At 47.6% G+C, this 109,551-nt stretch overlaps 1 long non-coding RNA gene across 1 annotated transcript; it reads left to right on the top strand.

The window, feature by feature from the left end:
* Window positions 1–49,616: 49,616 nt before the first annotated feature.
* On the top strand, window positions 49,617–102,247 carry LOC132008098 (uncharacterized). The gene is made up of 3 exons (XR_009401539.1): window positions 49,617–49,700; window positions 101,357–101,399; window positions 101,978–102,247. It is a non-coding gene; the product is annotated as an uncharacterized LOC132008098 (long non-coding RNA).
* The last annotated feature ends 7,304 nt before the right edge of the window (window positions 102,248–109,551 follow it).

The following is a 109,551-nucleotide window of genomic DNA, read 5'->3' as shown; positions in this document are numbered from 1 at the left end:
GGCCCACCCTCGGGCCTTAGAAATGGTCAAAGGCGAAGAACCACCTGGAAGAGGAAGACAGGGTTTGGCCAGGAGGACTCAAGAAAGAAAGTCTAAACTGCGGGTTTGTTCTCTTTCAGCTGCTGGAAGCCCTGGGCCATTCCAGGACTCCAGTGGTGGGAGTCCATTCCCTCTTCTGCCCTTTATAACTGGGAGGGTGGGGGGGGGGGGGGGGACAAAGGTGACTATCCCCCCACTTCCCAGCAGCCGAGCGCCAGCCCAGCCCAGCTCTACAAGCCTACCTTTCTCTGTTAGTGGTTCCCCTCCCAAAGGAAGACCCCCAGGAAAAAAAAAAAAAAAACTGTTGTGCCAAACCTCTGCCTGGGACACGGCTGGGTCTTCGGAGGGCATCTGTCACTCCTGTGAGGTCAGCGTCCATCACCTCCTGCCTCCTGTATCGTCTCCTTCCCGCGTGTGCCCGCCACGCATCCCGGTTGTCACAGAGACTGCCTAAGTCCCTGAGAGCCGATTGTGACCTGGCCATAAGAACAGGGTGTGTCGAACTGGCTGCCACTGTCCTCTCCCTGCAGTGAAGCGTGTGCCCTGTATGTGGGCCCGTAGTGTCCCAGCCGGCAACAACATCAAGCACCACCTCCGTCACCCCCAGGGACTCGCTGTGAGGTGCCCTCCCTCAGTGCACACGTCTGGTGGGACAAGATTGGACCCACCAAGAACAGGGAGGGGAGGACGGGGTGGACACCACCACCACTGCTGCCATCGCCACTCCCCCCACCCCCGCAGCTGTCAGGTGCCCATGCGTGGCCTGCCACCCTTAAGCTTCCCCAGTGTGACCTTGTTGACCTCAGCACCAATGTCTATGCGGTCATCCCACGCTCTCCAGCAGGCACATGCCGCTCCCTCATCTCGGGCTTCTGAACCTGAGGGTTTTTGCCCCACTCCACCCCACCCCCAACATCGCAGAGGCAGGTGGCTGGCCCCGTGTTGTCCCTCTCACCCGCAAGCTCCTGGGGCTCCTCCAGAGGCTTTATTACCCCCATGATGACCAACCAGAACAGGGTCTTGGGGAAGGGGAAAGGAAATTCTTTTAGGTTTGTTTTTCATTTTCTCTAAACCAGCATAGGATCGATAGGGGAATTGGTCAGAGGGCGTTCAGGTTAGTGTGTGATCAAAGGGAGGGCTCCCCCCGCCCCCGCCCCGCCCCGAGCAGCAGTCCTTTGGCCCTGGGCATTTGGGAGAGACCAGTGCGACACCGGCCTAACCTTGCGAACTCACCACACGTTTGCTGGCATTCTCTCGCCTCTTCTTAGACCCCTCACTGCTGCTTCCTCCTGGGCAGACCATTGGCTGCGGTGAGCAGGGGTGCAGGTGGGAGGCGTGCCCTTCCTTGTGAAATGCTTGGTGCCTCTCCATCCCTTGTCTCTACAGCTTCTCAGGCCACTAGAGTGCGCCCTGAGCCGCCCCCCTTCCCTTGGGGGCAGCAGATGGGAAAAACAGTCCCCCAGTCCCCTCACCACCACCCCCACCATGTTCCTAGCTGCAGCCCCTGTCCTCAAGTTACTTGTGAAGGCTCCGGCCTCGCAAGGTCTTCCCTTGGTTTTAACTTTGCCTCTGCCCTCCCTGGGTCTCTAACCTCCATCTGATCAGGTTTTGGAGCTTTGGAGCTGCAACCATCCCCCTTCGTTTTTCTCTTGGCATCAGCCCCCAAGGGTCACAGGATGTCTCTGCCTTTTGGACAAGGCAGGCAGCCTGGGAAGGCTAGCCCATATCGTGCAGGACCCGGCTGACCCTTGCTTGGTGGCAGGGCCTCCTTCCCTGGCTCACGATGGCCAGCTCATTAGCCCCAAGTGCCTGTCTCTCCCTCTTGCCCCCTCCACCCCCCACTTTGTCCACCTCGGGTGCCCAACCAGCCAGGAGGACGTCAGCCCAAGGTGAACGCCAGCTCGGCCCCCAGCCAGTGGACTAGTCTTGGTTGGACCTGGGTAGCTCCCATGTGCTTCTCAGCCACCTTCCCCCTATTTCTGCTGTGGGTCAGCCTCCTGCCTCTTCATCCTCTGCACCCAGGGCCCAGCGGCAGCTCCATACTGCCTCATCTTGGTGCCATCATATTCGTAAGGCCTGTGCAAGTTCTAGGAGTCTCCAAACCTTGAAATAGCAGTCATTCATTCTCTTGTCCTTGGATCTGTGAAACGGTTAGCCCATAGCGGGGAGGTTCTGGGCCTGAGACTGGTGGGTCTGGAGCTCAGCCTCCCCCCACAAGAGGATTCAGCAAGACAGATCCTAGTGCCTTATTCCACTGCCCTCCTTTGAGCAGACCTGCTAGCTCAGCTAGAAGTCCATGGCATCCTCCTCCCCGTCTATGTCCGTCTGTCGCTTAACCTCTCCCCCCCACAGAGAGCCTCGAGGGAAGTGCCCCCCCTGCCCCATCCTACCCCGAGGGCTGCAGCCAGGCCCAGGCCCTGCCACCACCGAGACACTAAGAGCAGCTTTCAGCGGAGGACAGAACAACCACTTTCCACCAGCTTGCCGCTCTCTGCCTCTCACTACCCAGCAGGCCCCCTGCCTCTTACCTCTATAGCCAGGAGGATGCTGCCGTCTTTCCATTCAAGGCTGGCTCCATCTGACTCCTTTCTGGGCACCAGGGATGAAGGGCGCAGGCCTTTGCCCCCGATGGCTGCCTTTCTGAGGGCGTGTATTTAATGTTTACTTGAGAAATACCCTGTTTACAGCTGGAGGAGAAACGTGCCCAACACTGGTGGAGGTCAGGCTCCTGGTGGTGCCTGGCCTCCTCTCTGGCACTGCCAGTGGAGGTCCCAGAACGAATGAAGGTAGAGCCTGCAGGGGCACTTGCCCCGCACCCCCTCTGCCCCCTGACCCTGCGGTGCTAAGACCACTCCCAACCACCATCCTCGCAGCCTTCCTGCCCCTGGACATTCCCCGCCTCTACCATTCCCTCCCTCCAAGGTTCTCTGCTCCTTGACATATCAGCTGTCTCCTAGAAAACCAGTGTTTGGAGCAATAAGATAATTTTTGCTTGAGTCTTTTTTTCTGAGCAAAGGTAAAGAGCTGGCATTGTAGGAATGTTCTTTCTTTGCCTTTGCAGTTTACCTTTTAGAAGACAGATCTTAGCAGGATGGATGTCTGGGTTTCAGCCTCAGAGTATCTTGGAAACTTGGAACAGAGGAGTTGGGCCTCCATCCCCTAAGTAGGGGTCCCACCCAACTCTCTGCCCTCCCCTTGCTCCATGCTGCCTGGGCTCTTGGCCCTGCCCACCATGGGCACCTGCCACCTCTGGTCCTCCTTGTGCCCCCCCACCCCATACTCACCCATCTGGGGGCACCGGTGGCTCCTGGGGTATTGCTTCCCCCGACTCCCTTCCTCTCCCTCAGCCCGCGTGGTGGCCCCCAGATCACAGTGCTCCTGGAGTCACCTGGGACCTGTCAGCCTGATCTCCTGAGGCTGAGGCCTGGAGAAGGCACCTTGGCTGTCCTCCCACACTGGGTGGAGGTACAGCCTCCTGGACACCAGATCCGTCTCCGATCCTGCCTGCCGGGCTTGGAGCACAGGGACTCCCGTCTGGAGAGATGCCCTCAGAGGGGAAGTGAGGAGGTGGGACAGGACCGTTGGCAAATAATGTAAGCTCCCCCAGCCACCGTGGAGAGGAGAATCCACTCCCGTTGGTTGCCTGGAGGCCCCACATCTCTCAGGAGGGAGTTTGTTCAGGAACATTTTCAAGAACTCTTCTGTGCCCCTGAGCGCGTCTTTCATTAGAGCAGGGGAGTTCGGGGCCCCAACTGAACAGGCATGGGGGGCCCACTTGGGTTTGAGGGAGGCACAGGGTAACCCAGGCACAAAGTTAGCTTCAAATACTAGTTAATAAATCTATTTTTCTTTATTTTCTTTTTTTGCACAGAAGCTGGTAATCTAGGACCTACGTGTGAACAACTTTATATGAATATTTTTTGTACTTGGTTTACTTGGGTTGGTATGATACATTATATTTAAGTTCCTTGAACACTGTGGATCCCCCTAATGTGTATGAATGACTGAGGCTTTGTAAATTATGGGACGTTTGTGTGAATAAAGTTATTTGATGGGGTCAGAGAAGCCATACGTGATTTGAAAACGAGTGCTTCGTGGTTTTGTTGGCCCTTATTTGGGGCAGGGTGAAGCCGCAGCTCCCAGGGCCTGGTGGGTGAGCAGCCCGGAAAGAAGGACTTTCCCGCCCCACCCCGGGAGTAGGCCCTCTGGAGGAACTTGCCCATGGGGCGCGCGAGTCAACACTGAGCCTGGGTGGCCCGTAATGGGTTCCAGGACTGCAGGAGACCACTCAGAGGTGCTTCGTTTCTGCAAGTTCTGCCCTGAGAAGTTCTAACAGATAAGAGGGGTCTCTGAACCACACTGACAAGGGAAGGGGACAGGGACATTCTTGGCAAAGGTCAGGGTGGGTGGGGGGAGCTCTGAGAGGAGCAGGACAGAACGGCTCTGTGAGCTGAAAGGGTAACAACCCTGTCCGGAGAGCACCAGGAAGAACGGGAACTCCTGCCACTTGCCGCCAGGAACTGGGGACTTTGTCTCACCTCGTGTCCCTTTTCTCCAGCAAAATGGTAGCGGCAGCAGCTCACTCCAGAGCAGTTGAGGCTAAATAGGAAGCTTGTGTGGAGCCCAGCACTTAGTAGGCTTTCAACAAGTGCTCCTATAATTCCATTTCCCCGGAGGGCCAGGTTTGGGATGTTCCCGGAGTCTGCTGGCACGGACTCCCGGCCCTGTGCAGCCTCAGGAAAGCTGCTTGCTCTGGTAGAGCAGCAGACCTCTGGAATGTGTGCCGGAAGAACAGATAAGTCCGCCTTCCGGCCTGATCTGACCGCGTGCCGCATTCCAGTCCCGGGCTTTGGTGTCTGGGGTCGGGCTTTGGTGTCTGGGGTCGGAGCTCCTTGCAGAAAAGGATCCTGATGTGCTTAGCCTGGGGCTTGGGGAAGGACGACCCACAAGTCACTTTAATAACTTGGCAGAGATCGTTCACCCTTTTGGAGTGTGCGAGTCAGTAGTTTTTCATACGTTCAGAGCTGTGCAGCCGCTGCACCATCCAGTTCCAGAATATTCTTACCACCTCTGAAAAGAAATCACACCCGTTAGCAATCACTTATCCCCTCCCCAACCGCGGCGCACTCTCGCAGCCCAAGGCCGTGGCTAATCTACCTTTTGTCATGGATCTGCCTATTCTGGACATTCCATGTGAATGGAATCACTCTGTGCCCTTTGGCGTCCTGTCAGCACGCTGTTTTCAGGCCCCGTCCATGTCCTCGCATGTGTCCGCTCTCTGTCCCTGCAGGTTGTTGAATCGTAATCCATTGTGTGGAAACACCGCGTCCCTGTATCCATTCACGGTCCGTGGACACGGTTTCTGTGTGGGGCCCTTAGAAGGAACATGGCTGTGGTTTTTGCACAGACCTCGGTTTCTGACCCCCTGGGCACAGATCTCGCGGAATTGTGGGGTCCTGCGGTAACTGTACAGTAGTTGAGGAACCCCCAGATTGTTTTCCAAAGACGCAGCACCATTTTACTTTCCTACCCACGAGGTGCGAAGGTTCTCCTTCCTCTGCATCCTTGAGGACACTTGCTACTGTCTTTTTTTATTGTCATCCGGCGGCGGGGGGGCTTTGGGGGGCTTATAGATGTGGACACCATTGCACTACTTAACTAATGGCCGATGAGGGGAGAATAGCAAATAGGTACTTGAGACCCAGACGCAGTCACGGGCTCAGCCTGGAGCCGGTACCTCGCAGAGTCCTAAGAATGCAGACTGACTCTGCTACCTACTCGTTCCCTTGACCTTGAGGCAGATCACCTCTCTGACTTCATTTCCTCATCTATAAAGTAGGAAATGCCCACTTCATAGGGTGGTTGGCAGGACTGAAGGTGTGTCATGCAGAGGACATGGTGGGCACTGCTCAGGGCATTTCCTTGTCCCTGTGTCCTAGGCACCCAGGCTAACTAGGGCGTGGCTCAGAAATGAGGCTCTGTGAGCTCCCAGTGTGTTGGGTTCAGTGTGGGTGATGAGGAACAGGTTACTGCAATGTGGGGTCTACGGGGGGCCACACCACGCTGAGCAGGAAGTGTGTCACCCTGGCCCTGGGAGGGAGGGATCTAGGCGTCCGGAGCTGCCAGCGCCCGCTCAGGTGGAAGAAGGTAGACATCCGGGCCTTTGCTGACCTTCCCCTCCTGACCAGCTCCCGCAGGACCCCAGCTCTGCCGGCGAGGAACTCCAGGTTTAGGGGATGGATAACTATGAGAGGACAGGTAGGGCAGAGTGGCGGGCTGGGCGGTGCAGGAGGGAAGTTCCAGGGACCACGGAGTGAGGAGGTGGAGACCTGAGGGAGAGGCCTGAGACCTGAGGCCACGCTCGTCCATCCGGTCTGCCTGACTTGGGCCCTGGGCTCTCTCCCGCCCTGCTGGGGCCCCTGAGCCTGCAGCGCCTGGACAAACATTCCGCAGCAGACACAGACCCCGTCGTCTTCACTGGCCACTGGGAGCGTTGCAGTGCCTCCCTGGTTTCTAGGAAATGTTTGCCTCACCATGTCCCACCCTAAGGAGCCCAAGGAGGGTGGGTAGCATTTGTGACCGAGCCCTCAATCCAGTCTCCTCACCGCAGAGCAGGCCAAGGTGCGAGACCCTCTGGAGATCTCCATTGCACGTAGACCATTTCCCAGACCCTCCCCTTGGCCTGTAGAAAGTGCTTCTCTACCTTACCCCTCTCCAGGTGCGTACTCCCCAGACCCGGTTGCTTGCCAGCGCCCACAGGTCTACCCGCTGGTGCACTGGCCTTATTGTGGTCCTTTATTCATTCATTCATCCATCCATCCATCCATTCATTCATTCATTCATTTGTTTGTTTTTTTGAGAGAGGGAGGGAGGGGCAGAGGGAGAGGGAGAGAATCTCAAAGAGAATCCCCACAGGCAAGAGCCCCACACAGCTCGATCCCACGACCCCAAAATCATGCATGACCTGAGCCAAAATCCAGAGTCAGACGCTTCCAACTGAGCCCAGGCACGCCTATTGCTGTCCCTGAAGCACACACGGGACATTCCCATCTCCGGGCCTTTGCTCTCGCTGTTCCGTCTGCCCCAAGCACATGACTACTAGCTTCATCTAGGTCTCCATTCACACACCTGAGAGATCTCCCCTTAAAGAAACCTCAGCACCATCGCTATCTCTGTAACATGCTTTATTTTCCTCTTTAGCACAATCACCAGCAGGAAGTTTTCTGTGTAACACACATATGTATGTATAATGCATATACACACGTGTGTATATACGTAAAGAACCTCTCCTATCCTTAAACAGTACCTGACATGGCCCAAAGTAGACATTCAAGATATGTTTAGTGAGTAGATGGATGAGAGCAGGTGACATCAGTAGGAACACAGCCCCAGTGAAAGGAACTTGTTCAGGAGCCCACGGCAGCATGGGGGGTGGGGTGGGGTGGGGTGGGAAGCATCCGTGAGTGGGGCCTGTGGTGGACAGCATGGGTCATACCTGATCAGTCTGGTTCAGGGACGTGTCCCTGTGTCATGGGTCAGATCCACAGAGACAATGTGGGTGATCAGGCAAGAAGCTGGTCCAGAATCTCTACTTCATCTCCATCTGGTCTCTTGGCCACAGCTCTAGGTGTGTGGGAGGGAAGGGCAGGGTAGGGAGACGGAGATCACTCCCCATCTGACATATGTTCGTGAACCTACAAAAATCTGATTGGAACAAGAGTGAAGAAACCTAGGTGCAGATCTAGCACCGCCTGCGGCCAGCTATGCGGGGTGTGGCAAAATCTCTCCTCTCTGGGCTTCCCGGTATCGTGGATTCTGGAATGGGGCAGGAGGGTTTGGATGACTGCTTTACCACATACTTCAGCATGGTAGCCTCCAGGCCCGTCTTCGGACAATACCGGTGCCCACTTCATAGATTTTTCTGAAAATTCATGAGGTGATGCATGTACCAATCATAGCACAGTGTCTGATGTGAAGTTAATTGTCCATAAATGGGAGGTAGTGATAGTATTCTTTTTAAAGATTTTATTTATTTATTTATTTATTTATTTATTTATTTATTTGTCAGAGAGAGAGAGCGCGCGCATAAGCAGGGGAACAGCAGGGAGAGGGAGAAGCAGGCTCCCGCTAAGCAAGGAGCCCGATGTGAGACTCGATCCCAGGACCCTGGAATCAGGACCTGAACCGAAGGCAGTCGCCTAATGCCCGAGCCACCCAGGCATCCCCTAGTGATAGAATTTTTTAAAGGGAAAAAATCCTCCTTTAAGATGTTTCTCTAGAAAAAGTGCTTGGACAGTTGCAGAATGTCATGTGTCTCATTCCTGCCCACCACGTTCCAGTGCACACTAAAAGCCCTGAGAAGGCCTGTAGGAGCCCAGTTTCTCCAGCTTCCGGGATCACTGACGCTTCCACACGGGACACCTAACAACTGAAAGTGGGGTTCTGGGGAATCGCTTTGGGGCCCACTTCAGCAGAAGCTAACCAAGACCATCTTTGCAGCTCTCAGATCCTAGCTACCCCATCCTGTCTCACATGGGGCCGGAATGACTTCCCTCTTGCAAAAGCCTGCAGCAATTGCCTCTGCTTGGTCTACTGGTTCCTTGAGGGCAGATCAGAATATGAGGAATTTAATAACCGCAGTCTGGATCCCCTGCCAGAATGTTGGAGGGCCCTGGGCCAGCCTCGAATGTGGTGAGAACACAGAGCAGCTCCCCCAGCCCGCAGGCCAGGCCACTGCCAAAACCCTCAGGCTCCCGGTGCCCGTGTAGCTGAGCCCAGCCACTCCTCAGCGAGCCCTGATCCAGCACACCAAGCACTTAGCCTTCTGCTGGGGGGCACTCGCCCTTCCGTGGGTACACATGCGGGCCCTGCTGGGAGACCACCAGAGCTCAAGTTGCTCTATCTCATTAGGACTCAGTTTCCTCAGATGAAAAATGGGCCTCAGAACCACACCCGTGCCTGTGAGGGTTAGGATTATGGCTGCCTGATCAGGAGACCCCAGATAGCAGCAGCCAAAGCAAGAGAAAAGCTGGAGCTCTTGCCCATAAAAGAGATACGAGGGGGCACCTGGGATGCTCAGTCCATTAAGCGGCTGCCTTCTTCTTGGGTCACGGTCCCAGGGTCCTGGGATCATGCCCCACGTCAAGCAGGGGAATTTGGCTTCTCCCTTTCCTTCTGCCTTTCACCTCTGCTCATGCTCTCTCTCAAATAAATAAAATCTTAAAAAAAAAAAAAAAAAGAGGAAGCGTGAGGTTATCAATCCAGGGCCATCCAGGGGTTCATACATGGGGAGATCCCTAGAGATCCCATCTCCTGTCTTCCTGTTGTGAGCTTTTCAGCAAGTGGCTCAAGTTCAAGGTCCCTTCCCAGTCCAGGACAGCTGCTGGAGCTTGAGGCACGTTCCACCCATCCCTGACATCATCAAAGAGGGAGGGAGGGAAGCAGAGAGCAGGCCCCCTCCTTCCATGGAAGCTTCCCTGAAGTCCCCCCCATCCACCCCGCCACTTATATTGTGTGGGCTAGAGCTTAGTATGGCCATGTGTGGTGCCAAGGAGGCTGAGAAGCAGCAGGGAAAGGTGAGCAGCGGCCCTGTTATTAAGGTTGACAGAGTCAGGTGGGCTAGTAGCCATCTGTGCCAGGAGCATGCCTCTAGCTCCCTCCAGTAAAAGCTAGGTATTATCATTAATCATAGTCCTGCAGGCCTGGGTTCAAAAGAAACAAAATAACTAAATTAGCCAGAGGACCTCCTAGGGGGCTTGTTCAGAGCTGAGATAACAGTCACAGTGCACCCAGCAGAAGATTGTCGACTTGGGTTCCTTGTCTGCTGGTATGTCATCTCTTCAGTTACGGTGCACAGAGCACCCCTTTCTTAGGCTGGGGGTACAGAGGAAATGGCCGAAGAGGCAGTGTCTCGTGGTGATTAAGAGTGGAGTCTGAGGGACGCCTGGGTGGCTCAGTTGGTTAAGCAGCTGCCTTCGGCTCAGGTCATGATCCCAGCGTCCTGGGATCGAGTCCCACATCAGGCTCCTTGCTTGGCAAGGAGCCTGCTTCTCCCTCTGCCTCTGCCTGCAATTCTGTCTGCCTGTGCTCACTCTCTCCCCCCCCCCCCCCCCCTCAAAAAAAAAAAAAAACTTTAAAAAAAAAAAAAAAAAGAGTGGAGTCTGGTTAAAGCCCCAGTTCTGCCACTTCCTGTGTGATCCTGGGCAGCTTACTTAACCTCTCTGGGCTTTGTTGTCTTGGTCTCTAAGATGGAGAAGGTGATAAACACTATCATAGGATTATTCCGCAGGTCAAAGGAATTAATACAAACAGAGTGTTTTGAGTACTGAAGAAAAAATCCCTCTGATCTCTCCAGTAGACCCACGAGCTTCTCAATACCTTACCCTCCCTACCCCACTTTCTTCCTGCCCACTCTCGTTGTTCACTGAGCATGTTCTCCACTGCTCACTGGAGGTTCCAAGATGAAATACACCCTTGCCCTGAGTGAATTCCTTCATCATAGGGCTGTTTCCTGAGCCCCTACTGTGTGCCATCTCTGTGTCGCAAGCTGACAGTCCTGAAGGAAACTAGGCAGAGGTGTGGAGTCTGGGGCGGGACACACAGAGGACCCTGGATCAGACATGGATTGGCAGGGCTAGGAGACTTGGGGTCTGGGCCCAGCTCTGTTGGTGGCATGCGGCCTGGAGACATCTGTGTCCCGTGATTCTGGACGGGCAGCCCGGCCAGGCCTGTGGACAGGGCCCAGGAGAGGAGGCCACCAATTCCAGCACAGGAAAGTGGTCCTTTATTTTTCTGGGTCATCGGATGGGCAGTAAACTGAGAACAAAAGGTGATTAGCGGGGACTGGCCGCAGACCTGAGCCAGTTGCCCTCACCCCGGAGCACAGCCAGTTCTCTGCTGTCAGGGCCCCAAGCTCGCTTCCCCAGAGAGTTCCCTTGACCTCTTCCCCATCCCTGCCTATTCTTGAAACCTCCTACCCCTCTCCTGCCCTCTTCAGAGAGCAGTGGAAATCCGCGCTTCTGCCCACCTGTGTCAATTACTAATTCATTGCCCCTCAGTTCCAAATAAATGCTCCTTCAATAGATATTCTACGGTGAGTAACAGAATTCCTTTAGGCCTTCCTCCTGTAAAGTGAGCACAATTTTAAGACCTCAGTAGAGGACTCTGGAGGGATATTGCAAAAGGAAAAGCCTTCCTGCAATTTCCAGCTTGGGAAGTGGGGTAGGTGGGGGTGAGGGGGGATGTCCTACAGTGGATTCTTATCCTTGCCAAGGGCCCAGAATGGGATCCACCTGTGACCTTGCAGCTTCGGCCCTTTCTACAGCCCTCCCGAAACCGAAGCCCGTCCATGGCCTGTGTACAGTTGACTGTGGCCCGGGGGTCTCGCAGATGCACCACTGCTCTCTCCCCAAGTCCATGTGCAGCCCAGGTAGTCTGAAGCCACCTGCCTGCTGGCACCCAGTCTCCTGATGCCCATGATGATTGGCTGAAAGCCTGCTGCCCCCCAGTTGTACCCTCTGGAGGGTGGCCTGTTGCTTCCCCTAGAACCTCCGGGCCAGGTCCAGCCTGGCTAAGCCTCAAAATTCTCAGCTGCCAGTGACTGAACTACACCTTTCCCAACAAGGTCTAAACCCCTTGCATGGTGTCCTTCCTTGGGCATTTGTGAAAAACTACAGCTAACATCATACCTAAAGGCAAAAGACAGAATACTCTTTCTCTTACATCAGGAATAAGAAAGGGTATCCAATCTTACCATTCAACATTGATTGGAGTTTCTAGCCAGTGCAAACAGCCAAGAAATACAATTAAAGATAAGGCATGAGATTAGAAAGAGGTAACTGTCTTGATTAGCACATAACATCACCATCTATGTAGAATATCCAATGCAATCAACGAAAAACCTCCCAGGATTAATTGAGTTTTGGCAAAGTTCCGGGATACAAGATCAATATACAACAATCAGTTGTAGTTTTATGTGCTAGCAATGAATAATCGAGAATTGAAACAGGAAAAAAAAAAACCATTTACAATATCATTAAAAATGTCAGCCTACTTAGGGATAAATCTGGCAGAAGCTAGAAAAGACTACTTGTGCAGTAAACACTACAAAGCATTGCTAAGAGAAATTAAGGAAAGCCTAAATAAGTGGAGAGTTAGAAGTCCTCATCATTTGCAGATTCCACACTTGGAAATTCACATACTCGCTGAAATGTATCCATAGTCCCCAAATCAATAAGGGCAGTGCTTTCGCAGTTATTCACAGACGTGCACAGAGCAGCAGAAAATGTGAGGAGCCCAGTGCACATTCCCAGCCGAGGTCAAACCAGGCAATGCTCTGCCTTCTTGTTTCACCTCCCATACCATAAGCAAGTGAGCAAATGTCCTTTTTGCAATCTATTTAGTTAGTGTTATGTTTTTCACATTTGTACTCTTTGTTGGTGATTTTTAAATGGCTAGCAAGCATCATGCCGAAGTGCTATCTGGAGTTCCTCCATGCAAGAAGGCTGTGATATGCCTTACTTAGTAGATCTGTGCATTGAACTTTATTCAGGCATGAGTTATAGCCCTGTTGGCTGTGAGTTCAATGGTAATAAATCAACCAAAGATATTACATAAGTTCCTTTTAAACAGAAACACACATAAAATAAGGTTGTTTATTGATCCATTGACAAAATTTGACCAGAGGCTCTAGGAGGCTAACCTTGTATCTCCCCTAGAAGCAACAGTTCGGTATTCGCTAATTCAGCACTCATGGAGACTTTAGAGACCATTAACTACTGTGAATAATGAGAGGCAACCGTACTTTGGGATGAGGAAACTCCACATTAAGATGGCAGTTTTCCCCAAACTGATCTATAGGTTCAGTACAATCCCAACCAAAATCCCAGGAGGATTTCTGTAAAAATTGACAACCTGGTTTTTAAATTCATATGGAAATAAAAATATCAAAGCAGATCTGAAAAAAAAAAAACCAATAAACTTAGAAGGCTAACAATGTCTGCTTTTATGAATTATGAAGTTACAGTAATCAGAACAGTATGATAGTGACATAAAGATAGACATATAGATCATAAGACAAAACAGAGTCCAAAAATAGACACACACATGTTCAGACAACTAATGTTTGACAGTTATGAAGGCAACTCAGTGGAGAAGGGATCACTTCTTAAATATGGTGCTAGGAGGCACCCAGCTGACTCAGTCAGTGGAGCTTGTGACTCTTGATCTCCAGGTCATGAGTTCGAACCCTCATTGGGGGTAGAGACTACTTAAAAATAAAATCTTTTTAAAAAGGGGTGCTGGAATAACTGGATAAAAGTTATTTAAAAAGTTATTTTAAAAAGTTATAAAAGTTTAAAAAAATTCCATTTATGCCTCACACTGTATATACAAATTAACTCAAAACCATTCATAGAACTACAGGTAAATCCTAACACAATACAACTTCTAGAGAAAACGCAGGAGAAAATCTCTGATCTACAGTTATGCCGATACCTCTTAGATATGCCACCAAAAGCACAATCCATGAAAGAACAAGAGAATGAACTGAATATACATCAAGATGTAGAAATTCCACACTTTGAGGGACACTTGAGAGAACGTGAAGACACAGCACAGACAGGGAGAAAATCTTTACAAAGCACATATTTAATAAAGAACTTGTATCCAGAATATTTAAAGAACTCTCAAAACTGAAGAGTAAGAGAAACAACCCAGGACAAAATGGCTAAAGATTTCAATAGACATGTAACAAGTGGAAATAAACATAGGACAAATGCATATGAAAAGATGTTCAATGTCGCTTGTCACTAAGGGAAGTTAAATTTTTTAAGTTTTTAAAGTTTAAATTTAAAAAGGAAAAACCCGGGCGCCTGGGTGGCTCAGTGGGTTAAGCCGCTGCCTTCGGCTCAGGTCATGATCTCAGAGTCCTGGGATCGAGTCCCGCATCGGGCTCTCTGCTCGGCAGAGAGCCTGCTTCCCTCTCTCTCTCTCTGGCTGCCTCTCTGTCTACTTGTGATTTCTCTCTGTCAAATTAATAAATAAAATCTTTAAAAAAAAAAAAAATAAAAAAAATAAAAAGGAAAAACCCAGTGAGATATCACTACATGCCTAATAGAATGGTTACAATTCTTTAGACTGACCATGACAGTCAGGCTGGGGGTTGGATGTGCAGGAACTGGAACTCGGACACTGCCGGCGGGAGTAGAAAAGTGGTACAACCACCTTGGGAGCACGCTGACAATTTCTTAAAAATTAAATGTACGCCTCCCACATGATCAAGCCATCCCCGTCCTCGGGGTTTACCCGAGAGAAAAAGGAAGTATACATTTTTGCAAAGACTTACACGAATGTTCAGAGAGGCTTTATTTGTAATAGCCCCAAACTGCAAATAGCCAGAATGTCCATCACCATGTCGACATGTGGACAAATTGTGATGTGTCCATCTAATGGAATGCCATTCAGCCACAAAAGTGATGAAGTCTGGGTACCCGCGGGAGCAGGGAAGGGTCTCATTGATGATGCTGAGTGGAAGGAACTAACATGAAGGAGTGCAGAAGGGTCCTTCGGTTTCTAAAATGGAAGCTCATCCACATGACTCCAAGCAGATCGGTGGTGGCCTGGGGATGGTGGAGGTCTGGAGGGGGAGGGAGACCAGAAGAAGACGGAAATGCACCAGGAAATATTTGAAAGGACGGATGTGTCCGCTCTCTTGAACATGGTCATGATTTCATGGGTGTGGACATATGTCAAAACATATTAATTGTACACTTTAAGCATATGCAATCTATTCAATGTCAGGTATGCCTCAATGAAATTATTATTGAAGAAAATGTTGGGGCACATAAGGAGTCAGCTGGAAGGGACTTTCACAGGCCAAACTTGGAACAATCTGAACATCAAAAAGAGAAACGATCATCATAGATTTTTTTTTTAATTTTTTTTTTAAAGATTTTATTTATTTATTTGACAGAGAGAGATCACAAGTAGATGGAGAGGCAGGTAGAGAGAGAGAGGGAAGCAGGCTCCCTGCCGAGCAGAGAGCCCGAGAGCCCGATGCGGGACTCGATCCCAGGACCCTGAGATCATGACCCGAGCCGAAGGCAGCGGCTCAACCCACTGAGCCACCCAGGCGCCCCCATCATAGAATTTTTAAAAATATTTTTATTTATTTATTCGACAGACAGAGATCACATGTAGGCAGAGAGGCAGGCAGAGAGAGAGGAAGGGAAGCAGGGTCCCCGCTGAGCAGAGAGCCCGATGTGGGGCTCCATCCCAGGACCCTGGGATCAAGACCTGAGCCGAAGGCAGAGGCTTTAACCCACTGAGCCACCCAGGTGCCCTGATCATCATAGATTTTTAACACATTGAGTAGTAATCATGATAAAACAATCCATAAGTGCATGGTAATAATACAAAAAGTTGGGGGCCACTTTTCTTTGCTAAGGAACATAGAAAGGTTTATAGAGTTAGAAACATCTCCACATTGCAGCCCCCAGTGCAGTCACTGATTCAGGTAAGGTCTCGGGCAAGGCGGTTGAAGTCAGTGTATGAAAATTTGTGGGGGAATTCACACAGGACATTCACACAGCCTCAAACATCATAATTCATTACACAGATGGATTATTACTTACAAAGGGAAAGACCAACTTTACAATGGAGAGATCTGTTAGAACCACTCAAATCGAATGATCACATTTAACATCACTAAAGATAGGACAGGCGGGCATGATGCCCTCCTTATGTAACGCACAGGGGCGGGGGGGTGGGGAGTTGGGGGGGGCACAACCTCACCTCCGCAGTGTTGTTGCCCAGAATGTTCCACCCAAACCTAATCACGAGGAAACGATCAGATACGCCCAAATGGAGGGTCATTCAAGACAACTGGGCTGTCTCTTCAAAAATGTCAGTGTCATGCAAGAAGGAAAAAAAAAAAAGGCTGAGTGGGTGGTGCTCTGGGCACTGTTCATTCTGCATCTGAGGCTGAAGGAATGTCACCAGCAAAGGAAGTTTCTAATCCTTGATGGAATCCCAGATTGAGGAAAGGCAAAGTGACACAGCTGTAGATGACATGGTGGGGACATTTGGGCTCGATGCTGACTGACTGCCCACTGATGGATGGTACCAGCATCCGAGGGAGGGAGAGGGAGAAGGGAGAAGCTGTGGGACCACGGGCGAACAACTGGGGTCAAGGGTATGTGGGTGTGTTCACTGCATGATTCTTTGAACTCTTTTGTCGATGTGAAAACACTACAGTCAAAAAGGGGCAGAGAAGCAGTCCGGTAGGTAGTCCACAGGGTCTTTCCGGCTGGAGGGTCAGACCCTTGACTCTCAGGCAATAAGGGGGCCTCTCCTGACCCCAAACCCACCTAGAGGGCCTCTTCTTGCCTTCAGCAACCACAGTCCTGCCTGATCCCATGAGGCCACCAATGGCGGGACAGGATGGTTATCCCCTCCTGCTGGGCTCTCCCCTTCCAGAGCTCCGCGGGGCTTGGAATACAGCATGACCCAGCTATGTGGAGCTGGTGTGGGAGGGCAATACAGCGGGGGACCGCACATGCCCTCAGAGGTACTGGGCCACCAGCTCTGTTTGCAGACGAGCAACACTGGATAGGCTTCCAGGGGCAAGTTGGACACAAGATCCTTCGCTAAAACCCTGCCTTGCCTTCCATCTCGTGGTGGGTAGTCCTCTCCATTGCATACAGGCCCTTGCAGGCCCTTAGTGGGCCACTGTCCCTGTCCTGGCCCGAGTACTCTCCTCACCTCCCTCATACCGTTCCCATCCCATGCACCTTGGTCTTAGTTCTGAGGACTCACATCATAGCCGCACACTCCTGCCCCAGGGCCTTTGCACTTGTTTGCTCTCCTAAAATTCTTCCCCTCCTGTCCTCGGCCCCAGTAATCACCCAGCCCCCTCCCTCCCCTCTTGTCTTTTTTGCTGGCTTTATTTTTATCTTTCTCCAGAGAGGCTACCCCCACTTCACACTCTAGGTATTTGTCATGTACTCTGTCTGTCCCACCCCCCCGTACCACTCGCCCACCCCAGAGTGCCAATTCCCAATTCCTCAGTGCCAACTTCATCTTTGTCTATCGTGCTCCTTACTGTCGCACACCTAAGAGAATGCCTGCTGTCCTAACAGGTGCTCAATATGGATTTCCTGAGTGACTGAGTCCAAAGCCAGGTTTCTACTTTTCTTTTGAACTGTGGTGTGTTGAACTGTGGTGTGCGCGCGCGTGTGTGTGTGCGTGTGTGTGTGTGTGTTGGGCAGGCTGGCGGGTGGTGAGCCTGGAGCCCAGGAGCTGGGTCAGTCTTCTGAGACTCATTTCCTGGGGTGTAGGCAGAGTTCTCAGAGGGTTGGGTGGATACTGTTCATAGCATCAACACATTACATAATCTGGCACTGGGCAGGGGTAAGAGGGGAGGGCAGAGGCCTTTATTGTGTGTTTGCCCAGAGAAGCGTCCCCGGACCACATCCCAAGCTGCCAACCCTTCAGCTTTGTGGCCTCTAATCGCCCCGACAGGGTCCACCGCCCATTCACCCTGCCCACTGGCTCTGAAAGGAACCTGCACGGACGCCTGGGGCCAGGGAGGAGCAGATGGCCCTGGTAGCTGATGACCCTGGTATGTCCCCGACATTGTTGCCCTGGGCCTCGGCCCCACCCGAGCCTTGATGACCCTGCAAGACCGTGTTTGTCCGTCCAGCCGCTTGCACAGGCCCTGGTGTTCCAGGTGCACACTGGGGACCCAGCCCGCTGGCCCGATGACCTTCCCTGCGTGGGGACTCCAGGCCTGAGCTGCCTCTAGGGGCCCCACCCTGTGCCTCAGGCCTCCTCTTACCCACAGAGTGACCCAGGACACATCCTGTCACGTCCTGACCTCCCAATGTTACGGGCAGCAATGCCCAGCAGGGGTCTGCTCCCTCTTCGGGGGCAGCAAGCGAGAGCCACTAAGTCACAGAAGGGCCAATCGGCCAGCCCAGGCTGGCAGCCGGGGACCCGTGGCCAGTGTGCCTTCAGATTCTGCTTTCTTGGCACTTAGGGCCCAGTGCAGGGAGACAGATATAAACAAATGGAAGTATGCAGCGGGCAGTGAGGGCTTTGAAGAAGAGAAAGCGGGACAACGGGATAGAGAGCGTGAGGGTAGCAGGGCCGGCTCCCCTGCGGAGGGGACAAGGTGCAGAGGCCTGACTGAAATGAGGGGCAAGCCAGGCCATGGCTGGGGAGGGGGCACAGCATGTGCAAAGGCCCTGAGTGCCGGGCGTGGATGGGGCGGGGCTAGGGTGGCTACACCAGGTGAGGGGGGACCAGCTTTAAGGGCCACAGCAGGGGCTCAGTGAGAGGGGAATATTCGAACCCAGGGCCAGGTGGCATGGATCCCTCACTGCCCTCCTTGGAGAGGTTTCCTCTGCAGGGAGGCTGTGGCCCAGGCCATGGCTCGCCCACTTGCAGCCACACTCTGTCTCACTCAGGCTGCACACAGCCCTTTACTCCTGGAGAACACGGTGGCCCGACACCAGTTTTGCATCTCATTATAGGCTTTGGGAACCCTCCATGTCTTCTGCCCACCTGCACCAGGGACTCCCAGCCAGGGTCCTGCCCTGCACCTCGGTGTTCCCAGACCTCCACTTACCCATCTGAGGGCACCTCCAAGTCCACAGGTTGAAGTGGAGCTGACCTTCCCTCCCACGTTCACCCTCCTCGCTTCTCTTGCCCTCCCCGGGGTGGGTGGGGACCCTGCACTTCACTCCGCATGCAGGCAGGTTAGCTCACTCCCTCCTGGCATCTACTCTCAGAGGAAGATACCAGGGCGGGCCCATTGCACAGATGACAAAACCGAGGCACAAAGAAGTGAGCTGGCTTACCTCAGCTCAGCTGGCTGGTAGGGGGCAGACGTGGGATTTGAATGCAGGCTGTCCACTCCAGAGGCTAACTCTACCCTCAACCATACACCAGCCAGGACTGGGGAGGCGCTAAGCCTCGAGGGACAGGGAAAGTGCCTGACAAACATCCACTCCCCCAGCCCCTGCCCTTGTACAACTTCCTGCCACCTGGCACAGCTCCTTATGACACCCAGCATTGGTGTCCGATTCTGTGATGTGCTGCTATTGTGCCCATTTTACAGATGACAAAACCAAGCTCCAGAGCAGTTGAGGCATGAGTCAATTTCACATCCGGAGAAAGCGGCAGAACAAGGACTGAGCATGGGTCAGTGCGATGTTGGAGCTCGTGCAGATGTAACGGAAGGCTGTATCTTCCCTACCTTGCACAGGAGATGACTGAGTGTGCATGAGAGAGGGCAGGGGGACAGAAAAGCCCGATCAGTGGCAGCCCAGGCAGAGGGAGGAGAATCCAAATCCAAGGCTCATTTTACGCTTTGGGGTTTTCTTCTGGATGAAAAAAAAAAAAAAAGAAGGCGGTTCACAATGGAGACGGCCACTGCGTTCTGCCGCCTGAAATGTGGAAAGCCAAGGTAATTGGGGTCCTCTGTCTGGCCGCTCGGTCCCTGGAAAGAATTTCCAGGTAGATTTCAGCCCGGAGCGCTGAATTCCACTTAGAATGTAAAATGTGTGTGTGAAGTGTTTTCTCTGAAGTGGGAATAGGTAATTGATTTTTTAAAGAAGGCGACCTTTTTGGGCTCTGGAAAACGCTTTCAGGTCCCTTTCTTATTTTTCTGTGCATAAAGGCAATTATCCCAGGTCAGCGCTCCACGTAGGAAATGGGACTCGCTAATTTTGCACAACAAATGTTTCACTGTAGCTTTTCCTTACCCGCTAGAAGGATTATCCTATCAGCTTGTTTCACATCAGAGAGAAAAACCAGACCCTGCCTTTACTCGGGGTGGGGGCTGAGGCCAGAGATTCCAGAGCGTCTGAAAAATCCAGGCTCTGCCGCTACCCACAGGGTGCCTCTGGGAGGGTCACTGTGCCCTCTGATCCTAGGGTCGCTGTGCACAAGCCATCATCAGAGCACCCAACCTCTAAGAATCAGTCCCGCTGCTCGTACGTGGTGGGAATGGCTGCACATATATCCCCTCCCTCCGTTCAAGCTCTTGCTTGTCTTTCCTAACTTGACTCCAGGCAAGGCCTTGCCACTTGCTTTGGCCAACAGTACGACAGCAAACGTGACACACACGGAGGCTTGCAAAGCACTTGCTGCTCTTCAGAACCATGGGACTGAGCCTGAGTCAGGCTGCTGGAGGGTGGGAGGCCAACCCCGCTGAGGGCCCCCAGACCAACCAGCCCAGTAACTGCCAGACAGGTGCATGAAGCCAGCCTAACAATCGAAACCCGGGGGGGCTGGTCCAGAGCAGACAAACTTGCCAATAAGCTATAGGATTGTGAGGAACCATTGCTGGTCATTCCAAACCACTCGTGTTTGGGGTGCTGTTTTGTTCCAGAGAAGCCGCTAACTGATACATCAGCTTTTCGTCCTGGATCTGTTAGGTCCTTCGGTAGTGGGGGTAAAAGGAGAATTTACTGGGTGATTCCTGAGAATCACAGACTTGGGGGAGTGGGAGAGAACTAGGCTTGGAATCAGGCAGGAGCCAGAATAGTCGCTAGCAGATTGTCAGGCCCTGAGTCTGAAATGAGCAACAGCCCCATCCTGTGTCCTAAGGAATCAAAATCCCATACAGCGGAATGAGGTCACGGGTCCAGCCTGGGCTGGATCAGCATGGTGAGAAGCCCAAGGAAAAGACCCCCACGAGTGATACAATGTGAGGCCCCCAGAGCCTGTCTCCGCTCAAATCCCAGTCGACCCAGCAAGAGCACATTCGTCTCGGGGGTGCATGCGTTGGCCCTCCGCAGGTGTGCCGGGCGTACTGAGAAGATGCAATGAAGTCTTGTGTGTCAAGGCCCGAGACCAATGCCTGGCATTCCGAAGTCGCTCGGTAGCGTTAGTTGGGATTATTATTATTGCCTTCTGCAGTGGGAAGGGAGGACTAGACAAGTTATCCCGAGGGATCTGTCAAATTACAAAGACTCCGTGCCCCGTGAGAAAGGTAATTGGGTCGGGGCACTATTAGGAAGGGGAGGACGGGTACTGGGTGACCGAGAACGATACATGTCCCCGTGGGGGACGTGGTGAGGTCCTGACTTCATCTTTTCCAATACTGAGCCCAGCGCTGTGGGGGGGATGGGGACAGTGAACAGCAAGGTGGACCCAGTCCCTGTCCCAGCGGGGCTGGCCTTCTTGCTTGGGGGGAGGATGGCTCTGGACAAGTGAGTCGTAGATAACATGATCATTCCTGAGATCACCAGGTGCCAAGGTGAGTGGGAAAGAAGGGGACAGGGCACAGCTTAGGTCAAGGTCCTGGTGCTCAGGCATTTTATTAGCTGCTGCTTGGTGTGTGCAAAGTCCCTGTGCCCACCATGTTATCTCTCTTCGCTGGGGCATTCCTGCTGGGGGCAGGAATGCTGGGTCCTAGTCCGGGCTGTGCTGCCCGAGCCCTTGACCTCACTGAGCCTCCGTTTCCATGCTGATGCGATGAAGGTACTGGAGAAATCAGCAAGTTTTGAGACACAGTTTACCTTCCACTGTTCCGTGGGAGAGCCAAATAAAAAGGATGACAGGGAGAGGGAGTATCAGAGTCCCACTTGGGATCCCACCCCTCTGTCACCTCCCCTCCGAGGCCCCTGAGACATTCTGCAGACACCTGAGGCTCCAAGGAGACCTGCCTGCGAGCTACAGGCAAGCCTAAGTGATGCCTTGGAACAGGCAGATATGGCTGGACTTCTCCACTTTTCCCCTGAGCCGCTGGGTGGCCTGGGGTCAGCCGTTAGACCTCTCTGACCTATCTGTATCATCTCTGCAGCAGGGATGGGAGGTAGAAGGTCGATCTGGCTTCTAGAGCCCATGTGCCATCACTGCCTTGCTCTGTGTCTTTGGCAAACCCCCTGTCCTCTCCCTTCACTGGTCCCCAAACCTGAAGGCAGAGCAGGAGCCCTCTTCCCTCCTCTCCTGGATCTGCCTCTGGAGGGGCATGACAACTTAGGGAGTCCCCAAAGCACAGCCTGCCCGATGGAGGAGAGCAGTCTAGGAGGCCCCTGGCAGCCCCCACAGCCCAGAAATAGCAGGCCAGCTGGTGGGCGGCTGACCTTGGGACTTGGGGCCAGAGCGGAGGCCCGTTGCCTGGCAACAGGCATCATCGCACACTGTGGGTGGCCGGGGTTTCTGGCAGTGGCCCACACCGCCAGCCCAGACCAGCTCTGCCTGGGTGCCGGAGAGGGCAGGTGGGTTGTCCGCGGGGACTTCGAAGCGAGGCTTCCCCTTGCAGGGGCATTTCCCGGGGCCCTCCCAATCTCCGCCCTTCGAGCATCTCCTGGAAGCACACAGCTACTACTGTGTGGTTATTATTGTCTTTAATCCTGACAAGAACTCCGCAAACAGGGATCATCAGCCCCTCCGGACAGGCGAGGAAAGTGACACCCAGCCTGGCCATGTGTCGCTCCCCGGATCAGGTGGTGGGCCAGCAGACGGCCCCTCAACGGGGGCCTGAAGAGAGAGCGGGAGGGCAGAGGGGCCGGGGCTGAAAGTGGGTTTCAGAGCACGTTTTCAGTAGTGGAGGTGGAAGACGAGATGAGGGGAGATGGCGTCAGTGAGCCAGTCCCTCCCAGGTCCCAGCTTAAGGTCCAGGGTTTGAGCTCAGCACACGTGACAGCCCCCAGTGGTGAGCGGTCAAGGCCCTGAGCTACCTGAGGCAGACCGGGCCGGCATGCCCTCCCTGGGCCCTGGCTCTGGAAGGCACTCCCTTCGGTGGACACCTCCAGGACCACGCTCCGAGGAGCACCGAGCCCCTGGGTACTCTGGGTACTCTCTGGGTACCCCTGGGTACTCTCCCTTTCTGCAGACGCCACTGCCTCCCTTCCTTGGCCCATCTGGCTTGGCCCTTCAGGGAGTGATTCCGGTTTGGGACCAGGACCCCAAGACAACGTGTGGCACCGACTTGGGCTCCGCCACCCATGTCTCTGCGTGCTGTCAGTGTGACCCTCCATGGATGAGTCCACCCTTCGGGTGTTAGGCGGATTTCTCCTGAGGGGACCTCGTCGTGGGTGTCTGTATCCTTATTCCACAGTCCTGAGACACTGAGCCCCGGGGAGGTGAAGCCTCTTGCTGATGCTCACGCAGCTGGTAAGGGCAGAGCTGGGGTACAAGCTCGTTCATCTCGGTTATCATGGCTGTGCAACTGTCATGACTTAAAACAGCAACACTTGCTGTGTGTGTGACTGGGTGACACGGCCAGGCCACAGGGGAAGCCACATCCCTGCTCCTGTCACCATTCGCTGGGGGAGCTCGGAGGCTGGGGTTGCAATCTGCCTTCCTCACTCGTGTGCGGGGTATTGGTGGGGGCTGGTGGCAGTGACTTTGGCTGAGGGGCCCCCTGTGCGGCTGGGGCTTCCCCCTGACCCAGGGCCAGGGTTCAAGAGCTAAGTCCTGTGAGTCTGCGTCCAAAGCCCGAGTTCTCCCCCAGGAAGGACTAAGGGAGTGGGGAATACAGCTCCGGGCAGTGGGGAGCTGCCTGGAATGAACAGACCCTAGCAGGATCCAAGCAGAATGTTCTGTCCCGGAAGCTTAGGCCCCTGGGAAGCCTCTTGCCAAAAGGCAGAGGAGGGAGGAGGACCTGGAAGAACGGCTGCCCCCCACCCCCCACCAGCCCTGAGGTCTGAGCTGGTCAGAGGAGCCAGGCAGCCCAGACCTAAGGCAGAAACAGGCCTTTAATATGCAAAGCTGCCCCAGACACAGCTGCCCATCATGTAGGAGTCCAACCAGGGCCAGACCAAGAACCAGGGGGGCCTTTGCTTCCTGCTTTTGGCCCACAGTCAGCACCCGCTACAAAGTACATAATTTCGGGTCCTTCTCAGTTCCACCACCACAGTCAGGGTGCAGCTGGGGCCACTCTCACCCCCCGGACCATTGCAGTAGCCTCCTCACTGTCTATGCTGCTCAGTTCCAAGTCATGCTCCACTCAGTGGCCAGAGAGGCTTCAAACTGTAACCCAAACATCATATCACCCCCCACATCTGAGGACCTTCTATCCTAGACGACCATTCAGACTGTTCCAACTCTGACTCGTACACACACCCATCAGCCCTTTGCCCTCTTCGCTCCCTCTGCTGGGAACCATCTCTCGCAGCTTTGCCCGGCCAATTCCTCCTTGTCCTTCTGGTCTCAACTCCAATGCCACCTGCTTGGAGGGGATGCTTTCTGACCTCCTGGTCCAAATGGATCTCCTCCTTCCACCCGAGGCCATCTTCATCACCCTCTGATGCCACTCTAATTGTTTGCCTGTTTTTTTTTTTGTTTTTTTTTTTTGTCTCCCCTCTACCCAGCCTGGTCTCGTGAGAGTAGGGACCATATCCATCTGGCTCACTGCTGTGTCCTCTGCATCTAGAGCGGGGCTTGGTGCACTTCATTAAACGCTTGTGAGTCAGTGAGAGAAGCAAATGAATAAATGCACCCACAGACACACACGTTCTCACTCCGGGCGCTCAATCACATGCTCAGACCCCCTCCCACACTTGCAAACACACATTCATCCACACCTGGCTCACACATTCGAACACTCCCAGATGCATCCCGCCAGAGAAGCGCTGGAGAGGCTCAGGTACCTGTAACCAGGGACGTTACCTCCCCCTCCTGGAAAGATTGGGGAAGTGCAGGCAGAGTCTGGCCGCCATCCTGAGGCTAATTTTAACTCGGTTTCCTTGCAGATACCAACCAGCGCATTCCTGCCCCCTGTACTCTCCCCGGTGGGTCTCTGTATCATTCCTAAGTCTTTCCTCCCTACCCTGGCATTTGGCCCAGGCCCTAGACCTCGGGGTGTTCTAACCAAAAGTGCAGAAGGATGAGGAGAAAGAGAGCTCGTCTCTCACCTCTCCAAGCCAAGTTTCAGGATCATTGTCACAGGCCTCATACGGCCCATTTGCAGCCAGTGTCTGCAATCTCACAGGTTTGGAATAAGATGTGAATGGCTTCGAACGCTGGCAGGAAGGCCTGGATTTTATCCATAGTTCATTAGGAGCCTCTGTGAGTTGCTGAGCAAGAGAGGGACAGGAGCAGGACTGTCCTTCACAAAGATAAAGTAGACCATGGGCATTCACTTACTGGTTTCTTCCTTCCTTCCTTCCATCTAACAGGCTCTGGGAATCCAGCAGTGGCCAGACAGATGAGGTTGGCCTTCACGGAGCATGGTCTGGGGCAACATATATGGGAGGGAGCATTTGGATACAGAGGGACATCACCCCAGTTCTGGATCCTGCTGAGTCCTGAGATGAGGTGAAGCTCATTATAAGAGAATCAGCTCCTCCTGCCCAGGTAAGCCCTATAGGTAGAGCTGAGGGGAGGGTCTGCTCAGCCACTGATGGAATGCAGACCCAGGAGCAGGGCCAAGCTGGGTTCTCTTCCGGCTCTTTCCAGCAGACCTGCCTTAAAGGCGGCATCTGTTGAGTTTTTCCCCCCAGTTTAATCAAATAGATGCAAATAGAATGCAAATGTATGCAAGAGGTCCTAACTCAGGGTATGTTAAATAAATGTATTATGGTCTGCTTGCTGCAATTATAGTCAAACTCAGCATTTAGGATGTGACTGACATGAAATAAGGAACTGATTTGTACCATCAGACAGGATAATCACTTTGGAGACAAGATGAAGCAGAGGCCAGGGGACCCAGACACGCCATATGGAGAGATGCACCTGCAACGCTCAGGTGTTCATAGAAGATTCTCTGCGTTTGGGAGGTAAGGAAAGAGGAAGGAACACATTTTGCTCTCAGCCCAGGCTGGCGCTTCAAGTCCTTCTTTCGAAAGGATGAGGAGTTAGAAGTCCTGGGGACTGGTCCCGCCCACGTTGCTTGGCGACATCACTGTATCCCATATCCCTTCCAGCTAGTCCCTTCCCGACCTGTCTTCTCTTCTGTATAACAGGTGTGATGACAGGGAAACATGAAGGAGTTCTTGGAAGGTGCTGAGCTTAGGGTTCCCAGAAGCTGACCCTGAGACAAAGATTCCTACGAAAGTAAAGAAAGCATTCCAGGTAACAAGATGTAATATAACTATAGATTATCTCACCACAGAGCACTCCCAGGAAAGCCGGTGGGAAATCAAGCAGGGAATGGACAGAAGCGGAGCAAAGGGTGTGTCATCTCTGAGTCCCACTTCGGGTCGGTCCCATAGTACCTACACTCCTACACTCATCAGTGATTGGAGGAAGTCAGCTCTCCTCAGGAGCCCACGCATTTCCAGGCACTTCCTGCTTTCTATCAATGTGGGTTCTCTGAAAGAGACAGGTGCTGGCTGCAGGGGAGTTGGGGGGGGTATGAGGGTGGAGTGGAAGCATACTGGGAGCCAGCACCCAAAGGATCGTCCACTATAGGAGGGGACAAGCTCTGGAAACTGTGAAGGATTTGACCAGGTGTGAGCTGCTCTCCCAGCTCACCAATGAACTTCAGGCAAGTCATCTTGCCTCTCAGGGCCTCTTTCTTCCCCGGGTGAATGAGAGCAACAAGGCACACAAAGCATCATGGGGTGAGAGGGGTTGAGCACAGGTGGCTTTTGGGGTCATGAGCCCGTGGGGAAGCAGCCCCTCGCAGTGAAACTTGGTTTCATCTCTCGGAAGGGCCATGTGGCTGTACCTATCAAAATTACAGGTGCCCGAATCCTTCAACATTCATTTCATTTTCTAAGATGTTGTCCTACCTATGTATTCACACACACGCAAAGCAACATATCTATAGGTTTATCCACCGCAGCATTGTTCTTAATAGCAAAGAAATTAAAATAACCTAATTGTTGAGCAAATTTTGTATATTCATGTAATGGAATATTCTGCAACCAAAATAAGTAAATAAATACATAAAAAGGAATGAGGCAGTGCCCTCTATTATTGGATGATCTCCAAGCTCTATAGTGACGTTAGAAAAAATAAAAAGAATAAAAAAAATCAAGATAAAGAACAGCATGTATTTTATTTATTTAACAAACTGACAGTCCTATGAGATGGGTGTTACTATTATGTCCATTTTGCAGATGAGAAAACAGAGGCATGGAGAGCTTAAGTAACTTGACCAAGGTCATGAAATGAGGACGCGGCAGAGCCAGGATTGAAGGATGGAGGGGCTGGGAAATTTGAACTTTTTGTTGCTCCGCTGGCTTTCCTGTCGGGGGCTGGAGAGGACTGCTAATCAGTCATAATCATTCTCCTTTCCCAGCCAGGGATGGGTTTGGGAAGGGTGCATGGCTCATTTGTGACCAATGAGATACAAGGGGCTGTCTCCTGGGGGTTCCTAGCAAAATTTCCCTCATTGATTGAGAGAGATGTTTGGCGGGAGCACCAGGGTGGCTCGGTTGGTTACGTGGCCGATTCTTCATCTCAGGTCATGATCTCAGGGTCCTGAGGATCGAGCCCTGGGTGGGGCTCCACGCTTAGTGGGGAGTCTGCTTGAGATTCTCTCTCTCTCTCTCCCTCCCACTGCCCCTTCCCCCATGTGTGTGCTCTCTTACTTTCTCTCTAAAAAAAAGAAAGAAAGAAAGAAAAAGAGATGTTTGGAAGCACAGTCTCCTCTCCTGTGCTCCCTGATGTTCTCGTGAAGAGGCTGTCAGTGGAGGCAGCCTCCTGGTGACCTGGGGAGGGCAGAGCCTGAAGATAGAGGCAGATGCACCGAGGAAGGTATAGACAGACAGGCAGAACTTGGGTCCTTATAAAGCTATCAAGCCACTGAAATAACCAGCCCCAGGCCCTCTTGTTCTGTGAGATAATATGCTTATGTCCATGGTTCTGGGACGTGAGTGGGCATTACCATCACCTGTGAAAACAACACAGGTGGCTGGACCCTGCTCTCAGCATTTCCGATTCAGGAGGCAAAGCCAAGAATGTACGTTTCTAACAAGCTCCCAGGTGATGCTGATGCTGGCGGGTCTGGGGAACCGCACTTGGAAAGCTACTGCTGAAAGCATTTTGAGTTAAAGTTTCTATTCTATGAAGCCCAAAGCACCTCGAGGGACACGTGAGCCAGAGCTGTGTGCCTCCCAAATGCTCTGGGGCGGGGGAGGCCAGGGGTCATGAGTCAGGGAAGCAGCTTGGGGGGATGGAACTAGCACCAGGATGGGGATCAGGACCCCAGGGTGACGTACCCACCCTTGTGACCTTGAGCACTTCCTTGCTGCCTAAAACAGTCTGCTTCTCCATCCATAAACGCGAGGAGAATGGGGGAGATTAAAGCCGACTTTGCTTTCTTTGACGCTCCGTGTTCCAGGATTCACCAGTGAATCTGACCTTGGGGGCTCGGGGGGCTCGGGGGGATCCAGGCTGTCCCCCTGTGCCATCTGCGCCTCTCTCCCTCTCTCACACCTGGAGAGGCTCCCGCAGCATCAGGAGCTGGGAGGCAGAGGCAGGCTCCACAGTCATTTTTAACATATTAAAGTTCCAGGCAGAAAGCTCATTTTGAGCTTATATTCGAGCTGGGAGATGAGAGGCTGGAGCCAAGCTTCTCTTGCAGGGGTTTCGTCTCCCTGGCTTGAGCTGGGCTGCATCACAAACCAGCATCTCAGGGAGGCGATGCCCTGGCGTCCCTGGGAGCCACTCCCCAGGGGGTCTTGATTTGGAGGTGTAGGGTAAACACAGACTTGGCATGCTTTCTCTCTCCATATCCAATCAGTCACTGACTACTAGCCTCCCCTTCCTAAATGCCATTCAGATCTGCCAGCTCCCCACTCTCTCTCTGCCCAGGACTCTTGGAACCAGCCTTAACCAGGCTGTCTGCCTCCAGGGTGGCCCCTGTGCCCTCCTACCCCACCGGCAACACCTGATTCAGCCTCTGGACCCTCGCATAGCTCTTCACGGTCTGGCCCCTGCCACCCTCTGTGGCATCCCCGTGCCCTTGAAACTCCAGTGGGACCAAAGTACTACAGTTTTCAGAATGTTCTGAGCCTTTGCCCATGCTGGGGCTCCTGCCTGGACTGCAGTATTTCTCACTCCCCCTCCCTCCACGCAGAAACCTTACTTGCTGCGCACAGTGCAAAATGGAAATGTGAGGCCCTGTTGAAAATGTACTGAGTTTCCAGACGGCAATAGCAAAACATCAAACCAGGTTTGGGCCCCTTGTATACGTGAGCCCTGTACGACGGCACAGGTTGCCCCCCACCCCCCATGAAGCCAGGCCTGCTCCTGTCCGTCACCCCACAATCTCCACCCTGGGCATCCTCTTTGCCCCTAGCCCTCTGTGCATCCCCATCATACAGCAACGGTCTATTTTTCTCCTCCTCCTAGACTGTGAGCACCAGGCAGCAGGGCTCACACCTGTCTTGTTCCTAGAAATGTCCTGGATGCCTGGCACAGCCCTTGGCAGCAGGCGTGAATTGCCACTCCACGCACAAACGATCTGCTCCACACACGTTTCTACAGGGTCCCTAATGTGCCAGACACATTTCTAGGCGCTGAGACTACCTCCCTGAACCAGACAGAGTCTCTGGCTCTTGTAGGGCTGACATTCTAGAAAGGAAGACATACTGTCTCGGGGTGGGTGGGGGTGGTTCTGATAGAAGCAGGCCCCGAGGCTAGGATCTGAGCACTCCTGGATAATCCAGAGGGATGGTGGGCTCAGCAGGGAACTGGGGGAGGAGGGCCCAAGAGGAAGAGGAGGTATCCAGGGGAGCGGGCATGGGACTCAACTCCAAGGAGGGTTCTGGGAGCTGGTGTCCCCCCTGAGGGCAAGGGTGGATGGGAGTACTGATCCACACCTCCCGTTCTGCAGGGGCTGAGAGCCGCCCTTCAGGCCAACAACTCCCAGGGGCTTCCGCTCCTATGCCAGAAGAGGTCTTCTGGTCTCCTGGGGGCTTGAAGCGAGAAGCCACCAGCAGAAAGGGGATCCCACGGAGCAGCGGGCAGGGTTTGGGGTATGACACATCGCATATGCACTCAACAATGACCACAGTCCATTGGCACGATGTGTCTCAGGGGGAGCAGAGCAAGGGGGGCTGGGTGTGTGTGGGAGGGAGGGGCTGCAGAACCCCTTGATCTGGAGCTGAACTTCCCTACCTTCTGCCCACCTTCAGCCTCTCTGCCTCCCTCTCTCCCGCCCGACCCCACACCACAGTGGCTTTCTTTTAGCCTTTCATCTGGACCATACATTACAAGGTCATAGGCCCCCACGGCATGAGAGATGAGGACCCAAATTGCTGGAGACTTTTAATTTGGCTTCTGACAACCCCTCCACCAGCCCTGTTGATCTTCCCGAGGTCTCAGTCTACCCCTCCCTCTGGGCCCTAGGGCCTAGAGGGAGAGGTGACTTGCTCCCTTCCTCTGCAAGGAGCTGCTAATGAAGAGAGGCAGGCGGAGAACTGGCCCCATCTCCTGCTGATGGTCCAGGCACGTGGTGGAGGAAGGAGGCTAAGAACTGGGACTTTATTGAGGTAGCGGCCAGCTTCCACAGAGAGGGGGCCCCGAGGGTCAAGACCTGTCAACCCTGCCAATAATTTGTCTTGATTTTTGCCTTGATTTGCTGTGCTCATCAGAAATAGGATTTTGAAGGCCAGCACCAGGCCAAAGCTCTAATTTGCTTCTGGGAGGGTTTGGATCACGTACCCGCTTTTAAGCCAGCACCTTGCCCTCCCCCATTGCCCCCTCCCCCAACAAAGGAGAATTATGAGCCCCCACATGCCTGTTTTCAACAGTCTTCCACATCCACAACCTCATTTGCCCTCTAAGCAATCTTATAGTTGAAGCAGAAAGATTAATATTCCCCTTTCAGAAACAGGCAGTGGTCACTGAGGCTGGTTAAGACCAGATGTGGGCTGGTCTAGAACCTGAATTTCTGGAGCCTTCATGCAGGGCCTTCCCCATCACATCAAGCTGTGTCCACCTTCTGTGAACCTTGGAGTGGGGTTATAATCTTTGGGAGGCATTTTCAAGACATTTTAAAAATTGGAATTATAATATAGATTTAGAAACAAAAAGCCAAAGGGATGAAAAAGTACAGCATAGGAAATACAGTTAAGAATACCGTAAACATTGGGGTGCCTGGGTGGCTCAGTGCGTTAAAGCCTCTGCCTTTGGCTCAGGTCATGGTCCCAGGGTCCTCGGATCGAGCCCTGCATTGGGCTCTCTGCTTGGTGGGGAGCCTGCTTCTCCCTCTCTCTCTGCCTGCCTCTCTGTCTACTTGATCTCTTTCAAATAAATAAATAAATAAAATCTTAAAAACAAAATACCGTAAACATTTTGTATGGTGACAGATGGTGACTACACTCACTGTGACAAGCGCCAGGTCATGTACGGGATTGTCCAACCACTATGTTGGACACCTGGACCTGATATGATGTTGTGCGTCAACTATACCTCAATTAAATATTAAAGAACAAACCCAAATCGTAAGCACACAGCTCAGTGAATTTCACAAAATTTTCACAAAATTCCTGTCTAGCCAACATCCAGGTCTAGAAATAGAATGTTTCCCCAGAAGCTCCAAACTTCGATGTCCCTGGAAAATCCAGGGAGATGACGAACATGAAAGCCATGTGTGAAGCCAAGTTTCATGTGTGTGTGTTTACACATACATATTTACAAATTAATGGGCTCCTTTACGCATGCTCATTGCACAGAAGACAAATGATGAAAACCCTCCACAAGCTTGCATCGAATAGGCATCTATGTAAAGAATGTTGAGACAAGGCAGAGGGCGTGGTGAGCTTCTCTAGGTGGCTGAGCTTTGCCCCAGGTATCAGTGAAGAGAGCCTAGTGAGGGATGTAGACCATGAAGAGCCACTCCTGCCTCAAGGTCCTCCGAAAGAAACAGCTTCCAACCAGTGCTTGCTGGTCTGGCCTCACCACCTACCCCCTCAGATGCTCTAACTCGGGAATTAATTGAAGCCTCTATCACTCTGCACCACAGGTGAGCATGTAACAAAGTCATATGGTATTAATAGTTGGCATTTTTGTATCGGGGAGTGGGAGTGGGGATTGTTCCTAACTTGGGGGGAAACAAAGTACCTCAATAAATCACTAAGGGTAGAAGACAGGGGCCCAGTATTAGCGAGGTCAGGGCACCCAAGAGGAGAAGCCAAAGTGCTCTGACTGAGGTGTTTGTTGTGCTGAGAATTGTGCTCTCATCCAGGGAGGAAGAAGGAAAGGAGAGAGAAGGTGGAGAAGGGAAGGTGGGTGCAGAAAGATGGTGGCCTGGACTGTGTGGGGCAAGGTCCCTGAAGGAAGCCCCTTGGAGACCAGAAGGATTTTAAGAACAGGATGGGACAGCAACATGGTGGTGCTTGGAGGATGGTGTACAAGCCAACTGCTCCCTGGGACTCACCCATTATAAACATCTGTCACTTTCACTTTGTGTGGTTTGGTGTTCTTTAGGAGGGGATTAGGTGATGGTAGAGAGGACAGTATGGGAACATTTGAAGGGATCCAGAGTGGAACAGAGATAGCACTTGGGAAAATGGGAGTCCAAAGCTAGAACTGACACTGACAGTGTCTGCCATATTCCTACCCTTCCTCCCCAACCCTGAATATTCACAGATACCTCAGGGGAATCTTTGACCGGGCTTGGAGCCAAGAGTGTTTGTCAATCTTATTCAGATCTCAAGAGGCAGAGAGGGCCAGCAAACACAGGGGTTGAATAAAAACCCAAAAGATCGCAACTCTGAGTATCATTGTGCAAACACCACAGCAGCAGCATCTGAGGAAGGCTGAGGGAGACATCCCCGGGACAACTTTGTGTCTAGATTGATGGCATGGATCACAACCGGTCTAAGCCTTTCTCTACAGTCCTGTTCCCCTCTTTCCCAGATGAGGGTGGCCTCATGACCCAGTTCTGGCTGAAGAGACCTATGCCACATTCTGCTGAGTTGTGCATAGAATAAGGTTGGGGTCCTGAAAGCTTTGGTTTTCTCCAACCTTGAATGCCGACATGATGATTGGTGTGGTGGCAGACATCTTGTTACCATGAGGGAAATGTCAAGACATAGTTGAGTCACTGAACCAAAACCAGCAGCCAACTACTTCTGGTCTTGTTATATGAGAAAAATAAACCTCTATTGGATTATAACCATTATAGTCTGGTTTTTTGTGTCTTGCACTAAACACATTTCTAACCGGTACAGAGGTAGATGAAGGAAACTGCTCCCCAAATGATTTGATTTTATTCATATATGAGAATTAAAGACAAATTCAGAGGACAATTTAACCAGATGCCTGGAACCAAGAGGCTCAGCTCCGGCTCCGGTAGAGAATAGCAAAGACCTGCCAAATCTCATTACCAAAAGCACAAAACAGCCCTCCAGTGAAGCATCCAAGTTAATAGTGTTTCTCAATCTCATCCACAGGCAAAGCCAAGGCAGCAAAATGAAGCCAGTGATAGATGCAGCCACATCAGCTGTTAGCTTGCTATGGTTTTAGTCCCTTCATCATCAACAGCTTCAAGATCCCAGTGGAAAAATGGATGATCAAATAGAAGAGCTGAGAAAAGGTGAGCCACTTCTAGTTTGCAGGAACAGGAATAGGCATTCATGGGCAGGAGAAAGCAACCAAGAGTAGATAACTCTTGTCCATATTTCTCATATATGAGAAAACAGATCGAATAAGACTTTAAAGGGTTTTGTTTGGATTTAAATTAATTGATTCATACATCAAGCACTTATTTAATACCCACTGTATACCGTGTCCCATGCAGGTGTCAGTAAAATACACTGAGTATAGTGGGCACAATAAACCAAGGACACAAATAACTATAACATAAACCAAAGGGATCTTGGGAATCTTGATAGAGGAACAAAATGTGCTGAAATTTTGGGGAAGTGAGACAACTCTGACTTTGGATTTCCTGTGGATGGGAGATAGGCTCCATTTGGCTGCACAGTTACTGTTGGGGCACATGTGACATAAACATATAAGAATAAAAGGAAAAGGAAGGAAAGGAACAGACATCCATGAGGCAGGGAGTGTGTTCCTGACTGGTCCTCAGCAACTAGAATGTGGCTAATGAGCATCCTTGTGTTTGAGAGGCACTGAGCTGGGCATCTTTGATATGTGGGTAGAGTGTTTATTGCCATTTTTCAGAAGACGACTGGGTCCCAGAAAGAAGTAATGTCCATGACCTCACAGCCTGTGAGTGCTACATCAGAGTATGAACCCAGTATGAACCCAGGTATACCTGAATCCAAATCCAACACTACCACTACAGACTCCTTCCACTGGTCAGGACCCCTTCAGAAAATCCAGCTGAAACTGTCCTAATTGGAATTTGCAGGATCACATACCCAAAGAGTCCAACGGTAGGTTCAGGCAAGGTTGATCCAGCAGCTCAAATTGTGTCACCAGAGGGATAATTTCTTTTTATCTGACAGTACTGTACTGTTTAGGTTTTTCCTTCTGGCTCCATATTTGTCCCATCATAAAATAGTACCAGCTTCTCTTGTGTACACAATGGTCCCATTGTTCTAGATTTCATATCTTCTACACTACTAAGGGGAGAGAGAAGGTATGCCTTGATAGCTCTTGTAGGAAGGAGAAGAAAACAGCTTCAACTTTCCAGAAATCCTGGAAAACGTGTTCTCATTGACTGGTGGGTCACGTACCCAACCCTGAAATGTCAGTGTATATCCCCTAAGGGTGACTTTTATACACACAAAAAAGGCCATTTTTATTTACTTTAGGTTTTTTTAAAAAAAATTTTAATTTATTTGTCAGAGAGAGAGAGAGAGAGAGAGAGAAAGAGCACAAGGAGCCCACTGTGGGACTTGATCCTGGGACCCTGGAATGATGACCTAAGCTGAAGGCAGAGCTTAACCCACTGAGCCACCCAGGCATCCCTTTTTATGTTATGCTTTAAATTTCACATGAAATATATTAAAATTAGAAATTAAAAATTTTGTTCATTAAACTTTTAAATCCAACCTGTAAATCTTTATTCTATCTCTAGATCTAGCAAACTTTAATAACCAGTTTTCACAGGACCTTTGCAATTAACATTTTCAACTGCATCATTAAATTTAGCACAGTTGATTTTTTTTAGGTATTTTATCTGCTTACTAAATAGTTGTTACATGTGCATCATAGAAGGACTATTTTGTCGGGACGCCTGGGTGGCTCAGTTGGTTAAGCAGCTGCCTTCGGCTCAGGTCATGATCCCAGCGTCCTGGGATCGAGTCCCACATCGGGCTCCTTGCTTGGCAGGGAGCCTGCTTCTCCCTCTGCCTCTGCCTGCCACTCTGTCTGCCTGTGCTTGCTCTCGCTTCTCTCTCTATGACAAATAAATAAAATAAAAAAAAAATAAATAAATAAAAGAAGGACTATTTTGTCATATAACTGTCCTCTTTCTCTAATAACAATTTTTATCTATAGTCTATCTGTCTCTTATTTTTTATAACCACTCCAATTCTCTTTTGGTTGCTGTTTGCGTGGTAGATCTGGTCCCATCCTTCCACTTTAAACTGTTTGTGTTTTTTTTTTTTTAATTTTTATTTATTTGTCAGAGAGAGAGAGAGCACAGACAGAGTGGCAGGCAGAGGCAGAGGGAGAAGCAGGCTCCCCGCTGAACATGGAGATCGACGCGGGACTCGATCCCCGGACACCGGGATCATGACCTGAGCTGAAGGCAGCCGCCCAACCAACTGAGCCACCCAGGCGTCCCCTGTTTGTGGTTTTGAATCCAAAATGTGTCTCTTAGAGTCAACATAGAGTTGTTGCATGGAGTCGGCATTGTATTTCTTTATCCATTCTTCCAATCTCTGCCTCTTATTTGGTGTGTTGAGTCCATACATATTTAATGCAATTGCTGATAAAGTAGGCTTTACCTCTGCCATTTCTTTATTTTCTGTACTTCTTATGTCTTTTTGTTACTCTATTCTTCCATCCTGCCTTCTTTTGCTAGAACTGTTTTGTAATGTACCATTTAAATTCCTTTGTCTTTTGCTATATTTTTGAGTTATTTTCTGAGATATTTTCCTGGGTGGGTCTGTCTGTTAAGTGTCTGCCTTAGGCTCAGGTTATGATCCCAGTGTTCTGGGATCAAGTCCCACATGGGGCTTCTTGCTTAATGAGGAGCCTGTTTCTCTCTCTGCCTTCTGCTCCCCAATGGTGCTCACTCTCTCTCTCTGACAAATAAATAAATAAAATCTTAAAAAGAGAGAGAGAGAGAGATTTTCCTGGGGATTCCAATTAGCATCTTAAATTATAAAAATCTACTTCAGATTGATGCCAACTTAATTTCAATAGCATATAATGTGCTCCTTTATAGCTTTATTTTCTCCTTCTTTTTAGCTGTCATTGTCATACAAATCACATCTTTATACATTGGAAGTCCATCAAAAGAGTTTTATAATTAGTGCTTTATACAATTGTCTTTTTAAATCATATAGGAGAAAAAAGTTACAAACAAAATATCCACTTATCCTGTCTTTTATATTTACCTAGGTATTGGTAATTTGTTTTCTTTGTGTAGGTTTGAGTTTCTTTTTGGTGTCATTTCACTGTAGCCTGGATAACTGCTTTTAATATTTCTCCTAAGTAAATTCTGCTAGCAACAATTCTTTCAGTTTTTATATGGGAATGTTTTAATTTCTTTTTTTAAAAATTTCTTCACTGAAGCATAGTTTTACTTGACATAGAATTTTTTAAAATTGTGAATATATGATCCCACTGCTCTTAGTTTCTGATGAGAAATCAGCAGTTGATAGTATTGAGGATTCCATCTATATGATTGCTTTCCCATTTCTGCTTTTAAGACTTCGTCTTCATCCTTCAACCATTTTATTTCGATGTGTATAGATAGATGTCTCTGAATTTATTTTACTAGGAATTCACTGAGTTTCTTGTATATTTAGATTCATGGTTTCCAACAAATTTAGAAAGTTTTTTGGCCACCATTTCTTCAAGTATTCTTTTTTGCCTTTTTTGTCCCTTTCTCTCTTTCTCTCCTCCCAGTCTTAGTCTCCCATTATGTGTACATTGGTAAGATTAGTCTCTGAGGATCTGGTCATTTTTCTTCTTTTTTTCTGTTTGTTCTTCATTGCATAATCTCTGTTAATCTATTTTCAAATTCACTAATTCTTTTTTGTGTCATCACAAATCTGCAATTGAATCCTGCTAGTGAATTTTTTCATTTCAGTTATTGTACTTTTCAACTCCATCTCAATTTCCGTTGATTCTTTTTTATAATTTCTATCTCTCTATTGATAGGCTCTCTTGGATGAAACATTGTCATTAAACATTCCTTTATTTATTTTTTAATGAAACCAAACATATTTACTTAGAACTCTCCTTAAGTTACCCTTTAAAAAAACAAGCTTTTAATTTTTTATCTCTAATGTGAAATATGACACTGACCTTGTTTCATTGATTATAAGAAGACCTTGCTCCTACATGTTTGTTGCATACAAAGAAAGGTGGGCAACAGAAAGAAAGCTGTCTTGTTTTCAAACAGGACTTGCTTTTCTTGGATGATTTTGCTTACAATCCAACAGCCAAATGAAGAAACTCCCAGGAAGCGTTATCATCAAAATATTTAGCCACATGAGATACTTTCCACATTTTGAGATAGGGGAGCAAAAGCTTAGCTTGAGCAGCAAAATGCTCTCAATGGATTTATTGATGTATTTTTAATGATGATTGCGTCCCATACTAAATAGTAAGATTAACGAGAATAGGCATTTGTTTAATGAAATTCATATTTTCCTTTTGTCATACAAGCCTTTCTTTGATATTGGCATAGACAGCACAGCCAGCACACCTCATTTAGCTGAAATCTCTCAGAAGTCATCTCTGTTGCCTCTGTAAAACTTTCCAGATAGCTAAGGCTTACTCATCACTGATGAAAAATCCATCTAAAATGTGTTTTCCTGTCTTATGAAACAACACTGAGCACATTTTTTTAAAAAATGAGAACTGTTGAAATGTGCTCTATGACATGGAGAAGGTATGGAGCAACTGAAGACTCTTAGCCTCTTCTCTCAAAAGCCCAACCTCTTCATGCTCTTGGGTCTCATTTTAAGTATTTCTTTTCCTCTGTTAGACTCTCTGCTTTTACTTCTCACTTCTATCATGGTACCTTAGCCCTATTTCTTTATTTCTTCTTTTTGTAACTTTAATTTTATTTTATTTTTTACTGTGTTATGTTAGTCCCCACACAGTACATCATTAGTTTTTGATGTAGTGTTTCACGATTCTTTGTTTGTGTATAACACCCAGTGCTCCATGCAATCCATGCCGGAGGCTTCCCTTAGGTCTTCGAATACGTTCCACACCTTCATGGATGTCTTTGGTCCGGCATCTGGGCTTTCTCAAAGGCTGTTTCTGTTGCCTGCTTCTGTTCCTGACTGACCATACTTTTCATTTCTTTGTGTGCATCATGATGTTTTTGGAAAATTGGACGTTTTAGATAATACATTACAGCAACTCTAGATAGAGTTTCCACCCCTCCCCCAACACCCCACCCAGACTTCTTGTTATTTGCCTATTTATTTGGCTAGTGAGTTTGCAGGAATATTTTGGTAAAACCCATTTCCCCTCTGGGGTGTAGCCTCTTCTTAGAAAGCACAGCCTTGGGCATGAACACAGTCACCCATCCATGACAATGAATTTAGCAGGACTCTTTGACAGTCTTTTTTCTTATCTCTGTGCAACTATCTGCCTCTCTCAGTATCACACCTGACTGTTAGCTTCCATTAATTGATGACTGATTGTTCTAGTGTTTTTGACAATGCCCTGGGGCATAAACTGCTACTCAGTCTGCTCCAGTGACATTTGGGCTTCTTTGCAGGCACAGTCTTTAAGGCTTGTTCTGATCTCAGAAGGGCTATTCTAGCTGTCTCTTTCCATGACTTTTTCTATTAACCTACTAGATTGTCTAGGGCTCAGCTTGTTACGTTCAAGGAGGTACCAATCTCCCGGTAAGTGCTTACACCAAAGCCTGATTTTGAGAGCACCCTTAGGCCTGAACTTTGCCTCCTTCTGTTCCCAATAAAGTCCGTTCTTTTGAGGAGAGCATCAGAATATTCTGTTCTTCAAGCCTCCCCTCTTCCCCTAAATAAACCTCTGTACCACTCCTCCGGCAACCTATTTCTCTTGCTATAACATCCCTGCTGGGCAAGTGGGGTGTGGGGTGGGGTCATAGACCCAGATCTTCTTGACTTGCCTCTCCTGGTATAGAACCTCTGCCCTGTGATCGAGCTGGAGGAAGGGCAATCAGGGTTCCAGTATACTCAATCTGCCCTTCCTGGGGTAGAGCTTCTGTCCTCGGAGTGGGGGCTGGGTAGAGGAAAGTAATCCCAGATGTCTTAGCCACTCTCACCTGGAATTAGCCTCTGCCTCGTGGAGGTAGGTGGATGAGAATTCCCGGTGGCTTGCCATATTCTAGCCCTCAGCAGGGATCTGGGGAAAGAGGGAGTCTTGTGCTCTATCTGCACCCATGTGGGGCAGAGCTTCATCATGCTGAGCTAGGAGAGAGGGGAGGGGGCAAGCCATGGCTCAAACGGCATAGACTTATGCTGTTCTTACTTACCATGAAACGTTTCTTCATTTCCCTGCCCTCCCCGACCGCCCGCAGGCTTTTGTGCCATGAGGACCCATCTTGGCACTGTACTGAACACTGATGTGAATTAAAGAGCACAAAACAGCTTCTTTGTTCCCTAGAATTTGCGAGAAAGAGACATCTGAAGTTCTCAGTTGCAGTCTCCCTGGCATATCCTGACGGGTTGCCTGAAGAATGAATGACAAAGCTGATTGCTACTTTACAGAGAAGAGGCAGAAAAGGAAAATAGGACACACGTTTTGTGAAGGCTTTTCAAAATGTCAGTGACTTCGCATCAGGGAGCCGCCAGCCAGGGGGCCTTTTGGGATTCTGCTTCTGGGAGCTTCTGGGCCTTCATTTTGCTCGTTTAGATTCTGCATTTCAGCCCACTCTGCCTCTGTTGATCTGCCTCAGTGCGACATCCCTAATCTGAACCGCTCGGATCGACTCGGGAGCATCGCCGCAAGGAAGATGCTCTTCAGGGAGGGCACACACTGGGAGTTGTTATTGTGACACCGGTCTTTGTCCAAGGACAGCACCGAAAGAGGTAGACGGGCAGATGGGCTTGACTGTGAGCAATCCTGGGCCACAATGAACCTCAGTTTCCCTGACTATAAGATGCAGAGAATGTTCGTGACCTCCCAAAGTCACTGCAGGGCTAAACAAGGTCAGATCTGGGAGGCGGCCATTTTTTACAATAAGCGTGTGCACTCTCGCAAATAATGTTATTACAGCCAAGAAAATGGACGAGCCCCGACAGGCAAAGTAGCACCGTGGGTCCTGTGAGCGACACGAGGCTGGTGACATCTGTTGTCAAATTTCAGAGATTCACTCTTTCCTCCAGGTCATTACAAACCCAGCCCTTGTTCCTGCGCTCTGCGGTCTAAATTGAGAAAATAAAATGCGAACACAGTGTCCGGAAAACGACTTTGTATTTCGGCACTGAGATTCTAAGGCAGGTTCACTCTGGCTCTCAGTGTTGGTGTTTCTCTCTGTTATAACAAATAAACATGCAGAGGCAAAACTGATCAACCATTTCATTGCTTTTAAGAAACGATGAGATGGGGACGCCTGGGTGGCTCAGTTGGTTAAGCAGCTGCCTTCGGCTCAGGTCATGATCCCAGCGTCCTGGGATCGAGTCCCACATCGGGCTCCTTGCTCCGCAGGGAGCCTGCTTCTCCCTCTGACTCTGCCTTCCACTCTGTCTGCCTGTGCTCGATCTCGCTCGCTTTCTCTGACAAATAAATAAAATCTTTGAAAAAAAATAAAAAGAAACGATGAGATAAACGGCTTCTCTAAGTCAGTGCGTCACTGCATTTCATTTGATGGTGTTGTTTAGAAACTCTATGTACTGTTTTCCCGGCCAAAACATATCAAGCCTTTATGAGAAGAAAACCAAAAGACGAACGACCAGTTCCCTCTAAGGAGGGAAATTACTGTGGCGGTTGATTGTAAGTGTGGACTCCATTCCCAGGGGAGGAGGGCAGAAGCTCTTGCAGGATTCAAAAGCAGTAAGGAGAAAAATCGTGTTGTGTTCAGGTGCTGAGCACGAACTCAGAAGCCCTAGGTGTGGAGACTGCCTCCGCCGCCCATGTTACATGACCTTGAGCAGGTCCCCGCCCTTGACTGCGTGCATCTCCTCACTGTCAAATGGACCGCAGCCGTTCCCGCTCAGCCAGCCTCCTGGGTTGCCGCGAACATCCACTGAGAGAGCCCTGCCAGAGCTGCACTTTATACCTGGGATTGCATTTAATCTTCACAAAGCCCCGTGACATTTGTGACTTGCCCAAGGTCATGGAGCTAAGGAAAAGAGAAGCCAGCATTGGAACTCTAGTCTGTACGCTGCTACCAGGAACTATAAAGAAACAAAACAGGAGTGAAGACAAATAGCCACCTCATGGTGGCTACCAGAGCCACCATGAGGCTGCAGCAAAAATAGAGTGATGTTCGTATAATTAACAATTATTTATTGTAGAGGATGAGCCTGGTACTGTTCTGGGCATCGAGATTATGGTGGCATATGAGCCTGGTGGGGGACACATACAGTAGACAAGTAAATAACATAGTTTTAGATCACAGTAATTGTTATGAGAGAAGGAGAACACGGATTTTCTAGCAGAACATGGGAGCTGAGGGGTAGCACATTTCATGGAGGTCAGGGAAGACATCTCTGAGGAGGTGACTTTGAGGAGTGAGCCATGGAGAGCCATCAAGGAGGTACAGGGATCAACCAGAGCAAAAGCCCCAAGAAGGGATTATGCTTGGTCTGTTGAGTTTCAAGAGGAGGTCAGAGTGGCTGGACCTTGGTGAGAAAGTGCTAGAAGGCTAGGGCAGAGATGGGGCAAGGTCCTGCTGCAAGGCTTTGTGCAGAAGGGTGAGGAGACTAGATTTTCTGTTAAGTGACATGGGAGGTGGTATCAGAGGGGCTACTACTTAATTCGTATAAACCTTTTATAATTTAATTGATTTATTGTTGAACAGGTAATTTGGTCATGTGATTCAAAATTTAGAAGTACGGGGACGCCTGGGTGGCTCCTTCAATTAAGAGTCTGCCTTAGGCTCCGGTCATGATTCCAGGGGCCACATCGGGCTCCTCGATTGGCAGGGAGCCTGCTTCTCCCTCTGCCTGCCTGTCCTGCTGCTTGTCTCTCTCTGACAAATAAATAAATAAAATCTTAAAAAAAATAAATTTGCAAACTTCAGAAGTACCAAAGGTAAACTATCTCCCTCCTCACCGTCCCCAACCTGCCTGCTTTTCTCCCTGGACACCACTTGGGTAAAAGTGTCTTGTGCTTGTTTACAGAGAGATCACGCAGGTATGCAATCACAGGCTCACACACTCCCCCTGCCCCCCCTTTGAATTGACAAAAGGTGGCATATTGGCCACACGTGGCTTTTCCACTTCCTGTCTTGGAGCTCATTTGTTTCAGTTCTGGCAGAATCAAGACCACTGTTTGGGCGTGCACAGTCTTCCATTACGTGGGTGGAATTAATGATAAGTCGGTGTTAATTATTAATTAATTTAAAAGAATTATTTATTCAAGCAGTTCCCTATTGATAATCATTTAGGTTATTTCACGTGAGGGTTTCGAGGGGAAGTACCGTTCTGATTTGTATTTTAGGAAGAACCCGTGGGCTGCTGTGTGGAGGGTGACCTGTCAGAGAACACCGTGCAAGCAGCAGGGCAGTCTTGCCCAGTTAGGAAGGGCTGCGGTTGTCTGGGAAGGAGAAGATAATGGTTTGGCCCAGGGTGGCGGCAGTGAGAACAGGACATGAGAAATGGGTGGGCATAGGATGCTTAGAAGACAGAACCAACAGTATTAGTTGATGGCTTGAATGTGGTGGGGGAGACAAATCAAATGGGATCAAGAATGACTTTTGAGCTTTAGCAACTGGGGGGACAATGAGACTCCCTTATTCCCCGAACAGCATGTCATGTCTCACTTCTGCGAGCAGGTGGTAAAGGCTGGAGAACTGGCAGTCAGAGATGCATCTTCTGCACGGGACTCTTCCTTACGGGGCAAAACCAAAGGACAACAAATATGTCGTTTGTACTAAACGTACTATGACACTTGTTGGGCATTTTCCGCTCTCTGGGTCTGAATGGACTTGGTCCCAAAGAATCTCCCCGAATCTCACCCACCAGTCCCTCTTTCTCAGTCTTATAGGGCTTCCTCTACTTGATGTCTGAACAATGACCTTCCTCAGGGATCAGCCCTGAGCCCTTCTTCCTCTCTGCCTGCACCATCCATCCTTTCCCGGCAGGATCTCATTCTGCCCTGCGGTTTTAATGCACCTGTCTTCTGAGCCATAGATTCCTGTCTTCAGCTCCAGCCTATTCCCAGAGATCTCCACTGGGAACTTGGATACTCAGCTGCTTGTTTGATGTTGTCACCTGGATGTCTAACGTCTCACACTTATGTTCCAAACAGAGCCCTTGACCCTTTACTTACAACCTTGTGTTCCCAGGCCCACTACATACATATCAGCGAAAGGTCACCCATCCACCCAGATGCATCAGCTATAACTCCAGGAGTCATAATTCCCTCCCACCTTCTGTCCTGCAAATCCTATTGGTTCTAACTAGAAGTATCCTTCTAGGTCTGTCTATTCCTGTACATCCCCTCCAGCCAGACACATCCCTCCCAGGCTTTGTGCTCCAACCACAGTGGCCTCCCTTCTCTTTCCTGAATACCCAGGACCAGCATTTTTGCACTCACCATCCTTCTGCCTGGAACATTCTCTTGGTTCCCCTCAGGGCTGGCTCCTGCTTCACCTTCAGGTCAGCCTAGCCTAGCCTGGTCCCCTTCTCAGTTTGATCCAAGTCTCCTTTCCCCCCATCCCATGCTGCCTTCATCAGTGGGAACAAGACCACTTAACAGTTTGCCAACCTTGAAAGAACCTTGTGTAAAGCGCTCCAGTAACTGGCCTCTATTTCCCATTGGTCTGGTTGACATTTTAGTGCTACTCTCAGAATAGCGCTGTGGGCAGCTGTGCAGATAACCCAGCCTTTGATCTGGCTCAGCCTGTCACAGAGTACAATAAATGTCATGACAAATGTCATCCAGTCATATTGTATGTCCTTCACCAACCCTAGCACAGAGGGTTTCAGAAAGATTGTTCTACCGATCCATTAACATTCTCTAACTCAATGCCATTTTGATTGTTTGCATACTTCTTGCTTAAAAGTTCTCTGAATTTCATTCTAATAAACAAAAAAATTTCTAAAAAACGTACCCAATTGCTTTGGCAATGTGCCATCTTCATTTCTGCGCTAAGTAACAGTGCTTAGCATTTAGCTTATGCTTCTTTCCAGAACCTCCACCTCCTGCAGCAGTTAAAAGCCTGAAAACCAATATTTTGATGTATTATGAGCAGATGGCTATTAAATTCCTTTTATTAAATTCAAGTTTCAGAAAACAAACCCTCTTCAATGTGGAAAAACCACACAAAATTGCACTAAATGACTTTAAATAACTTTATTCCAAAAATTGCTGCATAGCCCACTATGAAGCAGTCATTCTGGACGCAATTTTCCTTAAGGACACCACTTCAATCCAGCATGGCCACTTCACAAGCTTTAATCAATGACTTGAGAGGTCTGGGACTTGCAGAAAGCCAGTGGGAAAACTTTTTAGATATCATCAAAGTCCATCATCCCCCTTTCTCGAGTGAGAAAACAAATACAGAGGTGTGTGGGTGCCTCCTTTCTCTGAACAGTTGTGGGCTCTCAGACACGGTGCATGTTTTATTTGCAAAATCGTATTCTAATCGCATAAACACTGTTCTAAAGACCCACCACTCACTGCAGAGTGCTCTACCTATAGAGTTAATGGCGGTCTCTCCAGTAGGGTGCATGGGGATATTCAAGATGATCGCCTGGGGTGGGAGAAGAAAATATTAGGACTTGTATTTATGGCTATGCTTATTTTTTTAAAAGATAGATGCGTACACACACCCACACACCCACAAAGACAGACGTTAAGCTTTACTAGTATTTATATGTGGTTTGACCCCAAAGGCCACACTCAGTCATGTGTCACCGACAATCATAAGTCTTTTCTTGGCCTCCAGCACATTATCATGTATTACAGTTTCTCTGCAGCAAGAAATCATCACCAGCATTCATGGGACAGAACTTAGATCCTTAAACGGCAGAATTTTTAAGGTATTTTAAAAGTTGGCTGTATAGGCTTCCAGATTTTTTTCCCTTCAGACTCTAGTAATAAGTGGTTTTATTAAAAAACAAAAAAGGTTCATAATCTACATGCTTTTTTCCCCCATGTATGATTCGGACATCTTTACAGATCAGGATATAGAGCTCTACCTCATTTTTTCCCCGTCTGCCTTATTCGTTTAAATATTTGCACAGAATAGTTTACCCCCTTATTACAAGGTTACTTCATTCCTTAAAAAATTTATAGGGTGAATTTTCACAAGTGGAAAAGAAAATTACTACGTAAGCTGATGGCACACCATTACTACAAGAGCTCCTAAGTCAAAAAAAGAAACAGAACAAAAGAGACAAAGGAAAGCAAAGGGAACAATGCGAGGGTTGGTTGGGATTGTTGCTGCTATCACGTAGCACATTCACTGATATATTTATTGTAAAATCAAAGTGCTACTTCATTAAATGAGTTCTTTTCCACGGTCTGAATCACAGTTGTAAAAAAAAAAAAAAAAAAAAAAAAGATGCTATAACAAGGATGGACTGATTTTCAGATTTCCAAATCAGAGTCAAGTGTCTGTTGCCACGGCATTGTCTTTGCATGAAGCCCAGAAGGGGACCGCACAAGAATGAGCGTTTCTGTAGCCCCTTTATTTCTTCTGACCAACAGTTTGTTTGAAAAGCAGCTGCGGTTGGTTCCCTAAGGTCTGAGACAGTAGAAGAGTCAAAGATGTCACCTGTAAACAGCTCTGTGTCTGAAACATCAGCCAATTCTGGAGGAAGGAAGTGGAGTCTTGAGCATGTTTGCTTTCAGAGTGCTGCGGGAAAGTCTCAGGCTTTGGCATTCGTGTCCTACCCAGCGCAGGTCTCTATGAAGGCAGCCTGGGCAGGAAGCTTTTGGTCTTGTCCTTCTTGCCTCTTTTGTCCAGCTTGCTTTTGGCAATTGTCTGTTGAGACTGAGGCTTCTGCTATTCAGGAACCCCTCACCCCTGTTGCCAGAGGGTAAGACACTAGCTCCGAGCTCTCCCCTCCTCCCCGGCCCCCGGCAACTCTGCCCAAAGTAGCAAACTTAACTACGACCCGACCCGCACTAAAGAGGTCACTGTGACAATGACCCCCAGAAGCTGATCCTAGAAAGTTCAGTACTGGTCCTCGTAAACGCAATGAAATTCCTCCGGCGCAAGAGAGGACTCCTCATGAAGCTGCAATCTCAAATTAATACAGGCCAATCTCGGGATGAGACTCCTCCATAACACGGATACAGCACGATTTCTTTCCCCACCGGCCATTTTTCGGACATCCGGGTTTGTATCAGTCGGCCAAGGAGGCCAGAACAGAACACCCCAGACCAAGTGGCTGAGCCACAGAACTGTGTTTCCTCACAGCTCGGGAGCAGGGCTGTGGGCAGTTCTGATCTCTCCATGGGTCTTTCTCTTGGGCTTGCAGATGGCTGCCTTCTTGGGGTGCCCTCACACATCCTTTTCTCTGTCCATGAGGACATGTTGGATTAACCTTCATCACCTGTCTCCAAATTCAATTGCTTTCTAAGTGCTTGGGGATTAGGACAACCCACGAATTTTTGAGGAGAACCCAATTCAGGTCATGAACAGGGTTGTTTCCATATTTTTCACTAGACATGTCCTCACCTCACACAGTCCTCCATCCATGCCAATCCCATGCCATCCTCAACACTTCCCTTCTCTGAGCACTGCCTGGTCCAATTATGATCATCACTCCCTTGGACAAGCGTGGTAGTCTCCTTCTCATGGGTTTCATGTGTTTCTGATCTAATCAAACCACTCCTCTCCATACTCTTCCTTGGCTGTTGCTTCGCAGTTAAAATGCACAAGACCTGGACAAGACCTTGGAGGACCCACACCTTTCTACCAACTTCCTCCCCCAACACCCTGGCCCGTTCATTCCTCGTATTCCAGTGACACTGGCACTTTTCATGCTCTTGCTTTCCAAAGAGTGAAGCGGCTCTCACTGGAGGCCATGGGTTGTTCCCTCTGCCAGGAACGCTCTTCCAAATACTCCTTCCATCTCACATTAAAAAGTCACTATCTCAAAGAAGCCTTCCTTGAACCCCTTTTCCTTGACCTGAATGATAAGGTTGCCATTATCCTGGGTCACAGAGAATCCTGAGGTTCTCTTTGCAACAGTCATCACACATAGTAATCATCGGTGTGATGACTTAACTTGCATCTCTCCCACTAGGACTGAGAACTCTGTGAGGGCAGGGGCCTCGTGGGACTTGTTCATCCCTGTATCCCAGTGCCAAGTGCAATTTCCAGCATAGAGTCCCACTCAATGAATATGTCCTTAATGGATAAACACCTTGTATTTGGCTGATCCCTCCATCTGGAGGGACTTTTTCATTCCCATCCAAAGGGCAAATTGAGGCCAGTCAGTTCCTATTTCTGTGCAAGCTGAGACTTAATTTGTAGTGTAAAATTCTCCAGGAGTAGAATTTTTAACCAATCAATCTGGAATTCAATCAATCTGTAATCCACCTAATCAGATCCCCTGGTTCCCCCTAAGGGCCCAGTACCTTGCCTGAAACAATCCTTTCTTTTCTTTTGCTAATAACTTCTTGTCCCACCCTCCTTTCTTATAAAAATCTTCCATTTTGTACAATTCCTCCAGGCTCTTCTCTACTTATTAGCTGGGATGTTCAGGGATTTTTGAGTCACTTAATAGAGGGGTTGGATCTTAAAGTTCACTGGGTAGAGTTTTGTTTTTTAACAGGTTGAAATAATCAAACTGAAATAGACTGCCCGTGTACAATTTGTTCTTTACTAAACATTTATTAAGGACTGCCATTGAGAAATTTTAGACTGGCAAAATTTTACCAAAGAATATTTGAACTTCCTAGCAGCACTGCGACCTAGCCAAAGACACCAGGAACACACCTGTCCTTGAACAAGTTGGAGGAGGGAGGACATACACCCTGGGGTTTGGAACCATGGGGTGTCTCAGTTAAGGGTTAGAAAGAAAACACTATTTGAGCTCTGGTTGGTAGATTTGGGGAATGTCTACGAAAGCAGTGTTTGGTCTGGATTGGATGCTTTTGGAAAACAAGGGAAATTCCATGATTGGGTATCTCAGTAAATCTTTTTTTTTTTAAGATTTTATTTATCCATTTAGTTGGCAGAGAGAGCACACACACAAGCAGGGTGAGAAGCAGAGGGAAAGGGAGAAGCAGTCTCCCCACTGAGCAGTCAGCCTGATGTGGGGCTCGATCCCAGGACCGTGGGACCATGACCCAAACTGAAGGCCAGATGCTTAACCGACGGAGCCACCTGGCTAACCCCTCACTTAATCTAACTTCTAAAGAAGGCAAACTATATCAAACTAATTGGTAAAGAAGTAGCAGTTACTTATTCTAGCCGAGAGAGGGATGTTTGGTTATTTTGTGTGATAGCGACGTTTTTGTGTGTGCTTAGACAAAGTTATAAAGTAGCCTTATTCTGTCTCATTTTATCATGCTATCAGAGTAACCTTGTTTAAGGTTGAAATTCTGTGATTTGCTAATGCCCAATAGAGAGTAATATGGCCAAGCCAGAGTGTCAGGGCAGCTTCTGAATATCAGAAGTTCTTTTCTTTTTTTCTTTTTCAATAAAATGATGTTGACGTGAAATACTTTGCAATAGTATGAAAGTAAAATGATACACAAATTATTAAACATGTAAAATATTTATTAAGAACTTTACATGTAAAAGTTGTTCAGAGAAGATAATTTCCATGAAATAAAAATGGGAATGGATACTGTTTTGACTATATTGAAAAAAATTGATTTGAATTAAATTGAAGAATTAAATTGGCGGGACATCTGGCAGGCTCAGCCCTAGAGCAGGCAACTCTTGATCTCAGGGATCTTAGGGATCTTGGAGTCATGAGTTCCAGCCATTGGTTGGGTGTAGAGATTACTTAAAACAAAAACAAACAAACAAACAAAAAACAAAACAAAAAAAAAAAAGAAAAATTTTAAAAAGGATTAAATTGGCTTAATGGCATTGGCTCTGGAAAAATCCTTTCACAACAGTTCATCATAGTTGATATAATTCTAATTAAAATTATTGGATTCCAGTTTTGGTGGGGTTGTAAATTTGCTACTGTCTTTGGAGAGCAATTCGGCCATCTCCACGGAAATTTTAAAATTGCATTTGGCTTTTGACTGCAATTTGACTTTTGGAAATTCTACAGAGGAAACTGCACATTTACACAGAGGTATATATACAAGGATGTTAATATAGCATTGTTTGTAGTCACAAAAGATTGGGAAAAAAAAAATTGGTGCACTCCCGTAGGAGAATAGTTAAGTACATTATGGCATATCCTTTGCTAGGAGAATTAGCTGGCGTCGAAAAGGTCGACGGGTCTTGCAGAGACAGGGACCTGCCCACCCTCGTGCGCCTTCGCGCACTGATGGGAAGCCAACACCGTGGAGTCGTCGGGAGCCCCAGGAAGCAGGTCTCAGGCCCGACGGTCCTACGTGTCTAGGTAGGGCTTCGGGTGATTCTCATCGCCGTCTGCTACCCACACCCGGTGGGACGGGGAGGGGAGGGGCTGGGCGGGGTGGGAGCGGGAGGCGGACCCCCGAGCCACGCGCGACCCAGCCGACCCCCACGGTCCGCATCACCACGGCAACGGAGGCCACTGACGGCGGAAAACGAGGCCCCATCAACCCGGGAATTCAGAGAGCCCGGCGGGTCTCTCCGACCCGGCGGCGGGGCTGCTTGGAGCTTTCCAGACCCCTCCAAGTCCCAGAGTAGTTTGGCTGGGTCGAGGAAGAACGCGCGCGTCGGCGCTTCCCGGGCGCTTCCTGGAGGGGGGAGCGCGCCCTCAGCCCTCCGACCCCACCCCACCCGGCCCTTCTCCTGGCCCGCATCACCATGGCAACCGGCTGCGCCCTGCCGGCGTTCCCGAACAAGGGCGCGCGCCCGCCACCCCGCCCCTTCCGGCGCGTCTCCGGGGTCCCGCATCACCATAGCAACCTGGGGTCGAGGCCGCAGGCACGGCTTTGCGTCGCGCGGGGGATGGGATGGAGAGGAGGTGGGGGGCGGGGGCTACGGGATTGGAAGGAAGGGCGGAGGGAAGAGCGCAGGGAGTGCAGGGCAGTGGACTTGTGTTTTCTCTGGGTGCGAGGTGGTGGGCTTGCGGAAGGGTGCGGGGCTGCTGCGAGGGGATCTGGGCCGCAGGCAGGGCTCCCTGGAGGGCTGAGGCAGGCGGTGACCTGGACTCCGGGTGTGGGCCGGCAGCAGGCGGCAGCAGCGGCTAGCCCTAGCCGTGCGCGGGGGATTGGGTGAGGGCATCCCGGAGCTGGCCTTCCTCACCCTCCCATCCGACCCTCCGTGCCGCCCCGGCCAGGGATTACGCCCGGGAGCGTACAGGCCTCTGCCCAGTGCCACCCTCGCACCCAGGCTGTAGCAGCTCGCCCTGCGTGTGGCGGCGGAGCTAGTGGCTAAGAGCATGGTCCCTGAGCTCAGCCGGTGGGACACGTTACCTTCCGGAACCCCCCGGATTCATTGGGCAGTGGTGATCATGACGGTATTTATCTTAGGGTTGCTTGAGGTGTCCAAGTTTCTGGGCTCAGGTTCCTGCACATGGCAAGTGCTCAATAAATGTTTATTTCTGTTAGTAATGAATGCTTGCTAACTTGAGCAAATGACGTAACCTTTCTGTACGCAGCCTCACTGGGAAGCGGAGATAGTAATAGCATCCATCTAACATAATTGTAAGGATTATAAGAGTTAATATTTTTAAAACCCCAAGAGTGGTGCCAGGCACATTGGAAATGCTCTATAAATGCTCCCCATTATTACCACGATTATATTTGTTATCACTATTATCTTCGGGTTGCCCATGGTGGCCTAGGAGTTGAGGAGGATCTGATTTTATACCGCCGCCTCAAAGACCCTTATCCTCTGGCTACATTACGGATATACTTGCCTGCATTTCTCCTTTTTCCTCTCAAAGTTTTTCAGCCTTTGACATGGTTCAAAGAGGCAATATGGTGTCCTGAAAAGACCGCTGGGTGGTGGGTGATTCAGCTGGGTTTCGGTATGCTGCTGGTTTTTTGCGTGACCTTGGGCAGATCATGCACAGTTTCCTCAACTACCTTGAAAGCTCTTTCCTCAAAGGGTGCCTGGTATTATTTATTTATATATGTTTAGCCTCTCCTGGTAATATATTCAGTAAAAATTAGCTCTTCCTATGTCAGGGAGTCTCTAGAATAGTAAGGCAGAAAGTGACAAGGGCCCTGAGGGTTACAGATGAGATGCTGTGTGGATTCTGAGGGGGAGGAAATGTCTCGGTTTATACTTTGTAATTCTCATAGGTACAAATGCCAAGAAGTTTGGGGGTAAAATGAGGATGGTTCCATCCCTCCCCCCAGCAAAAGATCTGGGAAGAACTCCCCCTCCCCCCACCCGCCCGTTTCTCAGAAGATCTGGCAATGCAGCTAGGTGTGCTTCTGCCTGCCAGTCTGATGGCACTGCTGCTACACAGTCCTGGATTTGGCCCCCCCCGGGGACCTCCTCTCCCAGCTGAAGCAGGAGCATCTCCTAATAGTAGTTTTCTTTACAGAAACCCTCCTTTAGCTCACCAGAAGGTGGGCTTCTGTTTATCCTCCTTCAGTGATAACCCACTAGGTAAAACAAACCTTGAGAGCTTACTGGGAGGTTCTCGCAGGGGAGCACAGCTACTCCGATACCCTTGACTGAAGAGCAGTCCTCCTCGATTGGGGAAGGTCGGTCCTCTTCCACTGTGCGGTGGGAGCGCAGCTTCAGAAGGGACGCACATGGAGCAGTGAGAGAAAGGGGACACCCGACTAGCCAGCCAGATCAGCCGAATCAACCCTGGTGATCAATGGAGTGACAGAGGTCACAGCCACACCCTGGCGATCAATGGGGTGACAGACATCACAGCCCTCACATCCTAGATAAAATGATAAGCCTTTATGTGAAGGTTACTGGAACACTGGGTTCGAAAGTCAGAGGAGATATGAGCCCCTCCCCCATGTGACCTTGGATAAGTCTCTGAGCCTCAGTTTCCTTATCTTTGGAATAAGGGTCGTAACACCCAGGGCTATTGTGAGGATTATATGAGATATTTCACTTAAAGGATCCAGCTGGGGCACCTGGGGGGCTCAGTCACTTAAGCTTCCAACTCTTAGTTTCACCACAGATTATGATTTCAGGGTCTTCAGCTTAAGCCCAGCCCCTCAGGCTCTGAGCTCAGCTCAGAGTCTGCTTGAGATTCACTCTCTCCCTCTTCCCCTCCCCCTGCTCTCCCTCCTTGTCTCTCTCAAATAAATAAAATCTTAATAATAGTAATAATAATAATAATAATAAAAGGGCCCCCCAGTCCCCGATGCAAAACAAGTGCTCAGAAAATGTTAGTGGCTCTTTGATGCCGTCAGCATTGTGATTTCTCTTGTTAACTGACAAAAGGCAGGGTCATCGTTTATAGCCATTCCCCTCTCTTTATTGCCTAGCACATAGTAGGGGCCCCACAGATGTGTCTAAATGAATGAGTGAATCCACCCAGGAAGCTAGTAACAGTCCATTTCACATCACCCAGACTAACAGCAGCTAGCGTTTATTGAACGCTTGATCCAGAAACCGTATTACATCCCATTACCTCGTTTAATACGCAAGTTCAATGACCTTGTCTAGCCTTCTAATTTGACTCCTGAAGCGTTGGTGTCATTGATTCACAGTCCAGAAGCTGGCAGTGACATCTGCTGTAGATTTCTGTATCATTTCCATAATGAGGCGGACAGCAGTGGCATCTTGGTAACAATGTAGCCTCTGCTAATAGAGGATGCTGGCGTCGCTCTGACGTCAGGGACTGTGTTCTCATTTCCCCAAGGATGAGCTGGCTTCCTTGATGCAATTTCTTCATCTGTCAGTGGATCACTTGACATTAAATCCTGAGACAGCAGGAAGCAATGAGAATTTTTCACAGCAGCCCTACCACTTTCAAGGGCCTTGGTTATTGGGGCAATAATGTCACATGGTATCAGGTTTTTCCTTCTACCTCTCTGGCCACTTTCAGAGCAGCAGTGGCTCCAAGGGAAGCAGAGACCAGGGAAAGTATTTTTGGTTCTTCAGATCCCCTCACTGTATTTGACTTTTGGGTTAGAGAAGCTTTTAGAAATCATCTAATACAGGGCTTCTGAAACTGCTCTGTGAAGGTTTTAGGGTTCAAAAGACCACCCCCCACCACCACCAAAGCAGGAATTGCTTTTTGGGGAGAAGTACTATCTGAACAGGCAAAGCTTGGGGCATTCTTCCTCTGGTTAAACTAGCTTTGTGACATCTTTGGATGTTCCTCTTTTGAGGAACAAGTTTCTTTTCATTCTTCCATAGAAATGTTGACAGCAAATCAGCACAGTCATCAGACAGAGGCTTTGAGGCAGGAATTTATGCACTGATTTGGTCGTTCAGCACACTCCCGGACATTACTTGGGGGTCGGGGACATAGCACTGGAGAAAGGAAGTTCCTGCCATCAGGTAGCTTATATTCTGGTGGGAAGAGACAGACAATCAAGATAGGCCATGTAGTGCCTGTCGGAAGACGTGACCTGGGAACAGATGTGAAGGACATTCAGGCTAATAAATGGTGGCAAAGCAGTCCAGGTAGAGGGGATGACAGCATGGTTTCTGAGCTGGAGAGGAGGAGTGATGGAACGGGGACAGGGTCTGCCTACCAGGACTCAGGGACCTTGGAAATCGCTTCACATTTGCTTCTGAGGGAGATGGAAAGACCTGGGGGCAGGGAGAGCAGAGGAGGAACACACCCTCCTGGATGGGGCCGTTCTGGCTACTGGGTGGTGAGCAATGGAGGCAGCTGGGAGCAGAGGCCTGTTAGGAGGCTCTCCAAAGCGTCCAGATTGAGGTGATGATAGCGTTGGCCAGGATGGGAGTCTATAAAAAGGGCAGAGGCACTTGGATTTGGGATGCATTTTGAAGGCAGAGCTTGAAAGTTCTGCCAACGAGTTCCATGCTGGGCGTAGAGAGTGGAGTCCAGCCTGACTCTGGGGCTCAGGCCTGGGCCTCTGGGTAAAAGGTGCCAGCTCATGCGAGTGACAGTGGGGGGAGCAGCAAGACATGCGCCCCACTTGGCCAATTCAGTTGCCTTTCATGATGGACAGGGAATTGCCCGATGATGATGTTGGCAACTCTGAGATCAGAAGAGTGTTTCACCTGAGGTTTTCCCATAATGGGTATTTGTCCAAGGTCGCACACGCCTGATCTAGAGGCTAGATCAACAGATCCCAGGGCTAAGGCCTCCCCGTGCTGAGTAGGGTCCACAGAATTTCATTTCTGCTGGCTCTGCTCTGGGTTCAGGTAGCTGGGACCCGAGAGAGGCACGAGGTGGGCGTCGATGCCCAGATGGCCCAGTGCTGTGAAAAGGGCCCCTGTTGTGCGGATTGGGAAGAGAGGGCCAGCCTCCTTCCCCCCCCCCCCGGAGCATGCTGGAGGAGAAGGAGACTAAGCAGAGTCCACCGGGAAGAACTTGTTCAGACTGGGTGGGGCACGGAACAGGGACCGCCGACCGAGCTGGGGACTCCATGGGACTGGAGCCTTTCTGCGGGCTACCAGGGCCTCTGTGAGTGGCCTGCTTCCCACTGTCGTGGGTTTTGTGGGTTCTGATTACAGATCGTTTGTGGTTTTCATATAATGAAACTTTCATCCTTCCACCCTTGATGAACTTGACTACTTCCCCTTGGAGAGGGAGGCGTGGGGCCTGACGCTGAGGTCAGCGTTCCTTGTCACCACGATTTCGCCAGCATCTCAATGATGTGTGTTCCCTAGACTGAAAATTTTGAAGCAAACTGAAATAAAGATTTGTGTAACATCTTAGAACTTGTTTGTTTTTTTTTTCCCACTTTGAAGTATATTATGAACCTTTTCCTGTGCCATTAAATATTCTTTTAGGGGAGCCTGGGTGGCTCAGATGGTTAAGCATCTGCCCTCGGCTAGGGTCATGATCTCCAAGTCCTTGGATCGAGCCCAGGTCGGGCTCCCAGCTTGGCAGGGAGTCTGCTTCTCCGTCTCCCTCTGCCTCTTCCCCTGTCTGTGCTCTGTCTGTCTCTGTTTCTGTATCTCTCTCAAATGAATTAAAAAAGAAATTTTTAAAAAAGAAGATATTCTTTTAAAATTTAACCATTGGGATTAATTTAGCTCTGGAAAGGGGGCAGTCTTAAGTTTTAAACTGGGTCTTTTGGGCTTAGACCTATAGGGAGAGGAGATTGTTCTGTAATGCTCATGAAATACATTGGGGGCCCCACATGAGCTGGAGAAGAACCAAGGAGAAGAGAGCGCAGATGTAGCCCAGAAAGGTTATGCCCGCTGGGGAGGCCCCAGGCTGTCTGTCGGCTGAGGCCCCGAGGTCTGTGGAAACATAACTGTTCCATCCGTTAGGAACCTGTACAAGTAACAGCACACCACCTCAAGGGCCTTGGGGGAAAAGGGAGGGTGTGTTGTTGTTGTTGTGTTGGTGTTGGTATTGGTGGTGGTGTTACAGGAGATCTGAATTGGATAGCTGCTGGCCTTGCTTCAGTGGTTGAACGTTGCTCTCAGAAACTCAGCCTCCTATATCCTCTCTCTCCCTCTCTTCCTTGCCAGGTTGGCTTTTGTTATAGCCACAGATCATCCGCCCCAGTTCCTGGCTTTAAATCTTCCTTCAAGGCAGGATCATTGGGAAAGGGGCTGTGCCAGCAGGGTTGGTTTCTTTTTATCAGGAAAGGAAGAGCGTTCTCAGATCCCAGGCCAGATCCCCACACCAGCAGCCTTCCACTGGGCCACACCACATCCCGGAGCTGCCCGTGGCTGAAAGAGTGGCCAAACTGTACACGTGTGGCTTTGTGACCTTTCTTGTAAAGGCAGACAAGGGAGGGTTGGGTCGGGCCACCCTGTCTCATGGAACCGTCCCACGAGCCTTGTCTGTCATCTAAAGGGGTTCCAGAAGCCACATTTAAAGCCGGGTGTTAACAAAAGACCCCCACGGAAATCAATGTTCAAGATGTGTTTCATTTATTTTATTTTTTTTAAAGATTTTATTTATTTATTTGACAGATAGAGATCACAAGTAGGCAGAGAGGCAGCCAGAGAGAGAGAGAGGAGGAAGCAGGCTCCCTGCCGAGCAGAGGACCCTGAGATCATGACCTGAGCCGAAGGCAGCGGCTTAACCCACTGAGCCACCCAGGCGCCCAAGATGTGTTTCATTTAATGCAAGATACCCCTGAATCATTTCAGCAGTTAATCAATACAGAAAATTATTAATGAGATCGTTTGGATGGTTTTTGGTTCATTTGTGTGAGTCTTGGAAACCTGATGTGTATTTGACACATACCGAGCATCCCATTTTGGACCAGCTGGGCATCAAGGGCTCATCAGCCACACGAATGATGGCTGGCTACCTACCGCACGACACAGACAGCATCTCTGCCATAACTATTTTGTTCCTACTGGTGTTTTCTGGAATTGTTTTCCTTTTAATTCTCCCAGTGGAATTTGGAAAATGTCACTTTGTCTCCACCTGCCAAAGGCAAAGAAGCAAGGGAAATTTGGGTTGGTGTTAGGACTGAAGTAAAACAGGGAAGGCGGCGGAATTCAGACTTTGAGAATCCTCCCTGATGGCATTGTTGATGGACGGGAGGAAGGCAACAACAAGAAGGAGGCTGGTTCCTGTAGCGGTAAAAAGGAACACTCTTGTCAACATCAAAATACAGCTGGTGACAGATGCAGACATTTTGTAGACTGTGAGGAAAACGGAAGTGCCAATAGAAGGTATTATAATGCCAGGTATAGTCCCTTTGATGGTATATTTTATTCGATTAATTTTTTTAAGTTAAAAAATTTTTTAAGTTAAAAAAATTAAGAGAGCACATGTGCGCATGCACACAATCATGTAGGACAGACAGAGAGGGAGGGAGAGAATCTTGGGCAGACTTTGTGCCAGACACAGAGCCAGGACCCTGAGATCATGATCTGAGCTAAAATCAAGAGTCAGACACTTAACCGAATCAGCCACTGAGGCTCTCCTATTACCTTTTTATACTTATGGTGTGAATATATACTTACACACACACATGTGTATTTTGAAAAGTTGAAATAAAGATTTTTATAACATCTTACAACCTGTTTATTCATTTTAAAAATATATTACAAATATTCTGTGTCACGAAGTATTCTTTTAAAATAGAATTTTAATATTATAAAAGTGTAGTATTCCATCATTTAGGTATATTTTTATTTATTTATTTATTTATTTATTTTAAGATTTCATTTGTTTATTTGACAGAGAGAGATCACAAGTAGGCAGAGAGGCAGGCAAAGAGAGAGAGAGAGGAGGAAGCAGGCTCCCTGCTGAGCAGAGAGCCCGATGCGGGACTCGATCCCAGGACCCTGAGATCAGGACCCTGAGATCATGACCTGAGCCGAAGGCAGCGGCTTAACCCACTGAGCCACCCAGGCGCCCCCTAGGTATATTTTAATTTAATTTAAACAGTCTCGTCTTGGACATTTAGGTTGTAGGCAAGGTTTGCCGGCCCAGTGTTCCCATAAATACCTGTCCATAAATCTTAGTGCACATTTCTGATTTTCTGATCAAGGGGTTATGAATATTTTAAGGCGATTCATAAATGTTATCACCCTGAGACTTTGTATTAATTGGGACTACTGACAGAATTGAAGAAGAATGCTCATTTTATGAGGAAGAACTTTCTAACAGTGTTGCCAAAGAAAGCATGGGAGGCAGTGAGTTCTCTGGCAGGAAGATTGTTGAAACATAGGCTAAAGTCATGACCTCAACTCCATCTTCCTACTACTGAACCTCAACTATGATGCTTCTAAAAGGAGCAAGTCCCTTTCTCTTGACCCCTTGTTGAGGCAAGATAGCTAGCTTGATGGAGGAAATACTATAGAAAGAAATGCTATACTGGGGCCAGGTCTGGGGTAAATGACCTTTAAGAGTCCTTCCAACCTGAATGAGCTATGTGCAATGCTTTTATTTTTCTGACCAGAGTTTTCCATGTGACGTTTCTGTGTTGATCTGTATATTGCTCCCCTGTGCCCTCAGGAGGCAGGGATTTGGTGATCTCCTAAAAGGCTTCCCCAAAGTATGAATCTTTCTGAGGTAGGAGAGATTCTCACAGAAGAAGGGAAGTGTATCCTAAAATTGTCATTGTGTTGTTTGGCTCTTAGATATCCTCATCTTCTCTCTAGTAGTTAAATTAATTGCTGAGGTGGGTGTTGCCTCCAACTATAACCAATAGATTTGTCTATTTCTCCTCTCAGCTCGCTCGGTTTACGCTTGTGTTTTGATGCCCTGTTGTTTGGTGCATACATATTTAGAATTCTTATGTCTCTGTGGATTGATTCTTTTTTCAGTAGGCAACATCCCTCTTTGTTTCTAGTAATTTTCTTTGCTCTGAAGTCTACTTTATCAGATACGAATATGGCTACTCCTGATTGTTTTTTTTAAATTTTTCATTTTTGCATGGTATTTCTTTTTATAGCCTACCTATGGGTCAAATTACCTGTGTTTTGAATTTGAAGTAAGATTATTATAGGCAGCATATATTTTGATCATTTTTAAAAATAAGGTAATTATTTATATGTTAGAGCTTAGACTTGTGACTTTATTATTCATTGTCTATTTGTTTCCTCAGGTTCTCATTCCTGTTTCTCCTTTCTTGCCTTCTTATGGGTTCCTGAAATTTTTAAGCTTTTTATCTTGATTTATTTATGTTTTTGAGTATATCTCTTTGTGTAATTTTCTTAGTGGTTGCTGTCAGTATTACATTATACATATGTGACTATGACTTCAAGTGAAGTGTGGAAACCTTACTTTCATTTGGGACCTTTTGATTTCCCTGCTTTTAAATATATTTTACATGAGTATCAGATGGTGTTTTATTTGGGTTTCAGTCATCAAATGTGGTTTGTAACACTCATGAGAAGAGTATTATATGTTCTCATAATTGTGTTTTGTCCATTGTTCCTTCTTCCTTCCTGATGCTCCAGGGTATTTTCTTTTATCGTTTCCTTTGTACTTTAAGAACTTCCTTTAGCCAATTTTTAAGGTACATCTGCTTGTGTCAAAGTCTTTTAGCTTTCCTTTGTCTGAGAATGGCTTTATTTCCCCCTTTATTCATGAAGGATAATTTGGAAAGACATAGAATTCACAGTTGACAGCTTTTCTGTTAGAACTTGAAAAATGTGGTACACCTTCTAGCTGGCCTCTGTGGCTTTGTGGGAATCTGCTATTCAAACTGATGTTCTCCCATAGGTTATACATCATTCCTCCCTGGCTGCTTCCAAAATGTTGTATTTGCCTTTAGTTTTTAGAAGTTTAATTATCCTGTGTCTTAGTGTGGATTCCTTTAGACTCACTTTTTGTGATTCACTCAGCTTCTTGAGTCTGCAGGTCTGTGTCTATAGAATTTGGAAAGTTTTCAGCCATTATTTTTTTGAAGACTCTTTTAGCCCCTCTCCTTCTGGGACTCCAATGATGAATGTTGGGGTTTTTCTTTTTTGTTTTTGGGTTTTGTTTTGTTGTTGTTGTTATTGTCCTACCAGCCCCTCAACTCTGTTCATTTTTTCTTTTTTCCTTCCAGTCCATTTTCTCTCTGGTGATCACACCGGTTAAATTCTCCTGGCCCGCCCTCAGGTTCACTGACTCTATTCTTTCATCTTCTCTCCAACATGGAGACCATCCAGTGAGATTTTTATTTCCATTATCACATTTTTCAGTTCTACCATTTGCATTGGTTCTTTTTTATAATTTCTGTTCCTTGCCAAGGTTTTCTATCTTTTCAAATGTTTGAAGAGAATTTGTAATTGCTTGTTGAAGCATTTTTATGACAACTGCTTTAAAATCCTTGTCTGTTAATTCTGACATCTTGGCATTGGTTGATGGATTGTCCTCTCTCATCCAAGTTGTGATTTTCTTGGCCTTCAGTATAAAGAGTAATTCTTTTAAAAATTGTGTTTTATTTATTTACTTATTTTTTTCAGAGTGAGAGAGAGCATATGTGAGCATGCATTGGGGGATACAGGGGAGTGCAGGTGGGGACAGAGGGAGAGGGAGAGAGAGGATCTTAAGCAGGCACCATACCCAGCACAGAGCCTCAGGTGGGGCTTCATCTCACAACCCTGAGATCATGACCTGAGCTGATCTCAAGAGTTGAACAGTTAACTGACAAAGCCAAGGTGCCCCACAGGGTTATTTCTTATTGTTCCCTACATATGTTATTTATCATATGTAGGATATGGGGCCCCATTTTTAAATTTTATTTTGGCAGGCATTCACTATGCTTAGGTTCAGCACATAAGTCCTGGCCTACATTGGTGAGCTGTGGTTTCAATGACAGTTTAATTTTCAGAGCCTTTGCAATGTTATTTGGATCTCTTCAGTTCATCTGGTGCTGCCAGGACTCCCATGGGACCCTGCTGGTGCTCCCTATGGGGGAAGGAGTTTCCCCTAACTGGGGCCATGGGAGTCTCTTAGTTGCAGGAGGGTAGTTTCCAGCCCAAAGAGGTTTCTTTCGCCAGGCACTTGTGGCAAATGCCTCTTATTGATGTCACATGGCTCTCTCCATCTCTGGGTGGGTGAATGGAGTTTCAGGCCCGTGGGGACAAATAAGCTTCCTGGGCCAGGCTGTCCAGTCATTCTTGCCACTCCCACCCACCACCCCAATATCTCTTGGTGGAGATGGAACCCTTGGGTGCAATGGAGAAGCAGAACACTTCCTCTGGCTGCACATTTTTTCCCCAACCCATCTCCCATTCTGTCCCACTTGCCAGTACTGCTGGCTCACCTGGTGTTGTAGGGCAATCCTTATTAGATCTGGGGAAGAAATGAACCCCAAATGAGTCCAACCTGGGCTGCCTTCTGTTGCCAGGAAAGTTTGGGCTTAGGTCACCTTCCTTTTTGTGGGAGGATGTAAAACAAGAACTCACCAGTGACTTTTGTGAGAGCACCCTGGCCTCCGCCGCAATTCCCTTCTTCCCTTGCTCCTTGTGCAATAATTGCTTGTTATGTGACCCTCATGGTTGGTTGGATGTTGTGCCTGGCACTCTACCTGTCTCCAAAGCATTCTGAAATAATACTCTTGTATAATGATTTGGGGAGCCAAGTCCCACTCATCTTTGCGGAACACGTGGCTGATGGTGGTCATGTTCAGTCAACTGCCTCTATTTGATGGCTAGGCAGGTCCACTTAGCAAGTACCAAGAAAGCAGGGGGAGGCAGAATTGAAGACTCGTCCTCATGGTTACATAGGTCCACAAAGGTTCTGGGCTGCTCTCTGAGTAAAATTGCCTTCTTCTTTCTAGTGTGAATATTTCATAAGAGTCAGGAGGTCTTCTGGAAACAAACAGGGGTATATCACACTACATCTTGACAATCACCTACCCTCATTTTGGGCCTATTTTTATCTCAAAATGTCTCGTTGTCCATTATCAACACAGAGCTTCCTACCTTTAAAATATTTCCTTGTCAAGGTAAGCTTTTAGTTTTGATTCTATTAAAGAAAAAGCCATGTCACTATAGGTGTCCTCTGCCCTGTGTGGCCTTCCTTAGGTCTGTGTGAATCCCAACTTCCTTCAGTCCCAGCTGGCTGCATCCTGGTCCTGGGGAGCCTTCCTTCACTGCTCTGCCCAGAGTTCTAACTCTGCTCAGAAGTCCTTACTGTTCTATCAGACCCATGCAATTATGTTCTGTTTTACTACTCCTCCTGCCAAGGCATTTAACTCTTGCTTAATGTTTTATTTAATATCATTTAGAGTAAAACTAAAATCTTTCTACACTCTACAAGGGTCCCCACGATCTTGCTACCCTACAATCTCCTCACTCCCACCTCTTCCCTCTGCCTCAGTCACACTGTCCTTTCCGATCCTTGAAATGTCAAGGTTTGAATCCTTAGTGCCTAGAACCGTGCCTGGTGCAAGAGACATTGCATTAATTAATGGGTGGATTTAAATAAAATTTACTATCTTGCCACTGAAAATGTAGTCTGTGTTTATTTGAGAGCGTTAGGGAATATAAAGATGTAGGAAACCCTTACATAATTCTACATTTGAGAGGCAAGCCAGAATTTACATTCTTTAAAAAATATATTTCTTCCCAATCCTTATACTATTTATGGTATTTTGGTTGGTTTGTTTTCTATGGTTATATTCACAATATATTTTGTGGTAGAACTGATCTTTTTACGTATGTTTGCCTTGCTTTTTCTAACTGTTATGTCATATTTACTTATTTTTTACTGCTTCTTATCCCAAAATGGATTTGAGACCCTATGAGATCTATAAATACAGTATTTCCTAGGATTGCCTGCAGCAGGCAAGCTGTGCCTGAATCCTACTAAGTGTTTGCAGAGTGAATGAGCCTGTCTGGGGCAGCTTGCTTTCCAGTAGTGAGAAGACACGTGATTGTATCTGACTCCAGGAAGCAGCCAGTGCCTCCCAGTTGGTCCATGGCATGGAGCCACTGACGCTGAGTTCTGTCCCTGGCAGTTTGTTGTCCCCATCTGTGTTTGCATCTCTTTTCTGGAGGAAAGCATGTCTGAAGGCCTGGTCACAAGGAGTGGCCTCCCTCTGGACCAGATGAGACTCATTCCATCCCGCAGACCTGCATTACCCAAAGTGCTCTTTGCATGCAAAGAATGCGAAGTCCCAGCCCAGCAACTAAAATGTTTGGGCACCTCCTTCCCTTCCAACCCCTGGAGGCATACACTCCAAACAGGGCCCAAACTGCCACCACCCTCCACCCTACCAAGCCCTAGGATCCTCTGATTGGGAGTTTGCAGAAAGGGTGACATGCTGGGTTTCTCTGAGGACAAGGCTCTAAAATGGGGCCCCCAAGTTACTGGGACAAATGATTTGACTTGTGTGTGACTCCCTCTGGTCACAGGATCGGTACACAAGTTGCTCTCCACACACACATGCACCTACCTGCCCCCAATGTACCCCTACATCGGATCTCAGCTCCAAAGTTACTTCCTCCAGGAAGTCTTCCCTGCACCCTGGGTTCCGTCACGTGACTGATGACATGGTTTCATTGCAAAGCTCTGTATCCTTCCTTTCTTGCACTCATCATAGTTAATAGTTACACATTGTTTTTGTAGGTCTTGCCCGCCCCCCACTAGACCACAATCTCAGGGAGGGTAAAGACTGTGTGCTTAGAACATGATGGTGCTCAATAAATGCTTTTGAATGAATTAATGAATGAACAAATGAATGGGGGACATTTGGGTTGAGGCAGTAAAGAGGACTGGTTACAAAGGTGAGCATTGGAGACAGGTGTTTGGAGTCAAGCCCAGCTGTGTGGCCTTGGATAGTGCCATGACCTCTCTGTGCCACAATTTCCCAGTCTGTAGGTCAAGTCCTGATCCCAGGGTCCTGAGATCAAGACCTGCTTCTGGCTCCTTGCTCAGCAGGGAGCCTGCTTCTCTGTCTCCCGCTGCCATTCCCCTTGCTTGTGCTTTCTCTCTTTCTCTCTCTCTGTCAAATAAATTAAATATTAGAAGAAAAATACCACCTGTCTCATGGGGTTGTTGTGAAGCTCAAATGAGGAACTCTGTGTAAGGACTTCTAGCAAAGCCACACTCCCAGTAAGTCTTCAATCTACATTAGTTGTTACCATGACTACTCTCCTACTCTTTTGGCCAGTAGAAGTAGTGCTATAACGAATATCCTTTACCTTATATCTTGATACACTTTTTTATGAGTGTTACAACAAGTGAGATCCCTAGAAGTTGAATTTTTGCATCAGAAGATTAATTTCTTTATTTTTAAGATTTTATTTATTTATTTGACTGATAGAGATTACAAGTATGCAGAGAGGCAGGCAGAAACAGAGAGGAGGAAGCAGGCTCCCTGCTGAGCAGAGACCCTGATGTGGGGCTCAATCCCAGGACTCTGAGATCATGACCTGAGCCGAAGGCAGAGGCCCAACCCCCTGAGCCACGCAGGCACCCCAGAAGATTAATTTCTTTTTATTTTTGTGTGTAGAGTAAGAGAGAGATCTAATTTTGCAAAATTCCAAATGGAGAGTTATGGAAGACCAATGTCCCTGTGAAATTCAGGGTTAGCAGAAATCAGACATTCAGAAAGGAGACCAGAGAGGACCAGAATTTAGTTAACGCAGGTAAAAGATACCTTGATGGACAGTTTTCACTGTTCCCTTTGGGCTCCCTCAACCCTCTGAGGCTCACTGAGTGTTGCAGAGATTAGGATTGGGGGAATCTTCTACATCTTCTGTGTTTGAGATTTTATGCCCAGTACTGAGGGAAGTTGAGTCAGTAAGACAACAGCTCCCAACCCTGACCTCCCATGACAATTAACCACTCTCTAACTGCCAATCTAGACTCATTGTCTAGATATCTGATGTCTGGGTTTTTGTCATCAGATCAGTTGTGTCTTAGACCTAGGACTTTTCCATATAACACAAGGGCTTTCCCTGAGGTGGAGAAGCTTTCCAGCCCAGCGCCTCCCCAGCAGTGGGCCACGCCAAGGGTCAGTTTCTGGACTCTCTGTCCAGTTCTGTAGCTATTCCTTCATTCCACCATCATTGTTATGTTTCTCAAAAAAATTTGTGGCCATAGTCTCATCCAAGAAAGCCTGAGAGTCAGTTGTCTAAATTGTGCCCCAACCCCTGCGAAGTATTTGTCTATACACATGTGCACACCCATGTACACATTGTCACACACATGTGCTTTCACCAGGATTATACTGAACCTATGGAAAAATTTAGAGGTATCTTCCCCTTCTAGAACATGGAATATTGTTCCTTTTATTCAAGTGTTTTATGTTCTTTAGTAACATTTTGTAGTTCCTCTGTATAGGTCTCACACATTTTTTTTATTCCTTTGTTGTCATTGTCCATAGGGCTTTATTTCTTATATTTTTTCAGCTGGTGCCTCGTGGCAAGAGGCAAACCGAGAACTTTTGAGACAGATGGCTAAGCTGATTTTAGTTGCCATGTTATGGGGCACAGGGCTAAATCAGGCACTGTAAACAGCTCCCAGGCAGGGATTAGAATAAGCCAGCAGTCATTTGCAGGGCGTGGAGTACACAGGCGGGTGATAACGTCTTTACTTGGTTTGGTTGCCGCATAGCACTGAATACTCAAGGGTTCACCTTTTCCTCATAAATAGTATTCCTGAGCAATCCAGATTGGCTTACAGAGTCATTTAAAGTAACCAAGGGAGGGCGCCTGGGTGGCTCAGTGGGTTAAGCCACTGCCTTCGGCTCAGGTCATGATCTCAGGGTCCTGGGATAGAGTCCCGCATCGGGCTCTCTGCTCAGCGGGGAGCCTGCTTCCTCCTCTCTCTCTGCCTGCCTCTCTGCCCACTTGTGATCTCTGTCTGTCAAATAAATAAATAAAATAAAAAAAATAATAAAGTAACCAAGGGAAGGTGATATCGAAGTATCTTTCTAGCTGATCAACCCTTACCTATTTCTAAAGGTTTCATTTTCTTGGAATGTCTCTCTTACCGCACAACTTACCAGGTTTGCCCTTGGTCATAAGGTTTGCCTAGGAGTAGTTTTCGGTCTCTAAAACGATAGGATCCTGTACTGCTTCTTTTCCTCCCTCTCTTACTTCCTTCCTTCTTTTTCCTTTCCTCCCTTCCCTCCTTCTTTCCCATTGATACGACCCTTTCCTTGAGATGTAATCGACATACCATACAAGCTGCCCAGTTAAAGTGTTCAGTTCAATCAGTGGTTTTTTAGTATATTCACAGAGTTGAATGACCATCACCGCGATCAAATTTAGAACATTTCATCACACTAAAAAGGAATCCTGTACCTATTAGCAGTTATTTCCATTTCCCTGTGATCCTCCTCAGCCCCAGGTCACCACTAATCTACTTTGTCTCTATACATTTGCCTACTCTATGCATTTTGTATAAAAGGAATCATACAATATGTGGCCTTCGGTGAGTAACTTCTTTCACGTAGCATGATGCTTTCAAGGTTCATCCATGTTGTAGCATCTATCAGTGTTTCATTCCTTTTTATTGCCAAATAATACCCCATTTTGTGGATTTACCACATTTTTATTGACCCATTTATGAGTTCATGGACATCTGGTTTATTTCTATTTTTTGGCTTATGGATAACACTACTATGAGTGTTCATGTACACTTTTTTTTTTTAAGATTATTTATTTATTTATTTATTTGACAGAGAGTGTCACAGCAAGAGAGGGAACACAAGCAGAGGGAGTGGGAGAGGGAGAGGGAGGCTTTCCACCAAATAGGGAGCCCAATGCAGGGCTTGATCCCGGGACCCTGGGATGATGACTTGAGCCGAAGGCAGATGCTTAACGACTGAGCCACCCAGGCACCCCTATGTACAAGTTTTTATCTGGATATATGTTTTCATTTCTCTTGGGTACATACCTAGGAGTGTAACTGCTGGGTCATATATATGGTAACTCTGTTTACCCTTTTAAGGAACAGCCAAACTATTTTCCAAAGTCACTGTATCACTTATATTCCCACCCGCATTTAGGAGGGTTCCTTGCCAACACTTGTTATTATCTCTCTTTTTTATTGTAGCCATCCCATAATGGTGAGTGGGAAGCCATATCTCATCGTGGTTTTGATTTGCATTTCCCTGACGTCTAAAACCATACTGCTACCTGAATGAGATATTTAAATGCCGTCTTGTCTCTCCTTGGAGCTACCCTTGCTAGATTTGTCATGGGGTCTCATGTTTATTTTTTCCCTGCAGATTCCAGAAACCCACACAACTAGATAATACGCCACATGACCATTTTTATTCTGGCACAAAGGGTGGGAACCTCAAGAGGAAAGAAGCTTCTAGAATGCATATGGCTCATGACCAAAAAATAAAAGTGGTTATTTAGATATCTCTAGCAGCCATATATCCTTGTTTCAGATAGTAAAACATTCAGAACTAAATCAAGAAATGAACTTTTTTCTAGAAGCCCTCATTAATTATTAACTCCTAGTGCCTCGTATGAAGAAAAAATTTTTTAAAGATTTTATTTATTTTATTTGAGAGAGAGAGAGAGTACAGAGGGAGGGGCAAAGGAAGAGGGAGAGAGAATCTCAAGCAGACTCCACACTGAATGTGGAGCCCGACGTAGGACTTGATCTCACAACCCTGAGATCATGACCTGAGCTGAAACCAAGAGTTGGATGCTCAACTGACCAAGCCATCTAGAAGCCCCTCATATGAAGAAAAATATAATATGTCTTCTCTGATATAAAAATGCTGCCTGTGACCCGGAAAGTTCTCACGTGCTGATTGACTAAGATGGAAGTGTTCCCAGTGGTTGTGTAAGGAGGAAGCACCAAAAGTGAATGAGGATAAAGATTCCTGAGCCCAGGCGACAGTACCTATAAGACTTGCATGTCTAAAAGAATGACCTACAAGGGGAAAAGAAAAGAGGAAACAAATAAGAGTTGATAAGAGAAAGAAACGGGAGAAGAAGTTAGTACTTTCGTCAGCTTTGGGCCCTCCATAATCCGAATTGAAGGAGAACCAGAGAATGCATTCACTGGGACAATTCTTTGCTTGCTGGATGACAGGCATAAGGCTAAGTGTCACATGAGCTATTACACTTACTCCCCGTAGGCCTCCTTCCCCACATTACAGGTGACGAAAATAAGGCCAGGAGAGATGGTGTAACCTGTCCGAAGTCCACATGTGGCATTTGAAATTAAGCCTTTCTGGATCCTAACTACTGAGAGCTCCGAGTGTTTTTGTGAGGTAATGGATGACAGACTATTCAAGTTTGGGTATAAATGGAATTTGGATGGAACTAGGGAGAAAATAGAGAAGATTTTAGTGAACTGCCAAGAAAAAGACCCACATTAGGCAAGGCTAGACTCAGGTACCTTTATCAAATAATTAAGACGGAGGATTCTCTTTTAAAAAACCAAAACAAACAAAGTAAGTCTTACAAAGACATGGATGGTCTTTATGATAGTGTAGGAGATTCAGCTACCCACTTGCACACACAGATATGAAAGTGTGTGTGAGCAGCCCTCTCGCCATGCCCTCCGTAACCGATCAACTCTCTCATCTGCAGCTGAGAAAGACCGGTGACGTTATGTTTTCCTGGGAGGAGTGAGGAGTATTCCGGAAAGCCTGCAAAGAAAAAAAGTCTTTCTTGGCCAATGTTAAAGCTCTAAGCCAGAAGTCAATCTCTCAGATGATGGGGAATTGACAATGAAGGGCTTTGCTGAACCTCCTGTTTAAATGCTAGCTCATGATACTATCCCGTAAGGTGTGGCAGGAACAAAAACTATGAGTTGTAGTGCAAGACAGCCATCAACCCTCCCCCCACCCCCCACGCCTATTTCTCAGAGAAGCACAGCTTAGTACTTTGGGACCTTGGCAGTTTCCAGACCAGAGCCCTTTTGGAGCACCCATTGCTTGTGCTAAGAGCTCCTCCCTCAGACACGCCTTTATGACTGAGACCCCTGGAGCCAGGGACTGGCTGGGAGAAGGAACCAATTCCTGGACTGAACAGCTTGGGGATAATGAAGATCAAAAGTCCCTGGTGCATCACTCCACTTGTCACATGTTAATTGGGACTGCCCTGGATTCTGGCCAGGGCTGGACGATTTGCCCTGGGTTTCTTTTTACAGGCTTTGTGACCATTAGCCTTTGTTTCTTCTGTTGGGATTTGTCTTGGGAAAATCCCAAAACATTTCAATATGGAACAGTCACCGAGTCAGAGGCGGTCAGAAGGAACAGGCTTTTAGAGATCACACGGTCATCGCCAAGCATGTTGTTAAACTCCCAGAGATGGGAAGCTGGGTTTAGGCACGCTGCAGAGCTGGTCAGACGTTGTCCCGAAATAGTTGAAGCTGCAGGAGCACACCGTACCTGCATTACACCTTTTTATTCTTTTTTTTTTTTTTTCTGAGAAGCTCTAGGGTTTCTTTGGACATTTATTTAATGTTATAGCTTCATTTGCAACTGTGACAGAGATGGGGGGTTGGCGAGGAAGACTGAGGGACCATGAAGATTAAGAGGGTACTTCCTACCCCACCGCCTCTACTGGAGGGAAGGTGTCTCAGGGGTTCCCGTGACCATCTCCAGGTTTGGTAATCTTCCAGAAGGACTCAGACAGAGCCCTCAACATATAGTGATATTTATGGCTAAGATTAATTTATTTTTTAAAGATTTTATTTATTTATTTTTCAGAGAGAGAGAGAACACAAGGAAGGGGAGTGGCAGGCAAAGAGAGAAGGGGAGGCAGGCTTGCCACTGAGCAGAGAGCCCAGTGCTCGAACCCAGGATCCCAGGATCATGACCTGAGCTGAAGGCAGACACCTAACCAACTGAGCCACCCAAGCACCCCACATAGCTAAGATTTATTGCAGGGAAAGGATACAAAACAGAATTAACGAAGGGAAAAGGTACCTGGGGCGAAGTCTAGAGTCCTCTCCCATCAGCGTTACAGAGAACAGGGTTAATCTCTCCAGCAGCCAACTGTGACAACCCAGGCCAAATGCTGGCCACTGGGGAAACTGACCGGAGACTTAGTGCCTAAGGTTTGTCCTGGAGGCCAGTCACATAGACCCTTCTGCCCACTCCATTCCAGCCTTGTAGAAGGAAGATGGGTGTGGAGCATGGACCATGTTGCTGGCCCAGAGGCTAGGCACAGCAAGCTCCCTTGGTCATCCTGAGGAAGGTCCCTGCCGGCTCTGGGAACTGTCTGCCAGTCAAGTCCCAGACGCTAGCCAAGGGCCAACCTCGCAAAGTGGGGCCTTTCTGAGGACAAGCCATCTTGAACCTGCTGTGTCAACACTTCTCTGCGCAGAAAGGAAATCACATTGTGTTCTTTATTCTGTGAGAACCACGTGTGGCTGTCAGTACGGCGACGGTTTGTCATCACCCGTGCCAGACTTGCATTTCTAACAGGCATCCAGTGTCCTCGGATGTCTCAAACCCGGTGTGTCCCAGACTAAGCTCATCACACCCCACATTCTGTTGGTGAACTGTTCCCCCGCTCCCTCTACCAAAGTTACCCGTAACCTCCACCTCTGTTCTACCCTCCACGATGAGGTTCCAGGTCCTCCCATTCGGACTGCTTACGTGTCTGTCCCGAAACTTCTCCTCATCCCCCCCCCCCTCCTTTGTCCAGCTTTGGTTGTCTTGCTCTAGGGCAGTCAGGTTTTTTTTTGTTTGTTTTTTACTAGATCTTTCCTTAGAACCTCCCTCTGTCTCTTTTTCCCAGCCACCGTCCATAACGTGCTGCTGCCAGAGTTCTCCACGATTCTTCTCTTTCTTCGAAACCAATTTTTTCCCACTGACAAATGGTCGCCATACTGACTCTTTTATTTGCAAAAGTAACACAGGCTCCTGGTAAAAATTCAGATAGTACCGAAGGGTATGTGGTTTTCAGACAGCAAGGTCTTTCACTTGGTTTCCCCAGTGTCCTTCCCTGGGGGTTGACAGTTTGTTATGTACCCTTCCAGGATGTTCTTTGCCCGTACAAGTGTGTGTGTGTGTGTGTGTGTGTGTGTGTGCGCGCGCACATCCTTGAAACACGCAGGCTTTGTACACCTCCCGCACGAGTGGGAGTACACAGCACATACAGGTCCATGCCTTGCTCTTTTTGCTTCATATGTTACCTTAGAAACGTTCCCTTGTGTGCTAATCTTTTGAATTTTTTCAAAGTTCCAGAATATTCTAGTATATGAGTGTCACCATGATGGATATTTGTGTTGTTTCTAGGCTCTTGCTATTCTAAAGAATTATCCTTGAAGACACAGATCTTATTTCCTGCCCTTCCCTGGCTCTGGCCTGTCGCGTGACTGTCACTGTTTACAGCTCTATCCCTAGCTGGAAACCGGAGACGCCGACAGATCGGCTGGGGGTCCATGCAGAAAGATGAATGGAGCTGGTATGTGATTAAAATGTTCTATATTAAGACAACAATTCTATTATGGTGTAAGATGTAGAACCCTCGTGAATTTTGCAGACGGCGGTGGAAGACTTTTAAGGAAATTTGTGGAGGCTTCTTCAAGACCCCCTAAGGCACATATTCTCCTTTCTTGCTTAAAGGTCATTTGTGGAATGGTTGAGGACCCAAATCTGTTAGGACCCAGCTGGAATTTCCTGGTACAGGTGTGCCTGCTGTCCCTCCCTACTCTGTGTTTGCACACACAGAACTACTTGCCAGTCCCTATTCCCTTTGTGGGGAAGGTTTCTGGCCTTCTCCATCTGGTGTACTGCTCTTCCCTAGAGAAACACTGAAGCACTGAAAAAGCATGCACGTTTCTAGCCACGTTTCTAGCTGTGTGATCTTGGGCAAGTTACTTAACCTCTCTGAGTTATACCGAACTGATCTTTAAAATCTTTAAAAGTACTTGGTAAAATTGTTGTGAGATTTAAGTGCATTCCTGTATGTAAAGTGCTTACTTACAACAGCATTTGGTCCATGGTAAGCACTATGTAAATACGTTACTATTAATGTTACTATTATTTTTATTATTCAAGGCCCAGTTTCCATGATTCCCCTAGGTTCCTTCTTTGTAGGTGCTTGGGCATTACTCGACTTCCTCTTCCCTTTAGGCAATGCTCTCATGGAGAGACAGGACCCTGCCTTACCTATCTTTACAACCCCTCTCTGACACACTTTGATAATTTGTTGATGTTGTATAGATAGTCAATGAATGGGAGCATCATTATAGTAATAATGGTCCAAATTCTTATATCTGCTTTAATTTCCTTGTCCTGTCAATTTCTTTATGCAGCAACAGGTCAGTTTTTGTCCTGGGGGGGGCGGGGGGGGGAAGGGGGGAGCTTCTGACCTCCTCAGATGGGTTTTTAAGTGAACACTTCATCGTAGAAACCGTTTAAATTAAACCCGTGTCTCTCCAACCGTGTTTATGCTCATAGTTATTCTCCAAAAACAAGTCTGGCCAAGAAATGTTTGAGAAAGTGTAGCTTGCACAAAATTAGCCGGATACCATGACCGTAGTTCTTCTCAGATCTTTTACTAGGCTTAATTAAGGCTGGAGGGAGAGAATGTGGGATAAAATTAGCAAATTTCTTAACTCTTTTTGACCAGAGGACCTTTTTCTTGGAACCTTGTCAGCTAGTGGGACTCATTCTGTGGCACGTGCTTGATGAAAAACGGCACTAATTTAACCTCATTCTCTCCGCGCGGACTCGCCCAGGGCTTGGCAGCTGCGATCATGGGGCCGTTTACCTGCTGTCTGTGGTCCTAGGCCCATAGAGCCTCAGTACCTCCCGCCTAGAACATCTATCTAAGAGTAACTGTGGTAGCTCATTTATCCATTCGGGACAGATTCGCCGAGCTTCTGCTACGTGCACTGACCTTGAAGGTAACAGGACTCTTGCCATCAGGGAACTATCTGGGGGCTCAGCCCAGAAGCCTGGTATGAAGATGGGGGAGAGCGGCGCCCTCTGCTGGCCGCATGGGGAGCTCGGAGGAGGAAACCAGGGTCTCTGGTCCAGAACCTCTCAGGGTATAAGAGGATGGAGGGGCCGATTGAAGTCTAGGGAGAAGTAATATAAAAAAATTCTTTTGGCTTCAAACAGCTAGTTGGAAGCCGCCTGGAAGCAGTATTTTTCCACTGCGTCTCACCGCCTCTGAAGCTCAAGTGTCGGAATCAGGGAAGCATACTCGGAGACGAGAGCTTCCTGGGAAGAATTTATTTCATGTAATTGCCCGGAGGTTCTTAAACTTGTTCAGGGCCATCAGATTGGATATCTTTCCCTCTTCCATTTGCCTGTACATGATCCAGGTCCTATTTATTTGGATGTAGGCATTTGACCCTTAAATAGCACAGGCTTGAACTGCCTGAGGTGGCTCATAGGCGAATTTTTTTTTCCCCAGTAAAACAGTAGAGTAATGAAAATGTATTTTCTCTTCCTTACGGTTTTCTAAATGTTGTATTTTCTCTAGCCTACTTTATGGGACGATTACAGTATGTAATACATAAACAGCATGCAAAATTAAAAATAAGTGCCAATCGACTTTTTATGTTATCCGTAAAGCTTCTGGACAAAGGCAGGCTACTAGAAGTTACGTTTTTGAGGAGTCAAAAGTTACATGCAGATTTTTGGCTGCACACGGGCCAGCGCCTGCATCATTCGAGGGTCGACTGTGTTTTTGCCTTCTTACTGCTTCCAGCTGCAAGCACTGTCAGGGATGCTTGTGGCGGGACTCACAGAGCAGCCAGAGGGCCCTACCTGTGGTTTGCCAGCCTGACATCTGGCTGTGGGAGGAAAGTGGCCGGGCCAGGGTTAGTGCCTGCAGAATGGGAGTGAGTTTGCGGTACTGTGGTTCCCGACGTGCCATGGAAACACTAAGCAGACAGGAATGTAACACGCGCACTGCGCATTAGAATGAATAGGCCACCCACTCTCGCCCAAGGCTCCTCCCCAGCCGCCCAGCCTGCTCGACCAGGGCCCAAGGCACGCTCACTGAGGCACCTGGCATTTAGTGCCAAGAATCAACATCAACTCCCCAAGACCTCCCTTCCCTCATCACCTCTTCTCCGCTTTCTGAATGAGGTCCCCTCATTCGGGGAACCTCATGGCTACATGAGGCTACATGACCTACATGGCTACATGGCTACACCAGTAGCCTCATGAGGGTTCTCTCACTCCCCCCAACCCCTGCCAGCTGCCTTTCTCTGCTGCTCTTCCTACCTCGCTCTGTCCTCGATTACGCCTTGCCAAGGACATGTCCCATGCTTTGCCCATCCTGGAGCATCAGCCTACACCCGTCTTGCCCTCTGCCTCTGCTTGATGAAATCGGATGACTTTTCCAAGGCCTCTGAACCTCCCAGATTTGGGTTCAGCTGTTCCCTTCCCATCTAGGAGAAGTTCTGCTCCACTGGCTGAATTAAATGGAATTAATCTCATGCAACTAGAAGTTAAGGGGCAGGCACTTTATGGCAGGTATAGACGCTCCATCCTGGGCTCCTTTCAGGCACCAGTTCTTTCTATAGGCTCTTCTCCACCTGCGGTCATGAGAGCGGCTATCGTCTGGGTATTTCCCAAGTTCCAGACAGGAAGGAAGACGAGGCAGAATCTCCCCTGAGAGAAATCTGTTTCTACCTCTTCGACTGGAAAGGAGTCACCTAGCCATCCCCAACTGTAAGGGAGTTGAGGAAGCTTTAGCTCTCTAGCTTCCAAGGGCCGGCTAGAAGGAAGTTCGAATGGGCTGTCAAATGATTGAAATGCTTTTAAATATTACCTCCTCCCTGAAGCCTTTTGTAAGCATCTTAAACGTCCTGTGCTTTTATCTAGCATGTGTGAACCTTTTTCGGGCCCTCATATTTTGCTTCCTGTTAGGTACTTGCCTTCCCTTTTCTTTTGGATTATAAGCTTCTTAAGGATGGCCAACGCAGTTTACATCCCGGTCTCCCTTGCAGCTGCTTTTGAATGGTTTCTGTCCTTTCCTCAGGCATCTTTCCTCCTTCTCCCCCTTTCCCGAAATGCATGTCAGACAGTCCATCAGTCTGTGTTGATTTAAGCTGAGTTGAACGAGGGGGCACCTGGGTGGCTCAGTTGGGCGAGCATCTAACTCTTTATTTGGGCTCAGGTCATGATCTCAGGGTTGTGGACTCGAGCCCCACGCTGGGCTCTGTGCTCAACGTGGGAGTCTTCTTGGGATTCTCTCTCCTTTCCCTTCTCCTTCTCCCCCCACTTGCACACACTCATGCTCTCGCTCTATCACTCTATCAAATATATAAATACATACATAAAATCTTAAAAAAAATAAACTGAGTTAAATGAAAAGGGAGAGTACTGGTGTGGTTATTGGAAAGGCATTGGACGTGGGTGTTGGATTAAGTGACCTGAATTTGACCCTTGCTTTACTGTGTGGCTTTGTAGGAGTCGCAAGGCCTTCCGCACCTCAGTTTTCTCGTTTAGATGGTCTCCAAGGCTTTTTCCAGTTTTAAGAACTCGAGGACTCAAGGATGAAATTGATGAGCTGCCTTGGGCACTGCAAGGAGCCCATGCAGGCCCAGTGAGAGCCAACAGAACTGGGAGCAGAGAAGCCTAGCACCTGTCACTTATGCACAGTGTGTGGGTGCAGGCCAAGCCCAAGCGGCAGGACAGTGAAGGGACAACATGTAAAGAGACTTGATTAAGAAGCTGGGACTCGAGGTTAGTTAAGAGCAGTCTGGAGAAGCCATGTTTCAGGAAGGTGGAAACTCCAGTCCCCGAGTCTTGAAGCCCTCTCAGCCTCAAGTCATGAAGGCCTCCTTTAGCTTTGGGGAAAGTAGAGAGTCTCATGGCTGGCATCATCTGTCAACTGGAATGGGTCATCGTGTGTCTGTTGACAATTCCTACAGGGGACAGGGAAGCCGGACAGATGGGCTGAAGACCCAGGCTTGTCCTTGTGTTTCTCTGAGCAAGTTAATTGTCCTCTCTGGGCTTTAGGTTCCATCTATAAGACAGGCGCCAGCATACATTGCTAATTTTTAAGTCTTTAAGACCAGAACAAAAACAGATTAAAAGCCCAAAAAGGGGGGCGCCTGGGTGGCTCAGTGTGTTAAGCCTCTGCCTTCAGCTCAGGTCACGATCTCAGGGTCCCCGGATCAAGTCCCGCATTGGGCTCTCTGCTCAGCAGGGAGCCTGCTTCCTCCTCTCTCTCTGCCTGCCTCTCTGCCTACTTGTGGTCTGTCTCTGTCAAATAAATAAATAAAATCTTAAAAAAAAAAAGGCCCGAAGAGGTTTCTCAAGCAGCAAGCCATCTTCTTGGCAAGAAAGTCTTCGTGATTTGTCGGGGTCCTGTAGCATCTCTGAAGACTACCGCGGACACGGGGAACATCACCAGACTTGGTAACCCTGAAGCTCCCTCCCTGCTCTCTGACCCGGTGCCTTTTTCTGATTATGGTGACAGCTCCGCCAAATCCTCCCCACCGATCTCCACTTTCCATCTGCTCTAGTTTGACCCCAACTACTAGTATTTTTACAAAGAGATCATTGAGTTAAAAAGGTATCATCATGATATCATCATGACGTGAGATTTCAGGCTGACACGTTCCCTCTCTGCTCACGGCTTGTTCCTACCCGGTCTTGGGTCTCCTCATTAAAGTTTTTTTTTTTTTTTTTTAAGATTTTATTTATTTATTTATTTGACACAGAGAGATCACAAGTAGGCAGAGAGACAAGCAGAGAGAGAGAGGAAGAAGCAGGCTCCCTGCTGAGCAGAGAGCCCAATGCGGGACTCGATCCCAGGACCCTGAGATCATGACCTGAGCCGAAGGCAGCGGCTTAACCCACTGAGCCACCCAGGCGCCCTCCTCATTAAAGTTCTTATTTGCCCTTCCCCACCCTGATCTTCCCTTTGTCGTTGCCACAGACACTCACTCATGAGAAGCGGTGATAAATTCCACTGTTCCTGCCCTGGTCTCCTCTGCAGAGTGACTCCCGGGGAGACAGGGGAGCCGATGCTGGAAAGGAATCCTGCACCCGGGTGAGACAGTTGATTCTAGTCAGTGCCTCATCTCAGAGGTGGAAATTGCTGACTTGAAGGTCTTATTTTTGTGGTCTCTTGGGGGGGAAAAGACCTTTTGAGGTTGGTTTCACAAGGGACCTGCTAGACCAGTTTCACTAGGGTTCTCCAAGCCAAAATTTGTCATTCTTCTTTGTCCTGTTTCAACTTATTAATAATAACAATGACAATGACACAGGTACTCAACTATTATTATTATTATTATTTGCAGTGTCTCTGAGGTACCTGGTCTAGAGGCTCCACATACCTTATCTTTCATCCTCCTAACTTTAGAAAGTAGCTATTAGTGTCCCACTTTGCAGATGAGTAAATCTCGTGGAAATTAAGACATTTATTCGAAGTTGCCAGGCTAGTAAGAAGCAGAACCTAGTTTCAAGCCCAGGTCTATCCATTCCAATACTCACATTCTGTCCACCTCCCCAAAAGGATAGCATGCCACTTCTGGGTTATTAAAGCTTTGTGACAATTTTGGTAATCAAAAGGAAAAAAGGGAAACAAGCAGAGAAAAAGCTCGTAATGTTGAAACTCTTACAGAGTCTCTCAGAAATCAAGTAAGAACAAACTAAAAAGTCAAATCTCATTTCTGAGGAGAACCAGAGATCAACACAGGGACAAATGCGTGACCTTGAGTAGGTCTTTTAGAACCCTCAGCTCCTCAAGTCCCTATCTATGAATGTGAGAATCAGGCTCCTGGAGGCAGATCATCAGCTTGCTAGGAACATACAGTCCTCTTCTCCAAGATTTTAAAAAATGAATGTAAAGTTGATTATGCATAATTATTATTAGCTCTAATAATAGTTTAGCTCTCCAAAGCACTTTGCCGTTTATAAAGTTCACTTCCATCCATTAGCTCACATTAGCTCACGTAACCTCCCAGACAGCCCTGGGAGGCAGGTGTCGCCATGACTAGCACTTTTAGCTGACAACAGATCAATGACTTCTTGATCAAACACCTTCTTCGTGCCAGGGTACTCTTGGATCTGGGTGGGACACAGAGATGACTAAATTAGGGATGGCATGTGATTTTTATTGCTTTATTTTCATTATCTTCCCGCAATACATTTATCCTGAGATGAGATTATTTCCTCCCGCACTCCAAAAAAAAAAAAAAAAAATGACAAGAGGAGAGAGAAACATTCAGACCATGCCTTTTTAAAGGACTTTAAAGTACTGGAGAAGAGACAAGCATGCATGGGATACCAACACACACGGCTGATCCTGGGAAGTTTTATCAAAGAACCACACAGAGGGGGCAGTTTGGGTGCGAGGAGCAGGAAGGCTTTCAACACCATGAGTTAAGGACAGTAATAATCCTGGTCCTGTCTGTCTCGCGGGTGGTCCAGTAAACTGCACGGGAGCTCTCAGATCCCGTCCATCCTGTAAAGGACCATCCTTTCTGCCCACTCGTCTGGGTAGAGTTGAGGGTGTTGGCCATTCTGTTCCCTGGGGCCATCGGGGGTCAGCTGAGGACTGTCCTCCAAATGCTTCCATGACCCCGGCACTCCTGTTGGGTATGGTGGCCCCAGCAGCCACCAAATCCATCCCACTGCTTTACGGACCCTTACCCTCACTTCCTTTCTTTGTCCCTTTCCCCAGATTCTGGTACTGGGCTCTTTTTTCCCCTCCTATAAACCTCTTTCATCCTTCCTGGTTTTTATTTTTCCTTTTTTTTTTTTTTTAAGATTTTATTTATTTGTTTCTTAGAGAGAGAGTGAGAGCCCAAGCAGGAGGAGAGGCAGGCAGAGGGAGAAAGAGGCTCTCCACCAAGCATGGGACTCAATCTCAGGACTCTGGGATCATGACCTGAGCCGAAAGCAGATGCTTAACCGACTGAGCCACCCAGGTGTCCCTCCAGTTCTTTTTCCATACTGTGTTGGTGTGCTCGAGGCCACCGGGGGTTCCATAACTTGTTAGCAGGACTCCTCCACAGCTGTGCTCACACTGTGGGGTGGGTGTGGGTGTGGGGTGGAAGGTTCCAAGGTGGGGCAAGTTCAGGAGGAGAGCTGGCAGGGGCTTTCAGGACTGTGATGTGGCTCTTTCCCAGGGGAGTCCCTGGGATGTGCTTAATTCTGCTCTCCCCCAACATGGAGGAAACATTGTCCACCAAGGAAGCTGGACTGATCCTGGCGGTGCAAGGTATTTTATTGGGGGTCAATCATGTAGGTGCCCTCTGCCTGGCAGGTACCCAAGTTCTAATCTCCCAGAAGGAAAGATGTTCAGCACAAACAGCCAGCACAGAGAGCCACTCCTCATTTCTGGAGTAGTGAGGACCATCCCCAAATCCATATCCCCCACATCAGCCAAGGCCCAAACTTGTGAAGCTTTTCTAAAAACAGCAGCCGCAGGCTGGATCTGTTCGCTCTGTTCCACACAGAACCCAAACCCTTGGCCCTGGGCCAAGCATCTTTACAGCATAATTATGATCCCCCAGTCAGCAGGGAGAAAGCACCCAGCAATACTGAGCTCAGTCATGGATTCTGGACTTCAGGGTTCTAGGGCTGGGGGTTTTAGACTTTGCCAGTTAAGATAAAGCTTGGGAATCAGAGGGTCTATCTTTAAAAACCAGGTGGCTTCCTCCTTATGCTTTAGAGTAAACCTTTTTGGACTGGCCCAAGATACTGCACAGCTCTGGCCAGTCTGTTGAGGCTCACCTGAAGGCTTGCCAGGGCTGATGTGGTGATGGGAGGTGGGCACACAGGAAGTGTGGCCCAGGGGTCACACATCGTCCCCCTGGAACCAAAGAGCCAACAGGTATGGGACTCAGACCAGGTTAACAGGGATCCTGGGCCGGGGGGGCTGGGTGGCCTCCTATCCTGGGAACTCTAGCCACAGGCCCCCGGCCCCATCCCACTAATTCAGTTCAGTCCCCAGATTCAGAGGGACTGCCCGAGGCTGTCAGTTAGCCAAGGTTGGCTGTCTGTGACTAGAGTTGGAGCGTGGAGGCATCTGGAAGTGTTCAGTGTTCTGCGTGGGGGAGTGGGGCTGCCACCCGCTGCTGTCCCCGTCAGGCTGTCAGCTGTGATCAGACACTCAGCAGGCAGTGCGAGTTGAAAGCTTCCCAGCAGCTTGCAGGGGCAGCTGAGGGAGGTTTCCTTCAGGAAGAGGGGGAAGCTTCGAGACAGCTCTGAAAGCCAGGGCATGACTGTTCCCTGCACTGCTCTGGATGCTGGTGTTTTGGTTTTGTTGTTGTTGTTTTGCTGCTGTTTCAAACTCAGTGTGTCCCATTTAACAATCATAACTTTACATTTTAAAATCATCCACTACTGGCATCCAAAATCTCTCCTGGAAGGGTTGTATGCAGCAGGGACAAAAGCACTCTCAGAGAAAAATGTTTTCATGCACCTGCACCAGAAAGATCATTCTGGTCCAGAAGTGGTTGGGATGAAATCCTGGGTTCTAAATAGGTTTTACATAACCTCTTATCCCTTTTCTCCTATTCTTCCAGTCAGAGAGCAGAAAGCAGTACTTAATAAGCAAAATGCCTCACAGGGTGTGAGCTCCTGGAGCCGGGACGGCAGTGGGACAGTATGTGGTTCCAAGCTGAGCCTGACCAGCCATAGCGGCGAGGAAGGTCCCAGAGGCGGTCCAGGGTCCCAGCTGTCAGAAGAGGGCTCACAGGGCGCATGACTTGCAGCTTCTGGCAGAAACCTCAAGTTAGAATGCAGCCGGTCTCTGTACCAGATTTACAGATCCCATCAGGAGCTCTATTTCTGATACCCCATCAGAGCCTAAATCCTTTCCTGGGGACATCTGTGTGTGACCCAGACAGCGCAGCCGGATCCATGACATCCTCATAGTTTAGGATCCCCAAGGAGTGTCCTCTACCCACACCAGCCCCGGCGTTGAGGTTCTGCTTTATTTGGGCCTGTGACAGATTTCAGGTCAGCTCAACAGAGGCTGAAACGGCCCAGAGCAGACAGAATCGGGCTTCAGCTCCCAATCTGGCCCAGGCAATTAGGATCCATGAATTCAGGACTCCCAGCAGGGCTAAGGCATTTCTTTGACAAGTGAAAAAGGCAGGCACAGGAGGGCCAGAGGGCTGGCTTCCCAGCCGGGGTGACATGCAGGGCTTTCTGCCTCATCATCCTAGACTTCCAGTTGACCCACTCAAAAACATGCATGGCTGGCAAGAAAATCCCGAGCCGGCGACGGTCAGAGTTTACAAGATCGGATATAATTCACAGGAGATCATTAACTACTAAAAACGGCTTTTTAAAACTCCAAAGTCTGTGTTCAGCTGGTGAGTCTCTCTTCATATCTGTTGCTTTCCCCAGAGGCTCCAGCAGGCAAAAAAATCATGGTATATCATCAGTATGGAAACTTCTGCTGCTTTAATTACCCAGAGAGTTTAAATTCTAAAGTGCTCAAAAAAGCAAGGACTTTTTGTCTCACCAAATACTTTTTTTTCCAGTTTCCCTGATTGGGATGATCCCTCTAACATTTATGAAATTACAAGCCTGTAACCCTTTCCCACACATCCAAATGTCAGAACCACAAAATACAAAGCCATTCTAAAACCGTTTGTTTATTTTTCTCATTGCAAATAGTGTGGGCCTGAAGAAAAGGTTCCCTGACCCAGACTGGTTTAAAGATTGTCGCCTGGGGGCTCCTGGGTGGCTCAGTCGGTTAAGTGTCTGCCTTCGGCTCAGGTCATGATCCCAGGGTCCTGGGATCGAGCCCCGCATCAGGCTCCCTGTTCAGTGGGAAGCCTGCTTCTCCCTCTCCCACTCTCCCTGCTTGTGTTCCCGCTCTTGCTCTGTCTCTCTGTCAAATAAATAAATAAAATATTTTCTAAATAAATAAATAAAGTTTTCCTCCTGGGAACTCAGTTTTCCCTCCCTCTTGGAGGAAAGAACAATGCAAATTTTTTGCCCCCCCCCCACCCCGCCACCCATGGGCTTCCAGTTCACCTTTTAGAATATCTGGGCCTCTAGTCCCCTGCCTGGAGGAGAAAACCCAAAGGGACCACCCAGGCTGGATGTCTGGCCCTTGTTTAGCCTAAAGCAGCCAGGGGAGCCAGCAAGCAAACCAGTTCTGGGAGCTGTCATCTTCATACTCCTTGTTGACTCTTGGGGACAGGCAGCGGCTCAGGCACCATTGTTCACCAGCCGCATCTCCACGGACACCTGGATCCCAAGTGCTCCTCAACTCCTGCTCTTTTATCCTTTCTTTTCCCAGGAGGGATTTCAGTCTGGGTCTTTCTAGGGAGGCCCACAGTCAGGGTCCCCAAGACACCCCCGCCCTGGTTCCCTGCCTGAGCAGTGGGACTCTTCCCAGGCTGCGGATGGCTGCAGGATGTATGGCTGTCAAAGGACGTGGAGTAAAATCCGTGAAGGAAAGAGGGGGCAGGCGGCAGAACAGAGAGGACACCACGTGCTGATCTCTGAGTCTCGCCAGGAAGTTGTGCGGGTCATGCTTAATTCCCCCAACAAGGAACTGTGATAGCAGCTCTGAAACGTTTGCTTACCTGCATCCAAGACCCCGTGGTTTTATCGGGAGTGGGAGACACAGGCAACCTCCTCCAGCATGGGCCCAAACTCCAGACTCCCAGAAGGAAAGCTTTAACCACATGGTTTATACCGTTTAGCACAATGAGCCCCTCATCATTTAGGGAAAGCGGGGAACCTCCCCAGGTCTAAGGTCCCAGACATCAATCAGCCCAGGGCAATTCTGCAAGTAGGTTTTTCTGGTGATGGTCTCAGGCCTGCTATGTTCACTTCTTTTTATCTAAAAGGGAAGGAAAGTGAATGGGAAAATTAAGGAGACAAAGGAGAAAAACAATATGACATGAGAAGAGAGAGCCTTCAGCTCAGGTCATGATCCCAGGGTCTTGGAATGGAGCCCCACTTGGAGCTCCCGGCTCAGCAGGGAGCCTGCTTCTCCCTCTCCCTCTCCCTCTGCCCCTGCTTAAGTACACTCTCTCTCTCTCTGTCAAATAAATAAAATCTTTTAAAAAATATATCATAGTGAATAGAAAGCAGTAAATCACAGAATTCCTGAACTTGGAGGAGATCCTTCATTCAAGGCCCCGACTCCAGATGCAGAACAGTTCCATTGACCTATTTAGTAAGCCTTGTATTTTAACTTTATAGAGTAGCACAGCTCTTTATTCAAAGGAAACCCGAAAAAGTAGAGGCAGTGTGGGCGGAGCAAGCGTGGGGGTCACCCCCACCCCTCAGCTCCCTCTTACTCCTGCCATTCCACAGAGCACAGGTAGAAACCATCGATTTCTGACCATCTCATTTATTTTCAGATGGCGAGAGCAAGGCTCAGCTGAGCTCTTCCAATCATTTATTTGGAGTCCCAGCTCATTTTGTTACTAATATTATTGCTTTTAGTAAACTCTACTAAGTGCCTCTTGAACCATATGGATGGAAGCCAACATTTCCTGGTCATGTCTCCAGATTCTCAAGACTCAATTCTCAAGGCAGATAAAATAAAATAAATAAACAAATGGTCTGTCTGGCTTTCGGGAACTTCTCCCAAGCATGCTGTGATGTATCTCATCATGGACCATCAGCCTGTTCTTCGGATCCAGGGGAAGCAACCCATTCTCCTTCAAGCCTTAACTTGTCCTCTGCTCTCATGGGAGTTGGCGCTGTTCCCCATTACAGCGTGCTGGGCTGGCCCAGACTGGCGTTGTGCACAGACTTACTCTACTTTGAAGGCAAGGATGGTAGCTCATTCATGTCCTATCCTGTGCAGTGCTCAGCTGAGCCACTCCGAGGCCCCGTGAATGTGCTCTGGGGCTCACCTAGTCTGCTGTGTTAATTGCGCAGAGGAGGTGAGAGTCTTAGCAAGTGCGGAGACATTGCCTGGAAAAACATCTCTTCTACTTCTTCCTTCATTTCACAGACTGGAAACTGCTCCTAAAATTGATGAGGAAAAAAAATGCAGGCTCATTATCTTCTAATTATACATGTTTCTTGTGTTTTTGTTCCTCCCAATAAGCTTCTTTAAAGCTTGAATTATGTCCCCTCACTGTAGCTGGAGATTCAGGCTTGTTGTAAAAGGTATGCTTGACAAATGCAGTTTTTTGCTTTTTTTAGCCTACTTGAAGTCAAAAATATTTGTGATTTGCTTGAGAGCCCAATTAGCTGTCATGGGATGATAAGACTTGGAAGAGGCATTAGAAGCCACTGAGCCCAATGGCCTGCCTGGATCCTCTCTGTGATGCCTTCAGGGTTAACTATTTTGCCTTTCTGTCCATTCTGGACAGGAGGCTGGCTTGCCTCGGGTTCAGCACATTCCAGGGTTTGATAAACTTCAGCTTTTGGAGAAGTCTTCCTTTTGTTAAGCTGCCGACTATAGCCTTTCATGCCATTGCCCCCTGGGTCTTGGCTTGGACCTCTGGGGTTCCCCGGGGGCATTCCTCACCTCATACATCATCCTTCTTTGAGCTTAGGGTATGCAGCCTTCAACCAGCCAGTTTCATTTTCACACAGAACATTCAGGAAGGACCTTGTGCATTTTGTGAGGGTAGATGGAAGAGTATTAAGGGACAAATGCAGCGTGACACATGTAGTTCAACCTCATTGTAACCTTCTGTATGCTGTCATGTCTGAAGGAAATAGTTTTCAAGAGAATATCTGAACACTCCATTACTACAAAATTCTAGCATGGGGAAGATTACAATGAAGTTTCAAAAGCATGGGGCACCTGACTGGCTCTGTTGGTGGAGCGTGCGACTCCTGACCTTGAGGTCCCGAGTTTGAGCCCCACGTTGGGTGTGGAGATTACTTAAGTAAATCAATTAATTTTTTTAAAAGAAAGGCCAGTTGGTAAAGAGAAGGGATCAGCTGTAGAAAAAAAGCAAACCCTTTCTAGACCATCATTGTGGTGGTGGGCATATCACTGTCTATTTTTCAGAGCTCATCAGATTGTACACAGATATGGTGAATTTTATTACATGGAATTTATAGCTCAATAAATAATATGACTTACTGAGAAAGAAAGAGGGAGAGAGAGAACTAGAACATCACCTTCCTTATCCCGTCAAAAATGGCTTTCTGTTGTCTGAAATGTAGATATGGAACCAAAGCAGGTTCTGACCTGCTTTTTTTTTTTTTTCAACATAAATTTTATTGAGGTTTAACATACACTCTGGAAAGTGCATAATTATTAGTGTACAGCAAAATGAATTTTCACAAAATGAACACATCTGTATAACCATCATCTAGATCAAGAAAAAAATTTGCCAGGGGAAGGGTGTGGGGGGATGGGCAAAATAAGTGAAGGGAAGTGGGAAGTACAGGCTTCCTGTTAGGGAATGATAAACCATGGGCATGAAAGCCACAGCATGTGGAATATAGTGGACGGTACTGTGGCAGCCTTGTGTGGTGACTGGTGGTAACTTTATTTATGATGAGCATAGTGTAACGTACAGACTTGTCCAATCACTATGTGATACACCTGAAACTCATGTAACATTGTGTGCCAACCATATTCAATTAAAAAAAGAGGGGGGGGGGGGGGCGCCTGGGTGGCTCAGTGGGTTAAAGCCTCTGCCTTCGGCTCAGGTCATGATCCCAGAGTCCTGGGATCGAGCCGCATATCGGGCTCTCTGCTCTGCGGGAGCCTGCTTCCTCTTCTCTCTCTGCCTGCCTTTCTGCCTGCTTGTGGTCTCTCTCTGTCAAATAAATAAATAAAATCTTAAAAAAAAAAAAAAAAAAGAAAGGAAAAAAATTTTCCAGAATCCCCAAAGCCCTATATGTACCCCCTTCTAGTCTTGTGATTTCTTTTCTTAATTCAATTTTTCACAATTTTGTTTATTCATTCATTTATTTATTTCAGAGAGAGTGAGAGAGTGAGTGAGTGAACAAGGGGAGGAGCAGAGGGAGAGGAAGAGAGTATCTCAAGCAGACGTATCACTGAGCACAGAGCCCAACTCAGGGCTCAGTCCCATGATACAGAGATCACAACCTGTGCTGAAATTGAGTTGGTTGCTTAACAGCCGGAGCCACCCAGATGCCCCTCTTGTAACTTCTAACACCATAATTTGTTCTGTCCTTCAACTTCACCTAAATGGAATTATGTTGGGTGTTCTCTCTTGTGTCTGGAACATTTCATTCATCATGATGCATGTGAAATTCACCCATGCTTTGTGCATAGTTTGTTATGTAGATTTCTAGTTGTGTAGATAAAGAATAACTTCTTACTGCATTCTGATATTGATGGGAATCTGCGTGGCTTTCAGTCTTTTTTATGAACATTCTAGTATATCTTTTGCTGAATATAGGTGTATAATTCTTTTGGCTACACATCCAGGAGTGGAATTGCTAAGGTGTATAATTCTTTTGGCTACACATCCAGGAGTGGAATTGCTAAGTCTTTGGGTATGCCTATGTTCATTTTACTAGATGCTGCCAAACAGTATTCCAAAGTCTTTGGTCTGTTTTACACACCCACAAGCAATGTGTGAGAGTTTTAGTAGCCGCACATCCTTGTTAACATCTGCTATAGTCCTTTTCATGGTAGCTCTTCTGGATGATGGGAGTGGTATTACACTGTGGTTTTAATTTGCGTTTCCTGATGACTAATGAAATAGAGCACCTTGTTAGATGTTACTTGCCATTTGGATATCCTCTTTTATGAAGGGTTTGTTTGTTCAAGTCTTTTTCCCATTTCTCTGTTGGGTTGTCTGCTTTTTTGATCTTCTTTTAAAACAATAATTTTCTGGGGCGCCTAGGAGGCTCAGTTGGTTAAGCATCCGACTCTTGATCAGCTCAGGTCATGATCTCAGGGTTATGAGGCTAAGCTCAGAGTCAGGCTCCGTGCTAAGGGGATGGAGCCTGCTTAAGATTCTCTCTTTCTTCCTCTCCCTCTGCCCCTCCTTCCCCTCCCCCTGCACTCTCTCTCAAATTAAAAAATATAGTAATTTTCTCCAGCATGATAATGTAGTAGCCATTTTTGTAACACACGTTTTTCCAGTTATAAATCCACAGCTCTTTGTTATTTTTTTTAATTTTAATTTTAGTGTTTTGAAGGAGTCTTAGAAGATGGTGCAATGTTAACTCTATAACGAACCCAAAACCCAATTATAAGTTCTCTTTAGAATAGTTTTGTTGAGCACAGACTGTGTCTCCATCTTTGGGGTGGGTCTCTGTCTCTAAAAAGGACAAGAGGGGGGCAAAGAGAAGCAAGGCACACAGTTGAAATCGATCTTACAAACCAAGAGGACAAACCTGAGGCCCATGGAGATAAGGTGACTGTCTCAGGACACATGGCATAGAGGTCCTTTTACTGAAGTATCTGATGTGGCAGTAGAGACCAGGAACACACTTGACTGGAACCCAGAGATATTTTCCCATATCAAGCTAACCCAGCCAGACTCAATAGAGCCAATGAGAAAGTCTTTGCTCCTGAGAATTCAATTCTTCCTTCAAGGTCTAGCTCAAATGTGAGTTTCTTTTGTGAAAATTTTCTGATCTTTCCAGCTAGAACCAATCTTTTGGTGCATGAGTTGGGTTGTAGTATTTACCCAGTTCTTTCTTGGGCTGTTGGTCTAATTCGTCTTGTTTCCTATGCTACGAGACAACGTTCTGAGAAGGCTGGCTTGGCTTGTCGCTTTCTGTTGGGGATGGTGGGTTTGCTCAGTCAAAGTCTGAATGAAATTGCATTGCCTTGAAGGAGAAAGGACTCCAGGGACTGTGTGTTCCATGAACCATTTGGCAAGCGTATTCATATGGAATTGATACACTATCTCTATTTAGGGCTAGTGACTCCTGCACTTTTGAGAGTGGGATCATGGTCCCCATAGTTGTCATAGACTGAGGAGAAGACCCCAAGAGTGGACTTTCTTTGGTAGGGTACCCAGTGCACGTCCCTACCATGGCCAGAGCTGGTGGCTCACCCCTCTCCTGCTCCCATGCCAGCTTGTTGGTCTAGGGTAGACTCAGGGGCTGCCATAGGTACAGGTTCCAAGCAAGCCTTGGAACTCAGGTTACTCAAGGGCAGGTGAACAAAGGTTAACTGGGAGAGTAAGCACACTGTGGGGAGGGGAGGTCTCGCTCTTGCCTCTTTCCTTCCTTCTTCTTGCCTGAGGGCTCCAGGTCCTCAGTTGGCAACCACAGAAGCATGACAGTAGCTGCAAGGGTGTGTGCAGGCGTCTTTCTTCAGGTTCCCTTGCTGTCTATCCTGCCCTGCCCACTCCCTACCCCCCACCCTCCTGACACTCAGGGTAACCACATAGTGGCACAGGGTGTGGGGGAAACTAGACCTGTCATCACTCAGGCAGGGCTCAGCCTTGAGCAAAAAGGTACTTGGAGTCCCCAGGGCTGCCAAGTGCCAAGATCCAGGAGATGTCCATTGTATGCCCATTAAGGGAGCGGACCTGGCCTCAGAAGGAATGTGTTTGAACTTGAGAGAATAGAATCTTTTCTAACAGCCTGATAAATGGTCCCTGCCATAGCCATGGAAGGGCTGGAGAGGAGCATGGATTCTATCCTTCCCCACTTCTGGTTCCTGGAGGGAGAGAGGATGAGCCAGAAGGCAGAAGAAAAGAGGATTCACAGCCTTATAGAATTTTCTTTTTCTTCCTTCCTTTCTTCCTTCCTTTCTTTCTCTTTCTTTTTTCCCTCTCTTCCTTCCTTCCTTTCTCTTTCTTTCTTTATTTCCCTCTTTCTTACTGTTTTATTTTGTTTAGCTCATTAGAATCATAACATCACATTAATGGGAAGAAAACAAAGACCCAGAGAAGCCAAGTAACGGGTTAGAGGCAAAACTTAGACTAGAGCCCAGAACATGAGACATAAAAACTGTAAGGGTTTCAGGGGTGGGGAACACTGATTATTGATCACTGCTCTGTGGAATGGCGATGCTGCATGACATCAGACACCGGGCAGGTTTCGTGCCTTGGTTACCTCGTTCACTCTGGGTGACAAGCCTGTAAGATCGAGGTCACATCGTTGTACACATCTATTCTCACTTCCAAATATAAGAGCTGAGGAGCCTTCCAGAGTGTGAGGCACAGTCCTGGATGTTAGGGATACAATGAAGACCGGGGTGGGCATGGCCCCACCCCTGCGGTGGAGAAGCATCAGGTAAAGGGGCATAGATGGTTCCTAACCAGACTTGGGAAGTCAGGGAGGGTTTTCTGGAGGTGATGTGATGAGAAGCAGGGAGGTTAGCTAGAGACCACGTTGAGGTGCACAGCAGTAAGGACAGTAGCCTGAACTGGCATAGTGTCAGGGGATCAAGAAAAATGGACAAATTAAAGAAACAGATTTAGGGATGGCCAGGACTTGACGCTGATGGGTGTGGGGGGTGGGGAGTTGGAAGGATCTAGCATGACTCTCAGGTTTTGTCCTAGGCATCACAGCCAGTGCTGTCTGCCCTGCCACCCATGTGAGGGAACTGAGGTTCCCAGAAGTAACTTGTCCAAGGTCAGTCAGCTCCTGCATGATAGGGCTGGGCTCGACCCATCCCTGTTTGAGATCTTCCTGATTCCCTCGACTTCAGAATTTTCCTGTTCATGATCATCTGGACAACAGCCACAAACAGCTTTGGCCAGAGTGCACAAAAGAGGTAGGCTTCTTCAGGGGTTAGTGTGGATTTATTCTGAGCCTTATTAATTCATCTGACAGAAGTGTTAAGAACCTCCCAATCCAGTTCCTTGGTGCAGAGAGCCAGTCACTGTCCCAGAAGGCAGCTTAGGTCATGAAGAATCACAAGCCTGGGTGAGGAGAGGGGGCTCCAGGTCCAGGTACTGCCACCTCCCATACATCCTCTGAGTCTCAGCTGGACCCATCGATTTCTGGGGTTCTACATGGCTTGGGGGTGGGGAACGTGCATAAGCATGGAGGGTCATAAACTAGCCGCATTCTGGAGACCATGGAGTCGGACTTTCTACATGATACATTATTCTCCACAGAGGTCCCAGTTGGGACTCAGGCAAGCTGGGTATGCACAGGGGTCCCCCCAGACTCTACAGCGTAATGCTGCAGAGAAGGACCCCCAAACGCTCTCCAGCCATCCCAGTGGGTATCTGGGGCTTGAGGACTCTGGGCAATCACCAAGCTATGTGTCACCCAGGGGAGGCCAGTGGGAAGAATTGGTGGCCTCCACAGGAGAGGAATCAGAGGAGTCAGGCATTCCTGAGCAGGGAGGGAATTGAGTGCATGGCTGAAAGTTAATCCTGACTCAGGCTCTAGAACGTGTTCCTGGTGCCTCCAAGAAAGGACAGGGAGGGGACATGAAGCCAGAGTTTGAGTCTCTTGCCAGGAGCTCATCTCCCCTTCAGAGCAACTTCCCATCCGCCTGCTCCTCAGAGAGTCAGCGTGGGCACTCTTGCTCTTGTCTGGCCCAGAGGTGACTCACCAGGTGACTTACCACCAGTCCTGAGGTGATCTGCCACCAGTCCTGAGGTGACTTGCCACCAGTCCTGTGAAGAAAGAAGACACAAGATACTTTGGGTCATTTTGAATAAAGTAAGATCACTCCTCATCAAGAGATGGGGGAGACTTTGGAAAGCAGTACCTCATGAGATAAGCCTTAATAACGCCTTACATTTCATCAGGGAGAATCCTCCAGCCCACACTTTTGCCCGCCCACCTTGCGCCCGGCGCCACACTTCCCACAAGATGCAAACAAGAAGGAGGCACACTTTGATCTTCGGCCTCCAGATCAGTGGAGGTGACAGACAAACAAACACACACGCAATCATGCTGTGGTGTGAGAGACTCTGGGAGCCCAGAGGAGGGTCATTAATGCTTACAACGAGCAATCAGGAAAACTTCCTGGAGGAGTTGACCCTTGAGCCAAGTTTTGAAAGATAGGTTTGAATTATCTGAGTGGAAAGGGGCATACGGATGTATAAGAGAGGTAGTGATGCCATTTACAGTGTTTTATCAAATCTAAAGGCCTTATCCATTTATTATTTTTTGGTGTTGATATGACTCTGGTTGGGAAGTTCACAGAGGGATACTTTCTCTTGGGTGTTTCCCCTGCCCTGAGGGACGAGGATGGAAGGCTAGCTTCATCACCACAGGAGACATTTCGGAGGCCTTCCTTTGACAACATGGTGGTTACTAAAGAAATCTTCTCAGTGGCTGGTTTCTCTGCCCATGATCTCCCTCAGTCTCTCCGGTAACTGGTGGAATGGATCTAATGTTCTCTATTTCATAGAGGAGAAAGCTTAGTAGAGAGGTTGACTGCTCTGTCGACACTCTTGTACTTAATGGCTAAATAAGGACTCTGCATCTTTATATACTTTGTGGCTTCAGGTAAAGAATGCATTAATGAATAGTCCTTCTAGAGTAGGGCTTTCTTTTGCCCCATCTGCCTACTACCTACAGACTTCAGGGAGGAACGATTATTATTATTCATGATGATGATTTACCTTACCTACTCCCTGCTTAATCCTAGATGTCTGACTATCACAAGCCAGGAATATTAATGACAAGTAGATTGTTTTAGTTTGGCTATGGATAATTATAACATGTCATCTTAGCAAGCTTCTCCCATGGCCACCTAATGCTAACTCAGACATGAGAGCAGAGCCAATGACATCAAGACTTTAAGTACAATGTCAACTTGACTTTTTTGTTGGGATACCAAGCAGTAACCAAGACGTGTGGGTGCTGAACTTTGCCGGCATCTCTATGCTTTCCTAACAGCGCTGGTAGATTTTAACAGCTACAGTAGCTCCCAGGTATAGGGGCGGGGTATGTGTGTTCAAGATGACATATTCCCAGTGAATCCCAGCAGAAAGCAGAGACCCATGAAGGAAGATCCATGAAAGCTATTTTCTAGTTCAGAACATTATTCTGCCAAGCAGTGTTTGAAAGCTTAGCTTGAGAAGTTTCTTTGCAACTAAAACTGAGGTTTTGTCGTATGAAGAGAAAAACCACAGCTGCAAATTTTAGATGAATGGGAAAACTACAATTAAGTTTGGGAGAGGGAAGTGAGGCTTTTTTTTTTTTTAAGTTATAATTTACATCCAGTGAATTTTCTCTTTTCTGTAGGCATTTCTCCGAATTTTGACAAATGCACACAGTCATGTAAATGCCACGACAACGCAGGTATAACACGGTCCCAGTACCTTCCAGATGTTCTCCTGTCCCTGGACAGCCAGTCCCTCTAAATACTCTCAAACCCGTGACAACCCTGATCTGTTTTCTGTCCCTATAGTTGCCTTTTCTGTTATGTCACATAATGGAATCATACAGATGTAGCTTTTGAGAGACTTTTCACTGTACACTTCCTGTACCCCCTAAATTTTGTGCCATCTCTCTATATTATCTATTCAAAAAAATAGATATAATCTTTGTATCTATTAAAAAAGAGATATACAAAATAGATACTTTCAGTAGTCCATGGGTTAAAGAGGAAACCCAAAGAAAATTATAAAATCTTTAGATCGGAATAGTAATGAAGTTATTAATGAAATAGCAGTAATGAAATGGGTTTTGATACTACCATACATAATGGAAGTAAGCAAAACCTGTGGATGCAATGAAAAGAGGTGCTTGGGAAATTCACAATTTTAAGTGCATTTTTTTTAAGATTTTATTTATTTATATGAGAGAGAGAAGAACAGAAATGGGATGAGGGGCAGAGGGAGAAACAGACTTTCCGCTGAGAAGGGTGCCTGATTCAGGGCTCGATCCCACGATCTGGGGATCATGACCTAAGCGAAAGGCAGCTGCTTAACCTATTGAGCCACCCAGGTGCCCCTCTTAAGTGCATTTACTAAAAAAGAAAAAAAAATTCGTTTTAAGAACCTTAAGTGTTCTGCTTTAAAAGCCAGGAAAAGAATACAAAGTAAACCCAAAGAAACTAGGACATAAATAATCAAGGTAATTATTGAATAATTAATGAATAAAGCCAAAAAAAATAAATGGCAAGAATAAAAATACATATGATTTATGTAGTTTCTTTATGTATATATTTTTTATTTTTTAAGTAGGCTCCATGTCCAGCACTCACGACCCTAGCTTGAGAGTCGTGTGCTCTACTGACTGAGCCAGGCTGGCGCCCCTGTGATTTACATATTGATGGACAAACCAACTTAGGACAGTGGAATGGACACTGGACCTTTGAATGTCAGTTTCCTCATCTCTCCAGTGGAAATATTAATGCTCGCCTCTGCCCAACAATAGGTAGGACTTTTGCCCATACGGATTTGGCCATGACGGAGCTTCCTTTTATATATGGGCATAAAAGTTAATTACAGTTGGGACTATGCTGTGTCACTAGGACATTTTCTCTTCAAGATATTATACCTGTCATCCCCCTTACCTGGATTTCTTTCTTCTCTATGGCTTCTCACATCTTCCTTTCCTCTTGCACAAGACCTCGGAACCACAGAGCCCTGGGTTGGGTCATCAGAGCTCACACGCTGGATTCTGGCATACCCTCAGACAAGATCTAGCCCCCCTGTCTTAGGAGACCAGGGTTTAAAACCACATCTATCACTTTCTAGCCATGTGATTATGAATGAGCCTCTTAACCTCTTCAAGGTTTGCATCTTTGCCTGTTAAATGGGATCTTAATCATGTCCACATTACGGATCTGTTTGGAGAGTCAAATGGGATGGTAGATGAGAAAGTATTTTACGAATGGCAAAGGGCTGTAGAAACATCAATTATTATTAGGTAATTGTTATTATCAAAACTTGTTCACCAAGAGTTTATTCCAAAAACATGTCCCCTGTCTCCAGGATGACTTTCTGTGCCTTATGGCAGTCGGAATAGGGGAAGCTGCTCTTCTGATTAGCACCTGGCTTCCTGGGCTGGCTGGCCAGCTGCCCAGACAGCTCCGGGCTTCTGTGGCTCTCCCACATTTTCAGGCGTGTGGTTAAGCAGAATGCAGTGGAAACTTTAGGGGTAGGGAAAAATGAATAAATAAATAACTTCCTCTGTTTCCTAAGTTCTTGGCTAGCCTGAAAAAAAATCATTTTCATGGTGCGGGGGTTTGCCTGAGTGACTCAGTTGGTTAGGCATCTGCCTTTGGCTCAGGTCATAATCCTGGAGTCCTGGGATCGAAGCCCATGTCAGGCTCCCTGCTCAGAGGGAAGTCTGCTTCTCCCTTTCCCTCTGCCCTTCCCTATTTGTGTTCTCACTCTCTCTCTCTTGAATAAATAGGTCTTTAAAAAAAAAAAAAGAAATCTTTTCGACTGAAAGATAAAAAATTCATATATAATTACTTTTCTAAAACTTCTATAGATTGCAGTGTTGTCAATGGAACTATCATGCAAGCCATGAGCAGAATTTAAAAATTTTTAGCAGCCACCCTAAAAAAAGTAAAAAGAAACAAGTGTGATTTTATTTTTTAAGTGTAATTGTAATACTTTATTTAACCCAGCATATCCCAACTATTATTGTTTCAACATGTCATTAATATGAAAAATTACTAGTGAGATATTTTACAATGTTTTTTTCCACATGAATCCTTCAGAATTTGAGACTTATTCACAGCCCCTGTCTACGTGGACCCACCGCATTTCAAGCAGTCAGTAGCCACACGTGGCCCCTGACTGTGGCATTGGACAGGACAGGACAAGAACTGGAACTTACGTAGGCTTGAGGAAACTGACTTCATTTCTGAAAAATAAACAATAAGACAGGACTCTAGCTCCTTGTCGAGTATAGCGGAAGGAGAAAAATGAGAACTCGATTTTGGTTCTTTCAGTCATTCATTCATCAAGTGTTTATTGAGCACCTACTTTGTGCCAAGTGCTGTGGTCTTGGCTCTGCAGCCAACTCACTTGGTGATTTTGGGCAAGTCACTTCTTAGGGCCTGAGACTCCCTGTTCCACCTCTGAGAAAATTAAGATACCTATATAAGAAAGAGCAATATTTATGCCAGTTGGAGGGAATACACACCTGGAAATCATTAGCTTACTGGTGGAGTTTTGAAAGGCCATCAGAAGCAATCACTTTCCTTGATGGTGTTGTTGGAGCTCTCCAAATCACTTTATTATTAATGTCAAAACTTGATCAACCCCATAGAATTTTCCTGAAAGAATTAACCACACAAGTCTCATGTATGGAAACAGTTTGGCATACTGACCCTAATTTCTTCATCAGTCTTCTTGACCATCCTTTTAGGGAGTTTCTAAGGGAGAACTAATAAAACAAATCAGAAATTTCTCTGTAACACCAAGGGCTTTATAAATGCTAAATAATCATTCCTGTCTATCAGTAGGTTTAACTGTGGGAAGATAGATAGGAGGTGTTGCAAGGAGCATGCTGGAATTGACTTGAACACTTGGAAATAAAGTCACCTTCATTAACTCGTAGGTGGCCATGACTTTGGAGTGACTGTGACTTAAACAGAAAAAGGAAATGGAGTTCTACTTCCTGGAAACAGGTTGCCAGTAGCCATACAGTTGGACTATCAGGTAAAGTCAGATTTCAACTTCTGTGTCGGGAGTATGATTCTACACAGATATTTAGAAAGAGTGAATATGACTCTTAGCAAATACAAGTGTTGGAAACTCATTAAATAGATAATGATCATAAAATCAGACCCCATCACTTGTGGTTACAGCCCAAGCCAGCATTTTTTTTTTTTTTGAGATTTTATTTATTTATTTGATGCAGAGAGAGACAGTGAGATAGGGAACACAAGCAAGGGGAATGGGAGAGGGAAAAGCAGGCTTACTGCTAAGCAGGGATCCCGATGAGCGTCTGGATCCCAGGACCCTGCGATCATGACCTGAGCCAAAGGCAGAGGCTTAACGACTGAGCCACCCAGGTGTCCCTCGAGCTCGTGTTGTTAATGCATGTTCAGGTGGGAAGCCCCGAAAAAATCATCCCTGACGTCGGTATGTGGCCTTTTAAGTTTGCAATGTCCTTTCACAGCACTGTCCCCTTGGAGAATCACAGCAGCTCTGCCTGGTAGGTTGGCTGTGTGTTATAATCCTTGTTTTACAGATAAGGAGACAGGCTTATAGCAAATGGCAAAGATGTCCGTAAGAGTTGGGGGATTATTTGTTTGATTTTTTTTTTTTTTCATCAGTACATCTTGCTGCCTTCCTAAGCTTCCCCAGAACTGAAAAGTGGCCCTGAAGCCTTATGCGACTTAGGGCATGTGCAGAACTTTGCAGAAGAATGCATGTCTAGAGAGGTCATAACAGTTGAGCAGACGTTGAGCTAACTAAAGAGAAGTCGAGCACAGAAGGAGGATGACCTCCATTCTTTCATAAGTGCAGAGACTTTCCACTTTGGACCGGATGGAAAGAGGAAAATAACTGTTCTCATCTGTTATATTCCCAGTGTTATCAACCACAAAAGAAGTAAGATCACTGCTAAGAAACACTTTCTTAGAACCAAACATAAGGGGCTTTATTGGGAAGGAAAAAAATACTCCAGATCTCATCTTATATATAAGATACAACCCCTTCTCTTCTGGGTGCACTTTAAAGTTTATGAAACTTTTCCAGACAGATCTCATTAAATTCATGTGTGTAGCAATTCCACAAGTAGAGAGGAGTTATTACCTCTTGCATACAGTGCTTTGTTGAGTGAATGAATGGATGAATCTCCATTTTACAGATGAAAAAACCGAGACCCAAAGACGTTGAGTGGTTTGTCCCAGTGAGGGAACCATGACTAAGACCCACATCTTCTGACTTTAAGTCTGATCCTGTTCTTATATGGATTCTCTCTTGAGATCTGGTTTCCAAACATGTATCATGGAGTATCTCTAGGGGAAATAGTTATACTTTTCATGAAGTCAGGATTTGGGAATATCTCAAGTCTCTCCAATCATTATTAATCACTTATATTGATATAAATTAAATAACCATTCACTCTCTCTGCAACCGCAGTAAAAAACCTAATTGACATTCCATCTCCCAAACAGCCCAAGGCAGACTGAAGATGGCAGTGAACTGCAGCCAAATTTCTAATCATCTCATCAAGAAACCAAAGCAGAAGGGTTAATTTATGAGTCGTTAATCACAAGTGTAAAATAATGCCAGCTTGGCAAAGAAAGTGGAAAAATACACAAACACACACATACACAGATGTGGGCAACACGGGATACTGAAATTCCAGTTTATGGGATCAATGTCTCAACAGAGAGGGGAATGTTTATTTATTCTCCAAGAATTTCAGGATAGAAGAGAGAAATCTTACAAGTTTAGGACATTTATTATCCTAGTCTAAAAGGAGGGATGACAGAATTATTGGTGAGAGAAAAGATATGGTTTCCACAAATCCAGAGGTATTTGGAGAAATGTACAAATTGTTTTCTTTCAGGAAGGATTCAGACACTACTGGGCAACCTCTGCCCAGAGGGGCAAATGTCTTCATATCAGGATTTCTCCAGAAGTCACACCTCCAAATTGAAAGGGACCTTAAGCTGACCATCTGGTGTAATGACCTTGACCCTGGCTGATCTGCCAGCTGTTTCCAAAACATTTCTGTCAGACCATCAAGCCTCAATGGACAAAGCCACCATCCCTCGATGTACTGTTTCTCTTTACCTGAGTTCTGGAAAGTGTAGTCCTTACGTTGAGCTTCAACCTGCCAATCAGCTACTTGTACATTGGAGCCCATCCATACAAAACCAATCCCTCTTCAATGTGACAGCCCATCTGCTCTGAAGACTATAATTGTGATGCTTCTGTCTCACACAGCTAAACATCTCCAGTTAGAGGGGAGTCCCTTAAAATATTCCAAGAAGAACTGGGTTCCCAGACCTATTATCATCCTGGCCATCGTTCTGGCTGAATTTCAGCATTGACAGCTGGCTACCAGAGATAGCCTGAACTACAGAGGACACTTCCTCTATGGTAGTTACTTGACGCCTACCTCTGACCTCAGAAAAATGCCCTCTAAGCAAGGAGACAGTGCAAGATGGAAGGACAATCTCTGATCTGAGCTGGAAGCTTTAGAGCTAGTGGGGTCTGTGCCTATTCTGGGTTGCTAAGGCAACAGGCAACACCCTGTCTATAGCTCAGCACTCTTATCAGGGCTTACGCTTGGCTGAAGCCTATGGCTGTGGGCCCTGCAGAGGGGTGGGACCACATTCTCCAGAAGATCCCTCAGGGGCAGGTGGACCTTCCCTCCCTGCAGCTCAGGCAGCAGTCTTATCAGGGCACTCTTGCCCCAACAAGTTTCCTGTCATTTATACCCTGCCAGCAGTGCAGCCTGCCTATCTCAGGCCTTGCATCTCTCAAACACAGGTTCTATAACCTCAAGAGAGAAAATGTGCCCAATAAATGTCCAGAGATTAAAAGGGTGAGACCACAGAACAGGGACATTGAGAGGCAGTCAGGTGTCAGCCATGCTTTGGCGTTTGGCATGAAGCTCCTTCCTATGGAACATTCATAGAACTATAGAGCTGAAAGAAACATCACAAACCCAACTTCGTTCTCCTTGTAGATGAGGAAACAGGTCCAGAGAGGGGAAATGACAGCCACCCAAGAACACACAGTGATGTAGAGGCAGAGGCTAGACCAAAAACCCACCTCCTGGAACCTGAGCAGCCAGTCTTGTTTTTTTCTAGAATTTACCATGAAGGCTCCCTTGCAGGAGAGCCCTTGATGTACTTCCCTTCCTTTACCTATTTTGCACAGATGAACACAGGCTCACAAACACTGTGTTTTGATTTCCCACCTCAAAGAGCTTAAGTATCACATTGCACAGAGACCATAGGCTCACAGAGAGAGTGGGCACACTGTGCTGGACTGGGAGACCACTTCTTCCAGGCTTCACTTCCTCGGTTTGCAGCTTGGCAGGGGTTCATGGACACCAAGATCTCTTCCAGTTCTGATTTTCTGCTGTGAAGCATCCCGGGGGCTTGTTCAGCTTATGTTGCGGACTTAATAAGGAATCTCTACCTCTACTAGTGCTTCTTTTAATGTCCCCAAAGAAGGAAGTGTCTTGAGGATGGGATAGGCGGTAAAGTCCTAAAATGACCCTACTACCCGTAATGTGTGTCAGGGGTCATGGGCACAAGCTCCAGGTTCTCATGAGGTGTGCTGGCATCCAGTAGGAGCAGAGCCCTTGGACCTGCTCCATCTCCCAGGAAGTCTCCCTGCCCCTCGAGCCTGGTTCAAGGGCAGTGCCATCACCAGCACCATCGCTGCACTGCTGTGGGGCTGTGTCACCACTGTGTCTCATTTACCCAGTGCCTGGCACATAGTGAGTATTTTACCTCATTCCTAATGATTGAGGAAATGGGTAGAGCCTCTCTACTGAAAAGGAAAGTCAAGGCAAGAGTGAGGTTTGGGGTGTTTGGAATTACTCTGCTTCTGCTTGTCATATTACTTGGGCAAGTCTCCTGTCTCCTTTTTTTATGCTTAGAATAAGGGAGTTCGATTTGATGAATACTTTCCAGACTGTTCTGGAAAATTCTGGTTTCTCGGGTATTTGGTAGGAAAATAAACAGTCTCATCGGGTAATTTGTTGCACACTACAGCTCCCTCCTGGAGATTCGTGCACACAGAATATTAAAGACTCTATAAGTCCTAAAGACATTTATTTAATTTTACTTAAACCAACTTTTTTCAAAATACTCTGGCCTCTTCCTTCTTTCTGAGGAACTGGTGCTGTGAAGCAGAGAGCCTGGGAAACCCTGCACTAAATGATTTCTCTGTCCCCTGTGAACTCTATCTCATCTAGAGACAAGGTCGCCTGGTATAGTGAAAAGCATATGGAGGCAGATAGACCTTGGTTCCAATCTTGGCTCTGTCTTTTAATAGCTGCCTGGCCTATCAGTAAGTTACTTAATCTTCCAGACTTGGATTTCCTCATCTGTAAAATGAGCATGATAACCCTATTTGTCAAGCTCCTAGGCTGTTAAAACTATCAAATGAGATAACAGATATCAAGTATCTAGTACAGTGTTTGAGACACAATAGGCCTCTAAGAAATACCAGTTCCTTTGCTCTGTTGCTGTTGATGCTCTTCTTCTGTCTCTTCCCTATGCCCCCCAAACCTAGAGCCAGCCACTGGCAGGGCAGAGAATGTAACAGAGGGGTATGTTGAGTCCAGGTCATCCTCACAAGACCCTGACCATGTTCTCTCAGTGTCATGGAAGAACTACACTCCAAAAGGACCGGGGTGAAGGGGCCAAGGGGGAAGTGGCAGAGAACCTTGCCCTTCTTTGCCAAACAAGGTGTCTGTACTAGGAAGCTAGATGCTGTCAGTAAAAAGAGAAGATGAAAGAATGCTTTCAGACTGTTCCAGAATAAACACCCACCGTCATAGATGTGCTACCTAAAATAGAAAACTCTTCCCAAGACCCAACTTGAAGGCAGAGCCCTGGCTTGTTTGCCTGGGCAAGAAACTGAACCCAAAAGTCATGATCTGAGTGATGGCAAGCACAAAGGGCAGGGTTTGGGGTGGCTTCTAGGAGACTTGGCACCAGGACAGCCACTGTGGGATCGGCCCTTGGATCAAAGCCACCACTTGACAGACACAAGTCAAGTACCAGGTTTGTGCCAGACACGGGGCTTGATTATGGAGGAGGAAACCAGGAGTCTGCCAGGGAGGCAAGAATGGGCGATGTCACTTGGCTCTATGGAGACTGAACAAGCTGGTTGTATCAAAGGCATTGGAATCTCTTTGGACTGATCTTGTTTTTGGACAGCTCTTTTCTTCCTCCCTGCCCCACTATTGGGCAGTGTTTGGAGAAGGACCATGGACCTTGGAGACATAAGTAGTTTCTAGTCTTACTTTGTCTTTGCTAGCTTAATGAGATTGGGTGAGTGATTGACCCTTCTGGATATGAGTTTCCTCAAGTGTAGGGTAGCAATCATCTCTACCTCCTCAGGCAGTTGGGAAGGCCAAATGAGCTAATCTATATGTATCCTGAAGTGTGTTACCTTTAACTCTGACATGGGGACAAACATCTTTAAATTCTAATAGTTACATGTTGATTTAAATGTATATTAGAAAAGTACTAATATATAAAACCCTCTTAGAGATGTTATTGATAGGTACAGGGCTAAAGTAGGTATATAAGGCAAAGAGAAAAGAAAAGAGAGTTAATTTAAAGAAAAGTATTAAGTAAGTAATGGTATAGCTAGAGGGCAGAGATAGCAAACCCATGAACATGCTGTGTGAATGGCAGAAGTGAGAGAAACTTGGAGTTGATACAGGAACAAATATGGTGGCTCGCACATGGCAAGCACTGAGGATCACTTCCTCCTTTCTTTTTTGGGAATGGAAGGAAAAGAGACTAGGAAAGGAAGGGAGGAATGAGAGGAGAAGCAAACCTACTGACTTACCTGCCTACTTGACTTGTAAGTCTATTTCGGTCCCACTCTTCTTGTTCCAAGTTTCCCTTTATGACCAATTGCTTCCCTTACCTGTGTTTCCTCCCAGACCAGCTCTCAGCTCTCCCATCAGGACATTCTTTTTGCTTTAAGCCTTCATATATCAGAAGCTCTAAGCACGTATATTCAACCCTCATCTCTAACACACTCCAAAACATCTCCCAGAGCTTTTGAGGAAATAAATATTGTAATAGACACAAGAGAAACAGAGATAGAGAGACAGAGAGATAGGGACAGAGAGACAGAAACAGAGAGACAGAGAGGACATGAGAGTTACTTATGGAGGAGAGAAGAACAACTTAGGAGGGGATGGTTGTGGGGAGAGTAGAGTCTGATCATGACTTTTGAGTCTTTGGGACAGTGCTGAGTTGTCTTCCTAAATGGGCATTCTCTCTCTCTCTCTCTCCTAGGAGTGGAAGCCCAGAAAGGGGAAGTGACTTGCCCAAGAAAACAGTAAGTACCTGACACCAAATGTCTTGATTCTTAGTCCTGTTTCCTTGATTTCTGCCATACTGGGGAATCTAGGCTTTACAGTCCTGGGAGTACCAAAGTTTGCCTTTAAAAATAGGCCCTACTATTAAAGACAACACAAAACCAAAAGCTGTGGGACTAAAAACCTCTAAAATCCAGACTCTCCAAGGTCAAGGGCCCAGTTGTTCCATGACACAGATGAACGGGCACCGGAGGAAGAGTCCCCTGCCTGGAGTAGAGCTCTCCTCGCACGGAGCTGGAAGGGAAAAGGTTGTGACTCACACATCACAGACTCTGCTATTCCTACTGAGATTTAGTAGAATATCCCTGCACCTTTAAGAGCTGGACTCATTTGGACTTTCCAGATCTTTACATTCCAGTGAGGTGAACAGAGCCATTCTCAGAACTCACCTCCTACCGTTCTGGTTATCCCGGATCTCTTCCAGGAGAGAGCAAAGAACACAACCTCCTTGTGTTGAAGAAAATTCATACCATGCCAGGAACAAGCTTTAGAGGTTGTTTTTTTTTTTTTTTTTTTTTTTTTTTTTTTTTTCTCATAGGTGCATGAAACCAAGATCTAAATCTGCTGCTTGGGATCTTCCTGCTGGTCCTTGACAATGCAAGAAGTTCCAATGCTGGATAAACTTGATGAAGACCTCAGCTGCCAATCAAATCTAGCCAAGAGCCAATACTCGAGCTGTGAAATAATTCATTAGTACATTGTCTAGTGCTGAATCCATTTTTACTTAGCTGTTCGATATGTAACAAGATCAAATCAGAGTGGACTCTTGGCACTCATTCCTAGCTGCCTCATTGGAAAAGACACGAGCTAGCTTGATAATGATGAAGCATGATGCTCGGGGGGGATGAGGGGGTGAGGGGTGGGGTTTCGCAGTGGTATCCTAAGGAAGTGTTGATCCAGTGGGCCTTTCTCGGCTGAGAATGCCTTTCTTCCAATTTTTGTTTCTTCATGTCCACCTTTGAAGCCAGGGGCAGTGTTTGGAGAAGGACATGCTCTCTCTTCCATAAATCTTTCCTTGTGTCCTTACCCCATTTTGGTTATTCACCATCTACAGAAGGTGAGCCTATGGATCCCTGAGGCCTACTTCAGTCAGGTATATTCTGCTCTCAGCTCCTCTGTTAAATGATCAGCTCTTAACGGCAGGGACTCTATTTTATTAAGACTTTCTTCAAAAAATAAAAACTTCTCTTTCTTTCTTGTTACCTAGTTTATACAGATTCATTATAGACACCGGACAATACAGCAAAGCAAAATCAAGGATACAAACCATATGCCTTTTGTTGAATGACATCCTAGGCTTTTAAAATTCCTACCTTTGTTACAAAGATCCATCACAAGATGAATCATCTTATATCACAGTTTTTGAATCTACTTTGTATTTCTGTAAATCATTAACATCTGTGATTATCTGGTCATTTTTTCCTTAAGATTTTGTTTATTTGATGGAAAGAGAAAGAGAAAGAGCAGAGGCAGGGAGAGTGGGGAGAGGGAAAAGCAGACTCCCCGCTGAGCAGGAAGCCCGATGCGGAGCTCGATCCCAGAACCCTGGGATCATTACCTGAGCCAAAGGCAGACACTTAACCGCCTAAGCCACCCAGGAGTCCCCTAGTCATTTTTTTTAAATGGAAATTTGTTTCTCTGATTCTAAAGATGGGTGATGGGATTTATAATATGATTTATAAAAATTGAGAAAACACAGAGAATTTTATAAAGTATCAAGATCATTTAACAACACCACAGAGATGACTGTTTACTTTGTAGCAGGAAATCTTCTGTGTACTAGACATAGTAGATTTTTTTCTGTGACAGCAACTATGTATGTGTGTATCAGATTCATACACAATTGTTTAAATATGTTCACTCATGCACATAATTTTGTTTTTAGTGAACATATCTCGGACATCTGTCAATGTCAATATCTACATCATCCTTTCTAATATCTGCATGAGGGGCTCTGACATGATTTAATAAGCTTCCTGTTATCAAACACATTTTTTTCTAAAACATTCCCCTTTATTAACAAATGTTATAAACTGTTCTTTTGTATGTATTAGAATATGTACCCTTTGGTTTCATAGTCATGGCCCTCCCTAAAACGTGTTTATTTTTTCGTCTCCCAAAATGTCAAAAGACAGCCCCGTGCAATGGACATAATAAATGGTGTGTGTGTGTGTGTGTGTGTGTGTGTGTGTGTGAATGAATAGAATCCAGAAGCAATGGTTTGCCCCTCAGATCTTTTTTTCCTTTTCTTTTGAGACCTCAGAGGATGATCTACTGATTCTTCAGTCTTCCCCAACGCCCCCCTTCTCCCCACCCCAGTCCTGGGAAGGATCCAGATTAGAGGCAGGGCATAAGCGAGCCACCTAATTCTCTTATCGCAGTGGTAGCTGCAGAGGTGGGCCCTGAGAGGGAGTGCCTGGTTCCCAGTCTGCCAGTAGGGGAACCTCAGGGCTGGGACCCTGCACCACCAGACTCCCAGCCCGTCCACCTACCACACTCCCCTGGACTGCCCTATACCCCCTCCCAGGCCTTTAAGCTTCTTCCTAAATTACCTTTATGCTCAAGCAGCTTATGCTCTGTCATGTGGCAAGCCAGCACAGGTGTGATCCAAACACACGCTTTTCCTGAAACCCACTTACTATTAGCCCTAACACGAAGTGGGGAGGAAGTACGACTCAAGTCTCCCGCTTAAGTCTGGCTTCTCTTAAGATGCTGTGGTCCCTCCGGGCATTCACTTGCTCCCCTGTAACAACGGCAGCTTCCTAGGGGCTGGCTAAGGATCAGGGGAGAGGGTGATTGTAAGAGCGAATTCTGTGTCCATAGTATGAGTGTTCAGCAATCGAATAATGTTTGCCGCTACTGAACAGGGGCAAATACTTCCCTACTCTTGCAGGCCACCCCATAGGTCTTTCTGCCATGGGTTTCTCGTCCAAAAGGAAAAGATGGACAGTGCAGAGGAAAGCAGGTACAGAAGGCAAGAAAGGCCTCTCTCTAGTCCCAGGTGATTCAGACATGGGCGTCCTCATCCATAAAAGGAGAAGGTAGACGACTTGACCTCTAAACGCTCTTCTGGCTTTGAGACACAGGTCAGTCGATTACTTGGTCACTCTTTCTCCAAAGGCCTGTTTCCTCATCTCTAAAATGATCAGGTCAGGCTGGATGACTTCTCAGATCATTTCCTTTCTGGGACTTAACACAGCCCCGATGACCTGCTCTCTGGCGTCCCTGTCCTCAAGTGCACTCTGCTTGCCTCTGTTCTGATGCAAACCACCAGGTGGCTTTCCCGGTCATGGCCTGGGAGCCCGCACAGGATGGGCTGCAGCTTCTCCTCTCCCCGCAGTCTGGCTTTTCTGCGACTGGGCTCACAGGGACAGCCGGGCAGAGGAATCCACGTGTCCATCAGGAGGCCTCCGACCCAAGGCAAGCTGGCGCTGCCCAACGTTCTACCTTCCCCCCCCGCCTCTGGATGAAAGTGCCTTCCTTCTGTTTCCCTTTGGAACAGGGCCTCTCTGTCCCCTTCCCGCTGCTCTTGGGCACTCAGCACTTCTGATAAACTCATTTGCAGACTTCCTGGGCAGAACCAGGTACAGTCCTCCACTCACTTTCCTCCCGCCAGGAATGTCTCCCTGTGATCTCGACCTTCAGGGTATGCCCGAATGGCATCCTTCTCAATAAATAACTCTTATCTCCACAATGGTATAAATCATTTCTTCTGGACTCTCTCCATGAGCGGTATGCACACCCCTTTAGTTCTTATCAGTTTCTGTCTTTAAAAAAAAAGTTCCATCGCTCCCCATCTGTCTTCTCGGGGGCTGGGTGTCCCTCAGCACTGATATCACGCGAGCAGGCATCTGATGAGATGAATACAACAGGAGTTATAAGGGCTTCTACATGTCTACTCTTCCCTCAAAGTTTTGTTGATTTGGGCAGGAGTGGAGCATTTGGGTGTGAACTCATTAAAATGGAATCTTTGCTCTTAGTCCTGGAAATGGGCTCACCTTCCTGTTCAGCCCTGGGTTATTAACACCATCATCGCCAGGATCCGGGATAGCCTACTGAATGCAAGACCCTGGTTTCACTGAACCAGAGAATTTGTCGGAGACAGAGTGGTGGAGGCGGGGCCTCTGCCGTGAGGCAGACCTGATTTCAGACCTTGAGATTCTAGACCCTGGTGCTGTGACTGGTCAGCGGCGGAAGCTTGACAAGTTCCATAGCTTCTCCCAGCCTCTGGTTTCTGATCTGTGCCACAGGATAGGAGTAGCTCCTTCCTGGGGTTGTCAGGAGGCTTAAAAGTTAACTGCTACGAAACTCCTCACACAGAGCCTGGCATCAGGAAATGGCAGCCAGCCGTATGGGCTGGCACACTCCCCGCCCAAGGAGGCATCCCTGACACATCTAGGTAGTGTGTTGTTAGTGCCTGGTGAATGGCACAGGGCATGTCCGAGAGGCGCTGAGGTGGGGGTGTCCACGTGTCTTGTCATGTACCAAGGGCTTTCCGTAGGTCATCTCACAACTCCTCAGACTGCTCTAGAGAGTGAGGGGTATGGGGATCCCCCCATTTTTCAAAGGAGAAGCCTTAGGTTCAGAGAATTTAAGTGATTTGCCCAGGGTCAGTGTGATTATAAAAATACACGCTTGTGACCAGTGAAAATGTGTCTCTGAGACTGACACCTAGATTTGCCGGTTTCATTGCAAACCCTCTTTCTGCAATACACTGGCAGGATCGGGAGGGAGGGAGGGACTTGCTTGGGGCTTTGGTAGGGATGAGACCTAGAGCGGGAAGGGATGGAGAAGGTGTTGCCTAGAACGGCATTGCAGTGTAGAGGCAGGGACAAGGAGGTCCGGTTCTAGGAAAAAAGATTCAGTGCGTTTTGTTGAGGAGGAAACAATGGAATTAAGTTTGAATATACACTGGAGGGCCCTAATGCCAGACTAGGGAATTGGGGCTGCAGGAGTCCACGGAGAGCCACTGAAGTTTTCAGAGGAAGGAATAACATGATCTCACCAAGACAGGGAGCAATTTCTAAATCAGACTCATCAGGAATGGTTGAAGACACGGACACTGAACCTGGAGAAGAGAAAATGTATTGCAGGGCATGGGGGAGGTGTTTGCCAGATTTGCCCCCGTGCTGGGGGAGAACATGGTCATGGTTGGGTGGAGGAAAAACAGACTTATTTCATGTGGGCTCAATGAGGAGTTTCAGGGGAAGCAGGTAGATGCTCTAGGGGGACAAATTCTCAGTTCAAATGAGGAATAACTTTCTGGTCCTTTCAATGCACTTGAACCCCAACTTATTGAGAGCTCCCGGCCTGCCCCCCGCACGGCGATGCACTGATGGATGCCAGTCTTGGATGTAGACAATTCCTGCCCTCATGGAGCTCCTATGAAATGGGGGAAGAGAGTCCTTGAACAGAAGAACTCCAGAAAGGACTGTTACAACCAGAGCCGGCTAGGGAGGGTGTGGGCTGCTTGGAGAGGGGCAAGTTCTCCACCACTGGAGTTTTCAAGAGAAATTTGTCAGAAAAGGGGATCCTTGGGCTTGAAGAAAACCCGGGTTGATGCCATTGCATAAGATTCTGTGTCTCTCCACAGGTTGCAAAACTCCAGCAGCCCTAAATCCCTTAATTGCAGGGAGGAAAAAGGCAAATGATTAATTAATATTGCCTTTAAAATTTTTTTTTAATTTTTTAATTTAAATTCAATTAGCCAAGGTATAGTACATCATTAGTTTTTGATATAATGTTTAATGATTCATTAGTTGCATATAACATCCAGTGCTCATAATATCATGTGTCGTCTTTAATTCCCATCACCCAATGTTGTCTTTTTTTTAAAAAAAAGCCCATACTTGGAGGTCCCTGGGTGGCACAATCAGTTGAGCATCTGATTCTTGGTTTTGGCTCAGGTCATGATCTCAGGGTCGTGAGATCGAGCCCCATGTCCAGCTCTGTGCTTAGTGTGGAGTCTGCTTGAGATTCTCACCCTCACCCTCCTCCCCTCCCCCCACTCAAATAAATAAATAAATCTTAAAAAAAAAAAAAAAAAAAAACCCGTATGTGCATGTTCCATTTTAACTGGAGTTCAAGGTGCAGAGTGTGGCCAAGCAGGAATTTCATCCTGCATGTAGCTGGGTGACTCCACCTATGAACTGAAAGTCATTTAGCTAAAATTGTGACATAAGCATGCAAATTATTGGGGCTGTGGCTACAGCCATGGTGCAATCCTCCAGCAGCTAACATCAGGCCAACTCAGGGCAGACTCTGGGGTGGCATAGGCAGGGCCCTGCTGTGTATTGGTCAGCAGGTTGTAGGGGAGCTGGCCGGGGAAGCAGGGAGAGGAGGAAGAAGCCCAGCCCTGATGTCTGTGCAACACCACCTTATCTACAGAGGAGTGTCATACGCAGGATTTCATGGTGTTGAGCCTTGCTACAACCTTGGGAGGAAACTGAGGCTCAGAGAAGTAAAAGATTTCCATCTAGGTCCCACGGTGGGCATGCCACAGAGCTCAGGTCTTCTGAATCCAACCTGGGACTCTTTCTACCACACTGGGGTTAAGACTGATCAGCCACAGACCTTTCCAAGGGAAGACCAAGTGGGCAGGCACCACTGTCCATGCTTGTGGGTCCTGGGGCAAAATCTGCACCACTCAGGACTGGAGGGTTCTATAAGGGTTATAAGAAGACTAGTGACGCCCACACTAACGGATTACACTGGGCTATGCCGGGCAGACAATGTGCTAAGCACTTTCTATTCATTGTTTTGATTCTTGCTGCACCTCAAACTCAACTTTACAGATGAGGAAACAGAGGCTCTGAAAAGTGAGATGACCTGGCAGAACCGGAATTTGGACCCACGTCTGTGTGACCTCCACACCACCACCTCCCCATCACCTCTACAAGGGACCTGGCCAGGTCACTGAAACTGTTGGGGAAGAAAAAGTTCCTCTGGCCCTCGAGTTTCTTCTAGCTGCTCTATGAATTAAATTGGGATGAGACCATTAAGAGGAGAAAATCAAATTTTATTATATCCATGCAAAGAACCCACATATACGTGAGCGATTCCAAAGACAGTCAGGCAAAATGAGGCATCTATGTCATTCTGGACTAAGGACTAAGGGGTCTGGGGCTTCAGAGGGAAGGAAGGCCAGGCACAGGAAGAATGGGAAGTGTAAGGGTTTGGTGAGCAGATCTTTGCTGGGCCATCCAGGAACAACGGGACAAAAGAAGAACTTGGATCAGGCCAACTTGCTGGGCTCCTCCCTGTTCAAACCTAGTTTATGTCACACTGACATTATCTATGGTGATAGCTCCCTTCCTGGAGCAGGCCCTCTCTAAAAAAAAGAAACATTTTAGGCAGTTGGGGAAGAGGGGAGGTCAATGTGTCTTCCTGAGTCTTGTGGGCCTTGATCATTTTCAGTTTGAAACCAACCACAGGACAAAGCAGCACATCTTAGGGCAACGCGTTCTGAACCTCCAGGGTTCCCTCCTCTGAAGCTTCCTGGAAATTTCCTATCTTAAAAGCTGAGCCTGCGACTATGGAGAGAGAAACAAATTAGTCGCCAAGTGGCGAGGGAACCGTCGTCATGGGAGGGAAGGCACAGATTATAATGAGGACAAACAGGGAAGAACAAGTGGAAACACATGTCCCCATGGCTCCTTAGAGCAGCTCCCAGTCCCAGGAGTGGGGCCATCCAGTAATGGGGCTGGGTGCAGCCACCTGGCATGGGGGATTCGCACTCTGCACGCGACCTATTGAAAAGGAGTGCTGCTAATAAGGCCAAGACACAGATCGAAAAGACGCCCAGAGTGGAAACTTAGAGATAGGAAGTGGGATAGATCAAGACCTGTGGTCTCCAGCCAACTTTGTGATTCATGAATATGGAAAAGTCTTAATAAGAAAAGGAGTGTTTGATTTTGTAGTTGTTGCTGGGCTGTAGAGTGAAGGTAGGGTGTTTCTGTTTGTTTACTTGCTCATTTGTTTTAAAGGAGAGACAGGTGAAAGGAAAGTCGCCTACTCCATGATCTTGGGAAAAGCTGTCTTCTTCGTGACGCTGACCACTTCTGGGGCCTGGGAATTGACTCCGGAAATCCTCATTTTAAGGTTACCTGTAAG

This window comes from Mustela nigripes, unplaced genomic scaffold (genome assembly GCF_022355385.1).
Source record: "Mustela nigripes isolate SB6536 unplaced genomic scaffold, MUSNIG.SB6536 HiC_scaffold_75, whole genome shotgun sequence".
NCBI classification, from domain to species: Eukaryota; Metazoa; Chordata; class Mammalia; order Carnivora; family Mustelidae; genus Mustela; species Mustela nigripes.
The sequence above is the reverse complement of the archived record's forward strand: the minus strand, read 5'-3'. Positions and strand labels throughout refer to the sequence as shown.